Below are 144,179 nucleotides of genomic sequence, written 5' to 3' on the forward strand. Positions count from 1 at the left end.
ACCCAAACTTTTGGTAAAATATAAAAGATGAGGTTGCACTGCGTAAATACATACCTAACATGCCAAACCTTACATTTTTGTGCGCCCGTGAAATGGCGTCAAACTTCAGTACCCTATATTTTCTATAGGCGATGCTTCAAAAGCCCCCCTATAGTTATCAGTTTCGTGTTACGGAGGAGGTTTTGTGTTAGTATTATTTCTCTCCCAATGGCGTGCGTGGCGATATGTAACGTGTATCATCAAAGTTTTCACACATAGGCGCCCCGACGCATGCGTTTAGGTTTGTGTGTGTGTATATATGGGGGTGGAGGTGGGTTATGTGCTTGGGTTTAACTTTATTTTTTTTGCAAAAAAAATTTTTTTTTATACTTAACTTTTTTTTTTCATAAAAAAAGTCTCCTATGTGATGATTTTTAGGTGGCATGTTTCCCATGTGCTCCACTAAATGTTTTGCAATGCAAATCGCATTGCAAAACATTATTTTCCGGCTGAGCTAGCCAGGGACACCAAGAGATTGACCCGGAAGTGACGTCAGAGACGTTGCTTTCCGGGTCACAAGAAGGGGAGGAGAGCAGCCGGCCAATCAGAGCTCCCGGCCAATCAGGAAGCGGGTCGTGAGACCGGTCACCCGATTGGCTGAAAGGAGGAGGAGGGAGGATACGCAGGGGAAGCGTGGAAGCAGCCGGAGAAAACAGCCCAGAGAGAAGCCTGCAAGATGGGGTTAAGTGCGGGGCCCCGGCTACTGACTGACCGACCCGTGACCTCCGTGACCCGGCCACCCGACTTACCATGAGGGGGGGTGGTAGGTGCCATCTGTGACCTGACCGATTGTTTGCCGCCCCCCCCCCCAAAAAAAATCACCAGCTGCTGGTGGTACATGTGCCAAAAATCTCTCGTATTCTTCATATGTCTTGGCTATGGAAAAGAGTGGTAAGACGGAAGCCTTTTCTTACTAAGAAAAACATCCAAGTCTGGATACATTTTCCAAAAACACATCTGAAGTCTCCCATAAGCATGTGGGAAAATGTGTTATGGGCTGATGAAACCAAGGTGAAACTTTTTGGCCAATTCCAAAAGATATGTTTGCCACAAAAACAACATTGCACATCCCCAAAAGAAGACTATACCCACAGAGGAGCATGGTGGTGGCAGCATCATGCTTTGGGGCTGTTTTACTTCAGCTGGAACAGGGGCCTTAGTCAAGGTAGAGGGATGCATGAACAGTTCCAAATACCAGTCAATATTGGCACAAAACCTTCAGGCTTCTGCTAGAAAGTTGAACATGAAGAGGAATTTCATCTTTCAGCATGCCAACGACCCAAAGCATACATCCAAATCAACAAAGGAATGGCTTCACCAGAAGAAGATTAACTTTTGGAATGGCCCAGCCAGAGCCCAGATCTGAATCCGATTGAAAATCTGTGGGGTGATCTGAAGAGGGCTGTGCACAGGAGATGCCCTCACAATCTGACAGATTTGGAGTGTTTTTGTAAAGAAGAATGGGCAAATATTGCCAAGTCAAGATGTGCCATGCTGATAGACTCATACCCAAAAAGACTGAGTGCTGTAATAAAATCAACAGGCGCTTCAACAAAGTATTGGTTTAGGGTGTGCACACTTATGCAACCGTATTATTTTGGTTTGAGCTTTACTTAAAGTAAGTAGACTGGGGCATTTGTATTGTATACAATCTCACAAGACCTCAGGGAAATAGTGCCACACACCTGTGTATTTAGCTGTTGGAATGAAGCACAGCTTTATTAACAATGCTGGTCGGTAGGTAAAATCTCTCAATACTATATGCATAGTTAGCCTCCTGCAGGTCTTTTTTTTTTATTTCTGATGCTAGACATGACATTTAAGGGTTATGCAATTTACTGCCCTTTAGAATTCCAGAGATGTAATTGTAATGATTGTTACACATCCACCTAAAAAATGTTTTCCACCTTACAGTGAGTGTAACTGATGGCAAGCTGTGAAACGCTGTGTGAATAGGGGATCTTATATTTTACTCTGTTTTGCTGTGCTCACCAATAAATTATATTGCAGTGGTTCTATTTTCATAAAGTGCTTATTATTCTTGCTCTCTGGTGACCAAAACTGTTTCCTTCAGAAATTTAATTTCAAGAAGTGGTTATAGAGCAGAAGATGAGACCATTGGAAATGTCTAACTTGAAATATGCCCATAAATTACAGCACAACAAACTTATAAAGAATATAGACCACCATCGCTGTATCAGCACTTTTTCAGCATATGAGTAAAATGAAATATATCTTTAACCTTGTTTCTGATGCAGAGAGTTAAAGTAAAAAGAGAGCTCAAGAGAAATATAGGGTCTCATATATACAGTATCTCACAAAAGTGAGTACACCCCTTACATTTTTGTAAATATTTTATTATATATTTTCATGTGACAACACTGAAGAAATGACACTTTGCTACAATGTAAAGTAGTGAGTGTACAGCTTGTATAACAGTGTAAATTTGCTGTCCCCTCAAAATAACTCAACACACAGCCATTAATGTCTAAACCCCTGACAACAAAAGTGAGTACACCCCTAAGTGAAGATATCCAAATTGGGCCCAATTAGCTATTTCCCCTCCCTGGTATCATGTGACTCGTTAGTGTTACAAGGTCTCAGGTATGTATGGGGAGTAGGTGTGTTAAATTTGGTGCTATCGCCTCACTCTCTCATACTGGTCACTGGAAGTTCAACATGGCACCTCATGGCAAAGAACTCTCTGAGGATCTGAAAAAATTAATTGTTGCTCTACATAAAAATGGCTCAGGCCAAGCATGTCCCCAGACCTAAACCCTATTAAGCATCTGTGAGGCAGCCTCAAACGGAAGGTGGAGGAACACAAGGTCTCTAACATCCACCAGTTCCGTCATGTTGTCATGGAGGAGTGGAAGAGCACTCCAGTGGCAACCTTTGAAGCTCTGGTGAACTCCATGCACTAGAGGGTTAAGGCAATGCTGGAAAATAATGGTGGCCACACAAAATATTGACACTTTGGGCCCAATTTGGACATTTTCACAATGTGTAATTTCTTCAGTGTTGTCACATGAAAAGATATAATAAAATATTTACAAAAATGTAAGGGGTGTACTCACTTTTGTGAGATACCCTGAAATGTTGAGGTAACGTTAGTATGCCTGTACGTGCCATTCTGCTGACGTATATCGGCGTGAGCCAGTCAGCAAGTGGTTAAACAGCAGAATCACATACTGTGCATTGTAGGTCTCAATTTAGGCAGTATTATTTCCTGAACTATGTGACAAGAAAGTATCGGATGTTAAAGTCTGGCAAGTTTTGCTTGTGGGTCATGGGGCTGCGAGGTTGTGGGTTCCCTCTTTTTTTTAATGCTTTTTAGCATTGGGCTAATATTTTAAAAGGAGTGTTCATTCCCTTAAACACTAGGAACCACTATAAAATATAAAATGTAACATGTTATATTAAATGGTTTAAGGAACTAATCCATAACAATCTTGGAACTGCAGTTTTGGTTTCTTCAAAAATCACTTTCTCCTCTTACTATAATGGATCTCTGGGTTTCATCCATTTTGGAATTGGAAGCTCCAAAGTAAAGATGAGGATGAGCTATGCACATCTTTCTTTACCCCAGATTGAGTCTTTTTAGTACTGAGAAAATCTAGCAATTTCCTTTGTAATGAGTGGAGGAGTAAATAGCCAACTGCAGTCCCTCACTGGACTTTTTGAGACCCCATCTTAAAGCACCATCTAATTTTGAAGTGCATACAGGTAAATATTCACCTATCAGAGGCTCAACACTGTTAAAGATCTAATGCTATGGAAATACCAGCCCATATTTACAATGTACTTTGCTAGTATCTTTTTGGGAATGTTGGGCCCTCTATTTTTCGCAAGTAGAAACAAAGAAAACATGCTTCCCTGTGCCATTCCTGTATGAACACAGAATCAGTACTGGACAACTGAATAAATACAGTTGCTTCATGTTTATTATCATACTCACTCAGAAATGTATCATGAACTAGGATGCAGGTTAACTGTTACTTGAAACTATCAATCAGCATAGCATGCAGAGTGAAGCAGTAATCAGCATGTGATTTATAAGCAATAATTACAAGCAGGAATACAGCTCAATGTTCTGGCATTTCATGTGTTGAGCCCATAAAGGCAAATTATTGGTGATTATTTATCAAACAAAAATATGTGATCAACAGCATTTATCTATGCTAAAGGCAATGTTGAGTATTTGTCTGTGTAAAACAATGTAATGATCCTAAAGTGTATTTCCACTTTTGAAGCCAAATAACACCTTGCTTATATTTGTGTGGGCTAAACTAAAAACAAGCACCACCACCGCTCCAATGCTTCAGAAGGAACGTTCTGTGGCTGGTGACACTGTATGCTGGTGTAAGGAAAGTGATGGTTGGCCCTTAGGATGACATCCAAAAAATAGTATTTCTTTATTCAGTATACATGTACAATGCTGTAAAACATCCCACGCGTTTCAGATGTTAGTCCTTAGTCATGCTGTATGCTGGTGCTGGTTGGGATGTAAGTCTCGTCGGCAGGGGCGTAACTAGAAATCACAGGGCCCCATAGCAAAATGTTGTATGGGCCCCCCCCTGCAAACCCACAAAAAAAAGAACTAATGCCATTGAACAACAGATTACCGCACCCATGCACAGTACCCAGGTAACAGCTTATATGAATTTTGAACAACAAAGTATGCAGTATACTGTATGCAGTCCCTGAAGGACACACATTGCTGACCTCCATGCCTTCTAACCAATTTCTGTTATATAAAATTGAATAGTTCAACTCACCACAATGCAGAATCAGTGGGAGCCCTGAGCGTGTCACTTGCCACCGTCGCATGCCACCAGATGCAACTTGTCACGGAATGTCACTTGCCACATCACCCGCCACACGTTGCGTATTGTCCACTTGCCACGTCGCCTGCCACCAGATGCAGATTGTCACTTTGTCACACGTTGCAGAATGTCACCTGCCACGTGTTGCCGATTGTCCACTTGCCACGTCCCGGATTGTCACTTGCCACACATTACGGATTGTCACTTGCCACATCACCTGCCACACATTACGGATTGTCACTTGCCACATCACCTGCCACACATTACGGATTGTCACTTGTCACGTCACCTGCCACACATTACGGATTGTCACTTGCCATGTCGCCTGCCACATGTTACGGATTGTCATTTGCCACATCACCTGCCACACATTGCGGATTGTCACTTGCCACATCAAAGATTGTCACTTGCCACACATTACGGATTCGCCACTTGCCACGTCACCTGCCACACATTACGGATTGTCACTTGCCACGCCCCAGATTGTCAAAGATTGTCACTTGCCACACATTATGGATTGTCACTTGCCACATCACCTGCCACACATTACGGATTGTCCACTTGCCACGTTGCCTGCCACCAGATGCAGATTGTCACTTTGTCACACGTTGCAGAATGTCACCTGCCACGTGTTGCCGATTGTCCACTTGCCACGTCCCGGATTGTCACTTGCCACACATTACGGATTGTCACTTGCCACATCACCTGCCACACATTACGGATTGTCACTTGCCACATCACCTGCCACACATTACGGATTGTCACTTGTCACGTCACCTGCCACACATTACGGATTGTCACTTGCCATGTCGCCTGCCACATGTTACGGATTGTCATTTGCCACGTCACCTGCCACACATTACGGATTGTCACTTGCCACATCAAAGATTGTCACTTGCCACACATTACGGATTCGCCACTTGCCACGTCACCTGCCACACATTACGGATTGTCACTTGCCACGCCCCAGATTGTCAAAGATTGTCACTTGCCACACATTATGGATTGTCACTTGCCACATCACCTGCCACACATTACGGATTGTCACTTGCCACGCCCCAGATTGTCACTTGCCACGTCACCTGCCACACATTACGGATTGTCACTTGCCACGTCCCGGATTGTCACTTGCCACACATTACGGATTGTCACTTGCCATGTCCCGGATTGTCACTTGCCACTTCACCTGTCACACATGACAGATTGTCAGCAGATTATCAGTCAGGCAGCAGAGAGATAATGTCATCTCTCTGCTTCCCGAGGCTGCCTGCACAGTGAGGGGGAACTGCACTGCAGGGATGCAGGGAGGGCGCCGGGCGGTGAGAGATGATGTCATCTCTATGCACCCCGCCTGCCAGCTCCCTGATTGGCCAGCCCGCTCACACACAAGACGCCCAGCTGTATCACCGCCTGACAGCCCTCGGAGCCGTCCACGCTCTCACCGTGGACCCGTGGAGCTGCCCGCTCTTTCCCGCGGGCCCGCAAAGCCGCCTGCTCTCACCTGCGGAGCCACCTGTCCTCACCGGGCCCCACTCGGCTGCGGGACCCATAGCGCCCGTGTGTGTCGCTATGGGCGGTAGTTCTGCCACTGCTCATCGGGCTTAGCTTAAACTGCAGGAAAATGGTGCCCGGCCGCACACAGGATCAGCAGACTGTAAAATGAATGTAGAGCTTACCTGATGGAGCCACTGATGATACCGGGTCCTCTTTTCTGCCACGACTCTTAAAACTGCTCAGTCTCAACTGTCACACTTGGTTAGAGGTGGAGGACCACTCACACCTGGATAACTTAAAGAGATTGTAAATGATCACCTTGTAAAACAACTCATTCAGTTTGAAATAGCAATAAAAGACAAAACATTTGTGTATAGATATTTAAAAAAAAGAGAACTGACTATGGTGTGTTCTTCTGTTTAGTGTGGTCAGTTTTTAATAGGAAAGCAGAAGGACTGGCAGGAGCACCAGGGATTTCACACAAAGGTTGCAATACAAAGAGAACATGATACTTTCTCATACAAGTACTTGGTACAGCAGGCACATATCAGGAATCTGAAATGTTGGGGTAACAAACGCTTTAAGCATTAGTAAGTCACAAATGTATAATAATGCACGGAAATCAGACCAAAAAACTATGAGATGAAACATTTAGTAAGTGTACTGTGTCAAAGCAGGTGAGCAATGCAAAACGTGGCATCAAGCAATAAATAACTAAAGGTTGCAGAATGAATTAAGCAAATTCTGGCTTATCACAGGAGAAAATAGATAGCTTGCGTCAATAACTCAATAAAGTCCTAACTTTATCTGAGATAACTATTATTACATATCAGACCCAAAATAACTCAATAATAATGTTCCCAAGTGCGCTCTGTAGAAACACCCCTGATGTGGGTATTCGTAAGTAGGGATGGGCAGAATGACCCCCTGTTCGGTTTGCACCAGAACTTTCGAACATCGGGAAAGTTCAGGACCGAATAACAAACCCCATTGAAGTCTATGGGACCCAAACGTGAAAAATCAAAAGTGCCCATTTTGAAGGGTTATATGCAAGTAATTGGGCATACAATGGTTATGGGGGTCCGGGTAATGCCCTGGGGGACATGTATCAATGAAAAAGAAAGTTTGTAAAAAAAATCATTTTTAAATGAGCAGTGCTTAAAGTGAAAGATTAATAATGAAAAATTCCTTTCAATATAGTGCCTGGGGGTTCCCCCTAGTCCACCTGTAAAGTGGCACATTTGTATAAAAACTGCTGCAGCAATAATTGCATTTATAAAGCCCAAAAAATGACATTTTCCCTGCAAGCTTTCTTTATTTTGTAAGCAGCGGCATGGGGAGCCAGTCTGTATGATGAGGCCACAATGTAGTGCACGGGAACAAGATTAGAGATTTTTTGGAATATAAATCTGGTGTCTCTACCACAGACTTTGCATTTCTACTTCTGTAACAGGTGAGGAAAATTTGTTCTTTTTGGTGTCAGTGGTGCATTCACATCGTAACCCTATAGAGGTACTCTTGATGAAAGCAAGAATTGGCCTTGCTGTCAAAAACTGTAATGATATGCACCTGTCAAACAGGTGCGGAAAAATTGGTCTTTGGGTGTTAATTGTGCCCATGAAACCTACACCAAAAACATTCTTTCAGATGGAATCAACACCCACAACACTAGGCAGCCTAGAAGTCCTGCAGAGATTCCACATCCCAAAAATCATGGGATGATCTTGGACGGAGGAATGTGCCTGTCCAGCAGCATGCCAGAGAATCGGCAGTGGAAAATCTGAAGATTGCCGTCCCCAAACCTGAAGTGCTGACAACAGGGCAGAGCTCTGCTAACCTCTGCCCAGCACTGATAGCATCTTCTGGGTTCCACGGATAGGACATGGTGAACCTTTATCCCCAGACACCAGTTGCAGAGACAGGGGATTTGATAGACTTTTCTGCTGAGGAAGAACAACCTGGTGAGCCTCCAGCAGGAGAAAAGCTGTTATTAGGGTCAAACTTTACTGTGCTCTGCCCAGCACTGATAGCATCTTCTGGGTTCCACGGAGAGGAGATGGTGAACCTTTATCCCCAGACACCAGTTGCAGAGACAGGGGATTTGATAGACTTTTCTGTTGAGGAAGAACAACCTGGTGAGCCTCCAGCAGAAGAAAAGCTGTTATTAGGGCCAAACTTCACTGTGCTCTGCCCAGTACCAACAGAAGTATCTCTGAAGTTACAAGGAACTTCCCCAGCTGAAGCGCTGGCAACCGGACAGAGGGTTCAAGATCTCTGCCCTACACCTGCGGCGATTCCGGAGGCTCAGGGTGAGAAGGAGGTGGTCACTTCCCAGCAGCAGATCAGGATACAGGGTAGAAGGGAGAGGAGGTGTTCGTCGTCCCTCCCCAACAGTTCGCCAGGGTGGAAGAAGTGGTCTTTCCTCCCCAGCAAAGATCCGTGCACCTGGGAGACATTACCACAGACATATCGTCCCAACATCCAGATGAGCGGCACAGTGGTGTAGTGGGTAGCACTCTCGCCTAGCAGTAAGAAGGGTCGCTGGTTTGAATCCCAACCACGACACTACCTGCCTGGAGTTTGCATGTTCTCCCTGTGCCTGCGTGGGTTTCCTCTGGGTACTCCGGTTTCCTCCCACACTCCAAAGACATGCTGGTAGGTTAACTGGATCCTGTCCAAATTGTCCCTAGTATGTATGAATGTGAGTTAGGGACCTTAGATTGTAAGCTCCTTGAGGGTAGGGACTGATGTGAATGTACAATGTATATGTAAAGCGCTGCGTAAATTGACGGCACTATATAAGTAACCTGAAATAAATACATAAATGATAAATAAATAGATGAGGGAATGGAAAAGGAAGCAGCCGGCTCACCTCCCCAATGGCAGCTTCACAGTTTGGGAGTGGAGGTTAGCTGGAGCGGAGGATGCGGAGTCCCCAGCAGAAGTGCTGGCAACATGGCAGAGTGCTACCAACCTCTGCCCAGCACCGGCAACAACTACAGAGTTCCAGGGAGGCGGGGCAGTCGGCCTCCCTCCCCAACAGTTAGCCGGAGCAGATGGTGTGGGGTTTCCAGCAGAAGGGCTGGCAACAGGGCCGAGAACTGCTGGACTCTGCCCTCAACTAACAGAGGATGGATTTCCTGTGAAGGTGGATGGGACTTCAGTCTCCACCTGTATACCCCAGGGATGCTGGGCAGTCGGCCCAGATCCCCAACAGCATGGCGGAGTGAGCCCAGACAACCTGTCTTCTCTCCAGTGGCAGAAATGACTCCAGGGAGAAGGGCCAGTCCAGGGCCAGCGGCAGATATGTTCTCTGAGAGAGGCAGAGGTTGGCTGGGTGAGTAATGCTTTGTTTGGAACAATTTGTTTGGGGTACAGGCATTAGAGGACTGGAACTACTGACTAACTTCGTCAACCCGTCTGGGGTCTCCTCCTGTGTTAGTCTCCTGCCGAAAGGGGAGAAATGTGACAGACCTAGCCGGGAGAGAGACTTTTGGAGGGGACTGAATGCTAGCCTCTTGCCGATCGATCGTGGGCCCCGGCATTTGGGGGAAAGGTGCTCTTTGTGAGCTGTATGCCTGGGGACCCTTGAGGTGGTATTACTGTGGATTCGGGTCCTGGTCCCCCAGGACACACAGACTCTGGAGACCCTGGATTTGCCATATTAGAAATACTGGCTGATTCATAATGCTGGGACAAATGCTGTTAGGAGATGCTGATGTCAATTCCAGCCACCTGTCTGTCTGTTGCCTGCTAGAATGTGTATTGTAAATAAGTCTAGTATGGGATCTAAGAGTCATTAGATCCCCATTGTTGTTTGTGTTAATTAACTCTGCTATTGTGTGAACAAGAGTTCGGTGTTGATTTGTGATAATGTTGATTGGGTTTTCTGAGCTACAAGACGGCCAGTCTGGCCTAAAGGTCATGTCTGAGTCATCTAGGCTGTCTAAAGGGATTAGTTAATTAGCCCATGTTAATTAGGTTTCTGGTCACAGGTGTATGTTCAGAGTAATATGAGCAGGAGGTATACACATCCTCTTTTACTGTATAAAAGAGCCTGTATTCCTTTCAATAAAAGAGATTCCTGGTTGAACTTACATACAGCCTGCCTGGTGTTTGTTCTGAGCTACACAACTGGATTAGAACGGCACATAGCTGTAGTTCCAATCCCAAAGCATTGGATGACTGAACCATCAGACGTGCGATCTGCAATCTGATTCTATAGCAGCAGAGGAGTGTCGGGAGAGTGGAACCGAGCGAGCAGGGGCTCGTTACAAAATGCCTTTGCAAAATCCAGATACACCACGTCTACGGGCCTTCCTTTATCTAGATGGCAGCTCACCTCCTCATTGAAGGTTAATAGAATGGTTTGTCAAGAAAGATTCTTCATGAATCCATGCTGATTACTGCTAATGATACCGTTCTCATTACTAAAATATTCTATATAGTCCCTTCTAAGAGCTTGCATACTATTGATGTTAGGCTAACCGATCTGTAATTCCCAGGGATGTATTTTGGCCCTTTTTTAAATATTGATGTTACATTGGCTTTTCTCCAATCAGCTGGTACCATTCCAGTCAGTAGACTGTCAGTGAAAATTAGGAATAATGGTCTGGCAATTACTTGATTGAGTTCCCTAAGTACCCTCGGGTGCAAGCCATCTGGTCCGGGTGATTTATTAATGTTAAGTTTCCCAAGTCTATTTCTTATTCTGTTAGCCATGAGGGTGCTTACTGTGATGTGTCATGAGGAAAAACACTGCAGTTTTGGTACTGAAGCCCCTGATTCCCTCGTGAACACTCAGGAGAAGAATAATATTCATAACCTTCGCCATCCCACCATCCTTTGTAACCAGATGTCCTTCCTCCTTCTTTATGGGGCCAATATGGTCTGGGATTTTTTTTTCTCTCCTCCGCTATGTGTCCTTCGTGTTCTTTCGTGTTCTATCTTAGCTGCCCTAATTGCACCCTTACATATCTTGTTGCATTCTTTGTAAAGTCTGAATGCTGATGATGATCCCTCAGCCTTGTAATTTTTGAAGGCCTTTAGTAGATCTTCCAACCCTGGGTACCTATTTAGGAAGCGCTGCATCACCAAATTTAGGACATGTGCCAGGCAAGCACATGTGTCAACTTTACCTGTCTAAGGGCGGACAGGAGGTTTGTGCCATTATCACACACCACCATTCCTGGCTCCAGCTGGCGTGAGGTGAACCACCTCTGGGCCTGTCCCTGCAGAGCTGCAAGAATCTCTGCTCCAGTGTGGTTCATGTCCCCTAGACACACCAGCTGAAGCACTGCATGGCACCTTTTAGCCTGACTCATTGAATAGCCCTTTGAACGCTTAGGGGGTACTTGAGGTTCATAGGACAATTCAGCAGAGGAGTGCATGAAGGAGGAGGATGAGGAGGAGGGGGTAGAGATGACGAATATGGCATCATCACCAGCTGTATGGAGACATGGAGCACAACAAGCTGCAGCACTGAGCCCTGTCCTTCATCCTTACGAGTTGCAAGCAGAGTTACCCAGTGTGCTGTGAACAAAATATATCGTCCCTGCCCATGCTTGCTGGACCACGTGTCAGCAGTAACGTAAACTTTGTGGCTGACTGCCTTGCCCAACAATGCCACAACATTGCCTTCCACGTGATGGTAGAGTGATGGTAGAGTGATGGAATGGCCTTAGTTGAAAAGAAATATCGACTGGGAACATGCCATTGCGGCAGAAGTTGTAGAGCCAGCAGCTTTGATAAGCTTGCATTTAGATACTGGGCATGTGGGTGGCAGGGACTGTATTTTTTTTTCTGCTGAAGCAGATGGGGCAGAGAAATTTGCTGGCTATAGTCTACACCTTGCGCTATACCATCAGCCCTGTCAGTGGAGCCTGCTGAGAGGTCATGAGGTATAGCAGGAACAGACTGAGGTGAGTGAAGAGGGACAGATTTGTGCCCCTTTTGTGTGCCTTTTAGGCGCTCTTGCCAATGGGCTAAGTGGTAGGAGGTTAAATGCCTTGTCAAGCATGTGGTACCCAAATGGTTGGTGTTTTTCCCACGCTTGATGCGCTTGAGACAAAGTTTGCAAATAGTAACAGTGCAATCGGCTGCACATGTACTAAAAAAGGCCCAGACAGCTAAGCTGTGGGAAGTAGGCCGGGAAATAACAGCTCCACAATGTGATGGAATAGGGTGGCTGCTCTCTACTCTTCCACGATGGCTGCCTCATTGGGGTTGTGCCTCACCCTCACATTCCTCCTCTGCTCTATCCGGCACCCAAGTCGAGTCAGTGACCTCATCACCATCATCTCCTCCATCCTCATTACCACTAGAGACAACTTGGCAATAAGTTGCGGCTGAGGGAACATGACTGCCAATTTGTGTACCAGTGTTCTCCCCTCTCTGTAGGCTCATGTTCTTGACTTCCTCAACCTTTGAGTCAGAACCAACATCTGAATCGAGTAATGGCTGTGCATCCTCAAGGAGCAAGTGGCTGACGCTGTATTGAAATAACTGACTCCTCCATGCCTGATGCTGGGGCTATGGCAGAAATAGCTTTGGACAAGAAGGAAGGTTTTGCCACTCTGGCAGCTGCAGGGGACTGCGCACTAGTCTCTGCTTGGGTGACGGAGGATGAAGAGGATGAAGATGGTTTAGTAAGCCAGTCCACCACCTCCTCTGCATGCTGTGGCTTGATAGCACAGGCAACATCACTAAACAGAGGAAATGATGCCCTGCCTGAGGACTGACCATGTCCACCTTTGCCTGTGGACACATACGCTGCTGTCCCCCTTACAGTGCTATGGGAACGTCTGCCTCTCCTTACTGTCCTCCCAGACATGGTGGGGGGTGCTTATTAACAAAATGTAACAAAGATGCGTAAATGTGTACATGGATCAGTGTTGCCAACACCCGAAATGAAATTTACTGGGAGAATGCCAAAATTTACAAACAGCACCAACTGACGAAAAATCGTGAAATTTACTGACAGATCCACATTCTTTACTGACACTGCAAAGCAAAAGTACCTAAAATGACTGTTTTTAGTGCTAAACAGTGCAAATCAATATTTGAACTATAAAAACATAGCTAGCGTGCTGCCCTGACCTGTGGAGAGGTGACAGGGGCACAGGAGGAGGAAAAAGCACACTGATGATGTGGAGAAGTAATATGATGGTGGACAGAGCACATCAGTCTCTGTCCCCTGCATGCCACGGCATCACTCTCCCAGCTCCCAGTAATGTCCTCCTTTCACTCTGTCCCCTTTTTGCTATATCCCCCCACAGTTTTTTAATGGCAGTGATGCCCGTAACTGACTTTAACGGGCAGCCCAAAAAAGGGGTTAAATTTATGGGCTTCCCATAAATCAACGGGTGGTTGGCAACACTGATGAGGATGCACTTTAATCAATGGAAAGTGGTGTTTGGTGCACTTTAATTTGAGTATTCATGACACAGACACACTCCAGGGATACACTATAATATTGCAGTAACGCACAGAACTATACGGTGTTAAACCTGCAGTAACGCACAGAACTATATGGCAGTAAACTTGCAGTAACGCAATGAAATATATGCCGTTAAACTTGCAGTAATGCACAGAACTATATGGCTTAAACTAGCAGTAAACGCAATGAAATATATGGCGTTAAACTTGCAGTAATGTAATAAAATATATGGTGTTAAACTTGCAGTAACGCAATGAAATATACAGCCTTAAACTTGCAGTAATGCACAGAACTATATTGCATTAAACTTGCAGTAATGCACAGAGCTATATGGCATTAAACTTGCAGTAACGCACAGAACTATATGGCATTATTTTTTTTTTTTTCTTCTTTCTTCTTTTCCTTTTAATGGATATGAAGAATTACTTTTTAATTATCAGGAATATGCATAGTCCTAGACTGTGCATCATTTTTTTTAATACTATTATTATCAGCATTTCAAAAAAAAAAATACAAACATTATCTTGAAACATATACAATGCAAAAAAAAAAAAAGGAAAAAGAAAAAAGGAGGAAGAAGAGAAAGGAAAAAAAAAAAAAAAAACGAAGGTGGAGATTGGGGGGCCTACGACCAATGTAAATATAGAACTGTCGGGAAGGTACAGAAACTATAAGGTTAATCAATATTAATCAATAAGTTATACTCTGATTTACCTTTAGGGTTTAATATCATTTCATAATATAATTTAGTTTCCTTAAATTCAAACCATTTTGCTCATGTCTTAATATATTTCCTGATCAGCCCTTTATTTCTACCGGTTATTTCTTCTATTAGATGGAGCTTGTCAACCCTTCGTAGCCACTTTGAGATAGTAGGTATTAAACTTTTTCCCCAGTATAGTGGAATCAAAGATTTGCCTTTTCGCAAACTCAAAACGTGCCATTTTGTTTTTTGCTGAAAGTAATGGCTTTCTTCTGGCCACTCCGCCATAAAGCCCAACTCTATGGAACGTATGGCTTATTGTCATCCTATGTACAGATACTCCAGTCTCTGCTGTGGAACTCTGCAGCTCCTCCAGGGTTACCATAGGTCTCTGTGCTGCCTCTCTGATTAATGCCCTCCTTGCCCGGTCCGTGAGTTGTGGTGTGCGGCCGTCTATTGGCAGGTTTGCTGTTGTGCCATGTTCTTTCCATTTGGTTATGATAGATCTGATGGTGCTCCAAGGGATCATCAAAGATTTGGATATTTTTATGGCAGTGTTTGGTTAGTGGTGTCTACTGCTTAGTTGTTACAGCCTCTGGGGTCTTTCAAAAAGACGTGTATATGTAATGACAGATCATGTGACACTTAGATTGCACACAAGTGGACATCATTTCACTAATTATGTGACTTCTGAAGGTAATTGGTTGCACCAGAGCTTTTTATGGGCTTTATAACAAAGGGGGTGAATACATGCCAATTATCAGTTTTTTATTTCTGAAAATAGTTTTATGTATATATTTTTTAAATTTTATTTCACCAAGTTAGACTATTGTGTTCTGATCCATCACATATAATTCAGATTAAAAAAAAATGAACTAAAGGATGTAACAAAATAGGTAAAAAGCCAAGGGGGGTGAATACTTTTGCAAGGCACTGTATATTTTGAAATTCTCGCATTAACACAATAAATTTGGCAATGTAATCTTTGGTTGCTGAACATAAAATAAAGCATCATCTGCATTCGCAGATAACTTATGTTCCTTTCCCTTCACTTTTACGCCGTGTGTATTAGGATTCATTCTCACAAATGATAGAAAGGGTTCTAAATAAATGGATAATAGAATGGGCGATAAGGGACAACCCTGACGTGTACCATTTTTACGAGTAAATGCATCACTTAGTATGCCATTAACCCTTATTCGTGCAGTTGGTTGTACATATAAAGATTAAATCCAATTAAACATTCTTGGGCCTATTCCCAAAGATTTCAATATCAGCATCAAAAATTCCCAGTCCACCCTGTCAAACGCCTATTTGGCATCAGTTGAAAGTAACAGGGTGGGCTGGGAACTAATCCCGACATAGGAAATTGTAGATAAAGATCATAAGGAATTGTCCCTGGCTTCACAACCTGGGACAAAACCTGTATGGTCTAACCCTATCCACTGCAGGATCAGAGGTAGCAATCTAGTGGCCAACACCATCGCTTATAATTTTGTGTCTACATTAAGTAATGATATTGGACAATAGTTTACACAACTCAATGAATCTTTACCCGGTTTGGGGATTACAGTTATTACAGTTATATGCCGAAAGTGACTCCGGTCGAAAGCCCTCAGATCCCGCTATGGAATTAGCATAAGTCAAATGTGGAACAGGAATCTCCTTAAATTTCTTATAATAAGAAATTGTGTACCCATCTGGGCCTAGTGCTTTACCTGTCGGTGTTGACTTTAAAGCTGCATAGAATTCCTCAACCTTTAATTCAGATTCTAACTTTTGAAGGCGTTCTTTAGAGAGTTTAGTTAACTTTGCTTGAAGTAGTTTAAAATTTTTCTATGTCTTTCCTCTGTTAATTCTTGACCTAATTTACCTCTCACATTGTACAAGTCTACGTAAAAATCACGAAAAAAGTCTGTGCAATATCAGTAGCAGTGTGAGCAATTTTCCCGCAGTGAGATTTAATTTTAGAAATAAAAATAGCTGTCTTTCTTCCTGCAGTGATCGTACCAGCATTTTACTTGGTTTGTCTCCCCATTCGTACCATCTCTGTGAAACTAACTGGGAATGCTTTTTAAAATCCGTTTCAAGTAGTAATTTTAACTCTTCACGTTTCCGTGTTTCCTCTCTAAATCAGCATCCTGTCATAAACGTTCTGTCATATTTTTTGTTGTTTTTTTCTTTCTTGCACCTAATTCTATCAACTTCCCCCTCATATATGCCTTATGAACCTTCCACAAGGAAGACACAGGCATTTCTGGTGACTTGTTTTCTGCAAAATAGCAGGTCAAAGCGTTTGAGAGGTCCATATAATCCGTAGTTTCAGAGAAAAGAAAATCATTCAATTTTCAGCTAGATTTTTGTTTGGGCTGACCAGGAAATTTAAAATTAATTGACACAGGAGTGTGATCCGAAATAGTACTAGTCCCAATATTAGCTGTTTTTACCCAAGAGAGATGATAATGATCTATAAAAATATCTATTCTAGAATAAGAATTATGAGTTTTAGAGTAATAGGAATAGTCACGTTTCATGGGATTTAAAATTCTCCAAACATCAACTAATTGGCATTTATTTAAATTTTTCTTCGCCTGAGAGAGACATTTACGTGAAATATTGGAACCACTTCTAGATGTATCCATTTAAGGATCTAAGGGCATATTAACATCGTCTCCTAATATAATTGCTCCCTTGGCAAAGTCTTTCAATCTAGACAATATACGGATGAAAAATGTTGATTGTTTAATATTCGGGCAGTATATATTAGCTAAAGTCAATTGTACACAACCCATCGTGCCCCTAAGAAATTAAAATCTACCATGGTCATCTATCATCGTTTGTTCCACAAAAAAAAGGTATTCATATGAAACCCAATGGCCCCTCCTTTCGCCTTGTTGGTGTCTGATAAACTATAGTACCAAATAGGGTACTGTAAAGATTTTATACGAACAGATGTACAATGCGTTAAATGAGTTTCTTGCAGGAATATAATTGAACTGGAAATGCGCTGTATTTCTCTCAGAATCTGTTGTCTTTTAATGGCAGTATTCAGACCTCTTACATTATAAGAGGTCAGAGTTAAAGTAGTCATTGTATGACAAAAATACATCCTTTCATTAATAATCTAAGTCATAGTAAGAAAGGAGTGAGGAAATGGTTACATAGGAAAAGGAAAAGAAAAAAGAGGAAAAAAAAATAAGCGAAAAAAGGGAGAAAAAAGAAGAAAAACGCTAAAAAACAAAAAAGACAAAAATCACATTGTAGCCTTGCTACTCCATGCTAAAAATTGCAGTAGACCCTATAAGAGATGGGGAATCAGATCACCCGTTCACACCTGGGCCATTTATCCCTGATGTACGGCATGACACGAAGTCCCCAAATGCCTATTAGGGGTAGAGGGTGGTCACCAAAAACAAAAAGAGATGCCCAAGGTGCACATAAAGAGGGGGCTCTGGTTCCCCATCCAAGGACTGGTCCCTGAAGTAAGCAAACAAAAAGGAAGTTCCTTCTATCTGCTTCAAATCCTGTTCTTCTTTATCTCAATTTCTTTTCCGTGAAGAAAATTGTTTCCGCCATGGTGGATCAGTAAAGCCAGGGCCAATAGCTATATCCTCATGCCAATTCGGAAACTCTGGAGATTCAATATTAAGATCCAAACAAAAACGTTGTAAGTCCTCTTTAAACCTAAGTGTTGCCGAGTGCCCATCTTTAGTTGCCACTAAGCAGGCTGGAAAGCCCCAATGGTATGTAATGTCTGCGGAGCGCAGCTTTTCCAAGAGTGGTCTCATTGCCCATCAGTGATCCAATGTTTCTTTTGATGAATCTGAAAAAATAAGTATTGGGGGAGCTTTCAAAATTCGCATTAGTTGTTTGGCGCAGTTTAGCCATAATTATATTTTTCAAAGTAATGTAATCTACAGATTACATCACGTGGTAGCTCCATGGCAACATTCCTTGGTCAGTATATATTATGCGTTCCATCAAAGCGGATAATATTGGTCTCAGGCTGACCCAGTATAGGGTTTAATATTTTCTAAACTGCGTTCAGTCCTCATCTTTAACCCTCTTGGGTGTTCCCCAAAGACGGAGGATATTCCTCCTATTTCTGTATTCCAAATCTTACATCATATATGTTGCTGCTCTTTGGGCAATAGTTAACTTTGTAACCTTTTCTTGAAGGTCTTTAATCACTTTGTCCTGTTCATCCTGCCGCTGTGCATTATCTTCCACACGTGAGAGTAGATGATTGAGGTCAGTACGCACTGCAGTCATCTCTTTCGTAATAGATTTTTCCAAATTTTTAAACATCCCTGCCAGCTCTTGTTTTAGACTCCGCATAGCTAATAATATTTAAGGGTTCTGGTCTTCAGGGCCATCTGAACCCGAAAGAGATGCAATCGAGCTATGCTAAGGGGAAGCAGCATGTGTGGGTGGTGATCTACTAATCCCTTGCAATGAATAGGCCCCTTGGGAGCCCGATCTGCTCCTTCTTTCTGACCTGTCTGTAATTTTATCAGGTGCTCTATCTCCTGAGTGCTCTGCTGGTTTTTGTTGTTTCTGTTTTGAGGATAGCCGGCCTTTGGAGTGTCCCTTTAAGTGTTTACTTAGAACTGATGCCTGTGCGTTGAACCGTGAAGTTGCTGAGCGAGTTGCCATCTTTCCCATCGTAGTAACCCTAGTAGTAACAATCAATAGCGAGGTGTGCAATATGAAGGGTTACTCTAAATGCAACACATAGGTTGTCGCCAAGTATAACCCTTAAAGTGGCACTGTTCTGTATCGCTTTTGTTGTCACTCAAAATAGGACCCAATACAGCACAAATAACACCTCTTAAACACCTCTAAAAAGGAAGAAATAAGATTTAGCACAGAGTTCAGCACTGGGTGCAACACGGCACAGAATTTGACACAGGATCCAGCGCTGAATGTAGCACTGGGTGTATCACAAGGCAAAGTCCAGCACAGGGTTTAACCCTGGCTATAACACAGCACTGAGTTTTAATACTGGGTATAGCACAGGATAAAATTCAAAAACATATAGTTCAAAGCGTAATGTAGCTTGAGTGTAGCTTTGAAGTAAGCCGATACTGCACAGTTGTTGAATATATCGCACAGTTGTTGAATATATTGTTTAAATATATTGCCACTGGCTATAAAAAAAAGAAAAGAAAAGAAAAAAAAGGGGGGTAGAAAAACAGCGGCCAAAAAAAAAGGGAAAAAGAGGGTCACAGTCTAAATGAATTTGTAAGGCTGTTGTATAGTAGTATTATTTTACAACATATCACCACAGTTATAGTTCGTGCTGTCACTCCCCCAGCGTCGCCGAGTTTTCCACAGTCAGTTCAACCTGTTCCATACAGTGTATACCAGGTCTCTAACTGGATCCAGCAGGTGCTTGCTTTGTAGAGCTCTATATGGCGTTAAACTTGCAGTAACGCAAAGAAATATACAACATTAAACTTGCATGAACACACAGAACTATATGGTGTTAAATTTGCAGTAATGCACAGAACTATATGGCGTTAAACTTGCAGTAACGCAATGAAATATATGGCATTAAATTTGCAGAACCACAATGAAATATACGGCGTTAAATTTGCAGTAATGCAAAGAACTTTCCTGGACCTCCCTATGTCAGTCTACTATGGGTCAGGTCCACCCTCTCTGACCCCTCCAGGACCACCTCTTTTTTAGCCCATAAAGGGCGGCTGTCTGCCCACACCAGTGTTCTTTTTCCATCCTTGCTCCGGACGCCTTTTATTTATTTATGACTCTCTGACCCCTCCAGGACTGTGTATTACTGGCAAAGGTCACTGGCAGTATAAATGACTGTATATACTGTACCTTCGTTAGGCAGGTGCCGGCACTCTCTCCTTCCGTGTTTTTGTTGTTCAGACAGTGGTTTGGCTCGCTGGGACTGGTAGTTCACCACCCCCACGTGGATGTCTTTCAGGAAACTCAGAGTTGAGCAGGTGAGGTCAGAGGCAGCTTCCTCTTTAGTTTGCCTAGCAAACACCAGAATGCTCATTGCTGATTTGCCCCAGCTTCTTTGGATAGGTCTTCATCGCCAGCCCAGACATAAGAAAGATCCTGTTGGGCCTACTCAGCTGAGGTCCTCAGAGGAAAGCGGGTATGTGCATCTTGCTTCAAGGGGAGGCTCGGGATAATGCTGCGAAAGCACGCCAGGTTAAATCCTACATTAAGCACACAGTCAAGGAAGGGTTAAAGAGTGTTTCTAGGAATCCTGCTCCTTCTGCTGTATCTTCAGCATCTACAGATTCGGATCGTGTGTTTTCAGTGCATTTTAACTCCGAAGTCAATAGCATTTCGGATCCATCTGAGGCAGAATAGGTTTCGGAATCGCATACGTTTGGTCTTAGCTCTGGTTCCCCCCTTGGTGGAGACTGTTTAGGATGTGATGGAGTGGCAGGAAGAATCGTCGCCTCCAAAGAAACAGCAGAGATACTATCCGTATTTAAGGAAATCATTACCTTCCTTCCCATTCATTTCTGAAACTAGTAAGGTTGAAGGAGGTTGAAGTTAATGACTTGGAAGTGAGAGGAGCCTTAACTGGCTTGGACCTCTTGGGTCGTGTAGTGGAGACATTATTACAGGCTTGTAAGAGGTCAACGAGTGTAACCTATCACCAGATCTGGAATACTACAGAAAGGGGTTGGGTCCATGGATCTTCAGTATCAAACATTTTGGAGCTTCTGCAGAGTGGTCTCGAAAAGGGGTTAGCTTATAATTCCCTGAAGGGTCAAATTCCCGCCTTGTCGGCTATGTCATGTACAAGATGTGCTCTACATCCATTGGTGATCTGATTTTTAGGGGCAGCCATAGAAATTAGACCTCCATGGAAATTGTTTTTTTTTCCAAAATGGGACTTAACGCTAGTCTTGAGAACCTTGCTGGTTCCTCCATTTGATCAAGCTTTCTCTTGTTCATTGTTTCTTTGAACAGTTTTTTGTTTTTTGCTAGCCATTGCCTCGGCCAGAAGAGTCTGCGAATTGTGCACCTTCTCATCTAAAGAACCAAATTGTTTGGTGCTCCCAGACAAGATAGTCCTTAGGCTGGTACCGAGCGTTCTACCTAAGGTGGTCACATAATTTCGTATGAACTGGGAAATCTTTCTCCTAGCCTTTCCGGCGGATACAGCTGATGATGAGTGGAGTAGGCTAGACCTGGTCTCTGTGGTATCAATGGACTTAAAGCTTTTGAAAACAAGATCAGCTGTAGGTTTTCCCAATGGGGCCTATAAAGGGTATGCCAGCAACATCTACAGTTGTCTTCCTGGATTGTCAAAACCAGGCATATTTGCATACAGAACGCTGGGCCTTCCTCCTCCTTCAGAGACCAAAGCACATTCGATGAGGGGCATGGCAGCATCCTGGGCAGCATACGCGAAGGTCGCCCCTGAGGTAGTTTGCAGAGCTGTTGCCCAATAAAAAATTTGAGTAGCATTGCATTGAGGGTTTGGCTTATTTTTTTGTTTTGTCTTCCCTCCCTTCTTAATATTGCTTGGTACATCCCATAGTAGGCTGACATGGGGAGGTCCAGGAATAAGGAAAATTGTTATCCATACTTACCGTAATTTTCCTTTCCTGGATCCTCCCCATATCAGCCGCAGGATTCCCACCCAGTTTATCCGTCGCGAGGTGGGTATTTTTTGAACACTGGTGTGGGCAGACAGCCGCCCTTTATGGGCTAAGAAAGAGGTTGTCCTGGAGGGGTCAGAGAGGGCGGAGATGGCGTTAAACTTGCAGTAGCACAATGAAATATATGGCGTTAAACTTGCAGTAATGCAATGAAATATACAGAGTTAAACTTGCAGTAATGCACAGAACTATATTGCGTTAAACTTGCAGTAATGCACATAACTATATGGTGTTAAACTTGCAGTAACGCAATGAAATATATGGCATTAAACTTTCAGTAACGCAATGAAATATATGGCGTTAAACTTGCAGTAATGCAATAAAGTATACAGCTTTAAACTTGCAGTAACACACAGAACTATATGGCGTTAAACTTGCAGTAACACAATTAAATATATGGCGTTAAACTTGCAGTAACGCACAGAACTATATGACATTAAACTTGCAGTAACACACAGAACTATATGGCGTAAACTTGCAGTAACGCACAGAAAAAAAACTGTGTTAAACGGTCACTACACTCACACTCACTGAGCTATCCCTACATTGACACTAATGTAAAGATGAATGGTGGTCGCACTACACTCACAATGGCTAAACTATCCCTACATTGACACTAATGTAAAGATGAATGGTCACACTACACTCACTGAACTATCCCTACATTGACACTAATGTAGAGATGAATGGTGGTCGCACTACACTCACAGTGAACTATCCCTAGATGCACACTAAACTGATATTCTACTGACAGTAGAATCAGAATAGCACACTATAGCACACTAACTGTCTAATAGCACTGAACAGAGCCCTGTTCTATCTCTTTCCACACCGCCATCACACTACACATGGCTGGTATCGAAAGAATACTTTTATAGAGTTTGGGTCGGGATTAGGAGCAATGAGCCATGATTGGATACAGTCATCATGACAGCATCCAATCATGGCTCTGACAGTGCTCTGTGCCCCGATTGAGCGAAGCTTTCATTGCTTCAGCCAATCAGGGCTTTCAATGCACTGAGCGGCGGCGCAGGGCATTGTGGTCGTTCAGTGGGCAAACTGTCGAACGACCTTTTAATTCGGTTGTTCGGAGAACTTCCGAACAGCCAATGTTTGGCCCGAACTCATGCTCGGTCCGAACCGTTCACCCATCCTTATTCGTAAGCGTTCCTAAGTGGAGTACCCCTTAATGGTGGTGGCAATGTACCTGGCTGTCACAATTTAGCCTACAGTTTTTCTGCCTGTGTAATTCTTTCCTCCTTGCTGCAGTGCTTCTCCTAGTCCTCTGATTCCTTTCACATGTGTTTGGCTTCTGCACTTTCCTATGGGCATTACCTGCTATTCTGTGGGTTTTAATTTCCTTTCCCTTTCATCACTTCCTGGCCCACCTCCTAGTTTGCTTCATATTGCCTGAGCAACTTCACAGTTCTCTGAGCTCCTATTCCCTCACTATTACATGTATTCTCTGTCTGACTTTCTGTGTACTCACCCCAGCTTCATCTACTGTCTGTGCTTGCCTGTCACCCGCCCTGACATCAGCTTGCAGTCTAAGCAGGCTGGGGCTTAGACTCTGTACCATGGGGAACCCCGAATAGCGATCTACAAGGGTTCACAATCACAGACACCTGACACTGGCGTTGTAATGCTAGCATTGGCTGGCTTGCAATAGGGACCTTCTTTAAGCGGTGCATTGTCCCTTTAAGTGTGTCACTAAATAACCGAGACTAAGCGGCAAGTAGGAGCAGTCTCTGTTTGGGCTAACAGTGTGCGGCAGACGTGAAGGATATGTAGTTTAGCTCACCACTTTCTGGCAGGCAATTAGATCCCAATGACTTAGTGATTGCCAGCTCCCAGTAATCAGGTCCTGGATTGTCACACAGGCTGCAGTCTCTCTGCTGGTACCCTGAAGCTGCAGCGATTTTCTCTCAAAAGTCAGTTTCTGAAGGCAGCTTCAGCAGGCAGTTTACACAGATCCACAGTACACAGACCCTAGGAGGGGCATGAGCAGGGAAATAGTCTGCACACAGAGAGCTGCAGAGTCTCCTCACTCAAACACAGCAATCTACGTTACACAGTTTGCAGCAGCGGGGCAGAAGCTCACAGATTGCCAGCTGCACCTTTCATTCTGACAGCACCCTGGCAGTTGAGGGGTGGTGATCATCAGCACGGTTACACTAAGAAAATAAATGGCCTTTATGATTAAGCCCCACATGGGTGAAATGCATTAAGGGGGCTCTTCTATGGGTGGAGAACCTAGCTGAAGACAATTCTCATCATCTTTTATTATCTTAGCTTTACAGTCTGCTGATTCTGTGTGCAGCCGGGTGCCATTCCTGTAACCTAAGTTATTGTCACGATTAGGGGTCAGGCTCGAAGACCAGTTGCTATAGTGATTGCCTACCACCGAACAGCAGGATAAATGTAATGAGGGAGGGTGAAGATGTGGGGGTAGTTGCCAAAGCTAACCCACACACGTAGACACCCACGGGGAATTTAATGGACTTTCTCGGTACTGATATAACCACAAAATTTGATTAAAAAATACAAAAGTTCATTCTGTAACAATGTACAAACAGTGTCTTAAAAACACAAAGGACAACAAAAAAAAAGAGGTTATACAAAAAACAAATGATAAAATATATAACATAATATACACCACACAGAACTAACTCATAGCAGGTTTCCCCGGTACAGTTTCTGTTAGAGTGGGCTATAAGTATTCCTCTACCGGTTTCGCGGTATGACCGCTTCTTCAGGAGGATGAGGGGTCTATAGGAAAACAATATATTAAAATATATACAAAAAAAACAAATAATTGCGAAGCATGGGCAAAATAACAAAAGCACGGAAAAATCTGCTCACCCAAATGGACCAGGCACGGTTAACAGCAGAATCCCACAAATCCCCCCCCCCCCCGGCGGACAAGGGGGAGTGCAAAAAACCATCTCTAGTTTAAAATAAATCAAATATGAGGTATGAATTGTAAATATTATTAGTTATCAGAAAAAATAATAGAGGTGCTAATGGGTGAAAAATTATAGTGATGAGAAACCGATATAGGGTGCATGTGTGGTTTGATTAAGGAAAGGTTAGGCAAGAAGAGAGGTAAGGAGGGAAGAAGGAATGGAGGGAGAGAGAGAGGCGAAAAGGGGAAAAGGGGGGGAGGAGGGGGGGGAGAAAAAGAGGAGGGGAAAAGGGGGGGGGAGGGAGGAAAAAAGGGGGGGGGGGATTGGGAAAGAAAGAGGAACAGAAGAGAGAAACCATCCCAGAAAATTGGAAAGCCACTGGGTACTGTAGGTCTAGATAGCTGGTGAGTCTGACAAGTCTCTGGGTGGGAGCACTGGCTGCAGGAAAAAGCACATAAGGGGGACTCTGTAAACAAACAGTCACAGAGTATGAGGAAGAAACAAAAAGGAGCGGGTGGCATAGGTAATAGGAGGTCCGGATCAAACTGGAGAAGGATGCCTGAATGATGACTTACCATATCTGTGCTTCTGCCCGTGCATCCACCCAGCATGGAGAGGTATTGCTACTCGTCTAGCAGTCCATGAGGACTGCTATAAGAGCTCCCCATCCCGCGAGCGTCAACGTATGCCGCCAAAGGCGGCGTCTGACATCACGGGGTCAGTTTACCCACACTGCGCAGGTGCACGGTTCTGTGCTACTGTGCGTGTGCGCCCCGATGAAGCCCATGGGCCAAAGGGTCCAGGCCAATCAAGAGCCGCCCCTGGCCAGGGTAAACACAAGTCCGCTGGGGAGAACAACAAGGTGGAGAGTCATGCCGCCAAACCACCACAAGGGGGAGCAGACCAACCCTGCCGATAATAACACAGAAATACAAGGTCTGATGTTTACAATTGGATATACATCAAAATGAACAAGATTACAAAGCCTATATTAAATAAGATTAACATGCTGGAATAATTAAACCAGAATATCACCAAAAATATTTCAAAATCAAGGGGTAAGGATCATCCACGTGAATCTGAGCAATGAACGTTTTGAAAGGGAGGCCAATGGTTAGTCATAACATTATGACCAAATAAGATCTGTTTCCATTCAGGGGGACAAATAGACAATAGGGTAGGGCAAGCAGAAGAGGGAGGAGGAAAAAAAAGGGGGGGGGATTGGGGAAGAGGGGAAAGGAATAATGGAAAGGAGGAAGGGGAGAGACAAAGATACAAAGGAGCGCGTAAGATGCACAAATGGTGCAATAGGCGCGTCAAGATACACAGGGGAAATGCCAAAGAGAGGAGGAAGGAGAGGAAGGGACCACACAAGGACTCACAACAATTTATAGAAAGGGTTTATAAGAGATCATCTGATTCAGGCCTGGGGGATAGGTGGCATTGAGCAGTTCGATCCATAGTGTCTCCCTCTGTAGGATCGTTCGGTCCCAATCGCCACCTCTAGGGCTTGGTTGCACCATTTCAAGAACCAGAAATTGAACCATAGCGGTGATACAGACCTATGTGTCTTCCTATGGTGGTAAGTTTGCCATTATCAGAGTAATAAAGATGATCTCCTATCCTTTGTCTAAGTTGTCAGATAGTTTTGCCGACATAGAATGCTTTGCACCTGCATACCATCAGGTAAATAACTCCCCTCGTTCCACAATCCGCAAAGACACGTGGAGATAGAACTTCACCATTAGGTCTAAAACCCATGGGCGTCGGGGACAATTGCCACATCTATAGGTACCAGGGGGTCCCAGTCTAGGGTTTTTTTTTCCCCTTTAGTGGCTGGAAGTCAAACAGTCGTGTAAAGAACAGGCCTTACGGAATACAAGTTCTGGGGCAGGTCGTACATGCCTATGCAGGATGGAATGTTCAGAGTAAATGCCAGTGATTGGATAGAATAGTTCTCAATGTTTTATGATGAGCTGAATATGTGGTAATAAATTTGACAGATTCATTAGTAGGGGGGTGGATTGGGATGTTTGTATACTAAGGAATTTCTCGGACGCAAAAGGGCTTTATTAAAGGCCCTTCTAAGGTTAGCACGAGAATACCCTCTTAGTAGTAATCTTTCACACAGGATGTTGGCTTGAATCCTGAAGTCACTCTCAAGCGTACAATTCCTTCTAAGGCGCAAATATTGCGCAAAGGGTATGCTGCGTACCAATGGTTTAGGGTGGGCACTGGTTGCGTATAGTAGTGTATTCCCGGCGGTGGGTTTCCGGAATAAATCAGTGCCTAGTGTGCCATCAGGTTGTTTGATAATGGACAGATCCAAAAATTGGATCTGGTCATTATCACAGTGAAAGGTAAATTTGAGATTGAAGTCATTGTCATTGATATTCTGAATAAATTCCAAAAGTCTCTCCCTGGTTCCACTCCATACCAGGAACAGGTCATCTATGAACCTGTACCATAGGAGTGTATTATCCAAAAAATCTGAGAATTTATTATTGGAATAAATGTATCTCTCCCATCCACCTAAATAAAGGTTAGCATAGGACGGAGCGCATGACGTCCCCATGGCAACTCCTTGGGTCTGCAAAAACAGTTGGTCGTTAAAAGTAAAATAGTTTTTAGTCAGAATGAAGTGCAGCAGTTTAAGAATGAAGTCATTGAGCGGCCAGGTGGTGTATCTTGTTCTCCAAGAAAGGATCCAGCCATCTGTATGCCCTGCTCGTGGGGGATGCTCGAGTACAACGCCTCGACATCAACAGCCACGAGCAGGGCGTCCGGAGGTATCTGGATCCCCTCCAGGTGTTGTAGGAGATCCGTGGTATCTCTGATGTATGACGGAAGACGTCACACATGGGGCATCAGGAAGGCATCAACAAACTTGCTTGCATTATCCGTTAAGGAGCCAATCCCGGAAACGATGGGTCTCCCAGGAGGGGTATTTATATTCTTGTGAGTCTTAGGAAGGGCATAAAAGGTGGGGATCCGAGGAAACTTGGGAACAAGGAACTCCAATGTGTCCTTGTCAATGAGGCCTAGCCTGAAGGCCTCACTGCAAAGGACTTGGAGTTCCAGGGAAAAGGTTGACACCAAGGGTGGGGAAATGGATTGATACCAGTGGTGGTTGTTAAAAATGGTCAGGCACATACGTTGGTATTGATTATGCGTCATCGGAACGATGTTGCCACCTTTATCTGATTGTTTCATGATGATATCAGGGCGTTTTTGGAGAGATTTGAGTGCTTTTATTTGGCTCTTGGTAAGGTTGGAGGGGACAACATGCCACTGTTGCTGCTTAGGATCCCTGATGGTAGCCTGCAGAAATGCCCAAATGGTCGGGCATGTCGTTAAATCTGGGAATCTGCGTGAGCGCAGTTTACAAGGATTAGGTAAAGGTCCATGAGTGGAGGTAATAGCCCTCTGAGTAACCGCAGGGGAAGAAGTAAAGGGCTGGGAAGATCCCGGATCTTCTATGGCACCCTCATCGTAAAGGAGCATGAGGTCACGGAGCGCCCGAAACATCTCCATAGTGAAGTGTCGGGTACTCTCCGTGAGCTCATACTCCAGATTCAGTTTATTACGATCTTTATCAAAAATGAATTTATAAGTGAGGTTACGTGCGAATAAATATAGATCCTTGATAGTCTCGGTTACCTTCAAGGCCTCTAGAAGGCAAAAACCTAACCCCAGTTGAAGAACAGAGGATTCGTCCTCCGTCAGTTAGTAAGTAGTAAGGTTGATGATATTCAAATTGGAGTTGTGCTGGCGGTGTTGGGTGGGGGTTGTGTGGGTTTTAGCATGTATGAGTCTAGGTTCCCTTGTGGTCTCTTGAGGTCTAAAAAAATCAGATCCTGATTGACGTTGGTGTATTTATTGGCTATCAGTGCAGAGTTGAGAACTTTGGGCATAGTGCCGTGTAGAGTGGATTGACCAGACGGTCCTTCCATCGGATTAGTAGTGTAACGTGATCTTTTTCGTGAAGACTGTGTTGCAGGTGTGGTAATGGAACGCAGACTGCTCTGTTGGGAATAAACTGATGATAAAGATGAGTCAGATTCTACTGCAGTAGTGGGGTCTCTCGTGTTAGAGACACAAGGGGGGCCCTCCTACCCAACTTTCTTCCTGACCAACAGTATGCATATCCCTCCACAAATGCAGACCTATCCTTGCTTAATTTATTTTGCTTTTTAAGAATAATATCCTTATTGAGTGATTCCAATCACTCCTTGAGTTCTTTCCACTTGGCGACCAAAGTAGGGTTGTCTGCCAGGTGGGAGTACTCGGAGTTTAAATGTTCGATCTCTTGATCGAGGATGGTCATATCTTGGGTGTATTGAGTAATAAGTATGTAACGAGCCCCTGCTCGCTCGGTTCCACTCTCCCGACACTCCTCTGCAGCTATAGAATCAGATTGCAGATCGCAACATCTGATGGTTCGGTCATCCGATGCTCCGGGACTAGAACTACAGCTATGTGCTGTTCTAATCCAGTTGTGTAGCTCAGAACAAACACCAGGCAGGCTGTATGTAAGTTCAACCAGGAATCTCTTTTATTGAAAAATACAGGCTCTTTTATACACTAAAAGTGGAGGTGCATACCTCCGGCTCATATTACTCTGAACATACACCTGTGACCAGAAACCTAATTAACATGGGCTAATTAACTAATCCCTTTAGACAGCCTAGATAACTCAGACATGACCTTTAGGCCAGACTGGCCGTCTTGTAGCTCAGAAAACCCAATCAACATTATCACAATAGCAGAGTTAATTAACACAAACAACAATGGGGATCTAATGACTCTTAGATCCCATACTAGAGACTTATTTACAATACACATTCTAGCAGGCAACAGACAGACAGGTGGCTGGAATTGACACCAGCACCTCCCAACAGTATTTGTCCCAGCATTATGAATCAGCCACTATTTCTAAAATGGCAAATCCAGGGTCCCCAGAGTCTGTGTGTCCTGGGGGACCAGGACCCGAATCCACAGTAATACCACCTCAAGGGTCCCCAGGCACACAGCTCACAAAGAGCACCGTTCCCCCAAATGCCAGGGCCCACGATCGATCGGCAAGAGGCTAGCATTCAGTCCCCTCCAAAAGTCTCTCTCCCGGCTAGGTCTGTCACAACGTAATTTCATCAGGTCAAGGCTAGAATTGGTCAAAATATTTTCCCACGATTTTTTAAAATCAGTTGTTGGGTCTTTGATGGTGGGGAAAATATGGCCTCTCAAGCCGATTGGGCAGAGCTTCTCTGTGACATACATTTTAAAGTACGTAGTGTGCCAATCTAGATGTGATTTACGTTTAAGCAAGCTAAACATCTTTGCAAAAAACGTCTTAATATCATCTTCAATTTTATGGTCATTTAAACAAGCAGTCTGTAAAGTTGCCATAAAACCCGCCCAAACGGTACCAAGAACGTCCATTGTTCAGAAACGTTAACAGAGGGCTTAGCCCTGACTGTGATATGGTGATCAAAAAAAGAGGCAGGATTTAAATCTAGGGAATAATAATAGAAAGTTAAAAGTTAAAGGCACTTGAAAGGTGCAGGGATCAATGAAAATCAATGATGGCTGAACAGAGTGAGGGGTGTGTTATCCACCCTATGAATATATTCAGATGTTGAGTATAGCCTCACATAATATTCAGATAGCAGCAGTAAAGGAGTACCATCATCCAGGTTGACATATGTAATGAGGGAGGGTGAAGATGTGGGGGTAGTTGCCAAAGTTAACCCACACACATAGACACCAACGGGGAATTTAATGGACTTTCTCGGTACTGATATAACCACAAAATTTGATTAAAAAATAGAAAATTTTATTCTGTAACAATGTACAAACAGTGTCTTAAAAACACAAAGGACAACAAAAAAAAGAGGTTATACATTTCTGACAAAAAAAAAAAAGAGGTTATACAAAAAACAAATTATAAAATATACACCACACAGAACTAACTAATAGCAGGTTTCCCCGGTACAGTTTCTGTTAGGGTGGGGTATAAGTATTCCTCTACCAGTTTCGCGGTATAACCGCTTCTTCAGGAGGATGAGGGGTCTATAGGAAAACAATATATTAAAAGATATACAAAAAAACAAATAATTGCGAAGCATGGCCAAAGTAACAAAAGCACGGAAAAATCTGCTCACCCAAATGGACCAGGCACGGCTAACAGCAGAATCCCAGCCGGGTTCCATTTTCCTGTAACCTAAGTTATTGTCACGATCAGGGGTCAGGCTCGAAGACCAGTTGCTATAGTGATTGCTTAACACCGAACAGCAGGATAGATACACAGGCAGTCACCCTGGTGGTAATAAATTTGACAGGTTCATTAGTAGGGGGGTGGATTGGGATGTTTGTATACTAAGGAATTTCTCGGACGCAAAAGGGCTTTATTAAAGGCCCTTCTAAGGTTAGCACGAGAATACCCTCTTAGTAGTAATCTTTCACGCAGGATGTTGGCTTGAATCCTGAAGTCACTCTCAAGCGTACAATTCCTTCTAAGGCGCAAATATTGCGCAAAGGGTATGCTGCGTACCAATGGTTTAGGGTGGGCACTGGTTGCGTATAGTAGTGTATTCCCGGCGGTAGGTTTCCGGAATAAATCGGTGCCTAGTGTGCCATCAGGTTGTTTGATAATAGACAGATCCAAAAATTGGATCTGGTCATTATCACAGTGAAAGGTAAATTTGAGATTGAAGTCATTGTCATTGATATTCTGAATAAATTCCAAAAGTCTCTCCCTGGTCCCACTCCACACCAGGAACAGGTCATCTATGAACCTGTACCATAGGAGTGTATTATCCAAAAAATCCGAGAATTTATCATTGGAATAAATGTATCTCTCCCATCCACCTAAATAAAGGTTAGAATAGGACGGAGCGCATGATGTCCCCATGGCAACTCCTTGGGTCTGCAAAAACAGTTGGTCGTTAAAAGTAAAATAGTTTTTAGTCAGAATGAAGTGCAGCAGTTTAAGAATGAAGTCATTGAGCGGCCAGGTGGTGGTCTTTGCAAAAAACGTCTTAATATCATCTTCAATTTTATGGTCGTTTAAACAAGCAGTCTGTAAAGTTGCCATAAAACCCACCCAATCGGTACCAAGAACGTCCATTGTTCAGAAACGTTAACAGAGGGCTTAGCCCTGACTGTGATATGGTGATCAAAAAAAGAGGCAGGATTGAAATCTAGGGAATAATAATAGAAAGTTAAAAGTTAGAGGCACTCGAAAGGTGCAGCGATCAATGAAAATCAATGATGGCTGAACAGAGTGAGGGGTGTGTTATCCACCCTATGAATATATTCAGATGTTGAGTATAGCCTCACATAATATTCAGATAGCAGCAGTAAAGGAGTACCATCATCCAGGTTGACATATGTAATGAGGGAGGATGAAGATGTGGGGGTAGTTGCCAAAGCTAACCCACACACATAGACACCCACGGGGAATTTAATGGACTTTCTCGGTACTGATATAACCACAAAATTTGATTAAAAAATAGAAAATTTTATTCTGTAACAATGTACAAACAGTGTCTTAAAAACACAAAGGACAACAAAAAAAAGAGGTTATACAAAAACAAATTATAAAATATATAACATAATATACACCACACAGAACTAACTAATAGCAGGTTTCCCGGGTACAATTTCTGTTAGGGTGGGGTATAAGTATTCCTCTACCAGTTTCGCTGTATAACCGCTTCTTCAGGTGGATGAGGGGTCTATAGGAAAACAATATATTAAAAGATATACAAAAACACAAATAATTGCAAAGCATGGCCAAAATAACAAAAGCACAGAAAAATCTGCTCACCCAAATGGACCAGGCACGGCTAACATCAGAATCCCCGCCGGGTGCCATTTTTCTGTAACCTAAGTTATTGTCGCGATCAGGGCTCAGGCTCGAAGACCAGATGCTATAGTGATTGCTTAACACCGAACAGCAGGATAGATACACAGGCAGTCACCCTGGTGGATGACGCAGGCTCACCTGAGATGCGGAGTCTAAGTAAGTACTAACTGGTGTTCACCAGAGCTCCTGACGGTGGAGATGGATTTTGCTGCGTGTTAGTACCAGGTTGCGGTCTTCAAGATCGCCCCACCAGGAGATGAGCAAGCCGGGGTCCAGAAGTGGATAAGCAGGTAGGAATCAAACACAAGAATAGTCAGTAAAACAAGCAAAAGGTCAGTAACGAGTAGTTGCAGGTTGGGATCAGGCAGAAGCATAATCGAGGAACAAGCTAAGGGTCGATAACGAGTGGTAGCACAATATGGACGGCAGCAGGGAAGACGCATTTCAGATAGCTTGGAGAGAAGAGCCATCGTCAGCAGAGGTCACAGGTTCAAGAGTAGGCCCTGACAGTTATATTTATTACATGTTCCCATTCACATAGCATCATTTTAACTTGTTTTAAAATTCTACCTATCTCACTCCTTCTATGTAATATTAAGAAGGAGGCTGTGGATTTATGTTTATCATAATTAACCCTGTTTGTACTGTGCTGACAGATCTCATTATCAGTAATAGACTTCATGTGCACACTGTCTGTTCTACCAGTCTATCTCTTAATTGCACATTAGAAGGTGGGCGTCATCTGACGTACTCGGATTGAAGTAGTGATATGGGCGTTCTTCTCCCCCCTCCCAGCCCGCAGTCTTCTGGGGCACATCACAAGTTCTAGAATGCTGCAGGACCATTCACAAAGCGCAGTGTGGCTCGCGCATGTGCAGTGGGCAGCCGGCTGTGATGCCCACTGCTGGTAGCCCATAGTTAACATGTTGGCGTCAGGACCTGAAGACCGGTGAAGAAACCGGTTCTAGTGAGGTCATCCCTGGACAGATGAATGTCTGTTTATTAAAAGTGTATGTTTATTACAGTTTTTATAGAAAGCTACAGTTTTTAAAGAAATAAATGAAGCTCATCTTGAAGAATGGTCTGGAGACACCCTGCTATTCTACCTGCCTCCTGCTGGAGTCTAATCAGAATGTATGAGAAATCTGCCATGCTGAGTTAAAGTACTGCTCCCCACAATGCTGAACAAAGCCTGTCTTTGTCTTAGAGATTGCAGAAGGAGACATTAAAAATATAGCAAGAACATCCTTCACTGCTCATCCAAAACAAGGTAATATGTCAGAAGAACTTAGTATGGTGTCTTATCTATTCATTCTCACCAAATAACAATAGAATATTGGTCAAACTTCGCCATCTTGTTCAACAGAAGTTGAAGCACTTCATCTGTCACATTTGTTTATATGTGCTGTCAGATTTTTGAACAATTATGAATATATGTTTCACATGAAAAGACAAGTGCCCTCTGTTTGTGGGAACTTTAAGAGCTTCATTTGTGTTCAGAATTTAAGAACAATTCTACGAAACAAGTGAAATCAGTTGCCTACTAATGACAGCTAGCAAATACTGCAGCTATTGTAAAATTAGAAAATACACTAAATTTAACTTAATTTAAAGGGGCTGTAAACCCTGGTGTTTTTTCACCTCAATGCATCCTATGCATTAAGGTGAAAAACCTTTTGGCAGTCACCGCCCCCCCCCCCCCCCCGTTTTACTTACATGTGCCCCATATTCCCTCGGTGGAGACACGCTGTCCCTCTCTGCACAGGTTCCAGCTCTTGATTGGATAGATTAATAGAAGCACAGCCATTGTCTCCCGTTGCTGTCAATCAAATTCAATGACGCGGGTGCCAAGGGGCGGGGCCAATTCCGACATTTGTGTCTATGGATGCCGAATGCTGGACTCGGGTCGCAAGGTAACCCCCCCAGGAGATCGCTTCTCCTAGGGGGTTATCTGATGTGAGGAGGAGCCGTGAGAGCCGTCGAGGGACCACAGAAGTCAAGGATCAGGGCCACTCTGTGCAAAACGAGCTGCACAGTGGAGGTAAGTATGACATGTTTGTTATTTTAAATAAAATAAAAAATGAGCCTTTACAATCACTTTAACTTAAAGTGTCTGTAAACCCTAACAATAGACTCCTCTTATTTGCTACCGTGTGTTCTGTTAAGTATACTTGTAGTGCTTCCCCATGAAGGTGCTGCTGAATTGTTTGGGTCCCTCTGCCATGTGCCAGTGATCTTAACGATAAAAGTTATGAAAAGGAAGTGTGGGTTAGGAAGTTTTGAGATAACAATGAAAATACAGTTTACCATGTGACAGATTATCACGATTCGCTCCCCCTGGTCGCCTGTAAAATAAACTAAACAGAAACTCACTAGGCTGGCATGAGGAAACGATTCTGACTCCTATGTAAATAATTCATAGATAAAGTCAGTTATGGCAATGCAAATAACTGTACCATCAGCAGTATCACATCAGTACGACTTACCTACTACCTCAATACCTCCGTTGGGGGGTGTTGTGGCCCTAACTCTCAATGTAGTGTTTTTTTCTCAAACATGATATTTGTACATTGTACCGCATAAGAAAAACACAGTCCCCTCTTGGCAAGAATGTCTTGCAGATGATGATAATGACAACAGTAGCCAAATGAATACTTCTTGACGGCCAGCAGGCCCTTCACCAGGCCCGGACTGGCCATAGGGCACACCGGGCAAATGCCTGATGGGTCGGCGCCACCGGGCTGCATGTCCATGTAGGGCCCAAAGCAGCTGTGGTAGCTGAGTTGCTCCTTGAGCCCGTGCCACTCAACCAGCCTCTCTTCGGCCGGCCGCCTATTCGGTTCAGCAGTCAGGGCCGGGGGGCAGAAACTTCCCAGCTGCCCCATGACTGCGAAGGGGAAGGAGCTGTAAAAGACCCCATCGCCTGATACCACCTGCTGCCGGCTGGACCGGAGAGAAAGTGAGTGCCTGTGCAGCCCCCTGTGCACCTGGATAGGAGGAGTAGTGGGGCAGCAACATATAGAGGAATTTGATCTGTCCATATTCCTCCTGCAGCCTCTGAATGCCTGCTTCTCCTCCTCTGGAAAGATCAATTCCTCTATATGAAGCTGCCCGTCACTTCTCCTATCAAACTTCTTTTGCTGCCCCCCGTGCTCTCAAGCCCCCTCCCAGTGCTCTCCAGTCCCCCTTGTGTTCTCCAGCCCCACCCCCCAGTTCTCTCTGGCTTCCCCAGTTCTCTCCACCCCTGCCAGTGCTCTCCACCACCCCCGGTGCTCTCCAGCCCCACCAGTGCTCTCTGCCCCCCTCCAAATTCTCTGCACCCCCCAGTACTCTCCAGCTCCCCCCCAGTGCTCTCCAACTTCCCAGTGCTCTCTGGCTCCCCCAGTACTCTCTACCTCCATCTGTGCTCTCCACCACCCCCCCGTGCTCTCAGCCCCCCCATTCTCTACCTCCCCAGTGCTCTCGGTGACCCCTGTGCTCCTTCTGGCCCCCCTCACTCCCGGCAGCTCTGCTAGGTCCCCCCCTATCTCCCGCTGGCTGCTGCAGGGGATCTGTCAGGATGGAGAGTGGGGAAAGGACCGGTATCATGGGTTGCTCAGTCTAAAATGCCTGGGCCTATTTTTTGTCCCAGTCTGGGCTTGCCTGGCTTTCACCAATCCTGCCCCATGGAACAGTGGTGTCCTCTGACTAATTCCATCATGGAATCAAGTTTCCTTGTAGCCCTTGTCAGGGGCAGGTCCAGTCCCTTGACTGCTCTGGCAGCCAGTCAGGTCTTCTTACCTCCCCTTCCTCCCGTTAGCATCCATCATTTCTAGGGAAGGAAGTGTAGCACCCTGGTGTTTAGGCAGGGTTGCTCCTAAATGTACCTGCCAGGTGTAGTTACCTTGGTCTATTGTTAGGGATCAATTGATTTCACGCTAAGTCTGTACTTGCTGCACTTTCCTCTTCTGCCGCTAGGTGGCTGGGTACTTGGTGGCATTAGATATGAGAAGGGCATTGCAAGGTCATATTATGGGTATATGAGGTATCTCAGCCAATGGGCAGGGGTTTTCTTAATTCAATCTTATTTTATTGAGAAAGAAAAAGTGTACAGTATACAGTAATGTAATACAAAAACACATAAAAGTAGAAATAGATATCATTGCGATATTGGTAACATATCATCTTATGTCTTAAGCAATTTGTGAGCTTTTATTGATTTGGTGTGATATTTAGCCTGCGTAGCTATACCGTCTAAACTGAGTAGAGTGCAGGTGAGCACCACTATCCACTCACTGAGTGGCGTCCACCTATTGCAAACAAGCTAGGGCTATTGTTGCTGTGCTAAATGTTTTTTCTCTGATGGGGAAGCTCAGTGTGTGTCACATTACTTGTCTGATGAGATTAGAGAGAATGATTTAGGTAATCGTATAGCGTTGTAACATATAAGGGGAGAAAGAGAGAAAGAGGGGTGGGAATAGAGGGGACAAGGGAGAAAGGGAATACAGATATTAAGAGAAAGACATTCCACCCTGGTCACACAGTTGCATTGGTGGAGTCCTCTGTAGCCCATGGAATAAATTCAGCGGAATAGCGGAAGATAGACCACGAGGTCCAGGTCTTGGAAAATTGTTCCTCCTTACCCGTTTCCTGCGACAACATCCGTTCCAGACTATTAATTTGGTCCACTTCAATTGCCCAATCTCCCAGGGAAGGCATGCTCGTCGACTTCCAATGTCTGGGCAGTACCGTTCTAGCTGCCGCTAAAAAGTGACGCAGAACGTCTTTTTTGACCGATTTAAGCGGGCCAGGGAGCATAGATAGCAGGGCCACCTCAGGAGAGGATGCAACCGAGGTCGCCATGAGTCTGCAGTACAGATCGAGGATCTTTTGCCAGAACCTCCGCACAGGGGGGCACTCCCACCAAATGTGGAGTAGGGTTCCCTTTGATGACAAACAACGCCAGCAGGTATCCGGGAGTGTCGGGTTTATCCATCGTAATGTTGAGGGGCATCTATACCAACGGGTCAGTAATTTGAATCCCTTTTCTTGCGATTTGGAGGCTAAGGATATTTTGTGAGTCAAAATGAAGCATTTTTGCCAATCTACAGGTGAGATGGGGTGACCCAATTCTTCCCTCCAGGCCTGTGTGTATGGGGGGAGGTCAGGATTATAGACTATATGTATGAGAGAGTATAGTTGAGAGACCACATGCGTAGGAGGGTCAATCTGGAGCAGCATGTTCTCCAAGTCTGTTGTATCAGTAAGTACATCAGGTAAGGATGGGAAGGTTCGAATAAAAGATAGCACCTGTTGCCTCTGCAGCCAGTGCGTCGAAGCATGGGAAGGTGGGCCGGTGGGAACGTCTTGAGTCAGAGAAGGATCTGAACGCAGAACTTGGGCAAGTCGTCTGTGGTCCTTCTTGCACCAAGGGCCAAAACTCTCTACTTGTAGGGCTGGTGGAAAAGCCGGAGTTCCAAACAGTGGAGTCATGGGTCCTTTCAGAGGAGATAGGGTCTTGGAGGAATTCATTCGGGTCCAAATTTGTATAGTTTGTCGGGTGAGGTCGCTCAGGGGTAATCCCCCTTTTAGGAATTCAGTAGGCGTCCACGGTAGTGCGCGGAGATCTATTGAATTGAGATGGCTCTCTATTTGTACCCATAATTTGGTGGAGGAATGATGGAACCAGTTAACTATACGTGTTAGTACTGCTGCTCTATAATATATAGAGGCATCCGGAGCTCCAGCTCCACCACGAATCTTGGGAAGCGACAGCGTCTCATAGCGTATCCGAGGACGAGCCCCCGCCCAGATAAAGGAGGAGAACAGTTGGCGGAGTTTCTTAAAGAACCAGGAGGGTATTGAAATGGGAATTGTCTGGAACAAGTAAAGAAACCGAGGGAGGACGTCCATTTTTAGAGCATTCACTCTACCTAGCCACGATAGGCGTTTTTTCGTGTAGTTTGATAGAACGGTCTTGGTTCTAAGCAGAAGGGTAGCATAGTTCAGAGAGAACAATTGGGACCTTTCTGTGGGTATTTGGATTCCGAGGTAACGGATGGAAGTGGAGCCTGTTTTAAAGGGAAACTTGATGGAGACTTGGCGGAGGGCCTCCTGTGATAAAGAAATGTTCAGTATTTCTGACTTAGTATGATTCACTTTGAAATTGCTCATCTTCCCAAACCTCGTGAATTCCTGCATAATATGTGTTAAAGATAGGTGGGGTTGGGTTACAAACATTAGTAGGTCATCCGCAAAGAGAGCCAGTTTGGAATGAATAGGGCCTATCGATACACCAGAGATGTTAGGGTTATTGCGCAAGGCAATTGCCAGGTGTTCCATAACAAGGACATATAGCAGGGGAGATAAAGGACAGCCTTGTCGTGTCCCGTTATGGATGGGAAATGAGGGTGATAATGAGCCGTTCACCCGTATTCTAGCAGAAGGAGAGGAGTAAAGGGACATAATTCGGGATAGCATTTTGGGGCCTAGACCTATCTGTTTCAAAGACATCTGGAGGAATTGCCAGTCCACCCGGTCAAATGCCTTTTCCGCATCGACCGTCAAAAGACATAGAGGGACATCATGGGTGCGTGCATAGTCGGTAAGAAGCAGAGTTTTCAGGGTGTTATCTTTTGCCTCACGACCACTTACAAAGCCCACCTGGTCCAGGTGTATGAGGCGGGGGAGAAGCGGCTTCAACCTAGTGGCTAAAATTTTGGCGTATATTTTCAAGTCCACTCCAATTAACGATATGGGCCTATAATTAGCGCACACAGTAGGGTCCTTATCTGGTTTTGGGATAATAGTAATGTGGGCTTCAAGCGTTTGTGGAGGAAACGCCAAGCCTTCTGATATAGAGTTGAATACTCTAGCCAAGAAGGGGGTCAATAGGGGAGCAAATGTCTTGTAAAATTTAGGGGTGAAGCCGTCTGGCCCCGGGCTTTTACCGGACGGGGTGGCCGCTATCGCCCCCAAGACCTCATCTGTTGTAATTACCTGTTCTAGCTCTTCTACAGTATCGCCGTCCAATGTAGGGAGCTCCGTCTCCTCAACATAAGACTGTCTATCGGTGTCAGGTGTAAGGGTAGGGCTAGAAGAGATGCCGGGCGAAAGATTGTATAGTGTGTGGTAGAAATCTCGGAATGTTTGTGATATCTTGGAGGGCTCACTGAGCATTTGTCCAGAGGGGGCCCGAATCTGAGGTATAAATGTGGAAGACGTGTTTGGGTGAAGGGTGCGAGCTAACGGTCTACCGCATTTATCTTGGAATCGGTATTGATGTAATGCAAGTCTGTCCGCATAGGTGCGAGCCGAAGCCTCATATAAGTCCTTGAGTTGGGATCGAGCGTTGAGACCTCTGTAAGAGTCCCCACCGTTGGAGCTCGTTTATGTTGGGTCTCAAGGTCTCGAAGCTTTTGCATTGCTGAGGTTATTGCGGCTGAGCGAACCTTTTTCAAGCGGGTCCCCATCTGAATAAAGGTTCCTCGCAGGACAGCTTTAAGTGCCTCCCATTGTATGGGTAGCGAGGTAGTGTCTGATGCATGATCTTTTAAAAAATTAGAAATGGTTTCTGAGACCTTTTGGGAGCAGTCAGAGTTTGTGAGGATGGAGTCATTCAGTCTCCACGTCCACTCCCTCACCGGTGTGGAGGGAATCATTAGTGTCAGATATATAGGCGAGTGGTCGGACCAGACCATTGAGTCTATCTCACATTCAGGTGACCAATCTAAACAGCTGTGGTCAAGAAGAAAATAGTCTATACGACTATAAGAGTGATGGACCTGTGAGAAGTGGGTATAGTTGCGGTTTTTGGGGAACAGAACCCGCCATATGTCAATTAGACGTAAATCATATATAGCGCGTTTAAATGCCCTTAATTTAGTAAAGGAGATGGATGAGCGAGATGTTGATGAGTCTAAGAGTGGATCCAGGGAGGCGTTAAAATCTCCGCCTATGATTATTTTACCCTCTGCAAATTCCGACAAGATCCTCATGTACCGCAGAGCAGACGATATTTGATTAGTATTTGGTAGGTAGAGATTGGCAATAGTGAATTTCGTGCCCCATAAGGAGAACTTTACGAACACATACCTTCCCTGGGGGTCCGAGACCTGGTCTATCAGGTCAATCGGAAGCGTTTTGTGGAAGGCAACAGAAACGCCTTTGGTTTTCTGAGATGGGTTTGTACTGTGAAACCATCTGTTAAAGTACCTGTTGGAGCAGGAAGGGGTGGAGTTTGTGTGGAAATGAGTTTCCTGTAACAGTAACACATTGACCTGTTGTTTATGCATTTGGTAGAGGATTTGTCCTCTCTTGGATGCTATATTGAGGCCATTTACATTATAGGAGCCAAATTTCAGGCGAGGATGGGATAGTACTGTGTGGGCCATAGTGGAATGAGAAGAAGAGAGTCAGCTTAGAGACAGCAGAGGGAGGAGGAGGGATGGGGGGGGATTATACGGTGGCAAAAATATACCAGGACAGAACTAGGTAGGGGGGACACCTAAATAAGGAGCCTAACAAGTCTAAGGGGTCCACGAAAACGGGACACCACGTGAAAAATCACGTATAAAGGCACTATCCGTGCCCGGCCTATTGAGGGTGGGAGGTCGAAGTGGAGAGTCTGAGCCGTGAGCCCAGTAGCATGACAGGCATATGCAGCTTACTTGAGGCACATCAGTGTAACAAACATTTAAACAGCAGAACACACATCAGATCGTCTGTGAAGGAGGGTGGCGGTCCGCGCGGGCAAATGACTCCGCACAAGCCCACCCTCCCTCCTTCACAGAGGAGACATCAATCCGCAAAATAACCTCCTGGGAAGGGGGAGGTAAACATTTTCAACATATGCTATCCATAGACCCCAACAGGGGTCCCGGAAACAATTCTGTGTAATAATACTGAAATCAGTAACAATGTGTAATAACATTTTAAGGTGAGAGTAAGCAGTGTATGAGAAACCGTATACGGAGAGCTAGAGGTGTCCATGTGGATAATGGCAAGAGACCGTGGACCCATCCAGTCCATCCATCGGCCCCTCTCCCTGTATCCAGGTGGAACATTTCCCCTAGGTACCTAAATATAAGGCCATTGTGGTAAAATATGTTAGAAACTCAATAATAGCCTAACTAAATCAAACATCAGAAATTTGCAGTCCTTTAGCCTCTCCCGAACCCCAGCCAGGTACAATACACTAGCGAAGGGCAGGGAGAAGGCCTGCCTATGTATTGCTCCCTCTATCCTGAGACATTGGGTTACGGAGCAGGTCATCTTGTCTCTTAGTGTAACATAGCTTGCTGAAATCCGGTGGAACAAAGGAGGAAAAATGTAAAAATGTAAAAAGGGAAAAACAAAAAACAAACAACAACAAAAACTCCAAAAATTCTGTAGAGAGGTGGTGGGGATTCCAAACCTTGACCTGATCAAGAGACAAGAGAGGAGCAGCGCACTTAGAGGGTGCTAGTCATGTGGGGAACGTTGAAATGGCTTCAAGTAACGTCTTAAAGGTACCTTAAGCTTCTGGGGAGGTAGGCCGACGTATTCTGGGGCCTATAGAATGTGATCTGGACCTCGGCTGCCTGCGTCGTTGTGGGAGAGGGTCCCGTATTTGCACCCTAATGCGGTCATCCGGCGGGTCCAGCCAGTTCGGTACCTCAATTGGGTCTTGTTCCAGAAAGCTGAAAAAGGCTGGGAGTTGATCCGGGTCGGAGAGGATAAATTTGTGCTCAGCTCTGGTCACCTTAATACTGAAGGGGTGTCCCCACGTATAAGTTGCTCCGGTTTGGCGTATCAGATCTAGTAGTGGGCGGACCATTCGGCGCATGTGGAGAGTGTTGCGAGAGAGGTCTGGATATAAGTTGATAGTAGAACCATCGAAGTCCACGGGACCCAAACGCCATGCCTTGCGCATAAGTTCTTCTTTAAGGGTGTAATAATGAACCCTGCAGAGGACATCGCGTGGGCGGTCACTTTGTTCTCTCCTCGGCCCCCCCACTCTGTGCACCCGGTCTAATTCAATGGGAGATGAAACCTCTCTGCCCAGGACTATGTTGAGGATGGCAATGACGGAAGGTTTTAAGTCTGTACCCGCTGTGGCCTCCGGTATGCCCTGTAACCGTATATTATTCCTGCGGCTCCTATTTTCTCCGTCTTCTATGCGTAATTGATGTTGTCTTATACGGTGCAAGTGCTCCCTGGAGGCCTGTTCAAGGGATGTGATGCGAGCTGCATGATCAGATTGAATGTCAGTTAAGGCAGACACCGCGGTCTTATTAGTCGAGACCTGCTGTTGGAGGGCCTGGAGGTCTTTGTGGAGTGAAGTCTCCATTTTGATCGCCCAGGACTCAAACTCCGCTCTGAAGGCTGCCAGAAGGGTCGAGGTCTCGGATCTATTCGCTCCTCCTGAAGCTTGAGGGGCCACATCTCTAGGACCCGTGTCCGAAAGAGGGGCAGCAGGGGTCTCAGACCTGGATGCCACAGCTGATAGGTCCGATTGCAGGACGGAAGAACCATCCGAATCCTCGCTGCTGTCTGTCGCCGGCTGAGTGGGAGGAGGAGGCTTGCTTTTCCCCGGGTTTCGAGCGGACGTCATCTTATCTTTGGGAGTGCGGGAATCAGACTGGGATGTGCGGAGCAGGTATCGTTGGATTGTGCCCTGTTGTAGGTCCGTGGACTCAGTAGATCGAGCACTGTGTGTGGACATGCTTTTCAAAGATGTGCGACGACTGAAAAATAGCCTGTCAGCTCCGGGCAGTTACGGAGCTCAGCAGCTCATTGCTTAGCCATACATGGTCTGTCCTGCTTCTTTGCAAAGTTGTATGGATGGGGACCACTGGTGGGCGCCGATCCCGCTGGGCCTCTCTTGTGGCTGTGTAGAGAGCGATCCAGGCTCAGAGGGGTAAGAATACCAGGAGCCTATGTAGATACAGCAGCTTGGGTGGAGCAAGATGGCCGCCACTTGTGTTCAGGGCCGTGGTGACATTTCATGTACTTATGGGGGTATATGCTTGCTAGTACCCCTTCTACGGCCACAGTCTGTCAGATCAGGGTGTCCCCAGGTGGTGGGTGAGGCTAAGATTAGGCCCAAAGGAGACAGGGGGCTGCCAGGGTGTAGCAAGATGGCCGCCACAATCAGTCTCTGGAGCCAGGGCAGCACCACAAGTACATGCTGGGGTGATTGTTCACTAAATACCCTGTCGGGGGTCTCAATTAGCCAGGCCAAGGTATTTCTGTGGTTGGCGGGGGCTCAGATTGGGCCTAGGTGTAGTAAAATGGCCGCCGGCACTTACCAGGTCCCTCTGGCAGGCCTCCTAGAGCGATATGGAGGGGATCACAGGCCCCCAGTAGCAGGCTGGATGTTCCCAATGTTTGTGGAGGAGGTAGGGCATGTGTAGCGGCCGGGGACAGGGCTGGCACGGTCTCTGGGTGCAGCAAGATGGCCGCCGTTCCCCGTGAGTAGGCCGGAACCGCGGCCTTTCCTAACAGTCGGCCCGGAGCTCCGCGATCGCCGCGGACGCCGCGATCTCGGCGTCAAACAGCTCTCTCCTTGTCTGCACCGCTGTCTGAGGCACAAGCAGGGTCGGTGCTGGTCTGTGGGTGGGTATATCTCCAGGTGTGCTCTATGCCTGGAGGAGCTCACCCCAGGCACGTCTGCTCAGATCTCCGTTCGGCCACGCCCCCCGGCAGGGGTTTTCTTAAATCCCTTGGCCTACTGGGAGAGCTGATATATTTGGGTGGAGTCAGGTGATCTGTGTTCTGTGCCACCTGGATGGCTGTCTGGGTGGATGTGTGTCGTATTGCCTGGGCTACTAGGCTGGAGATTGGGCCTATCCCGGCACATCTGGCTGCTAGGCTGTCTGAGGGCCTATCCAGAAGCAAAAGAGCAGTGCAGGTTTGGGACTGCGGCTTGCAGTCCAACCAGAAGTGACAGTTCTGCCGGCCGGAGAACCTGTCGTGGCCAGAGGTAGAGGGGAAACTGTCGCCAGCAAGGGACTATCCGCCTTACTACCAGGGACCACAGTGAGTAACTGAAGCAAGTACCGGAGCAGCATTCTCACCAACCGGGGATGGCGAAGAATCGGGAAACTTCAGTGGGTATCAAGCCAGGGACCCAGCCGGCAGAGGTGATGCTTGCAGAGCAGCCTTGTGTATCAAGCCAGGGACCGAGCAGGCCAGCGCGGGTGAAGCTTGAGAGGTATCTTGAGTGCCAAGCTAGGGACCCAGCAGAGAAGCAGGGGTGACGGTTGAGAAAGATACTACCGTGAAGATTGGAGGAGCTCAAGGGATTCAGTGGCAGTGAATCAGTGGGTCTAGTGAAAGACCAGGAGCTCAGTGGGCTGAAGAACTACAAGGAGTGATTGTAGTGAAAGAGAAAGGAACTGTTACATTTGTGTTAGGAATTGTTAAAGACTGTTGCCATAGGAGAAAGCATTCCTGCACATGCAGATGTGGCGTCTTGCTGGATGCTTTTCCCTGCATGGCTGTCCTCCTATTGAAGTCTCGGAGTCTGCCAATTAACATTGCAACTACCTAAGGGTGTCCTGGCCCTAACCCTCTCTCCTCCAAAAAAGATTGTTAAGAGAAATAAACTTTCTTTTGCATTCAAGAAGTGTCTGGCGCCCAATAACTTCAACTACTCTGCACCCACTATGCGTCACAACCCACTACATACAGAAGGATGTCAGCTATTGGAAGTCCTCATTAGATCAAAGGAGGCCTGGGACCTTGCTACAGAAGCAAAGAGCTGGGGGCGAAGGAGAAACACCCTGCTGGAAGCAGGGTCGGACTGGGAATAAAAACCAGCCCTGTAAAAAACCTCACACCAGCCCCATAGCATTATTATACCAGCCCAACAGCAAACATCATTATTTTCTTGTTCATAAAAGGAAAAAAACATACATTTTAAAGCACAGAGACCACCTTCCGCAGAAAGAATACACTACGGTAAGGGGGGGTGGGGTTACTGATATAAGTGGGAAACCTTTATATCAGTACCCCCTTACATTATTGTATTCACTCCCCCCTTACATCAGTGACCCCCTCTCAGACTGGCCTGGCGGCGCTGTCACTGACCTCCTCTCAGGTGCACTGTGCAGGGATCAGTCAGTTGGCTCCAGCTTGGTGGCTCTGGTTTTATCCTATAGTCTCCTCTCCACAATCCACACATGTCTGACTTCTTTCATGACCCCTATCCCGGCGGCACTCCCACTCTTGTCTCCTCTCCAGACTCCCTCAGAGACTGCGGACATGATACAGGAGATGGTCAGAGACTGCGTACATGATACAAGAGATCAATGCAGCCTCACCATCAAATTCAGCCTCACTGTGCCCATCAATGCGGCCTCACTGTGCCCATCAATACAGCCTCACTGTGCCCATCAATGCAGCCTCACTGTGCCCAGCTGCAGCCTCGTCAGTGCCCATCAATGCAGCCTCACTGTGCCCATCTAAGCAGCATCACTGTGCCCATTTCCAGCCTCACTGTGCCCATCTAAGCAGCATCACTGTGCCCATTTGCAGCCTCACTGTGCCCATCTGCAGCCTCATCTGTGCTCATCTGCAGCCTCACCAGTGCCTTGATTGCATACAGCGGGTATCTCCCACTGTCATGGAGCTGGGGTCTGAACTCTAAACTCTTCGGTGGCTGTCCACTCACTGTAAAAAAGCCCCGCCTCCTAGATCGAGATCGATGGAACACTGATTGAATTGAATCAGTGTTCCGTCGATCACGATCTAGGAGGCGGGGTGTTCCATCTATCACGATCTAGGAGGCGGGGCTTTGTTACAGTGAGTGGACGGCCGCTGAACAGTTCAGACCCCAGCTCCATGACAGTGGGAGATTGCTGTTTGTGATTACAAATGCGGAGGGAGATTTCCCAGTATCCAGGTAGGCCAGTCCGGCCCTGGCTGGGAGGCTTAAAGGGGCTGATGCCCTGTGGGCACCACATAGCATTGAAAACTTATGTCTGTGCGATAAGTGCATAAAAATACCTGTTGATCTTTTCAGGAAATCAGAGCTGTACAGTGTCTTGTGCAGGCTTCCTATGTTATCTTAAAAAGTTTAATTAGCCTTTCCAGTTCTTATCTTGGGACTACAGAACTATTAGCTTTTGTGTTCTTGAGAATGGGATAGGGGAACAACTTAAGTGCTGTAGAGTGTAGACAACTGAGCAGCAAAAGACAGCTAAGCAGGGCAAGACTGGGCACAGCACAAAAATGCTGTGTTTTGTCAAGCCACAACAGAAAAGAGTGCATTTTTTGGCACAACAGAAAGAGTTTTTTCTGGGCTTCTGGGGTCTTTAAAAAGATAAAACATGAAGAAATGTGCATGTATTGCCGGGATGTATTGCATACTTTTTATTTGTTTTAATTTATTTTCCTTTACAATACACATAGAGTTTCCTGTGATCTCCTACAGCTAGAATCCAACGAGCACCTCCCAAAATACCTGAAAGTGTACATCTTGATGCTAGTGGTGGGTAACTTCCTCACTATCGGACTTTTTTGTATCAACAAACACATTTGAACTTCCAAGGCAGTTTCGAATCTGTTGGGTAATTTTTTTTTTTACCTGTTAGACTGCTTTCTGTTGAACAGAATTCGATCAGCATATGCAGCCAATAGCTGCAGCATTTATCTGTGTATTTTGACAGGGGGGGGGGAGTTCTGTCAAAGCCTGTAGAAATCAATTACAGGCCGACACTGTAGCTGTTTGCATGTAATTACTCAAGGAGCAATTACATACAGCTAGGGACAGATGAGTGGCTCTGTATGCAGGTTGTTTGAGCCCAGGGCTGCTCGTCTGTCTCTAATAAAATGTGATCACTCCTTGTGCAGTTAGATTCAGACAGCCATTGAACCTCTCAGCCTGTCATTGTTTTGCACAGGTTGAGTGGTCACAGCTCTTCGGTAACACCTGGCCGTACCCAGCTCAGAAATACACTGATCTGGGTTTTGTGCCACCAGCAATACCGTATAATTAAGCCCTAACAATGACTGGTTAACTGATCACTAACTGAAAAAATAACATTGCAAATTATGCAGAGCTAGAAAGAATAACATGCTGCCCTCTGCTGCTAACATCTCAGTGCTATGTATAATTATGTACTAGCACTTCTTGTCTCTTTGGTAGGGTTAAAAAACCCCAGAAGGAGGAAATGAAGTGAAGAGAGTCACATGTAGCCACCCAGTCCTAAACAGGGACTACTGGTCAAATTTTGTTCTGCTGGCTCGTAGACAACCTACCAGATTTTATAGTCTACTTACTCATTTGGGTTTCCCCCCAAATTCAGTGAAGCTGTGGTTTCTCTCTTCTGCTAGTAGGTGTCTCTGGAACCACTGGTATTAGTATGAAAAACTGTACTAGTATGAGATGAAGTACCAGAGGTCACTCAGCCACATGAGGTCCTGGGTGAGGAACTTGTAGAGAATCGGTGGGGCCAGTTTGTTGGATTTTTTTTCCCCTGGGTGTGTGATATACTGCTGAGCTACTGAACTTCTGGACTTTGACCTTTGCCTGTTTCCTGGATTTCCCTCTTTGCCTTACGATTCTACATTACTGTGCCAGTCTTTGCATGACCCTGCCTGTCTCCAACCACGCTTCTGGATTCTAATTTTGTACCTTGCTGTCAAAGTTTGATGCTGACTCGGCCTTCCTGACTACATTAAATGCCTCAACCCCCAGCCAAAGCTCCACTCTGGACTTAACCTTTTACAGCTGTGACGGATCTTCCCTTCCCCTCTATTTGAAGTTGTGGATACCTGATGATCCATCTTGCCAGCCCTGGCGGCTAAATAAGCTTTCTGAGACTTGTAAGACGTATGTCTTTTCAAGTCCCCTGCTTCCGATAAGCCTCCTCAGATGCTCTGGTGATGGTCCTGTCATATACTTAGACGTCTCATTTCATTTGGTGTTCTATTTTGTCACCTACCAGAAGTTTTTTATTACTGTTTTCACCAGTTAACCCTCAGAGACTTTTTCGGTGGTGGTTTTTGATTTTTATCAGGAACACAAATTTTTTACATTTATGGACTTTTTCGGTTGATTTTTTATTTATTTATGATTTTGACCTTGTTTTTTCACTCTGCACTGGTGTATTGTAATCATTATATTTTACATGTCATTTTGTAACATATCGTGCACTTTTGATTGTATTGAGTCACTTTTATTTAATTTTGAAGTATTCCTTGTTTATTTGCTGGCCATTGAGAGATGGCTCGAGCCTAACTCACTATTTTTATACCTTTTTTATACACATAGAGCTACACTACATATTTTCTAGGAACTTGTAGAGAGCCTGGGAAAGCATCAAGCTGGAATCATCAAGACTTCTGCTGATGCAACTGGGAAAGATTTGCAAATGGAGACAGCTGCTATTAAGAAGGTACAGATTGCTGGAATCAGCTTAAAGGCTCTTTTCTGTACTGGTGTTTCTTCTTTTTGTACTAATGAGTCTGCAGGCCAGTAACAGGTGTTCTGAACTCCCTACCCCTCTCTCCTAGGAGTTTTGAGTGAGAGTCAATAAACTCAATTTTATTTGTACCCTAAAGTGACTGGTTCACATCCAACTAGTTCTTGGATGAACGGTGACCAATTCAATCTAATGACGAACACCAAGGTGAATCAAACGATATATCAAACGTGCCACCACCTTAAGGAAAACCTGCTTACCAGCTGGCAGGTAAGTCGGCAGTTGGCTTATACCCAGCCAGGGCCTTTACTCATAAGGGAGATCCGCTGATGGACTGGAGGTTGGATTATTGGATGATTAGATTGAATACCCAGACCACTCCTGACACTCCTGACTTGGATGCAACCTGGGAACATCCAAGTCGTGTGGTGTCAGGAGTGGTCTGGGTATTCAATCTAATCATCCAATCATCCAACCTCCAGTCCATCAGCGGATCTGCCTTATGAGTAAAGGCCCTGGCTGGGTATAAGCCAACTGCCTGACTTACCTGCCAGCTGGTAAGCAGGATTTCCTTAAGGTGGTGGCACGTTTGATATATCGTTTGATTCACCTTGGTGTTCGTCATTAGATTGAATTGGTCACCGTTCATCCAAGAACACTTGTATGGAGTTTCCATTTAATAGCGCAGCTTCTTCCCTCTATATAGTTTATTTGTGTTAACACATATCGAGCTGCTGCTTTTTGGACTACATTTTTGGTTTACAATTATTGTGAATTTTTAATTTATTTTCACATATGTTTCAATGTATATATTTTTGACCTAGCGCGGTTTTCTTCCTGTTAATCCACATCCAACTAGTCCTTAAATAATCTATACCCTAAGATGAAATATCAGTCCACCCTGTCTCTGGGGGTACCACCATATTCCTGGAGGTCAGAGGTCCTGTCCATGATGCTTTTATGCAGGTGTTCTTATCTTCCATAAATGTAACTGCAGCCGCCCCCCTATCCATGCATCTGGGCTCCTAATCTACATGCGGGGCTCAGGATGCATGTACTCCAATGGGTTTTTTTCTTTTAAGCACGTGATTATAGCCAGGGTCTCTAATAGGCTTCAAAAGTGGGTGGGCTCGGGGCACAGAGCACTGCGCCCTGAGCCCACCCAGTTGTGTGACAATAGCGAAAGAACATTCACTATTGTCACACTGATTCCCCTCCGGCCAATCAGGAAGCGAGTCCTGACACCCGTTTCCCGATTGACCGAAAGGAGAAGCGATCCTATTGGCCTAGGAGAAGGAGGGAAGAGACGCATGGCCACCGTGATGCCGTGGAGGAGATGCACGGGAAGCCTGACCGACTCACCAGCCACCACTGCTGGGGTTGCTGTGTTCGGGGATTGACTCATCCGGAGGACGTGGATGGTGTGCATCTGCATGTGAGTAGACTGTCATTGCTGATGAGCGGGGTCACTGCACCTGAGTCCTGGAGGAGAGGAGTGATAGAGAGCTCCTCTGATCCCCCATCTCTAAACATCTCCCTTCGGGGGGAAGTGGTGCCGTCCCTCTCCCGTGGGGGGGGGTGTTAGTTTGCCACCCCCCAAAATATTGAGCACCAGCCGCCACTGCCATAGCTACTGTGCCACTGTATGTATGTAGTGATCACTTTCCAATATATTGGTAGGTGAACCTGTTTATTGCAATAGAGTTTATATACAGTTCCTGTTTTTTGGCTAACCCTTCTGGTGTGTCATTCTATAGCTAGTTTTAGCTTAGGGCTTGATAACCAGCATAGGCTAAAGCCAGATTAGGCATCTGATGGCCATTTCTGTTAGAGGTGAAGTTGAATGTTGAATAAGAAACTACTAGGGAAGGACTAAAGGGCAGAGTAGATAGGCTGACCGTAAGTTCCAGTGTCACTCAGTTTCTCAGTGCGAGAAGCTGCATTCCAGGCTGGTTGGGCAACAGAGGATCTTCCCATCACTGCTGATCTTGTCTTCAGGTCTCCAGCACAAAGTTGGATGTCGCATTGTGCAACTTCCATTTGGAGGTATTTTTATTAATAACTATATATATCCCAGTATATGTGCACAATTCCACCAGGACTCCCATCAGGCTTTGTGCTGATAATACAGGTTTGTACATTGATGTATGTACTGTATCTTTTCTTACATAAAGCTTGCATTATTTCCATACTGGTGTGCATCTATATGCTTATGGTTAAAGAGATTGCAAACCTCCATTTTCAAGTTGTACCTATAGGTAAGCATATAATGAGACTATCTATAGGTGCAACGTTTAGGAGATATTTACTTTGTACCGCACTGATGATGTCATCGGCGCATGAGCTGTGAAGAAACGGCCCTCCGTGCTGTTTCTTGACTAGCGAGTGCCTTGTCTTTGGCGTCTCACGCGACTCCAGCCAGTCACAGAGCAGGAGTCCGTGGGCCCGGAAGGAAGAGGAGTAAACATGGATTCGGCCTGTAGTGGGGACAGTGCGGGCTTTGTTTGCAGGTAAGTGTCACATAGTGTGCTAGTATGCGATGAATACTAGCACATTATGCTTTTACTTTGCAGGGAACAAAAAAGAAGTAAAACCCATCAGGGTTTACTTCTTGTTTAATGTTTTATGCTGGCTGCAGTAGTTCCTCTGCTCCCAATTGCTTTGATTAGATTACTGGTAATTTCCCAGGAGTGGAATCCCCTCTGCCCACAAAATCCCTGTCCTAGGTGGAGACACTGACGATTTTATCAAACCCACTCTTTCACTTAGAAAAGTTTTTGGTTCCCTTATTTACCTACAGGTTTAGCACAATATCCTCCTCGGGGATGGTAATTTCTTATAAATCCCCCCCCCCGCCCCCCTAGAAAGAAGAGCTACACAGTTTTAGATTTTTTTCATTTAATCTTCACTGACCTCACTTGTGTGTAGGTGGGGTGCAGCGTTGGTGGCAGAAGTTCTGTCCCCAACAGACCTGGTACCTGTCTCTACTCTACCAACTTGCAAAATGCATACCAAACCTGGTAGTGGTAGCCAGGGCCTTAAAGTGATTGTAAAGGTTTTTTTTTTTTTAAATAGCAAACATGTCATACTTACCTGCTCTGTGCAAGGATTTTGCACAGAGTGGCCCCTACCCTCCTTTTCTGGGGTCCCCCAGCGGCGCTCCTGGCTCCTCCTCTTTGGCGAGTGCCCCCACGGAGAGCCGATTTCCATGGAGGCATTCGTGCGGGCGTGCTCCCGAATCCCGCTGCTGGGTCCAATGACACAGACAGCAGGCCCCCAGTTTCCGCGTCACTGGATTTGATTGAGCCAATGGCTCCTGCTGCTATCAATCTATCCAATGAGGACCCATTGAGGACCCAATGAAGACCCAAGTTCAGGTAAGAAAAAGGGGGGCTCTGGGGGCAGCTGCAGCACAGAAGAATGCATATAATGCATTAAGGTGAAAAACTCTGAGACTTTACAAATCCTTTAAACAGGACCTGCCTGACCCAAGATGGCTGCCAGAGTCACATTGGGTGACAGCATCCAATTGGATGCTTTCCCAGTGACCCAGGAAACCATAGATCAGTGGTTCTCAACTCCTGTCCTCAGGATCCACTAACAGGCCAGGTTTGGAAGATAACTGAAATACATCACAGGTGATATCATTTGCTGCTCAGTGATGGCAGAATTCTAGTCTGCATCTCCCCAAGGTAATAATTAAAATCTGGCCTGTTGGTGGGTCCTGAGTACTGGAGTTGAGAACCACTGCCATAGAGGAACTGTACATAAAACACTAGCTACAGCATTAAAAAAACAACAAAAAATACATTTACATCTATTGAAAAGGCAACACTACAAATGTTAGTTTAATTTTATATAGCCAGCAGATGGAGCTCCATGCTCTTTGTGGCCCCTCTGGGCCTGTGCTTGTAAATAACATAGTCAGCCACTAGAATGAGCACTCGGTTCTATTATTTGTGAATGAGATTATTGCAGAGCCTGGTTATATGGATGAAAAGAAAGCTAATTAGAAAGCTATATACAGTGCAAGTGAACTGCCCCCAAAATAGATTTTACTATTCCCACCATTACCATTCACTCATAATATTATCTAAAATTTCGTGACCCCCAAATAAATAACAGCGATCCTACTGTGCCCCAGAATATAGTTTTTGAAATGTTAGTCAGACTACTTTCATACCTCCCAACCATCTGTGATTCACCAGGACTGTCCCAGGATTTGATGCATGTCCCGGAGTCCCGGCGAACTAGGGCTAAGTCCCGGAATGCCCTTGGCTTGTGCGGGGTGTCTGGGGTCCCGCACACCGCAAACAAAACTTTGTATGCCAGCCAGCATCTCTCCCCCCTGGCTGCCTCTGACACACACACACACAAACAGAATGCAGAGCGGAATGCACTGAACCTGCCCCCTCCTCCTCCTGCAATGTTTTCCTGTATACAGAGGTGGGAAGGAGGCACACCACTCTGCCTGCAGCGCTGGTCTGAGGTCTGTAATGAATTATGCATACATGAGACTTGCAGAGGAGGGGGAATGTGGAAAGAGGGTGAGGGGGGCAAGTCTACAAAGTTCACTTTGAGGGATTTGGGGCGGTGGAGAATATGTGCTAAGGGGGTACTTTAGGATTGGAGAGAACGTGTGCTAGAAGGGGTTAAGATAAGAAATCCATCCCCCTTCACCCCCCATCACAAGTCTTCTCCCCTTCCAAAGGGCCCCCTAGCACATATGTTCTCCTCCCCCCAAATCAAATAGATACTGGCGGCCACAGAGGGGAGGGCCCCAGGCACCCCTCAAGAGATGCGGTGCAATTTCCCCTAGGCAAGTTAGGGGAGCCAAGTGTGGGATCCAGGACACAGGGCTGGCTCACACCATGAATCGCACAGGAAGCGCATCTGAATGGCCTGAAAACACACCAGACCATGCCAAAAATACTGCATGCACTACTTTAAACAACGCACAGCAACCGGATCACATGTTATTACACATCCATTAAGCAACTCCCACTGCTAATTGCTTGGCCATGCCCACATTTTGCCAGGGTGCGCCACACACACCGCAGGTCGTGTCCTTCCTTCAGTGTCCCTCATGCTGAAGTTCAAAAGTTGGGAGGTATGCTACTTTAGGCTTTTCTGGTTTCATTGGCCAGTTATTCAGATTAGTTTTGGCTTTTCTGGTTCACTTGTTAAATAAGATGTTTGTTTACATGCCCAGATCCCAGCAAACAGCATTAACAGTCCAGTCATGAAGTAAGGTACAGACTAACATAATAAAACATGGTTCTTACTGTATTCCAGTATATAATGTTTTCATTTCTAGTTAATCAATGATTCAGATTTGTTTTCTTGTGCACTTTCTAAGCAAGATGGCTGTCCGGCGCCTCCCTAGACCCAGAAAACCAAACAGCAGACCCTGAAAAATAATAGCACTCTCACTATGTCCCATTATCAGGTTATCATTTTAAAATTTTGGTTAGTCATTTATGCAGCTTAGTCCCTAGAACTAAGAAACTAACTTTTCTTTGGTCACTTACTAAAGAAGATGACCATCCGTTGCAACATGTCTCTTTCTTCCTGGACACCTGGTCCACACACAACCAACCAGTTTAGAAGTGTGGTCTCCTTCAGCTCCCAGGGCAGGCTTTTGCAAGCTGCATTTATTAGGGCTACACAGGGTGCTGATGGGAGGAGGAGTCCATGTGGTCTGATGCCTGTCCAAACTTCTGACATCACCAGCGTTGCTACCTAGCAAAGCAGGATGAGGATGCAGGTGCAGTAGAACACAGAGGGTTCATAGTAGGTCATAGTAAGTCATAGTAGGATGGCAGTCACCAACCAAGTTTGTTACTTTCTGAAGGCCAGTGCATGAGAATTAGTGGGAATGATGTGGCTGGGGGACCCTGGGGGTGGAATGATTGGGACAGAGAGGCAGGCATGACATAGACAGGAAATGACAGGTACAATTCCAGTTACAAATGACAGACCCCCATGTTGGAAAGAACAAAAGCATGGTTGCTAAAAAACTGACAATGCTGTATGCATTATACATTTCTATGCAGCAGGTGGTGCTGTAGTATTATAGTGTTATAGCATATATTCTATAATATGACAGGATGTTCTGTCTATGTTCAGTGTGTACTTGTTTGTTATTCCTGCTTCCTGCTCCATGAAAAGACATGTTCTGATATTTCTCCATGAAAGTAAAGCCGTTTGCTGTATCTAAGAAGCTTCCAGCATATTATTTCAATACTCTGCAGAACAGGTTATGGGTCCAGGCATTGGAGAGGATACTACAAGCCCAGAGCACCCAGCAGGCACCCAGTCACCCAGGCTCTGGAGAGGATACTGAACTCAGTGAGTCCTGTATACAAGCTACTGAAAGATGGCAAGTGGTTCAGATGTGAAGTTTGCAATTGCAAAGCTGAACAATGCCAATTACCAGCTGTGGAAGTTCAAGCTAAAAATGCTTTTGAACAAGTATGACTTATGGCAAGTGCTAAATACAGACAGACCCACAAATGGAAAGACAGGGGACTGGGACAGGAAGGATAGACAGGCAAAAGCGACTCTAAGCTTACCAGTGGAAGATGACCAGCTTATCCACATAAGAACAGAAAAAAATGCCAAAGATATGTGGACTCCATTACAGAAACTGTATGGGCATTCAAGTCTAAACAGCAAGCCATTTCTGCTAAGAAAGTTATATAAGATGAGACTAGAAGAAGGCCAGCAAATGTGAAATGAAATCATAGAGCAGCTACGCACCATCGGAGAGGACACCAAAGATTACCATATTGTTGCCCTGCTCCTCTTCAGCCTTCCAGAGACATATACTGCTCTTATTATCGCTTTAGAAACCAGACCTGAGCAGGAACTAATGCTGGAATATGTCAAAGGCATATTAATTGATGAAAATTACAGAAGCAAAGAAAATACGCACTGTGATGACAAAGCTCTTAAGATGTACAAAGGCACAAAGCACAACAAAGAAAGCAGAGCCTGTTTTCGCTGTAAAAGGACTGGTCACTTAAAAAAGACTGTTCTATCTGGAAAGCCGAGCAGCGAAATCTAAAGTTATTCACAAAAGAAAGGGTCAAAGCAGCCACAAAGGAAACTGCAGACACATCATGAAGTGGCACCTTTAAAGTGAGACAGAGCGGGAAAGTCACGCGGCTGGTGCATAGACTCAGAAGCGACAAGCCACATGACTAGCAATGAGACCTTCTTCACAAACATTGATTACAGTGCAAAAGACAAAGTTTTCCTAGCAAACGGGAATAGCATCACCTCAGAAGGTAAAGGCCAGGGCTTCCTGAACTGCATTACACCATAAGGAGACAAGCAGAGTATCCTTGTAAAGAAAGTGCTGTATGTTCTAAAACTAGAAGGCAGCCTCCTATCAGTAAAAAGTTATGCGAACAATGGTCTCACAGTTAAGTTCCAGAGTGATGAATGCACAATTCACAATAATAAGCGAATCCTCGCAAAAGGAAAACTGGATGATCACCTATACAGGCTCATCGCCACAGACCAGCAAGCCAATATACCGTAGTTTCCAGTGGCCTACACAGCAAATGTATTCACAAGTGGCTGGGGCTCAGAAATCCAGAAGCTATACAGGATATTATAAAGAGAGGATTATCAGAAGATTTGTCAATAGCGCCTTGCAAAGTGCTCATGAAATGCAAGTGCTGTATTGAAGCAAAAGCCACACGTGCCACACTACCCAACCCCTGCAGCTCATACACAGTGACATATGTAGTCCATTGAAACTCCTATGTCAGGCGGGAACAGATATCTACTGATTTTCATTGGTGATTATTCCAGGTACACAACTACTTATCTGATAAAACACAAGAATGAAACATCAGAGAAACTTCATGAGTTTGTTGCCATGTCTAGCAACAAATTCCAGGGCAAACCAGGAATAATACGCACCAACAATGGGGGAGAATACATAAGCAAAGACGTGGCCTCATATCTGAAGAGACAAGGAATAGTACACTAGACAACCACACCATACACTCCTTAACAAAATTGGTGTAACAGAAAGGAAAGTCACACTCTTATAGAAATGGTCAGGTGCATGTTGCCGGATGCCACAAGTACTGGGGACAAGCAGTTATGACTGCAACCTACCTACAGAACAGACTACCCTCAAGAGCTGTTAAAAGTACTCCATTCGAAATGTGGCATGGATCAAGACCTAGCATAGGGCACATCACAGTGTTTGGATGTAAAGCATATGCCTATATTCCAAGAGAAAGCGATCCAAGCTGGAGAACAGAGCCATAGAGGGCATTCTAGTAGGCTACAGCAAGCATAATAAAGGGTTACAGAATCCTACACCCAAAGACTGACAAAGTGACAATAAGCCATGGGGTTTATTCTGATGAGAGCCCATCATCAGAAACACTGATCCCTGAAAGCTGTGACGTGAATATCTCCAGCAAACCAGAAGGAAAGGTCGATCAAAGTGAACCTGTGCAGGAGTCATACAAAAATTGTTTGCCAACAGAATGGATAGAACTGATTCAAGTCCACATCCCTAATACGTAGTGTGCAAAACAAGTTCCTCAAAAGTGGGACTTTAATGGACCATGAACAGTAGAAAATGTGGTAAAATTACAAATTTATTATAGAAAAAATGTTGATATACACAATACAAAAGATGCTGAGATAAAAACAACAGACACATGCTACAATATACATTAAAAAACAAACAGCTGGAAAAACCCAAATTCACTGTCATGGAGACAGGGGAATCAAACGCATTTCAACTAATGAAGTAGAAGTCTTCTTCAGGGATAATGGGCTGAAGTTATCCAGAAGTGTACAATAGATCTACAATATCAATATGCACATCATTACATATATAGTCAAAAATACAATAAAGTTCATATACTGATCATACCCAAAAGCCTTTATGAGCATAAACAAAAAACATATAACATATAAGGATATAGCCAATGATACTGACCACATGTGTTGTAGGCATCCGCCAGAGGAGATCATAGCTGAAAGAGTGAGATGGAGCTGAAGCGCCAAAACAGCACCGTGAGGCCAGGACAGAAAAGAGATAGAGCGTGTACAAAGGTACCCCTGTGTCAATATATGCCCTCCCAAAAGGGGATCAGAGAGGTGTTGGGGGACCAGCTACATACAATCTAAATGGAAAAAAGTATATTGAGTCAATAGATGTATTGCAGTACACAGAGCGTAAGCTGTTGGACAGCAGTAAATGCTCTGTGAGAGTACTACAGTAGGCAGTGTTAAACATACCTATATCTCAAAGGTTTGGGATTAATCACCAAGTCCAGAGATTGATTTTACAAAGGGTATTTGTTCAAAAGCACTGATCCAAATATAGATTGGCAAAGAGTTGATCCGTGGCCACACCACTGAAATGGCCATACGGTGATACAATGAAAAAGTGCTAATGAGCAAATCTGTAAAAGATTGGCTAAGCATATACAGCAGGGCCTGAAAACAGAAGTAAATACTTGTATTACATGGGGGAACATAATCCATCAGTGTAACGGACATTAGGTGCAAAAAGGCACCAAATATCAGTGTATTATAGTATACCTTCACTGTCTAGTTTACACCGCGAGTCCCTATGTCTCCCAGGTGAAGTGAGGGGCTATGGCTGGCAATGGCGTTTTTATAATGTGGCCATAATCAGTGGGATGTGGTTAGTGGTGTCATGTGGGAGTTCTCCAATCATACCTCTCATTGGCCCCTCTGAGCCGACGGCGCACCAGGCCGCGTCGCCAACCCAGGTGTCAATTATCACAAACCGGCCCCGGCATGCCCGTGAGTGATGTCACCACGGGTGGCAGCGGACCCGCTCACATGACAGCATGGAGTGCTGTGTCATCCGCCCAGTGACGCATGTGAGGTCCGGAGGCACACAGGGAAATCCCATAGCTCCAGAACCTGGAGAGGCCGCCGTCACTGATGGGAGCAGTTCACATGGCCGGGGTGCGCCAGATGGGAGAAAACAGATGGACCACAGGGGACATGGACACAACAGTCACTGTGAAGGAAACACAAAAGGCGCTGAGGCTGCAGATCAGCCAACAGGAAATCAGAGCGACAAGCTCCCCAGAGTATGCATCAAATGATATAAAATAACAAAAATCCCAAAAAGAAAGGGGGGGGAGAAGCAAGGGATGGATGAAAATAGGTCCAAGAAATCGCATATCTTCATACATGGAGCCAGTACATTAGTCATACAGACACATTTTTACAATCAAGGCATAAAAAGCAAAATGATTATACACCTAGACAGTAAAACTGCATTCCTATATGGAGACATTAAGGAAGATCTCTACATGGAGCAACCACCAGGGTTTGCGCAAGGAGATAACCAAGTGTGTAAAACTCAGAAGAGCATCTTAACCAATCTGCAAGAATGTGGAATGAGAAAGTCATGACATTATAACCTGTTTTGAACAAGAAGAGGATTACAATCGGATAGTTCTCAATTTTGACAATTTTGAAATCAAAGAGCTAGAGAACATTAGCTACTATCTGGGAATCCAAATAGAGAGAGGAGAAGAAGAAGGAAGTTATCTTCTCAACCAATCTCAGAAAATCTCTGATATCTTGGAACAATTCCATATTCAAGATGCAAAGAAGAAGCTGAATATAATTGTACAAAGCACATGCTGTTGAGAAGGGTTGTTGGAAAGAACAACAGCATGCTTGCTAATAAACTGACAATACTGTATGCATTATACCTTTCTATGCAGCAGGTGGTGCTGTAGTATTATAGTGTTTTAGCATGTATTCTATGATATAACAGGATGTTCTGTCTTTGTTCAATGTGTATTTGTTTGTTATTCCTGATTCCTGTTCCATGAAAAGACATGTTGTGATATTTCTTCATGAAAGTAAAGCAGTTTGCTGTATCCAAGAAGCTTTCAGCGCATTATTTAATTACTCTGCACAACACCCCACCGAGTAATTCTTCTTCCACATACTCTGGGTCTACAGGGGCTTTGCCTTGTTTCCCTGTGGGCTAGTCCACTCCTGGTACACCTATGTACATGTACACCTCAGCATTTAATTTTCAGTTTGACTAAACAGTATCTTTAATGTAACCGAATAGTTTAAAGCCTAACTCTACCTTTTGCACCATGTCACCTGTGTTTAGGGTGTAACATGATGCAAATGGAACAACCCCCCACTCCCACGAAAGCATGCGGGAATTTATCTCCACTGATTCCGGTTGCAATGCATTGCAACCTGATTTGCAAAAAAGCAATGAATGCAATTTTTTTCCAGCAAATATATGTGCATTTATTATTATTATTACTTTGTAAATGGGGAAGTTAGCCTTTAATTCTATGAAAATGTGGTCAGTTGTAAAATATACAGTACTATCCCAGACTTTCATAACATACAGCTTGAAAGATGTTATCTGAGTTCATTGATGTACATATAATATTCGAAAATGATAGCATAGCACATAAATAAACCTAGGGTGTTCAAAGCCCTCAAGTGTTCATATTCTGGATGAAAATTCAGATAGAGCTAATTTTTTGCATTGCTAGTAAAATAATGGTATAAAAGTACCCAGCAGCAGTCAAAGCTGTTATTTTGCTAGTGATGCTTTTTTCCAGCTTGGCACAATAAAATGTGCTCTCATTCTGGACTGGGTATTTGTAACTAATGGCTAATGTAATGCATTTTGCCAACATACTTGTTTTGTAGTGCTGCCTGATTTATCCTTTCTAACTTGCATAAGCATATAACCCATGGCCTGAAGTTATTTATCATTGCCTTTATGAAAAAATTGACAATGTGTATTAAGTTATTGAGTTAGATAGCATCAATACAATAATGTTAAACATTATGATAGAGTGAACAATAGATTTGTAAAAGAACATAGGGTCCAGTCTAGAGCAACAGAAATGAGTGAAATCACAGCACATTCAATTCCTACATTACATAAGCATGCAACACAAACAAGGATAACTAGAAAAAAACTGAACTGAAAAGGCAGACATAAAAGACACAAATTAATGCAGTTGTTCAATTAATAACTTGTTATTCATTTAAAGAGGTGTTCCGACCCCAACAAAAAATTAAAAGTCAGCAACTACAAATACTGTAGCTGCTGACTTTTAATATTAGGACACTTACCTGTCCAGGGTTTCCGTGATGTCGGCACCCCAGCAGATTTTTATGGATTGGCTGTTGGAAACAGTGGAGTGGAGCCTTTCGGTTTCACAGCTGGTTCCCTACTGCGCATACGAAAGAGAAGAGGGGCCGAAACTACTGAGGGATGGCACCATGGCGCCATCTTCAGAAGTGGACCTGTCAAAAACAGGTACCCTTTCCCCCCCCTCCTCTGAAAGTTGCCAAATGTGGCACCGGAGGGGGGGACGACAGATAAGCGGAAGTTCCACTTTTGAGTACCTGAACCTGACTTGATATCAGCCTCTTGCAATGCCCTACTGTTTCTTGGACTGAGAGAGGAAGGGCTAGGACTTGGAGCCAGTGAGGTGTGCTGCAAACAAATGTATTGATAAGGAACACGTTGATAGGAGGGCAGAGCAGAGGGATGATCCCATCAGTCTTCTACTGCTGAATTCCTGCCCCAACAACAACCCAAGTATACAGGGCCAGGTCAGGACTTGGATGATTGGATCAAGAGTTTGTGGAGCCTTATCTAATCATATGGAACCCCACCCATAATACCCCTAACAATATTATTAACAGTTTAGAAGCAGCGTACAGCCAAGGAGTAGCGTTAGGAAACCTTATGGCTTACTGTTGTCCTGCAAGGTCAGAAAAGTCTTTCAATAGAAAGGAACAACCCCAAACATTGTTAGAATCAACCATAGCATGTCAGGAGCAGAGAGGTACATGCCCCAAAGCAATCCATGGCCATCATAGGTGGGAAACTGATAGGCCCACCTGCATGGGGGGTAGCCATGCAGAAATAGACAGAGGGGATGGCTCAGCTCCAAAGAGTTATCCAACATAAAGTGCGGACAGGAAAACTACTCTGAGGAGTAAGGGATGGCTGCTCCCTCATGGGGGAGGCAAAAATTACCTCAGAGGCAGACAAGTAGGGCAAAGTCACCATGGGACTGCTGAGTTGGGCCATCATTAGCGTTACTGTTCCAATCATACACAGAGGAAGCCACTTAACAATAAAACACATGCCCACCAGGAGTCAAGCAGTGGGGTGACAAGAACCAAAGATGCGGCGGTCGTCTCTCCTGTTGTGCATGGATCCTTCCACCAGAAGGGCATAGTGATCACATGTGCTTCTAGGAGGGGGTGACTGCAGATGATATTAGACATAATATTATATGGGGACTGAGGGTAGAGATGCTGAAGGGGTTGCCTGTACACTTGGGCCCACCTAAGTTAAACAGGCAACTGCTTTATGCTCTCCAAGCACTGTAAGAGTAAAAATGGGCAGAGACACAAAAAGAGGATCCGATGGTTGCCACCTAATAGAAAAGCTGCAGGAGCATTGCAAAGGCCAAAAGACATACCCAAGGACTTGAAAGGCCCATATCTGGTTCCAAAGACAGTGTCCCTGCAGTAGATGTTGAGTGTCTGATAAAGACCTCTAAATTCTCATCAAGCCATTCTCTGAGCACCTTTAACCACTTGCTTACTGGGCACTTAAACCCCCCCCCCTATCCAGACCAATTTTGAGCTTTCAGCGCTGACGCACTTTGAATGACAATTGCGCGGTCATACAACACTGTACCCAAATGAAATTTTTATCATTTTTTCACCACAAATAGAGCTTTCTTTTGGTGGTATTTGATCACCTCGCAGTTTTTACTTTTTGTTAAAAAAAAAAGTAAAAAACTGAATTAAAAAAAAAAAAAATTATTTTTTTATATTTTCTTATAAAAAATTTCAAACAGGTAATTTTTCTCCTTCATTGATGTACGCTGATGAGGTGGCAGTGATGGACACTGATAGGCGGCAGTGATGGGCAGCACTGCTAGGTGGCACTGGAACAATAATCTGGCAAACAGCAAGTGCAAAGGCATGGCTAAAATAAGTTTGTGGCAGAAACAAAGGGTTCAAGAAAATGTCCAGGGCTGCTGTCCAGCATCCCAAGTGGCTCACTGGCAGACACAGCAGGGGTTGCAGCTTCAGACTTAGGTTCTGACACCAACTTCCTGGATTCAGGAATATAAATGATTCTTGTCTAAAGACCAAAAATGTGTTAAAAATTGGACATTGGTGGAGCAAGGGGAGTAAGACCTTCCACTTGGTGATGGAATGCTAGTCTGACACAACGGTGCACATCAACAAGGAAAAGTGCAAACAACATAGGAAGAAGTCTGTGGAGTTGTCCTACAACATATCTGATATATGTATTGTTTGCATACAGCTTACTAAATTCTGGCAACACTCCTCCTGAAGAAGCTGTGGTCGGCGAAACATGTAGAGAAAACAACAGTGTATCCTGTATGAAAGGGATAATTAACACCAAAAGTTTTGCTGTATGTGGAAGATGAAATTGTAGATTTATTGAAAAGTATTTTTAATGTAATTTTAATATGTGTGAAATAAAACTATTTACTTTTAAGAAAAATTGTTTGCTGTAGCACCGTGAAAGTTCCATAATATTGTGGTTGAAGAAAAGGTATATTTAAAGGGATGTGGGTGCAAAAAAAGATAGACTCTAGTAGTCATCCCAAGATTCAGCAATATAAAATTAATTCCATTGTCCTACAACAGCCTATCACAGGGTGTGTCAGTCTATGATATCTAGAGGAAAGGTACTTTTGGAAAAAGTGAGATGCCTACACTATGAGCTCCCCAAGCCCATTGAGAACCACAGAGGGTCTCATGTTTTTTTCCCAAGAACCTGTTCATGTTCATGAGCCACAAGCATCTTGGCTACAAAATGTTAAATAGTGGCTGCCTCCTTTTTGTTCCATCATTAAATCCAAGATTAGCAGGGGTAGAAATGGATCCTGAAAATGTTTCACACCTATCACATACCTGATAGGAGACTGATATGATGAGATTGACAGCAGGTGTTGATAGGAGAACTTGCAGCTGGAGTAGGAGATCCTGCGAAGCAGGTGGACCATCAGGACAGGAACAGTAGCTGTGCTCAGGTAGCCAGCTGGGATTAAAGGGGCACTCCACTTGTGCTGCAGGTTCAGGACACATGGCTTGTCGGAAGGCTGACACGTGGCTTGTCACCCTGGGCTCAAGTATCAAGAGTCAACAGTTACAGAGCAGTCTTTAAAAAAAAAATGTTTGGGGGACTGGAACTCCGCTTTAATAACATGTGGTGATAATGAACATATACACAAATGAAACATCCAGTGAGCCACCCTGGGCTCAAGTATCAAAAAATGTGTAAAGCAGTCCAAAAAACACTGTGACAGTCAAACAATGTTGAATGAGTGGTATATCCCTTCACCGTAAAAACGTGAAAAAACAGATGGCCGATGCCAGGCCAATCAACTGCAGTGACACCTGGATGTGTACAAGCCCCTCAGGGGATAAAGTCACGTGATACCACTCATTCAACATTGTTTGACTGTCAGTGTTTTTTGGACTTCACTGTGCCCTATAGAAGCTGTGCTGTACTGCCACCTAGTGTCTTTATTGCGTCACAGAGGCATTGCTCTTGGGAGCTTCTGTTTGAATAGCTTCATAATTGGTTTAAAGCGGGGGTCCACCTATCTATCGTTTTTTTTTTTTTTAGTTCATTCACAAACTTTTCTTCTCAGCATTACATACTCACATATTGTGTGTAATATGTCCGCCTGTGTCAGATTTCGTCGGAAAGAATAACTTATATTATTCACTGCAGGCAGTTTCCATCTTCATTGTGGGCATTTGAAGCCCACAAGCATTTATTTCCTGGATGTGGTGAATGCTGTCCTCCCAGCATTCACCGCTCGTTCCCGCACATGCTCAGTGGCATCCTGGGAAGCGTGAGATTAGCTCCCAGGAGTCTGGGAGAGGCTAGAAACACGCCTACTCCTACGGGAGGAGAACCAGGAAGTGCAAAGAAGAATAGAAAAATAAAAGGTAATTACGGCGATTTAAATTTTTTTAAACGGCATGTCAGCATCTAGGCAAGGAAGAGAATACATACAGATATTGTTCAAAATTTGGGTGGAACCCCGCTTTAAGCTTAATCTGTACTGTATGCATATTCTTTTCCTCGTATCTGTTGTAAAATTTGAGGCACCTCCAGCACTGTTCTTAGATTTGTTGCTCTGAGCTTTCTTTTTTTAGTTACAACGTAAATATGGGACAATGTTATGCTAATATACTATTTTTTTTTTCTTTTTAAAACTGTGTAAGCAGATCCTATCAGATAGCACTCTGTCAAAGACAGATTTTGCCATGGCATCTCCCAAACTGAATAAAGTTTGAATTTGCAGTGAAATTTGTTAAAATAATTGCAATGAATATATCTGGCCTGGACAAAATATGCTAACAAGTGGAGTTTAATTTTAAGCGGAAACCTACTGTGATCTGGGTCCAGCTATTTATCCGTGAACTACCAGCCCAGACTACCAGTTGAGAACTATCATAATAAAAAATGTGACATGACAACAAGGTGTAGGAAAATGGTACTTAAAGATAAAATGGCTATCTGCATGACAAGTTCTTACACTGCTCAGTCTATCTGTAGCAATACAAGGCCTCTTTATGTAATTAGAACAAGAACGTTAAAACACCCATTTTATGTTCGACATATTGTGTAATATGTTTCAGCATAGGAGTCATCTTCAGATAAGAACCTTAGCAAAATGGGATATATGGTCTAACAAAAATTCCTGAAAATAATTATTACTCTAATCTCATTAGACATTTATTCTACTATAGTCAGGTGATGTAAAGTTGTATTAGCAAATGGGAAGTTAAGCTGCCCATACATGGATCGTTATTCGGCCAGTTCAGCAGTGACCGTATGAATTTTGATCCATGTATGGGCAGGCTGGTTGCACAGAATTTGATCTACCGATCAACTTCTGTAAACCAGCCTGTTAAAAAATGTCTGCACAATCAGTGGCACCGCATAAAGCCGGCAACACTCACCAGTGTGTTCTGATGGCGGGGGAACTCTACCCACTGTCAGAATACAAGAGCTCAGCAGGAGTGAACTGGTTGAAAGAAAAAAAAAATTACTAATGTATGGGCTGCCTTAATCTAGAATGTTAGTGCCCTAGTTGGCTATAGTGGGAGAGTTTTTGTATGTAGATTATTCATTCATTCATTGAAATCTGAGCAGGAATGCCCTGAGCAGGACTTGCTGTATAACACATCATACTGAAAGTGTCTCCAGTTGTACAGTACCATAGTATACACATTTCTTCCTACATAGACTGACTGTTAGGTGTATTCTACAACACAGGCTTATGTGTAAGATGATATTAATTTTTAATATCTACTGCAGAATTTTCATTATTACGTTATGGTAAACAAATGGCAATGCAAGTATGTGATAATGACACATCTTTTGCCTCTAGGTTGTAAAATAGTGATTTTTTTATGTATTGAGACTGGTCACCTTTGCAGTCTTGAGCAGGAGTTTCCCATGTATCCATAGAACTATTGTACAATAAGAAGTGTATCTAACCTTAATTAGGCTCTGCACACAGCCCCTTTGAACACAATATATATATACATATACTCAGACGACTAATCAGTAAACCTGAAGAAGGGGCGTGTCCCCGAAACATGTAGTGTCTCCAGTCAGTGATGTGTGACTCTCTTTGCTCCCTTGGCATCGGCAGGGCTAATTGGCCCCAGCAGCAGGGTTTGCCCATACTCTTTGGATTCCCTTGGCTGACTTCCGCCAGGCTGTGACATCACTTCCAGGCTTCGTACACAGTGCGAGTGGCCGCTGTATACAGCCCCAACAGTTCCTGTGCCTGCAGTTTGGTTCCCCCTTCATCGGACCTCTGGCCTTATGGTCCTGGACGGGCCCCCCACCAGCGGGGCTCCTGTGTTCTTTGTCCAACGGCTTTGTGCTGGGTTTCCCATAGCCCCTGTGTCATCCATGCGGCTCCAGCCTCCAGGTACTGTCAGTTTTTTAATCCAAGTCTCTGCATGACCATCAATTGACTGCTGTATGCCTAGGTGAACATTTTATTATTTTTTTTTAACAACAAAAAAAAATGTTTACTTTGCCTCTGAGGGTCCTATTTATGTCTTCTGATCAGTGCTGTTCACCCCTTTGATTCTATAAAAAAGAAAAACAGGCAAACAGCTTATCTCCAGCATGGGAAAACAAACAAAATAGTCCATAAACTTCTGGTATGCCAAAAATAAATTATGGCTCACTGCCAGTAGAACGTATCCCTTATTAGGGTTTTTAGGGTCCCCACCTGTCCCAGGGGGTCCAGAAAGGCAAGAGCCTATCAGGGTTCCAGCCTATCAACAGCCTGCAGTCCTCTCACAAATATTGGTTTTCCACATCCCACCACATAGACAACTGCTGATGGTTTCCTGATCCCTTTCAGGCTTCTCCTGCATGTGGATTTACCCTTTAAGACCAAAGTCCCTGTAGTCAGAGATGGAGGCTCTTTTCCACCCAAAGACTCTCCGATCCTCCACTTTCCAGGTCCCAAATGAGGACTTACCAACCCTGAGAGAACTGTAAATCAATGTTCTCTTCTGTGACCAGTTTACCCTGGAACCCCTCATCCAGATGGATGAGAACCCTTGAGTACTCCAAAAAAATGTTATCATCCCCATTAAAAGGACCACAGCCAAATGTACACACATTATTATTATTATTATTATTATTCAGGATTTATATAGCGCCAACAGTTTACGCAGCGCTTTACAATATAAAAGGGAGACAATACAGTTATAATACAATACAATAGGATTAAGAGGGCCCTGCTCAGAAGAGCTTACAATCTAATAGGGTGGGGCAGGTGGTACAAAAGGTTGTAACTGTGGGGAATGAGCTGGTGGAAGTGGTAGGAGATTAGTTGGAGACGTGATAGGCTTTCCTGAAGAGATGAGTTTTCAGGGATTGCCTGAAGGTAGCAAGAGTAGGGGATAGCCGGATAGATGGAGGTAGCGAGTTCCAGAGGATGGGAGAGGCTCTGGAGAAATCCTGGAGACGAGCATGGGAGGAGGAGATGAGAGAGCTTGAAAGCAGGAGGTCTTGAGAAGAGCAGAGAGGTCGATTTGGGTGATATTTGGAGACAAGATTAGTGATGTAGCTTGGGGCAGAGTTGTGAATGGCTTTGTAGGTTGTGGTTAGAATTTTGAATTTAATTCGCTGGGTGATTGGGAGCCAGTGTAGGGATTGAAGTAGAGGGTTGGCAGACACTGAGCGGTTGGTAAGGTGGATAAGTCTGGCAGCAGCATTCAGGATAGACTGAAGAGGGGATAGCCTATGGAGCGGTAGGCCAATGAGAAGGGAGTTGCAATAGTCAAGGCGAGAGATAACAAGGGAGTGAATGAGGAGCTTGGTGGTTTCATTTGTTAAAAAAGGGCGAATTTTAGAGATGTTACGGAGGTGAATTCTACAAACTTTTGACAGCGATTGGATTTGAGGCTGAAATGACAAGTCAGAATCTAGGATTACACCTAGTACCCTGGCGTGAGGGGAGGGACTGATGGTTGCATTGTGGATTTTGATGAAAAAGTCATGAAGGGGGGCACGGGCGGGGGGGAATATTAATAGCTCAGTTTTAGAGAGATTTAGTTTAAGGAAGTGGTGCGACATCCATGCTGATATGTCAGTTAGTAAGTTAGTAATGCGAGAGGAGACTGAAGGAGTGAGGTGAGGAGTAGACAGATAGATTTGGGTGTCATCAGCGTATAAGTGGTATTGGAAGCCATGGGCAGTTATTAGGTGACCAAGGGAGGAGGTGTAGATAGAGAAGAGAAGGGGTCCAAGAACCGAGCCTTGGGGGACCCCCACAGAAAGGGGCAATGGAGAGGAGGAGACAGAGTTGTAGGTGACACTGAAGGAGCGCTGTGATAAATAGCCAGAGAACCAGGATAGAGCAGAATCTCGGAGGCCAAGGGAATGTAGTTTATTGAGAAGGAGCGGGTGGTCAACAGTATCAAAGGCCGCAGAGAGGTCAAGTAGTAGGAGTATGGAGTACTGGCTGTTGGTTTTAGCAGTTAGTAAATCGTTAGTGAGTTTTAGTAAGGTAGTTTCCGTGGAGTGCTGCGAGCGAAAGCCAGACTGTAAGGGGTCAAGAAGGTTATTTTCATTGAGGTAGGAGCTAAGACGGTTGTAGACTAAGCGTTCTAGAAGTTTAGAGGTGAATGGGAGTAGTGAGATGGGTCTTAAGTTGTTCAGGTCAGTAGGGTCCAGTGAGGGCTTTTTAAGAATGGGAGTGATCTGTGCATGTTTTAGAGGAGAGGGGAAAATGCCACTAGAAAGGGAGAGATTGAAGATGTGGGTGAGGGAGCATAGGATAGAAGAAGAGGGTGACCGTAGTAGTTGTGAGGGAACAGGATCCAAGGGACAATTGGTTAGGTGGGCATCCGAGAAAATTTTTGTAACCTCTTCCGTAGTAGCCAATTCAAAAGAGGAGAGGGTTGAATGTGCTGCTGGGCAAGGTATGATGGGTGGGGAAGACATACGCACAGTGGAGATGTCCTCACAAATTGCATCGATCTTGTCTTTGAAGTGATTGGCAATCTCTTGGGCAGTGAGTGAGTTAGTGGGTAGAGGGGGTGGTGGACGAAGCAGAGAGTTAAAGGTTGAGAAGAGCCGACAGGGACTGGATGACAAGGAATTAATAAGAGAGACAAAGTAGGCTTGTTTGGCAGCATGGAGGCATGAATTGTATTTTAGAAGGGCAGATTTATATAGGGTGAAGTCTTGCAGGCATTTGGTTTTACGCCACAGTCGTTCAAGAGCACGGCAATGTCTCTTGAGATTTCTAATGTTGTCAGTTTGCCAGGGTTGTAACGGTCGGGGCCTAATTCTGCGTGTGGTTAGAGGAGCAAGTGCATCTAGTGATGATGAGAGTGAACTGTTGTAGACAGAAGTGGCCAGGTCAGGACAGGACAGGGGAGAGATTATGTCATATAGGTTGTCAGTAGCAGAATAGGGAAGAGAAGGGTTAAAGTGGCGAAGGTTTCTACAAGTAATTGTTTGCTGCTTGGAGGGATGGGTGGTTGGAGGCAAGGATACAGTGAAAGTAATGAGGTTGTGATCAGATAGAGGAAAGGGGGTGTTGGTGAGGTTGCCAGGGTTGCAGAGATGGGAGAATACAAGGTCAAGGGTATTACCATTGGAGTGAGTGGAAGTATGTGTCCATTGGGTTAGGTCAAAAGATGAGGTTAAGTTGAGAAGTTTAGCTGTAGTTGGGCTGTTGACATTGACAGGAATGTTAAAGTCACCAAGAATAATGGTGGGTATTTCAGAGGAGAGAAAGTAGGGTAGCCAGGCAGCAAAGTCATCAATGAAGCGCGATACCGGTCCTGGAGGCCTATAAATTGCTGCAATCCTCAGAGAAATGGGAGAAAACAGACGAATACAGTGCATCTCGAAAGAAGAGAGGGATAGAGAGGGAGGGACAGTAAGGACTTGGAAGGTGCTTTGTGGGGACAGAAGGAAGCCAACTCCACCTCCTTTCTGTCTGTTGGGTCTGGAGGAGTGAGTCCAATGGAGACCACCATGGGAGAGGGCAGCAGGAGAAGCTGAGTCAAAATTTTGCAGCCAGGTTTCTGTTATGGCGAGTATGTTCAAGCCATGAGAGATGAAGAGGTCATGTACAGATATTAGCTTGTTACAGATGGAGCGGGCGTTCCAAAGGGCACATGAGATTGGTGGGGTGCTTTGAGGAAGCAGGGGGATAGAAATTAAACTGAGTGGATTGCGGTGGTTGCCAGAGGGGGAGGGGTATTGGATATGTGGCTTGCATTTGGAAAATGGCGGACCAGGATTAGGAGAAATATCACCTGAGACTAGGAGAAGGAGGAGGGTGAGGAAGGCAAGGTGGGAGTGGGATGTGCATGAGCGCACGTGTCTAGTGGCCCTGGTGTTTATGTCAGCATGTGGGTGCAGCAACTGCAGGAGATGTATACTGTATATACTTTTTATATACAATGTATTGTGGCAAATGAGCATTTACTACATGACAATAGATTTTCAAAACAGTACGGGTTAGCAAACACAAAAGATTTTATAATATTGTGTTATTGCATATTACTAATTTACCATCTTTTTTTGTAAAATGTATTTTTTCTAAAGATTATAGCAATGTACAGAACTGTTACATACCTATTTTATTACCCCTCCATCCATGAAGTATTGTATTCTAGATTAGATAGACTACCTTGGTTGGTATTATTACTGTGTTTATTACTGCAGAAACAGTATTACCTAGCCACAATGTGGCTAACAAGAAAGGATGCAGCAAATGCAAAATATAACAAAAAGAGCACTTTGAGTTAGAAATCCTGCAATGATTGAATACACATCTAATAAAAACAATTTATTTCAATCTTTGATAGTTGCCTCTGCTTGAATATGGCTTACAAAAAAAATCTCCACCCCTACTGCTTGATACAATACATCTACTTTACTGTAAAAATATTTTTTTTATTACATTTTATTAGTTCTATTACATTTTGTTTCACAATACAGCAATAAGAACAGAAACAAAACTAAGGTTTTTAGGGAAATGCTTGAAATTGATTAGCATTAAATGACATTCAGCTTATTTCTTTGCCACTGGCTCGCCAGCTATAATTTTCTTCAGTTGGCAGTGGAGGTTATGACACTCTAAATTCTTAGTCATGCCTTCTTGCTGGGCATGGAAAGATTATTACAATATCTTCTTTAGGACTGTTTTAGGTATGTCATTGACAAGGTCATGCAACTGCTATAAATGCTCTCAGTAAGCTATTTAGCACTTAACCTGAGAGGAAACTCCTGCAATGCTGGAGGAATAAACTTCTATCTCAAGAAACATTAAGATAAGGAAGCAAGAAAAATAACTAAAAATGAAATTACTTAATACTTTTTTTTTTAAATCCTTTATTTTTTTTAATGAAAAATTCCATACATTATTCACATCAATCATTCATATTATTTAATGATACAAAAACATATAAAATATGTAGTTTATACAAGCCCATTCTTTTATTCCTACCCTCTTTCATTACAGAGTTATATTTCTACTACTGATTCATATCTCCCTTTTTTCATTTCTTTCCTCCCTTCCTCCCCTCCCCCCCCCCCCCCTATACCTTCACCCCCCTCCCCCCCTCCACCACAACAAACTTTTCCTATAACCTATAGTATTTTATTCACCACACTCTCATTTGCTACTAACTTCCTCCATATCCAATGTTCTTGATTATCTAATTATATTATCATTACTTCTGCAGGCCATCCTTTTGTCCCTTTCTCTCTTCTCCCCTTCCCTGCTCACTCCTTTCTCTTCTTCCTTTCCCTCGGCTGTTTCTATCTACCCTTTCCTCTCTAATCTTCCCCCCCTGTCTCTACATCTCAAGCCTCTCCACTATCAATTGGTGTGGGGCCAAGTCCGCATCCCCCAGCCATGATTGCCATATCTTATCAAATTTACCCCTGTCACTTCTGCGACTATAAGCCAATCGTTCTCTAGGAAGCAGCGAATTGACATAAGCAATCCATTGCTTCACTGTAGGCACCGTTGGGGCCATCCAGTGCCTTGCAATGAGTTTTCTGGCCAGGTACATCAGTCTAGTTAACATAAAATACTTTCCTCCCGGGAACATTTTTGCATTTATGGCTCCAAGTAAGTATACAGTCGGGTTTAGGGGGATGGGGACCTGCGCTAACCTCGAGATGCACTGGGAGACCTCGTCCCAGTACCTATGCAGCTTTGGACACCGCCAAATTAGGTGGATGAAGTCCCCCCTGTGCACTCTACACTTAGGGCACAACGGAGAGTCTACTCCTCCCCATTTATAAAGCTGTACTGATGTTCTATAGGCCCTGTGCAAAATAAATAATTGTGACAGCCTTTGGGTTGCGGATAGCGACACCACTGGAATAGCCTCAAGCGCCATTTCCCACTGTTTTTCTTCTATCTCTCCTATATCTTCTACCCATTTATTTCGGCACTTTAACAAAGTATGATCCTGAACAGACCTCAGCAACTCCCTATATATTTTTGATATTAACCCTTTCCTCGTATCTGCTATTAAAACCTCACTCAGGAGTGATACTGTTGGTACTGTCAGAGAATGTGTTATTTGTTGTGCCTGTAACGCATGGCAAAGTTGGAGATATTGATAAAAACCCCTTGGGTTCAGGTGAAATTCCCTGCATAGTTGTTCATATGTCTTTAGCACCTCCCCCTCATATAATAGTGAGAAGAAACAAATCCCCTTTTCTTTCCAGTGTGTAAACCCTTGTAATTCCTGGATCTCAGGGTATCTTCTATTATGCCATATCGGTGTAAATGGGAGCACGCCCGTTATTTTTAGCGCTTTCCGAATCTCTCCCCATACCCTTTTAGAGAGAGTACTTATGGGTTCTAGGCCCTTCATACTTGGTAAATCCATTTCCAAATGTGAGGCCGCTTCTAACGTGGGTTCCGATATGGTCACCAATTTACATGTAGGGTCCTCATTTCCCTTCTGACCCCACCCTGCCATTTGTTGTAGCTGTGATGCCAAAAAATACAGTTTAGAATGAGGTATTGCCAGCCCTCCTCTATCCTTTTCATATTGCAATGTTTCCAAACTAATCCTGGGTGCCTTTTTTTTCCATATCAGTTCCCTCATTAGTGTATCGACTCGCTTGAACCACTTTTTTGATATCCATATCGGTGAATTATGAAAAACGTACAGTTGCTGTGGTGCCCACACCATTTTTATTAAGTTTGCTCTTCCTATAACTGATAGGGGAAGCCTACACCAGCTATTGCATTTTTCTTTCTGTCTAGAGAGCAATGGCTCCAAGTTCAACTGAAGATACTAAATTACTTAATACTTTAATACAAAACAATATATTGCTTATATACTGTAAATGTGTTACATGTATGTAAAAGTTCCTTCATTGTTGGGTCGTGGGTATTCTGTCACAAATCTTCTGGAGATCATGGCGCAGTATGCCTAACCACTTGCCGACCAGCCGCCGCAGTTTTACTGCGACAGAATGGCACGGCTGAGCGAAACACCGTTATGTTACATCGCTTCACCCTGTGGCCACTAGGGGCTCGTGCCCGCTGCTCTCCCCCGGAGCATATGCGAGTGCCCGGTGGTCACCATCACCGCCGGGCTCCCGTGATCGCTGCTGACACACCGAGAACCAGGATCTGTGTGTGTAAAGGGGAGAAGAGACAGATCGTCTGTCCATACAGAGTATGAACAGCGATCTGTCATCTCCTATACAGAGTCTCCTCCTCCCTTCAGTTAGAACACACACTAGGGAACATAATTAACCCCTTGATTGCCCCCTAGTGTTAACCCCTTCCCTGGCAGCGACATTTTTACAGTAATCAGTGCATTTTTATAGCACTGATCGCTGTATAAATGCCAATGGTGCCAAAAATGTGTCAAAAGTGTCCGATGTGTCTGCCATAATGTCGCAGTCCCGATAAAAATCACAGATCGCCGCCATTACTAGTAAAAAAATACTAATAATAAAAATGCCATAAAACTATCCCCTATTTTGTAGACGCTATACCTTTTGTGCAAACCAATCAATATATGCTTATTGCGATTTTTTTACCAAAAATATGTAGAAGAATACATATCGGCCTAAACTGAGGAAAAAAATTGTTTTTTTATATATATTTTTGGGGGATATTTATTAACCAGTTGACGACCGCCTCACGCAGATATACGTCTGCAGAATGGCACGGGCAGGCAAAATCACGTACCTGGTACGTGATTGCCTTCCCGCGGGCGGGGGGTCGATCGGACCCCCCCCGGTGCCAGAAGCGGTCGCCATTCGTTCCCGGGCGATGAGAGATGAGGGGGAGGCCATACATTCGTGGCCACCCCCTCCCGATCGCTCCCGGCGAATGAAAATGCTTCCTCTCCTTCTGTAATGTAAACAGAGGGAGAGGAAGTGATGTCATCCCTCCTTGAGCCAGTCTTTTTCGTTCCGGCGTCGAGGAGAAAAGACATCAAGTAAGTGCACAACACGTTCAGTAGAACACACCAGGCACACTTGTCACCCCCCTTCACCCCCCGATCACCCCCCGATCACCCCCCTGTACCCCCTGTCACACTGACACCAATAGCAGTTTTATTTTTTTTTTTCATTGGTGTCAGTTTGTGACAGTTATAAGTGTTAGGGCAGTTAGGTTAGCCCCCTTTAGGTCTGGGGTACCCCCCTTTAGGTCCAGGGTACCCCCCTAACCCCCCCCTAATAAAGGTTAACCCCTTGATCACCCCCGTCACCAGTGTCGCTAAGCGATCGTTTTTCTGATCGCTGTATTAGTGACACAGGTGACGCTAGTTATGGAGGTAAGTATATAGGTTCGCTGTCAGTGTTTTATAGTGACAGGGATACCCATATACTACCTACTAAAGGTTTTAACCCCCTGATTGCCCCCTAGTTAACCCTTTCACCAGCGATCACCGTATAAGTGTTACGGGTGACGCTGGTTAGTTAGTTTGTTTTTTGTAGTTTATTATAGTTTTAGGGCACCCGCCGTTTATTACCTTATAAAGGTTTAACCCCCTAATTGCCCGGCGGTGATATAAGTTACGTTTTTAGGATCAGATAAGGTCTGCGTCACCCCAGGCAGCGTCAGATTAGCGGCAGTACCGCTAACACCCACGCACGCAGCATACACCACCCTTAGTGGTATAGTACCTGAACGGATCGATATCTGATCCGATCAGATCTATACTAGCGCCCCCAGCAGTTTAGGGTTCCCAAAAACGCAGTGTTAGCGAGATCAGCCCAGATACCTGCTAGCACCTGCGTTTTGCCTCTCGGCCCAGCCCAGCCCAGCCCACCCAAGTGCAGTATCGATCGATCACTGACACTTACAAAACACTAAGCACACAACTGCAGCTTTCGCAGAGTCAGGCCTGATCCCTGCGATCGCTAACAGTTTTTTGGTAGCGTTTTGATACAGTCGCTAACAGTCAGGAGCTTTTTTGCCTGTGAGTCTCACTAGTGTACCCCTAAATTTAGAGCCCAAAATGGCAAATCGAAGGTACACTAGTGAAGAGGCCTACACGTTTCTGAGCATGACAGATAGTGAAGAGGAAGTCACTCATCTGTCAGATTCAGTCTTAGAATACGATCCTGTAGAGGACAGCGGCTCCATGACAGATAGCTCTGATGACGGAGTTGTGGTCCCTGCTAAGGTCAGGCGTACCAGACCCCAAACTTCTTCTTCTGTCCTTGAAGTGCAAGAACCGCAGGTCCCTCGTATGGAGCAGAGAAGTACTAGTGCCGCTATTCCTTCTGGTGAACTGGCAAGCACCAGCGGCCTAGTACACCCTGGTCGTATATCCAGCACTGCAGTATCACGTGGTGACGTGGCGAGTCCCATAAGTGCAGTTCAAGCTGGTGAGGTGGCAAGCACTAGTAGTGTCCCGCTGCCACCAAGAAGACAAAGACAGGCCCGTCGTGCCCATAGTGCCCTTCCTGCTGCATTCGCCAATCCGAATTGGGAACCCACCACTTCTGCAGCACCTGTACTTCCCCCATTCACTGGCCAACCCGGAATTCAGGTGGAAACAGTTGATTTTATGCCACTGGATTTTTATTCGCTGTTTTTCACCGAAGATCTCTATAGATCTATTGTGGACCAAAGCAATTTATACGCTGGTCAACACATCGCCGCTAATCCCCAGTCCTCCCTTGCCAGAGATTGGAGACCAATTACGGTCTCCGAATTTAAGCTCTTTCTGGGCCTTTCCCTAAACATGGGCTTGAATAAAAAGAGTAAGTTGCGGTCATATTGGTCCACTGACCCAATTTACCATGCGCCTGTGTTCTCTGCCTCCATGGCCAGGGCACGATACGAGCAGATTTTGCGGTTCATGCACTTCAACGACAATGAACTCTGTCGTCCTCGTGGAGACCCTGAATACGATCGGCTCTACAAAATTCGGCCCCTCGTAAACCACTTCAACCAACGTTTTGCAGACTTGTTTACTCCCCATCAAGTTGTCTGCGTTGATGAGTCCCTGATTAAATTTTCTGGCCGCTTGTCATTCAAACAGTACCTTCCCAGCAAGCGTGCCAGATACGGGGTCAAGATGTATAAGCTCTGTGACAGGACCACAGGCTATACATGTAGTTTTATGGTTTACGAGGGCAAAGATAGTCACGTAGAGCCGACAAACTGCCCTGACTACATAGGAAGCGCTGGCAAGATAGTGTGGGACTTGGTGTCACCCTTATTCGGAAAGGGGTACCACTTGTACGTGAACAATTATTACACAAGCGTGCCACTTTTTAGCCACCTTTTTGATCATCAGATTGGAGCATGTGGCACCGTGCGACCTAATCACCGGGGCTTTCCCCAGCGGCTTGTAGATTCCCGTCTTAGGCTGGGAGAGAGAGCCTGCTTGAAGTGTAATAACTTGCTCGCTATGAAGTGGAGGGACAATAAGAATGTTTTCGTTCTTACCTCCCTTCATGCAGACACGACGGTCCAAATTCCTACGGCGACTGGTGTTGTGGAGAAACCCCTCTGTGTCCACGAATATAACCAAAATATGGGAGGGGTGGACCTCAACGACCAGTTGTTGGCGCCGTACCTAGTTGCCCGTAAGGCCAGACGCTGGTACAAAAAAGTGTCTGTTTATTTATTTCAATTGGCTTTGCTGAATGCTTATGTGCTATACAGAGCTTCAGGATGGACTGGATACTTCCTTACATTCCAGGAAGAGATCGTCAGAGCCCTTCTGTTTCCAGACGGTGCTCCACCTCACCTTCCCCAACCAAAAGCAGTAAGCCGGCTGCATGAGAGGCATTTTCAATATGTCCTCCCGAGTACCCCTACCCAACGAGCCCCCCAAAAAAGATGTCGTGTCTGCAGCAAGTGTGGATTTAGGCGTGACACCCAGTATTATTGTCCCTCCTGTCCTGACAAACCTGGTCTTTGCATGGGTGAATGTTTTGAATGCTACCATACACTAGTGGAGTATTAGCGTAGGGTACAGCACTGCACAGACTAGGACACACTTTCACAGGGTCTCCCAAGATGCCATCGCATTTTGAGAGACCCAAACCTGGTACCAGTTAAAAAAGTTAAAGTTACAAAAAAAAGTGTAAAAAAAAAAAAAAAAAGTAAAAAAAAAAAAAAACACAAAAAAAAATATAAAATAAAAAAAAAAAAAATAATTGTTGTTTTATTGTTCTCTCTCTATTCTCTCTCTATTGTTCTGCTCTTTTTTATTGTATTCTATACTGCAATGTTTTGTTGTTATGTTTTTATCATGTTTGCATTATAGGTATGCAATTTTTTTATACTTTGTTTTTTTATTGTTAACCACTTTTTTGTTTTCAGGTACGCCATTCTGCTGCAGAGCGGATTTATTTATCTTGACAGCAACAGCGTTTGCTCCCACGATACATAAAGCCGTGACTCCAGCGCTGTCTGAGGTGATTTCACCACCACAGTTACATACTTCAGCATATATGCCGAAGCGTAGGGGCAGCAGTGGGTGGAGGAGCGATTTGCTCCTGCCTTTTGCGGGAGGATGCCCCCATGCTTCGGCATATATATATTTTAGGTAGGCACAGGTTGCGTTAAATGTTTTATTTTTTACTATGTTTTTTTTGTATTTGCTTTGCAGGTATGGTAAGTATTACTGTTATACTGTAATGTTACTTTGTTTTTTGTTAACCATCATTTGCTTAGCAGGTACGCCATTCAGTTGCAGCGCGGATTTATTTATCTTGACAGCAACAGTGTTTGCTCCCACGATACATAAAGCCGTGACTCCAGCGCTGTCGGAGGTGATTTCACCACCACAGTTACATACTTCAGCATATATGCTGAAGCGTGGGGGCAGCAGTGGGTGGAGGAGCGATTTGCTCCTGCCTTTTGCGGGAGGATGCCCCCATGCTTCGGCATATATAAACGGTGCATGTATGCCCATCATTAGAAGTGGGTGGATGAAGGGAGGTATTCTAATGGTGGGCATACCCACCGATCAATATCTTTTTTTCGTTCAGCCCACAGGCTGCATGAAAAAAAAGTTTACAATATATGCCCAACAAGGACCAGCAACATACTGGTATGTTGCTGGACTTTGAGTGGTTATACCAGAATGATGCCTGCAGGTTTAGGTATCATCTTGGTATCATTCTTTTCAGCCAGCGGTCGGCTTTCATGTAAAAGCAATCCTAGCGGCTAATTAGCCTCTAGACTGCTTTTACAAGCAGTGGGAGGGAATGCCCCCCCTCCCCACCGTCTTCCATGTTTTTCTCTGTCTCTCCTGTCCCAACAGGGAACCTGAAAATGCAGCCGGTGATTCAGCCAGCTGACCATAGAGCTGATCAGAGACCAGAATGGCTCCAAACATGTCTATGGCCTAAGAAACCAGAAGCTACGAGCATTTCATGACTTAGATTTCGCCGGATGTAAACAGCGCGCATTTTATCACACCGACCTTGGTGTGGTCAGATGCTTTGAGGGCAGAGGAGAGATCTAGGGTCTAATAGACCCCAATTTTTTAAAAAAAGAGTACCTGTCACTACCTATTGCTATCATAGGGGATATTTACATTCCCTGAGATAACAATAAAAATGATTAAAAAACATAAAAACGAAAGGAACAGTTTAAAAATAAGATAAAAAAAATAAAAAAAATAATAAAGAAAAAAAAAAAAAAGCACCCCTGTCCCCCCCTGCTCTCGCACAAAGGCGAACGCAAGCGTCGGTCTGGCGTCAAATGTAAACAGCAATTGCACCATGCATGTGAGGTATCACCGCGAAGGTCAGATCGAGGGCAGTAATTTTGCGGTTAAAAATGCGGTTGAAAAATCTCTGCGCAATTACTGTGTGAAAAAAAAAAATGAAACACCCACCATTTTAATCTGTAGGGCATTTGCTTTAAAAAAATATATAATGTTTGGGGGTTCAAAGTAATTTTCTTGCAAAAAAAAATAATTTTTTCATGTAAACAAAAAGTGTCAGAAAGGGCTTTGTCTTCAAGTGGTTAGAAGAGTGGGTGATGTGTGACATAAGCTTCTAAATGTTGTGCATAAAATGCCAGGACAGTTCAAAACCCCCCCAAATGACCCCATTTTGGAAAGTAGACACCCCAAGCTATTTGCTGAGAGGCATGTCGAGTCCATGGAATATTTTATATTGTGACACAAGTTGCGGGAAAAAGACAATTTTTTGCTCAAACATGCCATGGGAATATGTGAAATTACACCCCAAAATAAATTCTGTTGCTTCTCCTGAGTACGGGGATACCACATGTGTGAGACTTTTTGGGAGCCTAGCCGCGTACGGGACCCCGAAAACCAAGCACCGCCTTCAGGCTTTCTAAGGGCGTAAATTTTTTATTTCACTCTTCACTGCCTATCACAGTTTCGGAGGCCATGGAATGCCCAGATGGCACAACCCCCCCCTAAATGACCCCATTTTGGAAAATAGACACCCCAAGCTATTTGCTGAGAGGTATAGTGAGTATTTTGCAGACCTCACTTTTTGTCACAAACTTTTGAAAATTGAAAAAAGAAAAAAAAATACATTTTTCTTGTCTTTCTTCATTTTCAAAAACAAATGAGAGCTGCAAAATACTCACCATGCCTCTCAGCAAATAGTTTGGGGTGTCTACTTTCCAAAATGGGGTCATTTTGGGGGGTTTTGTGCTATCTTGGCATTTTATGGCCTTCAAAACTGTGATAGGTAGTGAGGAGTGAAATGAAAAATTTACGCCCTTAGAAATCCTGAAGGCGGTGATTGGATTTCGGGGCCCCGTATGAAGCTAGGCTCCCAAAAAGTCCCACACATATGGTATCCCCATACTCAGGAGAAGCAGTAGAATATATTTTGGGGTGTAATTCCACATATGCCCATGGCATGTTTGAGCAATATATCATTTAATGACAACTTTGTGCAAAAAAAAAAAAAAAATGTCACTTTCCCGCAACTTGTGTCAAAATATAAAATATTCCATGGACTCAACATGCCTCTCAGCAAATAGCTTGGGGTGTCTACTTTCCAAAATGGGGTCATTTGGGGGAGTTTTGTGCCATCTGGGCATTTTATGGCCTTCAAAACTGTGATAGGTAGTGAGGAGTGAAATCACAACTTTACGCCCTTAGAAATCCTGAAGGTGGTGCTTGGTTTTCGGGGCCCCGTATGCGGCTAGGCTCCCAAAAAGTCCCACACATGTGGTATCCTCATACTCAGGAGAAGCAGCTAAATGTATTTTGGGGTGCAATTCCACATATGCCCATGGCCTGTGTGAGAAATATATCATTTAGTGACAACTTTGTGCAAAAAAAAAAAAAAATTGTCACTTTCCCGCAACTTGTGTCAAAAAATAAAATATTCCATGGACTCAACATGCCTCTCTGCAAATAGCTTGGGGTGTCTACTTTCCAAAATGGGGTCATTTGGGGGGGGGGTTGTGCCATCTTGGCATTTTATGGCCTTCAAAACTGTGATAGGTAGTGAGGAGTGAAATCAAAATTTTATGCCCTTAGAAATCCTGAAGGCGGTGCTTGGATTTTGGGGCCCTGTACGCGGCTAGGCTCCCAAAAAGTCCCACACATGTGGTATCCCCGTACTCAGGAGAAGCAGCAGAATGTATTTTGGGGTGTACTTCCACATATGCCCTTGGCATGTTTGAGCAATATATCATTTAGTGACAACTTTGTGCAAAAAAAAAAAAAAAAATGTGTTACTTTCCCGCAACTTGTGTCAAAATATAAAATATTCCATGGACTCAACATGCCTCTCAGCAAATAGCTTGGGGTGTCTACTTTCCAAAATGGGGTCATTTGTGGGGTTTTGTGCCATCTTGGTATTTTATGGCCTTCAAAACTGTGATAGGTAGTGAGGAGTGAAATCAAAAATTTATGCCCATAGAAATCCTGAAGGCAGTGATTGGTTTTCGGGGCCCCGTACGCGGCTAGGCTCCCAAAAAGTCCCACACATGTGGTATCCCCGTACTCAGGAGAAGCAGCAGAATGTATTTTGGGGTGTAATTCCACATATGCCCATGGCATGTTTGAGCAATAAATCATTTAGTGACAACTTTGTGCAAAGAAAAAAAAAAATGTGTTACTTTCCCGCAACTTGTGTCAAAATATAAAATATTCCATGGACTCAACATGCCTCTCAGCAAATAGCTTGGGGTGTCTACTTTCCAAAATGGGGTCATTTGTGGGGTTTTGTGCCATCTTGGTATTTTATGGCCTTCAAAACTGTGATAGGTAGTGAGGAGTGAAATCAAAAATTTATGCCCATAGAAATCCTGAAGGCAGTGATTGGTTTTCGGGGCCCCGTACGCGGCTAGGCTCCCAAAAAGTCCCACACATGTGGTATCCCCGTACTCAGGAGAAGCGGCTGAATGTATTTTGGGGTGCAATTCCACATAGGCCCATGGCCTGTGTGAGCAATATATCATTTAGTGACAACTTTTTGTAAATATTTTTTTTTTTTTTGTCATTATTCAATCATTTGGGACCAAAAAAATAAATATTCAATGGGTTCAACATGCCTCTCAGCAATTTCCTTGGGGTGTCTACTTTCCAAAATGGGGTCATTTGGGGGGAGGTTTGTACTGCCCTGCCATTTTAGCACCTCAAGAAATGACATAGGCAGTCACAAACTAAAAGCTGTGTAAATTCCAGAAAATGTACCCTAGTTTGTAGACGCTATAACTTTTGCGCAAACCAATAAATATACGCTTATTGACATTTTTTTTACCAAAGACATGTGGCCGAATACATTTTGGCCTAAATGTATGACTAAAATTGAGTTTATTGGATTTTTTTTAATAACAAACAGTAGAAAATATGATTTTTTTTTCAAAATTTTCGGTCTTTTTCCATTTATAGCGCAAAGGTGATCAAATACCATCAAAAGAAAGCTCTATTTGTGGGACGCAAATTTCGTTTGGGTACAGCATTGCATGACCGCGCAGTTAGCAGTTAAAGCAACGCAGTGCCAAATTGGAAAAAGTCCTCTGGTCCTTAGGCAGCATAATGGTGTGGTCCTTAAGTGGTTAAAGCAAAAAGTAAAAAATATTGAGTTTTTTTCAAAATTGACGCTCTTTTTTTGTTTATAACACAAAAAATAAAAACTGCAGAGGTGATCAAAAACCACCAAAAGAAAGCTCTATTTGTGGGAAAAAAAAGGACATAAATTTTGTTTGGGTGCAACATCGCACAACCGCGCAATTGTCAGTTAAAGCGACTCAGTGCCGAATTGCAAAAAGTGCTCTGGTCAGGAAGGGGATAAATTCTTCCGAGACTGAAGCGCATAAGTCACGTTTGAGTCCTTCCACCATACCCATTAGGAAAATATGATTGAACCTAATGGTGCACAGTACTGCTTTATCCCCACCCAGATCCCCTGGCAGGAGGGCATCAGGAAGATGGGCTGTGGACAGTGTATGTCTCCTTCTTGGTTTTTGAGTGAGTGGTGGGGTGTTATCCTGCATCTCTTTAAAGATATCATGAGTGGATGGTGGTGAGGCATGCAGGCCTGGCAAGTGGGCGCCATCTTAAAGTGATCTTGTGACCTTGGCTATACTCTCCACACTGGATTCCTGCACATATTACAGACTGTCATACTCTGCAATCCCCCCAAAATCTGTTGCCACTCTGCATAGTAACCAATCAGCTTCCAGGTTTTATTGTCAAAGCTTAATTGAACAAATTGAAGTTAGAAGCTGATTGGCTACCATGCACAGCTGCACCAGATTTTGCACTCACCCAAAACACACCAGTTTTAGTAAATCAACCCCATCACCTACTGTCAGACCTTCTGCATTCCTTTACTGCACATACAGTCCATTGTCGTACGCTTTGCACTGCTTTCCTGCACACATAGAGGGTTATTTACTAAAGGCAAATCCACTACAAGTGCAAAGTGCACTTGAAATTCCAGCATTTTAGCTTGCACTTGATTGAATGATAAAATCAACAGAGCTTCCCCTCATTTCAGATCTACCCCTCAGATTTACAGCAACTGCACTTCCAAGTGCACTTTCAGTGGAATTTCAAGTGCACTTTGCACTTGTAGTTTGCACTTGTAGTGCAAAGTGGATTTGCCTTTCGTAAATAACCCCCATTGTCTGTTATCATACCCTCTGCATGCCTCTCCTGCACATACTGCTCACTGTCATCCTCTCCACACTCCCCTCCTTCACATAGTGCCCACTGTTATGCCCTCTGCATGCCTCTCCTGCATAAAGTACCCCCTTTCATATCATCTGCACTTCTGTCCTGCACATACTGCCCACTGTCATACCCTTCTTACTTCTCTTCTGCACATTTTACTTACTGTCGTATAGGGTTGAGCTCCTGGTTCGGTTCAAACTCATGCTTGGACCAAATTTTGGTTGGTTCAGGGAATGGCCAAACTAAATTTGTGTTTGGATGAGCCGAACCTCCGACTGCAGTGGGAAGTGAAACATTTAGTATTGGTAATAATACACCCTGCTGTCACATTTACAAGGGGAATGGATCTGATGGGGAACTAAAGGGGAACCAATGTCCTGAATCCCCACCAGGCTCCACTGACCCAGCTTCAAAAATCCTCAAGTGCTGAACTGTCTGTGTGCCACATGTTGCAGCAGTGGGCATTTAGTGCAGCCGCACAGAGGGCAGAGGGGTTGATTTACTAAAGGCAAGTAGACTGTGCAATTTACAAGTGCACTTATACTCATTTTCCCCAGAGCTTAGCGAATATGTTGAAGCGTCACTTCGTAAAGAATACTCAATCAGGTGCAAGGAAAATTAAAAAAAAAACTTTTTTGCTTGCACATGCTTGAATGATGGGAATCAGCAGAACTTCACCACATTCACTAAGCTCTGGGGAAAATGAGTGCAACTGCAAAGTGCACAGTCTCTTTACCTTTAGTAAATGTCCATATGGATGCTCTATTCTAGGAGCACACCTGCAGGCGGTGCTTGTCCTAAATTCATGTACCTGATTCTAGTAGGGGTTCCACTTTATTTAAACCAATATTGACTGCATATAAACGTATTAATAAAGCATGACGTGCCAAGAATATGCCTACTAGAGTGAAACATACTTGTAGTGGCGGAGCAATAAACACATTTCTCAGATTCCCTTGTTACCAGCTGTCCTACAAAATCCTGAGCTCCAGGCAGCTGGAAGAAATTATTTGAAATACAACACAATATCCTGAAAGGTAAAAAAAAGATGTTTCAGCTGTAGAGTCCAGCATAAAGAAGTCTTATTCCGCTTTAATTCCACAACCTCACAACATCCATCAGAAAAGACAAATTGTGAAAGCTGGGAGAAACACAGCATAAATTAAGCATAAATTCAGGTGACTACAAGCCTAAGGTCTGACAGATGAAGAGGATGAAGACCTAAAATAACTTGACTGTTCAGAAATACTGAGCTACATTCTTTCCCAGCAAACTGAAGATGCCCTTGAATGTAACCAAATGTAAGATTTAAGGAAAAGTGATGCCATCTGTTAACAATGCCTGATATTAAAGAGACAATCATTATACTGAGTCAATTTGACTTTTCTTATTCTTTTGTGAATGCAGGAAGAGGGAACATTAGTTCACACTCCGTTAAATAAGTATTCCAAATTGTGAGCCATCAGACCTTATTTATAAAAATTGGAGAAAAAGAAAATGTCTTGTAGCCAGTGTTTTCCAAAGTGTGGCACACTGGTCAAGTTTTAAAAAAAGGACTCTTATGCCTTACATTTGAACTGCATGCACTCTCTGACCAATAGGGTGAATAAAAGTTAACTGCCATTAAATACGTATGATGATTTTAAACCACAGACAGTGTCCAAAGAGTTGAGACTCCATTCTTAATTGCAATCAAGCAAAAATGTGCCTGTAAGGATAGTTCTGTTGCAAATGTCACTTTATGCATTGACATACCTCCTTAGACCCAGTTTGCCCAGACAGTATGGACACCTGCTGACTTGGCAGCATTCACAGGGAGCTTAAAGTATAACTAAAGGCAAAACTTTTTTTTTAGTTTTGGATGGAGTGGAGACTTTCAGTTTTTTATTGCTGTCTGTGCCCCTGTCAAGGAGATTCACCTGCCTCTTTTTGTCCTATTTACCATCATCATTGAAAGTGATAGTAAAAAAACCCTACATTTTGGGTTGTCCCCAGAGAAAATTGAGTACTGTCCATGATACCTTTTTTTATTTGCACTAACAATTTTTCAGGACAAGCTTTCGGGATATGTCCCCTTCTTCAAGGTCCAAGCAGTACTGATTCACAATTTTTTTAGCAGAATGTTAAAAAAAACAAAAAAAAAACAAAAACATCTCTGAGGGAAAGGAGAGAGAGAGAAAAAAAAGAGAATAACAAACACATACAAATCAATGGTAATAAAGATAGCAGCAGAGTTAGTGAGATAAGACAGAAGGAGAGCTATAGACTGGAGGGGGGGATGCTAGTCACAGAGGGGGTCGTAAAACTTTAGTATAATGGGTAAGAAAACCAATATCTAAATTCAGGCCATTATTTTTTGTGTCTAATACGGCTACAAGCACATCAAGTATGGGTTGTCCCCAGAAAAGTAAAGGAGGGGAAATCTTCCAATAGTTCTGTTGGCCTGGGGGTCCCCAATGGATTCCCTTAATTTTCAGGGATTTCCACCCACTTCCTGTTTTGGCCAAACTCTGAATCTCTGAAATAGGAGTGGGACACAGATGGTGAAAAAAAAATCTGCAATTTTACTTTAGCTAATTGTAGTACATGGGATTTTTTTTGAAGTTTAAGAAGACAGTACATTTCCTGAACCGCGTCTTTACCTCACTAACTGAGGTAAAATGGAAGAAGTGGCGAGTGACTAGCTAGGCAAGCAACTAACACTAAACAGTAGGGGAGGACAAAGCAAAATACCAAAATCACATTAGTAAACAAGTTGCAATGGCCTAAAGCCAACAATAGATGTTAGCATACTGGCAACAATAATAATCTAATGCAGTTCAATACAAGACTTAAGAAATACATCAAAGTGGGGCAGAACAGACATTATGGTTGCCAGTAATCAGTGCTTGCTTAGCAATGTCACAGAACTGTGAAATGCCCTTGGAATTTCCTTATCTAGTGCATAATATTGGCTGCCAGCACTAAAATTGTTAAAACTGACTTCCTGGCAAACAACTGAATAAACTTGAAATATATACCACCTAAGGCAGGTTTTTCTTTACCTACTAATTTCTGATTTGCCCCTTGTACCACCACTTCCTTCGCTAGAGCGCTGTTGTACTGGGGATTAAAAGAGGATAATACCAAGTCAGATTCAGGTATTTACTCCAACTGGATAAAGAAAATATATATAGTTATAGCTTAATGAATACAAGGCTGGCCATACATAATACTATTTTCTTGTACAATTTTCCTTTAGATTTACCAAAACCATATGAGATCAAATCTAAACACTTTCAATTTGTTTGCAATCAGGTAGGCCCTTGCACTACATAGTTGAAGGTAAATCTAAAGGAAATTGAATTAAAAAATTGAATAATGTATGGCCAGCTTTACTGCATTAATTGGTGTATTTTTATATCAAACTGGAGTTTAGCTTGGAGGTCATATTTTCTGAGTGAACACTCACAAAAAGATGCAATGATTCAAAATATTGCCCTGTCACATGAGTATAATGTTTTTTTAAAGGGGATCTCCTGCCATTCTTTTACTGTATTTGCACAGTGAGATTAAAATCACCTTATTCCCATTTTCACAGGAATGTTGAGTTTTGTAGCTGATAGGGCTTTTCTTCAACCTACTCAACACAGGTATCCACTGACTATTAGGCCCATCTCTGTAAGGCCCCTTTCACACGGCAAGCCCACTTGGATCTGCCTGTCTGTTTTTTAGGCGGATCTGAGCGGGCCATCCATTGACTCCTATGGGGGGACGGATGTTGGCGAAGATGTGTCCACTGACACCCGTCTGCCATCCGATCCGCTAAAATCAGACATATGGCTATATATTCGCCATCCGTATTGGTGGATCGGATTGGCTGAGATCTGATGAAAACGAACATGCTGTCCATTTTCGTCCGATCTCTCCATAGGAATCAGCAGCGCTCTGACAGGCCCCTCCCCGCTCAGTGAGCAGAGACAGACCTGTCATCCGCCGGCTTAGCGGAGATCAACGGAGAGATCTCCTGCTAAGCTGGCGGACACTGCTGAGTGGATCCACCTCGTGTGAATGAGGCCTAAATTAGCAATTCTCAACCAGAGTTCCATAGAACCCTATTGTTCCTTTAGAGCAAGGATATTGAATTAATATTCACGGAGGTTCGACCACTAAAATTTTCTTGCAGCAGAGGTCCGAACCTTTATTTAGCCCTCTCCTCCTACATCACAATCCCTTACATCAGTGTTCTCAGCCCCCCCACACATCACAGCTCCCCACTTCACATCAGTTTCCCCTTCACAGTAGTGTTCTCAGGCCCCCTACATATCACTCCCTCCTTCACAATAGTGTACTGAACCTCTTTCACATCACACACCCCCTTTATTCACAGCAGTCCTCAGATCCCTTCAAATCATCACACCCACCCCACAGTACTGTCCTCTGCCCCTTCACATTACCCCCAGCAGAACTGTGCCCCCTTCACATCCCTCACAACACTGCCTCCCTTCACCTCTCCCCCCACAGAATTGTCCCCCTTTACATCACCCCCCACAGCACTTCCCCCTCCCTTTACATCACCCCGCCCCCCCACAGCACTGCCCCTCTTCACATTTTATCCCCCCACAGCACTGCCCCCCCTTACATATCCCCCCACAGCATTGTCTCCCCTTTACATCACGCCCCCTCACAGCATTGCCCCTTTTCACATCTTACCCCCTGTTTACATCACACAAAGAGTTGTTTGCTCTGTCCTCTTGACATCCACCCCCCCACACAGCACTTCCCCTCTTCACACCATTCCCCACCCCCCACACACACACACACACATCCAGAGTAGTGTCCTCTGCCCCCCTTCACTATCCTAGATAGAGCGGAGAGTCGGAGGCACAATATTTCTGGATCAAGTGTGGGAGGAACAGCACAGCACTGAACGAAGTGCAGGAGCGGAAGCTGCAAGGTTAACTTTTTGAATTAACCAGCAGGTGATTGGCTGCTAGGACCATCCTGCATCCAATCACCTGCTGGGTAACTTTAAAAGTTAACTCCAGCAGCTCCAGCTCCCACACTCCAATGCTGTGCCTCCCGTATTGGATCCAGAAATGCTCTATATCCCGCACACCATTGAGGCTGGGGGGAAAGAAGTGTCTCCTAAATGGCATGACTGCAGATCTGGACAGAACAGTGGCTTGGTCCAGATCCGAACTGCGGTCCGCCATTTAGAGATACCTGCTTTAGAGGTTATTAGGGATTTTTTGAGCTCTGGCTAATTGACCTCCATCTGACGGTGCTTGCATAATTCTGGAAATAATGACACTTGAAACACTAATGTGGATGAAGTCAAATACACTCTTATAGGCACTATTCCTCTAAAAGGTACATGTAATTGGGATATTTCTCTCCAGACTTTAAAACCACAGACATAAAGTCAAATATATGCATTGCTGGACAAATTGGAAATATAGTACAGTATGTGGTATATAATCATCTTCTGTCCACAAAAGATGAGCGTGCAGGATCAATGCGTTTTGCTAATAATGCTTTGTCAGAATCTGTGCCAGCAACAGGGAACAAAGAAGCAACCAGCAACCAAACAAAGTGGAGTGGAAACAAGGGAGCAGCTCTTGCTGCTGTGGCTTGGTGAAGTTTGTATGGAAACTATGTTGTTTAAAGTTGCTGTCTTTTGAATTGACTCTGCAGTAACAAAACTGCATTACCAAAACCAACTTACCTGGCCAATATATTCTTCAACTTGGGGCCATGTGCACTAGCAATCCATTGCCTGAAAATGGCTCCCCTTGTATGCTTTTTTAGAGCTAATCCCTTGTTTCCACTCTACTCTGGTTGCTGGTTGCAGTAAGTGTTCTAGCTTATTTGTTTCCTGTTCCTGGCATGGATTCTGATGAAGCATTAATAGCGAAACGTGTTGAGCCTGCATGCTCATCTTTTGTGGACAGAAGCTGATTATCTACCACATACTGTAATATCTTTCCAATTTGTCCAGCAATGCATATATAATACTTTATGTCTGTTCTTTTTTTTAAAGATGCTGTTTGTTTGTTTTTTATGTCCTAAAATAAAGATGTATATTTTTTAACCATTGTTGATTTTTGGATTACGGCACATTTAAAGTCCCTTGTCTCACTCTCCACTCCTTTGTGGTGTGGTCAGGAGAGAAATATCCCATTTTCAAATAATGCTACTTGGTAGAGCCAGTACGTGATGCCAATGATCCTTTTAATTATCTGTAAGGTGGGATTTTATTCCACTAACCCTTGTAAGGGACACTCTTCCCACTGGCCACCATTGTAAGAGAAATTCTTTCCATTGGCCACCATTGTTTCAAAGAAGAGATGCATTAGTTTCACTGGCCACCATTGTAAGGGGCCCATTTCCTCTTACTGAACATAGATGTAAGGAAATATCTTCCTCACTGACCATTATCTACCTGGTATCTCTTCCATTTGCCACCGGTGTAAGCATATACCTCTCCCACTGACTCACACTGTAAGAGAACCCTTTAATGAATACCAATGCAAGGAACATTACTCCACTGGCCGCCTACTGTATATGAGGTAGTCTATCTGCATTTCTTTTCTGGCCATTTTTAACCTTTTTTTAACTTTAATTTGTGATTATCACTGCTAGTTATTTTGTTATAACAAGGGGGTGTTAAAAATAATTTATATATTGTTAAAATTACAGCTTACTGATCTTGCCAATGCACTATGAGCTGGATACATAATCACTTTATATATAAATAATATTTAGCAGTGGTTCCCTGAGACCTGAAAATTATTTTAAAGGTTCCTCTGGGATAAAAAGTTTGAGAAAGGCTAATAATAGTTCTAATATTACAGAGGTTGGTCCTCGGTTAAGCTATTTTCTTTATATATTTTTTGCTTAACGATGCAATTCTAAATAATAAGCCATCTTAGGCCAGCTTTTAAAAAATCTTGTTCAAATCTTTTTATCAAATGTTATACATTTTGCATGTAATAATGTTAGCATTAATCTTTGAGTCTGTTTTGTGGCCAAAACATCAGTTTTAGATTTGCTTGATTTTGTGGCCAAACAGCGTCTGAGCTATATTCTGAGTTATGTTGCAGCTGAAAGCGCTGGATTTGTGAGGTGATTCAAACTCAGAGCTAACATAGAAGTACTAGGGAATACTTTTTAGATAGGCACAGATATGTTAATTTTATTAGTGGCTAATCAAGTACACAATTTCTGTGCGGATAATAAATCTGTCCCTAACTTGTGTTACAAAATATGGAAAGTGACTGCTTAGCAACTGCAAACAGTAAGAAAAAGGTAATTAATGTATCTCAATTTGTTTCTTCTTTAGATGTCAATATACTGTAGCTTGGGCTTTATTTTTTTTTTAAAGAATCTAGGAGTTCAACATATTAAACAATAGAGGCTGCCATTGTTGGCAAACTTATAAAAATCTTAATGGCATTCAGGGACAGAAGTGTCCACAACCGGGGTAGAATGGCAAATTTGTAAGGTAGCTATGTGGTCATCTAATACATTTACTTTAAATCATTATGATATAACAACATTTTTAAATTTCAGAATTGGAGCCCACATACACTACCCCTGGAAATTCTTTTCCTTTGGTGAATACTTGTATGTTGCCAGTTTGTTCCTTGGGCCCCTATACCACATCTCCCAGGACAGACTTCTTGAGTGGCCTTCCTGTTGCAGATTCACTCACTTCACATTCAGCTCAAATGTGAGTATTTTCAAGGAAGGCTTATTCTCCTCCTCTCAGTTACAATCTTCTCCTACTGTCTGGTATATAACACAACACGAGACCATATTGGTACTTATGTCTCTTTAGGGATATTTAATGCATCTGCCCCTGAGGAAGTGGAGTGATTCTGCGAAACACGTAGGACTCGTGTGATGCACTATGTTTTTTTAATAGACCGTTCATTATGACATTTCCATTCAGATTTTACTACTACATCCTGTTGTTGAAGTGGTTTATGTCATCGGGGATAGCTGTTCCACACCTATCATGCTATGTACCATTATGTGATCGCTAGTTCCTATGTATATTGATTTGCAACATGCTATGAATATGGATATAAACTTATGTATGTACATTGCAACATGATACTGTATGTATTCATCATCTAAGAGAATAAACATTTTTTAACATTGACTATCTTTTCTATGCCGCACATGCCTCACTCAAAAACCCCCTTTTTTTGCTATAGACTTAGGGATGGAGATGTATGTATGTATTTACATGCGCCTCTTACCACTTAAGGACCGAGCCTCTTTCTGAGATTTGGTGTTTACAAGTTAAAAACAATTTTTTTTTTGCTAAAAAATTACATAGAACCACCAAATATTATATATATATTTTTTCTAACACCCTAGAGAATAAAATGGCAATCATTGCAATACTTTTTTGGAAAAAAATCACATTTTTAATTAAAAAATAAGACAACAGTAAAGTTAGCCAAATTTTTTTTTTAGATTGTGAAAGATGATGTTAGCCCGAGTAGTTTTGATATCCAACATGTCACGCTTCAAAGTTGCGCCCGTTCGTGGAATGGCGACAAACTTTTACCCTTAAAAATCTAAATAGGCGACATTTAAAAAATTCTACAGGTTGCATGTTTTGAGTTAAAGAGGAAGTCCAGGGCTAGAATTATTGCTCTCGCTCTAACGATTGCAGCGATACCTCACAAGTGTGGTTTGAACACCATTTTTATATGCGCGCGAGCTTGGTGGGTCGGGACACGTTTTTATTTTTTTCTTATTTATTTTACCTTTTATTTTTAATTTTTACACTGTTCTTTTAAAATAAAAAATGGTGTCACTTTTATTGCCATTACACGCAATGTAAACCTCATTTGTAATAAAAAAAAGCATGACAGGACCCCTTAAATATGAGATCTGGGGCCAAAAAAGCCTCAGATCTCATATTTACACTAAAATGCAATAAAAATAAATTAATTAATTAAATGTCATTTGAAAAAAATAAAAATAAAATATCCCTTTAAAAGCTATGGGCGGAAGTGACGTTTTGATGTCGCTTCCGGTCTGCAATGATATGGAGATGGGTGGGGGCCATCTTCCCCTCACTCGTCTCCATGCCAAGCTAGGGAGCAGACATGATCGCTTCCGTCGCTGCCGGCAGCTCCCTCTCCCACCGCTGATAAAAGTGATTTTGCGGGAAATCCGCCACAGAGACCACTTTTATCTTGAAGCTGACCACCTGCTGAAGAAGAGGATACTGGAGTTATGGCAGCTAGCTGCTGCCATAACAAAGATATTCCTCTTCAAAGTAGCGATGTAAAACGACGGCGGGCGGTCCGGAAGTGGTTAAAAACCCAAAAGCCCCCTCTTTTTTTTACATTATGATATAATGATAAATTCATGTGCTGCTAGGTAACTATAACAAATGTGCTAGATGTGTCTTTGGAACTGCCACAACCACCCCCTAAAGTGTACTCAATCACTTTATAAAAACAAAAGACCACAAAAAACCACAGTGTAGATAGAATTAAAAACGTAAACGTGCGTAAATAAATCAACCTTTATATATCATATAACAATATAGGGTATTGATAAATAAATAAACATTAAACCTTTAAAAAAGAAAAGTTCATCCGATGAGTACTATGCTCTCAAACATAATAAGTGTCCATCCAGTGATATAACACAGTCCACATTTCAGATATAAAGCAATAAAGTGAATGTCCAAATCGTGCTTCCAAACACCAATCTCCTCCAGGTGCAATGCTCGCTCACCTTAAACTTTGAAGATAAAGGTCAAAATATGCTGTTAAAAGGACTGGATTTATTCATCCACCACACGGTTCATAATGTCAGCTTCATAGCGTGTCTGTCTCCTCAAGGTCACAAGCATGACTCAAACATATAAAGAGACCTGTTCATAGCAAAATATGTTTAATTAAAACAACTTTATTAAAACGCTATATAGTTGCACTGACATGTGATAAATCTTGGATAGAGCATATAACAATCAGAGAGTCCGCAGCGATCCTAAGCAACTTCCATGTTTTTTGAGACACCTGGAAGTGACGTCACTGGCTAAGCCTGACGCATTGTGTCACTGGTCACATAACTTCCTCAGGGTCATTTAATATTTATTTATCAATATCCTATATTTTTATATGATATATGAAAGTTGATTTATCTAAGCACGTTTACGTTTTTAATTCTATCGACACTGTGGTTATTTAAAGGAACAGCGCATAATTTTTAGTTTTTTCATTTACTTTAACTGTTTGCCGACCAGCGCACAACGATGTACGTCAGCACAATGGCACGGCTGCGCAAATTGGCGTACCTGTACGTCCCCTTTAAGATTCGGCATTGTTGGGCACGCGTGCGCCTGCCGCGTGCTCCGTTGTGACACAGATCTGCAGAACGGGGAGATGCCTATGTAAACAAGGCATTTCCCTGTTCTGCCTAGCAACATGACAGGGATCTACTGCTCCCTGTCATCGGGAAGCAGTGATCTCTGTCATGTTGTAGTGAGCTCATCCCCCTTGATCGCCCCCTAGTGTTTAACCCCTTCCCTGCCAGTGTCATTTACACAGTAATCAGTGAATTTTTATAGCATTGATCGCTGTATAAATGACAATGGTCCCAAAATAGTGTCAAAAGTGTCCGATGTGTCCGCCATAATGTCACAGTCATGATAAAAATCGCAGATCGCTGCCATTACTAATAAAAAAATAATAATAATAAAAATGCCATAAATCTATCCTCTATTTTGTAGACGCTGATAGGGAAAATGGAATAGCTATTTATTTATCAAACATTTAGTTCTGATTATCAAAACATGTATTCTGATTAAGCAGAGGTACTTTTTACAAATGTTTAGTTATATAATATAACAGCTGTTTTTGATTGTGGTCAAATGCCATTCACACCTTCAGCTGTGAAAAGGTTTATCTCTGGCTTTCCCACAGAACCTTTTGTTCATGATTCTGCATATTACAAATATTTGTATATAGGCACTAATATGCCTGTTTCATTACTACTCCCCTTGTATTGTATGCTAATACACTGCTGAACATTCGATCATGTTTGTCCTCCTATATATAAAAAACACTTAGATCTTCAAGTATGACCCAGTTGCCTCTTATTTCTAAAGAAACCACTCCGATCTGGCATGGGTGAGTGTTGATCCTATATCCCATTTTTTCTGTTTAATACTCTTTATGCCCTTTTTCAACCCCCTCTTTTACTCCCCCATGCTTGGAGGAGTATAGAAAATAATTTCGATCGGGCTAAGTTTACCCCATCCCTTTGGTATACACATTTTTTTCATACGCTTCCCTTTTTTTGTGACGAATCCCCCCCCCTCGCCACCCCCCCGAGGCGCGGGTGGCCAGAGCGGTTGCCCGGTACGGAAAGCCGCCCCAGGGATTCCTTTCCCTGGGGCGGTGCTTAGGGAGGTACCTGGGCGGTTTTCCATCTCACGCCCACTGCCTCCATGTTGCCACTCCGGCGGGCATGCTCAGTTCGCCGGAGTGGCACTTCCATGCCGGTGGGGCGGGTGTGCGTGACATTGCTCCAAACGTCATCGCGCTCGCGCGGGCGCTGTTGGGGCGGCGCCGCGCATCCTCGCTTCGGGGGGTCTGTATAGGACGTCTCAGCTGACGGTCTCCATAACACAGCTGTGCCTCGTTCCGACGCCAGCTGATTGGAACCCGTACATCACTTAAACCAGCCTCACTCACTCCCTGCTAAGGCGCTACACATGCCGGACGCTGGGTTTTGAGGCTGACTACATGAACATTTGTTCTTCCTAAGGTATGTTATTCCATTTATTTTTCCTTACTTTTCTTTTACCTTAGCATCATTGTCTTAAGCGCAGTATTATCTCTCCCCTCAGATCTACAGTTGTATTTTCACTACTCCCTAGCCTGCTTTGGTCTTAGTCCCTGCAGGCTACTGGAAGCACACTCATATGGGTATTGTAGCAACATAAATGTTTCTCACACACTTCCCATATACCATTGTGTTACACTCAACTACATTACCCTAGCTGCTCGGATGTACAACTGTGGAACCCCTTAATACCTATGCATACCATATACTTACTCGTAGGTATGCATTTTGTATTTATTATTACTCTTTACTATTAACAACTGCATATTAATACTCATATATGTATATATATTTTTTCTACTCTAATGCATTTTAAGCCAGACCCTTCTCATTAACCATTATTCAGTGTACTTCTCGGTTGCACCGAGTCATTAAGTTTTTTGCCCTTATATATAGCATTTTGAATACGCTCCTCATTACTATCATTGTTTACACCAGTTTATTTATTTATTCATTTTTTGTCTCGAACTACCTACACTGGATCTTTTCTAAGGTTCCGCAAAAATTTTTTTCATTTCTTAGAGAGGCCTTCCTGTGACCTCAGCATACCGTTCTGGCTTGCGCACGCCCAGGTCGGGTGGGACGGGAGCACTGTCACACTCCTCTATGGAGATTGCAGCCTACCAACCTGCAGCCCTCACCACCTAAGAATAAGCATTTATACTTGCTATATCATTACTGCTTACTCCCATATCCTGCCCTTTCTCTGTGGTTTTCTTTGTTTTTAACAATAATCTCCTTTCTACAAGCAAACAATTAAATCCCTTCAGGTAGGTGATCAATTGATCATTTCAACCTCTCACTGGATATCTACTGATAGTCCTACCAACATTTGACCCCCCTTTTTTTCATTTTTCTCAATTAGTTCAGATGAACCCCTCTCTCTCAACTATACCCTGAAGAAGGACCTTACAAATAAAAAATATCCCGAAACGCGTCGGACTTGAGAAGAGTCTTCCATCATTACTCATAATTTGATGTTCATCATGGTTACTATGTAGTTCTACTATGTTACTCTAGATATCCATTGCTTGTTTTTAACATTTGTATTTTTCAACACGAATAAAATCATATGTTTTTTACTATGTACAACGTTTTCTACCTCTATAATTTTCCTTTATCTATGCAAGTGCCGGGAAAGTCCACTTAGGGGAACCCATTGTCTTGTGTTTATGCATTATTGGACGTGGCACGGCTTTCCTCCTAAACAAGTTGGTCACCCTTTCTCTGTCTAATGTTTCTCTGGTAGCAAATACCACTCCCCGCTTGACCAACGAACTTTAGGTCATTGTATAAACTACGGTATATACTAATCATAAATACCCCCTCCGGGGATCGTATCTCTTCCCCCTCCCTGGAAAGAATTTTTTACCCTGTCCCCAACTTTCCCTACACCCCTTAAATAAACCTTACCCTTCTAATATATCTTTATAAAATGGCTTCTGAAACGGAGACCTCATACTTTGAAAATATATTTTTGGGTCAAGACTGGGAAACCCTAATGCAACAATAGTTAGATAAATTCGGCGACAGTGATCAAACCGAAGCAGAGATTTCCTCCTTGTTCTTTAAACTTGCCAAGAACTTAGAGAAAAAGTCCTCATTCTTTTGGCATATCAGGTCATTTCAAGACTACCTGAAGAGCAACATGAACCCGTTGGGTCTCCGCGTCCAGATCTTCCCAACTCTGGAGGATCTGGACGCGGCCTTTAAGTCCACATGGGAGAATGCTCTACAGACATGCTCACGTAATCTTATGCAGATACTAATAGATGAATATACGAAAAGATCTTCAGCATTGGACATTGAAATCACTAAGATTTGTGAACAACTAAAAAAATTTAAGGCACATCAATTAGTCTCCATCAAAGAGAAAAAACTCAAAACCCACCTTGAATCCTTTAATAAAAATATTCTTATTAAGAAAAACTTCAAATTCCACAGGGATAAAAACGCATTTGAGGCCGGCAAGGCCTACAAATGGAACCAAAACAACAAGACAACTAGGAATCCGAATACACCCCAGAATCCCCCTTCCAATAAACCTCCGTCACACATTCCCCCGCTTATTACTTCTAAAGCAAAACCCTCCTCTGGTACCAAACGCCAACTCTCTGGCGATCCCACTCAAGACCAGAAATCCAAAAAATCAATTTCAGAAAAGAAATCCAATCCCCCTACTCCCGCACACCCTGACAACATCACTAAGGGATCTTCGTCCAATCACTCAACACAGGCATACCCACCCCTTCCCTCTCAGAACACTACTACCGTACACGAGCCCAGTCGTAATGACTCGTCTTTTTTAGACCTGGTACTGGCCGGTCTCAAACCACCTCCACCAAATCTGAACACTTACACACAAATGACACTATGAATTTCTTCCCCACCACACTTATTCACTCGGACAATGACCTGAGCGTCATCAACTTATCCTCTTATCCCCTCACAGAAAATGAAATCTCCATCCTGAAAAAAGGATTGAATTTCTGTCCTGATCACAGGTTAGACAAATTCGAACTTTATAAAGATCTCCAACTTTTTATTCGGAAAATAATCCTTAGAACACTCTACCAGAAACAGGATACCAAAACTAATTTTACCCCCCAGGAAAATCGAGCTCTGGACCAGCTTGTTGCGCTATTGGAGGAGAGTGATACAACCGATCTGATCGATCAAATAGACCTCCCTCGTATCCTTCAACAAATAGACGACTCGGATGTTCATTCACATTCGGGCGCCTCCAAATTAAAGAAAAAATCGGACCTTTGCCCACCTCCTAGCACATGTCCGAATGCAGCAGTTTTTCTTAAACTTGTTAATAATGACCTGGATAAACTCAAAATTAAAAAGCAAGGACCCTCTAATCTTAGCCCAAAAGAACTACAGGCACTAGACTCCCTGAAGGCGAACGATACAATCACCATAAAACCTTCTGACAAGGGAGGAAATGTTGTGGTTTTGGACAACAACCACTATATCAAGATTTGTAAAAAAATTCTCAACAATGCGGACTGGTACCGTTGCATGCCAGCCTCCATTGTTGAGAAGTACAATAAAGAATTTTACGCACTGGTCGACTCCGCTTTCCTCAACAACACCATCAGCAAGTCTACTTGGACTTTTGTGAGAAACAACTTCCCCAAGACCCCCACATTCTACGCACTCCCCAAAGTGCACAAGAACCTGATAGACCCACCGGGTAGGCCTATAATCTCAGGTGTGGGTTCAATAAGCGACAATGCTAGCAAACTTATTGACGAATATCTTAGGCCCCTCGTGGTGTCTTTAACATCTTATGTAAAGGACACTAGCCATTTTTTACAAATCTTGGACCACTTACTTGTCTCTGATCGAGCCCTCCTAGTCACTATTGACGTGGAGACGCTCTACAGCTCCATTCCACATGAACTTGGTTTGGCAGCAATCAGACACATACTCCAACAAAAATTGGATTCCGATCCCATTTACAATGAATTCATCATCGAACTGCTCGAGTACATCCTCACCCACAATGTCTTCACCTTTCTTGGCTCCCACTACCTCCAGGTGCAGGGGGTAGCTATGGGGACATGTTGTGCCCCGTCGTATGCCAACCTGTACCTGGGGGAGTGGGAGAAAGCCCTCCTTTCAGATGGGAATCTTACTCAATATACAAACCACATTCAAGGGTGGTATCGATACATAGACAACATTTTTGTCGTTTGGGAGGGTCCCTTGGATGTACTCGAGCAGTTCATACTCAGGATGAACAAAAATGATTTAACTTGACATTCACTATGTCCTTTAACAATACCCATGCAACTTTTTTAGATATTGAAATCTTCAAGGATGGACAGGGCAAACTTTCCACCAAGCTATTTAGAAAAAGCACTGCCGGCAATACCATATTGCACGCTGCTAGCTTCCACCCTAAACCTTTAATCGACTCCATACCTTACTCCCAATACATTAGGATCAAGCGCAACTGTACAGACAATAAAACCTTTCTCACAGAAGCTGCTGCCCTCCGAGATAGACTGTTACTACGCGGCTACTCCCACAAATCTCTCAAAAGGGCCTTCCAAAAAGCTACTAACAAACCTAGACAAATGCTCCTTCACTCCACCAAACAACAAAGAGACACACACCAACTCAGTATCATCACAACATACAACCAGCAACATCGTCAAACTAAAAGGATAATTGAAAAATACTGGCATTTACTGGCCCTTGACCCCAGCCTGGGCCACTTGGTTCCAGAAAAACCTCACTTCACCTTTAGAAGAGCCACTTCCATTGGTGACCAGATTACCAAAAGTGAGTTCAGACTATCGACAACCCATTGCAAATACAGGGGTACTTTTGCCTGCGGCTCGTGCCACTACTGTGGTTACATGTTTACTCAAAGAAATCCCACTCTCCCCAACGGGAAAACTTTTTTTCCAAAACATTTTGCAAACTGCAGAACCACTGGAGTGGTTTATCTACTCCAGTGCAACTGCGGTTGCTTCTATATAGGAAAGACCAAGCTTGAGTTTTGGCGAAGAGCATACAGGCATATTTTATCCATGAAAACAGCTGACCCTGACCTTCCTCTGGGTCGACATGTAACACTGGTACATGGAGGCAAGTTCCCCTCTATCAAATTCTTAATCTTGGATCGCATACACCCTAGCCCCAGAGGGGGCGACTGGAATAAAATCTTACTCCAGAGAGAACTTAAATGGATCCATTTACTCAAGGCCACTACACCCCCAGGCCTCAACGAGGCGGTCTGTTTTAAACCCTTCTTACAAGGCTTTAATTCTGGAGGAATGGAAAAATAAGGTCATGGTCACCTCTAGGTATATCCCCTCCATCCTTTCTCCCCCCCCTTCCCCTCCCTCCTCTTCCCCCCTCCCCCTCCCCCTCTTTTTCTTCCTACTCCTCCACTTCCAATACCCACACGAGTATTTGCCATTCCATCCTTTTCCTCCTTCTCTCTACAATGTGTCCATAACTCCAGTTCTCGTTTCTCTAACTGTCTATTATAGCTGGTTGTTCCTCTCTTGTCATTACATTTTGTACACCAAGCTGTACGTCTGCCACATACATGCTCCCCGCTCCCCCCCTTCCCCCCCCTTCCCCTCCCCCCCCACCTCCTCTTAATTGATTACAAAAATCACCCACTTATTATTTCCATTCAAATTACTCATCATCTTATTGATTTTTTCAGTTGGTACCACAGGGGACCATGTATTGGACACACAATCAGCTTGGTTGGTTCCTCAACGGAACCCTTTTTTTGTTTATATATTATTTGTTGTTGTTTGCTACATATCCTGTGTTAGCATTTGTATATCCTTCATTTTTGTTAGGTCTCTTGTTGCCCATTGCTGCTCTTTTCTCCATTGTCCCCCTTTTGTTCATGATTCTGCATATTACAAATATTTGTATATAGGCACTAATATGCCTGTTTCATTACTACTCCCCTTGTATTGTATGCTAATACACTGCTGAACATTCGATCATGTTTGTCCTCCTATATATAAAAAACACTTAGATCTTCAAGTATGACCCAGTTGCCTCTTATTTCTAAAGAAACCACTCCGATCTGGCATGGGTGAGTGTTGATCCTATATCCCATTTTTTCTGTTTAATACTCTTTATGCCCTTTTTCAACCCCCTCTTTTACTCCCCCATGCTTGGAGGAGTATAGAAAATAATTTCGATCGGGCTAAGTTTACCCCATCCCTTTGGTATACACATTTTTTTCATACGCTTCCCTTTTTTTGTGACGAATCCCCCCCCTCTCCCCGCCTCCCCGAGGCGCGGGTGGCCAGAGCGGTTGCCCGGCACGGAAAGCCGCCCCAGGGATTCCTTTCCCTGGGGCGGCGCTTAGGGAGGTACCTGGGCGGTTTTCCATCTCACGCCCACTGCCTCCATGTTGCCACTCCGGCGGGCATGCTCAGTTCCCCGGAGTGGCACTTCCGTGCCGGTGGGGCGGGTGTGCGCGACGTTGCTCCAAACGTCATCGCGCTCGCGTGGGCGCTGTTGGGGCGGCGCCGCGCATCCTCGCTTCGGGGGGTCTGTATAGGACGTCTCAGCTGACGGTCTCCATAACACAGCTGTGCCTCGTTCCGACGCCAGCTGATTGGAACCCGTACATCACTTAAACCAGCCTCACTCACTCCCTGCTAAGGCGCTACACATGCCGGACGCTGGGTTTTGAGGCTGACTACATGAACATTTGTTCTTCCTAAGGTATGTTATTCCATTTATTTTTCCTTACTTTTCTTTTACCTTAGCATCATTGTCTTAAGCGCAGTATTATCTCTCCCCTCAGATCTACAGTTGTATTTTCACTACTCCCTAGCCTGCTTTGGTCTTAGTCCCTGCAGGCTACTGGAAGCACACTCATATGGGTATTGTAGCAACATAATTGTTTCTCACACACTTCCCATATACCATTGTGTTACACTCAACTACATTACCCTAGCTGCTCGGATGTACAACTGTGGAACCCCTTAATACCTATGCATACCATATACTTACTCGTAGGTATGCATTTTGTATTTATTATTACTCTTTACTATTAACAACTGCATATTAATACTCATATATGTATATATATTTTTTCTACCCTAATGCATTTTAAGCCAGACCCTTCTCATTAACCATTATTCAGTGTACTTCTCGGTTGCACCGAGTCATTAAGTTTTTTGCCCTTATATATAGCATTTTGAATACGCTCCTCATTACTATCATTGTTTACACCAGTTTATTTATTCATTTTTTGTCTCGAACTACCTACACTGGATCTTTTCTAAGGTTCCTCAAAAATTTTTTTCATTTCTTAGAGAGGCCTTCCTGTGACCTCAGCATACCGCTCTGGCTTGCGCACGCCCGGGTCGGGTGGGACGGGAGCACTGTCACACTCCTCTATGGAGATTGCAGCCTACCAACCTGCAGCCCTCACCACCTAAGAATAAGCATTTATACTTGCTATATCATTACTGCTTACTCCCATATCCTGCCCTTTCTCTGTGGTTTTCTTTGTTTTTAACAATAATCTCCTTTCTACAAGCAAACAATTAAATCCCTTCAGGTAGGTGATCAATTGATCATTTCAACCTCTCACTGGATATCTACTGATAGTCCTACCAACATTTGACCCCCCTTTTTTTCATTTTTCTCTATTAGTTCAGATGAACCCCTCTCTCTCAACTATGCCCCTGAAGAAGGACCTTACAAATAAAAAATATCCCGAAACGCGTCGGGCTTGAGAAGAGTCTTCCATCATTACTCATTATTTGATGTTCATCATGGTTACTATGTAGTTCTACTATGTTACTCTAGATATCCATTGCTTGTTTTTAACATTTGTATTTTTCAACACGAATAAAATCATATGTTTTTTACTATGTACAACGTTTTCTACCTCTATAATTTTCCTTTATCTATGCAAGTGCCGGGAAAGTCCACTTAGGGGAACCCATTGTCTTGTGTTTATGCATTATTGGACGTGGCACGGCTTTCCTCCTAAACAAGTTGGTCACCCTTTCTCTGCCCAGAACTTGGGAAGTGACATGTATATGTTAATTGACCAACAAGTTAATCAGGACTTCAAAGAGACTTACAAGGTAGCCCCCACCTTTGTATAGGGTATAAAAGCTAGTTAGGCCCCAGCTTCAGTCAGAACAATCATATTAAATGTCACCATGTACTTACTGTATTGTTCTCCCTGCCTATAGCTAAAACTATGGGCTTGAATATTAAATACTTTTTGAATGTGGTTCAGCAGTCAAAATGTTATTGGAAACCCCTAAGTTCTGGGATTTCCATATCAATTGGTCCTTCAAAGCCGGAAATCGATACTTTGCAGACGCCGCTGAGACACGGAACAGGACAACACAAGCTGGAAACAGGCTAAGATAAGCTAACTTTCTGCTTACTGTGATTTCCCCTTGTGCTGTACTGATTTGCGTAAGTTGGTGTCATGTAGAAGTACTTTTTCCAAGAACCTTGACTGTTGAATTTTGTTTTTTTTTTTTTACGTTTCTTTTTTACTTTCCATACTATCTGTACTTATTACTGTCCTTGCAAGTGTGTGTTCTGTGAGAATGGCTTGCCCTTTTTCAGGCGCAATGTGTGCGTAGTTAGGATTTTTGCAGTTCCTGAAGTCTGGGGTGACCGGCCAGGTCAAAAATCGGGTCTTCGGACTCAAGGGATCATTCATAGGCTGTGGCTAATAAGGTACTATATGTGGTGAGGCCCTGGTTTATTGCCGAGGGTGACGGCCTGCTTAAAAACAGCGCCGCTTGAATCCTTAGTACCAGTTTTGAATGAAATTCTGATTTCCTTTTCTCGTCTGCATAGTTCTCCATAAAACTACACCATGAGCAGAAGTACTATCTCTCCTATTCTGCACAGTGTCTATACACTGATGTGGAAGACTTTAGGGAAGCAGAACTGTCAGATTCTATACTCTCGAATTTTCTCCTATTGAGATTTTTTTGTTAATGTACTGCACAATTTGTTGGAATATGTGATGCTGTGTATGTCATGCATGAGTGGCTTGTCTAAGGGAGTGCTTTGTACATTCGTGAACTGTTTTAATCTGTCTGTGTGACCCATTCAGTTTGTGTAACTGAACCCCTATTCAGTTGTGTGCCTGTCATATGTGCTGCCATGTATCTTGCATATAAGTGGACTGTTGTTGGAGTGTGTTTTTACATCTTAAATCCAGAGTTTCCTTTTTTTTTAGCAGCTTCTGTGACTAAACCCGTTCAGTTGTGTGCCTGTCAGTCTGTGTGGCTGATTTGTGACAGTTCCTGCTATTACCTAGATTCACTGTGTCTGTGTGATGTGGGGACCTAGGAATAGATGAATCCTTGAGGAAGTCTCACCACCGTGTGAGATGGGGAATTGTACCACCGAGTACACCCCAGATTGGGATCTGTGTGATCCCACCAGGAGCTCCTTTGGGCTGTCTGTGTGACCCCATTCAGTTTGTGTAACTGAACCCTTATTAACAGGAGTGGCTGAGTCCCTCAAGGAATTGAACCAAAGCACACAGGGGTTTTGTACCACAAGAATGCTAAAACAAATGACAAAAAATATTGAAAAAAGGAAATGAAAGAAACTTATTGTCCTGTATATGAATTTGAACCTAATAATAACATTGCTAAAATAACTGCAAGCACATTATACCCTCCCACCCAGGGCACTTATAATGACCTAAGTAGACATATGGATTAGAGCCCATTATAGATGAGTGAACTTATAAAAAAAAAAGTGCAGTTTTATTAGATAAATATTTTTGTCTACAGGGTGTAGTAGGCTAAGTGTGAGAGTTATGTTTGTTATATATATGGGTGTGAGATCCATGGATTGTTATGTCATGTTAGTTGTAATAATACGCCCAAAGTGCTGTATCAGCAAAACAGTTGATCCAAACCATGACTTTACCTACATGGAGTTTGCGTGTTCTCCCTTTGCCTGCATTGGTTTCCTCCGGGTACTCCTACACTCTGGAGAAATGCTGGTAAGTTAATTGGATCCTGTCTAAATTGTCCCAAGTGTATGTATGAATGTGAGTTAGGGACCTTAGGATTGTAAGCTCCTTGGGGGTAGGGATTGATGAATGTGAAATAATAGTTACACAGTATGAATATGGGTGGCATGATGATTTGTTTTGTGTTTGTTATGTATGTTAAGTGATGATGGGACATTGCCACATTACAGGTAACAAGTCAGTGGAATGTTGGTCATTGCAACCTTTAGAAGCAAGAAAAATATGTTGTCTGTAAAGTGTTACCTTAAAAAGACTAAAAATTGTATTTCTGAGTTAAAAGAATAATTTGACCTATACAATTTGCATATAAAAAAAAAAAAAAAAATTTTTTTTTTTACTTAAAATCGTGTGCAATGTGTAGTCATGTTGCACTATGGTCAATTTAATATGAAAAAGAAAACATAAAATATTATATTTGCTTATTCTAAAAGAAAGGTTAATCTAAAAACTGAAAATCGTTAATCTAAATACTTGCTGGGGTGGCTAATCATGTGGTCATTGGAGCCACACCCAATACATTTAATAAAATTGATAAAAATAATTAAAGTGAAATGTTAAAAGATTAGTGACATAGAAAAAAAAAACCTTTCACTGATGATTAAAGTTTAAAAATAAGGTATGGTGTTTTATAGTTTAAAGGAGCAACGAGCCCCCCCCCCCTTTTCTTTGACACGGGTTAAATTGCATGGCTTGTGTGTGAACAGCTGTATTGTCATGCAAATTGAGTGAGCTGAGTGAACTGTAAACGAAAAAAAATAAAGTAAAATACCTCCTAATAATGTATATTTATATGTGTGTGTGTATTAACGGTAATCTTTGTTTCCATAGAAGAAACAGTTTTTGAAGTTTTCCAATGTGCTCAGTATGGTGAAGTATAACTGTCTTGCAAGACAAAGGGGAACTTATAAAAAAAATTTGTTTTTTTGAGCTGCTCATTTTTAACCATGGTGAATAATAGTTTTTTTATAGTAATGGTATACCATATATAAAATCCACATGGTAACATTTAGTTTGACGTCAAACAATTTTTGGTATTAGAAAAAGTGCACTGGTAAAACATCTAAGAAAGAAAATGTTCAAAATGCTTAATGTATGCTAAATATCTCTAACCTTTGGTTTATTTTTAGGAGGAAAATATAATTTGTTGTTACTAAAATTTTGATGCTTATTCCTCAGATTAGTTCTATGCCCTGATTTGATTGATTTAAGGTCTTTAGAACAGAAGGAGACCACAGCCTTCAAAGACAATTCACCAATGGAAGTATTGTTCTAAAGTGTTTCTATTTTCATGTGTCAACATTTATGGGTTTCACTCCCCCCACTAGCTAAATATTGATGCGGTTATCTGCGTCTGTACTGCCCAGTTTCTTGTTCCTATTTACAATATAAGGTGCTAAATTTTATGTGGTGTTATGATCTGACATGTATGAGCTTTGAAATTTAACGAGTTTCAATGCCCTAGATCACAGGTGTCAAACACAAGGCCTGTTGCCGAATCCAGCCCTCCAGGCCATCTCATGTGGCCCTCGCACCTCTCCTGCAGCTGCAGGAGAGCTCCAGCCCTCCTCTGGTCCTCCTCCAGACCCTTACTTTCTGCTTTCAAGCAATGCATCCAGCTTCTTCCTAGCAGCAGCATAAGGAAAGGGGGTGCACTGTGATGTAAGGGAGAGTAGGGGACTCAACTTCTGATGGTGGGGTGGCTCTTGACATCTAATGTAAGGGGAGGGGATGTGCTGGACATCTAATCTTACAGATACAACCAGCCCTTTTGAGGACAATCATAATGCTGATGTGGCCCACGATGAAGTTGAGTTTGACACCCCTGCCCTAGATAATTAAGTGTTTCTTGTCTTAGACTACGTTTCCACTATAATGACTACCAAAGTCATGTGATTCAGAAACTCTGGAGTGTGACTTTGATCTAACTTCACAGTCACTAGTTCAGAGTTCCATTGAATGTCTCATCAAGGTAGTGCAAGAACCTTTTCAAAGTCGCTGCAACTTTAAGTCGCAATAGTGGGAACTGAGCCTTATATAGTTTTTGTGTATTATTTTAAGATAAAAAAAAAAAAGTAATGAATGTATTACTGCATGTATGTCAGTGTTACTACATGGAATGTTAAGAATTACTTGGGTATTATTGACATTTTAAATTAGACCTGTCACAGATCGTCAGCTTTTTCACAGATCTGTCTCCTCTATTCCCAAAGTTCAGCAGGTATGCGATTATTGTATTGGTATTGCCATTTAGTTCCAATGCTTTAACATATAAGGTCTGCGGTTGTATCTTATCCCACAAAATTTGTTTTTAAGACTAGATTAAACCTTCTGTTGTTAATTGAAATAGCTACGTGCCCAGCCAGTACTGCCTTTTCAAGCTGAAGCAGATTAATAACAATAATAATGTCCCAAGCAAGTCTGCCTTTGTGTCTCCAAGTGTATTTTGTAAACTAGTTTCCTGTTCTGTGACACCATGCAACTTCACTACTTCACTACTTATAGATTCCTGTGTGACTGTTTGCATGGCTACTCATTTCTAGCTGTTTATGTGTCTGTGTATCTGTCCCCAATGTCTGTGTGTGTCCAGGCACACACCTGTTAGCTTGACTACTGTTTAGTGATCCCAGCACCTCAGCGCTGCAAGGGATTCTCATTTGTCCATTGGCCCTTAGTTCTAGGTATCTGCCTGCTTGGGTGAGTAAGAGGGCCGGGGATCTGTCTGCAGCACAAAAACATCTCTACCATCAAGAGCTCTGGAGAAGACAAGGCAGTTCCTTAGACTCTGCGCCTCGGCCCTTTCAAGGGCCCTCACCATTGTTGCATGTGCGGACATGCTGCGTTCTCCCCAGATAGTACCATTAGGTATCCTTCCTGCCTTAGAATCCTTGTACACATCAACTGTATCTCCTGTGAACCCTGAACTCCAGTACTGCACTATACTCCTGTCATTTTTATAAATCCTTGTCTATGTTCCGGTAGGATCAATGATCCAGGCCATACGTGATAGCCCCCCCCCTTCTGAGAAGCCTATTGTTCATGATAAATGTTTATGGTCTAGACAGTTTAGTTTAAATGACAGTTGAATAACATTTTATACTAAATGAGAATGGTTTCTCCTTGTATTAAGACATTTTTCTTTTCTTCTAGGTCTTACCGCTAGAACATAGATTTACTTCAGCAGTAAAAAACTCAACGGCTTTATGGGCATTTTTCTTAATGATCAAATTTTGGACTAACAATCTGAGTGACGCCATCCTCAAAAATATCCTCCCTCATTCCTTGGCTTTATGACATCAGCCACAAACAGCATTGATGGAAAAGCGTGCTTTCAAAAGCTTTTTAGATGTCTGAAGAACTTTGATACTTATCATGTCAGCTGTCTAAAAAAATCACAGCTCAGTTTGCTATAATTGCAAAAAGATCTGCACACCTACTGGAAGTTTCTTGTCATGTGGACTGCGATAGTCCTGAAGAAAAGAAGATTATGTATGAAAACTGTATGCCTTCTTAAGGTGTTGCAATGGAGTCTTATGGAGGACAAGCTGTCAAAGTTACAGCGGAGGAACTAAAGACTTGGTGTTCATACATTGAAATGCCCCGTACACACGGTCGGACTTTGTTCGGACATTCCGACAACAAAATCCTAGGATTTTTTCCGACGGATGTTGGCTCAAACTTGTCTTGCATACACACGGTCACACAAAGTTGTCGGAAAATCCGATCGTTCTGAACGCAGTGACGTAAAACAGGTACGTCGGGACTATAAACGGGGCAGTGGCCAATAGCTTTCATCTCTTTATTTATTCTGAGCATGCCTGGCACTTTGTCCGTCGGATTTGTGTACACACGATCGGAATTTCCGACAACGGATTTTGTTGTCGGAAAATTTTATCTCCTGCTCTCCAACTTTGTGTGTCGGAAAATCCGATGGAAAATGTCCGATGGAGCCCACACACGGTCGGAATTTCCGACAACACGCTCCGATCGGACATTTTCCATCGGAAAATCCGACCGTGTGTACGGAGCATTAGACCAACGTGTAATTTTTGTTTTTTTAGACATTTTTTGTATTTTTATTTTTGTTTAGCCTTGACAAAAGCAAAATGAGATTTTTCTGCAGAAGTAAATTGGGTACATAAATTAGGAGGAATATGAACTAGAAAAATAAATATTTAAATTAAGATTAGGCAGTTGGAGGGAGATGTTGGAATTTAGAAGCGATTTATAGGAATTGTAATTTTATCTGTCTTTCTTTTGCAGTCTAAGTTAGGTTGTGCATGTGTTATGAGACGTAGTTTGTTCCACTTTCCCAATATCATTGCCTATAATATTCACATCTGGTTCGGCCCCACACAGCTTTAACTGTCACCAAAAGAATCTCGACACTGAATAGTCAAGAACCCAACTGTTCACAACCAGTGTATGAATTGTTTTGTTATAGTGCTGTTATGTTATGTTTTGTTAGTTATGTGGTCAATTTTTAATTTGACCAAGAGATGGGATTGAAAGGGTAAATGGAATAGCTATTTATTTATCAAACATTTAGTTATGATTATCAAAACATGTATTCTGATTAAGCAGAGGTACTTTTTACAAATGTTTAGTTATATAATATAACAGCTGTTTTTGATTGTGGTCAAATGCCATTCACACCTTCAGCTGTGAAAAGGTTTATCTCTGGCTTTCCCACAAAACTTGGGAAGTGACATGTATATGTTAATTGATCAACAAGTTAATCAGGACTTCAAAGAGACTTACAAGGTAGCCCCCACCTTTGTATAGGGTATAAAAGCTAGTTAGGTCCCAGCTTCAGTCAGAACAATCATATTGAATGTCACCATGTACTTACTGTATTGTTCTCCCTGCCTATAGCTAAAACTATGGGCTTGAATATTATATACATCTTTTTGAATGTGGTTCAGCAGTCAAAATGTTATTGGAAACCCCTAAGTTCTGGGATTTCTATATCAACGCTATAACTTTTGCGCAAACCAATCAATATACACTTATTGTGATTTTTTTACCAAAAATATTTAGAAGAATACATATCGGCCTAAATGGAGAAAGAAATTTGTTTTTTTATATATTTTTGGGGATATTTATTATAGCAAAATGTAAAAAATATTGCTTTTTTTTCAAAATTGTCACTGTTTTTTATTTATAGCGCAAAAAATAAAAACCGCAGAGGTGATCAAATGCCACCTAAAGAAAGCTCTATTTGTGGGAAAAAAAGGACGTCAACTTTGTTTGAGTGCAACGTCACTTGACCGCGCAATTGTCAGTTAAAACGACGCAGTGCTGTATCACAAAAAGTGCTCTGGTCAGGAAGGCGGTAAATTCTTCCGGGGCTGAAGTGGTTAAATCATTGCCTACCACAGTTGTGGTAAACTTTCCTAACACATGGGACCTCAAGTATGGCTTCTGATATCACCCAAGGGATGCAAAAATAATTAGGACCTTTAATACTACAGAAAATTGTTAGAGATTGCAGAAAATAGTCAATCACTATGGCCATGCCGTTGAAGATAGTATGAGACTGTGAACCTGCTATATGAACAGTTTATGACTGGGGACAAGCTGAAGACACATTACATGAGACTGCTAAAGATCACTGCCATTAACAGCCCTTATACAAACGGATGCTTTTACATTTATGCTTCCAATACTCCACCTAAAAATTACTTCAGCAAGGTCCATAAAAAAATGCAGAGGAAAAAACATAAAAAGAGTGTAGCACTCACCCCAGGAGGGGCCAGGAGGGGCCACTGAGAATATGACAGGGTCTCTCTTGCTAGTACAGAGGTGACCTGCCACAGACATAAATCCATGCAAACTGATAATACAGGTTCTATATAGGGGATGTCTTTTTAGAATTTATTGCTGAACATCTTGCAACAGGGGAGGAGTTAATGGGGTTCACGATTCTCCAAAACGATCAATAGGAGGACAAATGTCTAGCCCAAACCCTTATAGCTGCAGACACATAAGAAGTCCCACAGTAGGTCTTACTCACAATGTTCTAGAAGCTGACTGCCAACCAGTATCCACAGGTAGTTCTTTAGTGAGGAAGACAAAAAATCCTTCTCCAAACTAGGACTTCAGGACAGTGCCCTCCAGCAAAAAGTAATTTAACCATCCTCTCCAGGCCCTCAGCCCAGCACCTGTTGAGGCCCAAACTGCAATTCTTCAGTACACTCTAACAGCCCTAGGAAAACTGGGACCTTCCTAGCAGAGGAAGAACATTCTGGCAAGGCCTCCAAAATAATTTTCACCTCCCCATTGTCCCCCCCCTCCCAGGGACTGGCTGAGGAATGATAAAAATTCATAACTGAATATTTGATCCTCCCTGTCCTATATTCTGGAAGCTTACCCCAAAAGCAGGTAGGAGAAATCAAACACTCAGCTTAGACAGCCCGGACCAGACAAAAACAATAGATCACAGCTCCGCTGACTACAGCAAGGCCAAAAAAAATTGTTTAGCCTAACAACCTGGTGGGCAACTACATGGCAAATGAGGTTTAATGTGGAAAAATTAAAAATAATGCATTTGGGTGGCAAATATATGAATGCAATCTACTCATGGGGGGGGGGGGGATTAACTTAAAAGATAAAGTGATAATTCTCCAGCTCTCCAAGACTCTGGTCCGACCTCACCTGGAGTATGCTGTCAAGTTCTGGGCACCAGTCCTTAGGAAGGATGTACTGGAAATGGAACGAGTACAAAGAAGGGCAACTAAGCTAATAAAGGGTCTGGAGAATATTATTTATTAAGAAAGGTTGTGAGCACTGAACTTATTCTCTCTGGAGAAGAGACGCTTGAGAGGGGATATGATTTCAATTTACAAATACCATACTGGTGACCCCACCAAGGGCTGCGCTTGGCCCCCGAATGCCAGTTTGAGCATTAGGGGCGTAGCTGTATATAATGCCGAACCTGATATTTTTGACAAGAAGGTTTTTCAGGCAGAGGTTGTCCCCCAGGTTATTTTCTTTATAGTCTAAAATAGGCTGCTGAATAGACATAGGAAGCTGGCAATTCCCTTTTCTTTATGTTCACTGAACACTGCCATTTGTGGCATGTCTTTTATTTGTTTATGGATCTCCATTTTTTCTGTATAACTCAGGTGTGTTGCATTCAGTATATGAATGAAAGGGAACTTCTAGATAGGAATATATTAATAATGCTTCTTAGCTTATAAAGTGAACTTTATTTGGGAAACTTAAATGCATAGTTGACCTTTACCAAAAACTGCTTATGCAATTAACAGCATCTGTAGATAAGAACAAACTATGCAGCTTTGAACAAAGTTGAATAAAGACCTTACTATAGGCACACAGAAATTTACATACCTCATGAATCCTGACTGAAAAACTCCCAGAGATTGCATCTCCCCGTCCTGCCTTGTTGCTAGGACGTTGCTATGACATGCCCACTGTACTGATCACTTCCACCATCACCCCTAACATATGCTTTCTCTTCCCTGATGCAGTACCTCTGAGCTCAGCGTCTGAGAGCGTATCCTGCTCTATTTTGAAATGTAACTGTTAGTGGCAGAAATGTTACATTAATGAGTATAAGCTTTTGATTATCTCAGCAGGTATTTGATTTTTCTAAAGATTTGCATTATCCTGTCAGGTTTATCTAATTATGATATCTTCAAAAATAGTTCATGGATTATTGCATCACATGTGAAAATAATCACTTTTTATACAAAAAGAAAAAAAACATATCTGCAAAGAATCTGTAAAAGTACTAGTGCGGTAGTTTTCAAAGGTAAAAAAAATCCTTCTCATCCAACCCAACCCCAACAAGACAATGTAAATAAGGACAGCAATAATTATCCATCATAATAATCTTCAGGTTAATTGATGTATTGGAAACTAATGTATTTAGCTTTTTATATGAGCATATGGGCCATAAGATTGCTACCTTCATACGTCTTAACAGGTTTTATATTTCTGCCTGACAAGTGCTAATCATGAATCATTGCTAGTGTGAAGCTACTGCAAAGAAATTATCATAGTTCCAGCAGCTCAATCTATGCACATAAGTAATGCACATAAATGGTGTTTAGTTGTCATATCGCATTTTGATTAATATGTACTGCTCATTGTGTACCGAAATAACATATACATAGTGGCATGGTTTTTCTTTAACTTGGTTCTTCTGGAACATTGGTAGTGTTTTTAGTTATGTGTGCTACACCATACACATAAATGCATTGCTCTGGAGTTTTAATAGAACCTGTATAGTGTGTTCTCATATCCCATAGCAGTTTACAGTGCCCCAAGCAGGCACCTGTAGATGTCTACTCACATCCTAAGATCATCTTTTTTTTCAATGAAATCCCCAAAACCTGGGAAGCCAAGAGCTACCAACCACAACCTCCTGGTTGGGCTTCTGGCCCTTCTTTTTTCTGTGGTTTCCCTGGTCAATAGAAGGGTAAAGAAGGTGGAAGGAGAAGAGCCAGAACCTCAACCATAGAGCTATTATACTTATTTCAGCCTAAAGTTGTAATCTTCTGGCGCAGAGAAGATAACCTAAAGATGTGAGTAATTAATTCCAAAGGCCATGACCGGGGTCACCAAGATCCAAGGCAAAAATGGGACAACAAATTCCTGGTAGAGCACATTTCCGTGAAGCTACTCACAACAAGAGGAGGTTGAATCTTTACACGTTGCCCCCTCTTTTTCATATTGATCCCACCCTTGGGCATTAAAATATTGGGGGGGGCAAGCAGATGTTTCCTACTACATGCATGCTACAGGGATGGGAATTAACAGGTCCCACCGGGGCTGTCTTCATGCATGGCCACATTAATCTTGCATTACATTATACTTGCCAACTGTCCCGTATTTGGCGGGACAGTCACTCTTTTTACTAAGCTGTCCCAGGATGGCCGTGTCCTGGGCAGCATCCCAGAACCTATAATGTGCACTCCTGATCCCCTCCCTGTACTGTGCCCTTTGTGTTGATTAGCTTTGATTTATGCCATGTTGTCTTATTGTTTAAAATTGATTTTATTGAAAGAACTAATAATTATGTGTTTAATTCTATTGACTATCTGTACTTTAATTATTGAGAATAGATGCATAAGTTTAGGCAGGCTGGTTCAAACCCCAATTACTTTGCCCAGGGGCCCTGATGCTATTAGATGACCCTGGGTCCCACGGCTTGCTTTATTATATTATACAGTGGAATAGCGGAGCCTCCGTGCTTCCCCAATGCACCAACAATGGGGCTCAGCCTAAGGCCAGATCCTCACACTGGCACATGGCAGGTGAACCTGCTATATAAACTGTACATATGTATATATGTATGAGGTGGGATCTACTTAGGGCCAAAACCACCTTACCAATCTCTCTGTGTCTGCTACTCCCCTCTGTCAATCCCTCCACTGGCTTCCACTCACCCAACTAATTAAATTCAAAATACTAACAACTACTTACAAAGCCATCCACAACTCTGCCCCCAACTACATCACTGATCTAGTCTCAAAATACCAACCTAATCGTTCTCTTCATTCTTCTCAAGACCTCCTGCTCTCTAACTCCCTCATCACCTCCTCCCATGCACACCTCCAGGACTTTTCCAGAGCCTCTCCAATCCTATGGAACTCCTTACCCCAATCTGTCCGATTATCTCCTACTCTATTAGCTTTTAGACGAACCCTGAAAAACCTCCTCTACAGAGAAGCCTATCCTACCCACACCTTACAACTGTATTTTCATTTTCTCCATCTGATCATCCCCCACAGCTATTACATTTTTGTTCCACTTGACCCTCCCCTCTAGATTGTAAGTTCTAACGAGCAGGGCCCTTTGATCCCTCCTGTATTGAATTGTATTGTAACTGTACTGTCTGCCCTCATGAGGTAAAGTGCTGCACAAACTGTTGGCGCTATATAAATCCTGTATAATAATAATAATAATGAGGTTTATAATTCTTCTATATTATTTGTATCCAGCAAATGGGCACCTTTTTCTTACCTTAGTATTTTCAGAATTTTATAGTGGTGAATGGTTCTTTTAAATCTATGAATCTATGCCTGTTATTCAGTGGTACAGAGTTTATTTTAATACATAGTTCACCTAAAAGGCTGCAATTGTATTTAGAGGAGGCTTGCAATAGCTATAAATTGATTTCCAGACTCTTTGTTCATGTTCTTGTTACTCAGCAGTAAAGTGTAGTATTATCCAAAATGACTGGGGAAAACAGTGAACTGTGTGATAAACATCAATATCAAAATATACTGAATACTTGGACCAAAGCGTAGCTTGTCAGGTTTCATCAAGCCGTGAAGAATGACACAAAGATTTACCTCTGATTTTCTGAACAATGATACACCTCAGTAAATCCAGATAACAAGAACCTGTCTAGTAAAGGGTTCTCATGGGAACAACGTGATGATAAGGCTCAATCCCTTTCTCCGAGCAGATTTTAGTGCTCCTAATACATATCTTTTCATAAATCCAAAAGCTATGGCAAATACACATTTGCTTATAAATTTGATTCAAAATAAAAATTATTGAAATATAAATGACATATATTATGTCTGTCATTAGCGTTACCACAGCTATTTTTGTTTTTCTGAGAACCCTGCAACCAATTTTTATTATATGTTGACCCTGCCCATAGATCCTTTAATTTTTTAAACCTTCTGTAACAGGGTGACAACACCATTTGTTCTGCAGTCAAATAGAAGTGGTGTCACTTTAACCACTTGCTGACCGGCTCACGCCGATATATGTCGGCAAAGTGGCACGGGTGCACATAACAACGTACCCGTACGTCGCTGCGTCATCCGCGGCTAGCGGGCGAATGCACGCCTGCCGCACACCACGGGAGCATGCCTGCGAGTCCCACGGACTCGATGTCTGCTGGTGGCCCGCGATCATGGCACGGAGAGGCAGAACAGGGAGATGCCTATGTAAACAAGGCATTTCCCTGTTCTGCCTAGCAACATGACAGGGAATTACTGCTCCCAGTAATCAGTGATTTTTTAGTTAACCCATCCCCCTACACTTAGAACACACTAAGGGAACACAGTTAACCCCTTGATCGTCCCCTAGTGTTTAACCCCTTCCCTGCCAGTGATATTTACACTGTAATCAGTGCATTTTTATAGCACTTATCGCTGTATAAATGCCAATGGTCCCAAAATAGTGTCAAAAGTATCCGATCTGTCCACCGCAGTCACGATAAAAATTGCAGATCGCCGCCATTAATAATAATTATTGATGCCATAAATCTATCCCCTATTTTGTAGACGTGATACATTTTGTGCAAACCAATCACATACGCTTATTGTGATTTTTTTATCAAAAATATGTAGAAGAGTACATAATGGCCTAAACTGTGGAAGAAATTAATTTCTTCATTTCATTTTAATATATTTTTTGGTGATATTTATTATAGCAAAAAGTAAAAAATATTGTTTTTTTTCAAAATTGTCGCTTATTTTTTTGTTTATAGCGCAAAAAATAAAAACCTCAGAGGTGATCAAATACCACCAAAAGAAAGCTCTATTTGTGGGAAAAAAAGGACGTCAATTTTGTTTGGCTACAACGTCGCACGACCGCGCAATTGTCAGTTAAAGTGACGCAGTGCCGTATCGCAAAAAAGGGCTTGGTCAGGAAGGGGGTAAATCCTTCCGGAGCTGAAGTGGTTAAAGACAGGGTAGTCTTAGAAGCCCAAATGGAAGCTCTCTGTGGAGGAGAGAGGAGGACACAGAATGTGAGACGCATCCTGGCAGGGGCATACCAAGGGGGAGCAGGGGGAGCGGTCTCCCCCGGTTGCCAAAACATGGGGGGTGTCAATGGCGTCTCTATGGGGGTTCGCTCTGCACCCAGGTCGGGTGACACCCACCAAAGGTGACACCATCTCAAGAGCAGCAAGAGCCCTGGCTGCTCCCGTTGGTAGTTTTTCTTTCAGCCTGAATACCCCCGGCGCTGTGGCCTGGTCCAGTCTGTTACTTCCTGCTCCTCCCACCGGCAGCTGCTGCTGCAAACTGTGTCCCCAGTCCTCTGGACCTTCCTAGCTGCCACCCGCCCGGGTGTATCTGAGGCTGAGAGCCAACCAGCCGCCTGCTGGGTGAGGGGGTTGTGGATTGCAGTGGCCTCCGCTGCCTGAGGTGAGCTGGGGATAAAGGGGTGAGAGGTGTGGGCTGGCATGGTATCCACCGCCCAGTAACCTGAGCTGGTGTGAGAAGAGGCTGCCATCCTGAGCTGATCTGGGAAGGGGGGGATGTTGCTGTGTCTACCGCCACCACCCAGGTATAGTGTAGCTGGGCTGATTTGATGGGGGGGATATTGCTGTGTGTCCACCACCCACCTACAGTAGTATTATTAATAGTATAATGTGAAATATTTTAGTGCACCATTTGGTTCAGAATATTTTTTTTCTTGTTTTCCGCCTCTAAAACCTAGGTGCGTCTTATGGTCAGGTGCATCTTATGGAGCGAAAAATACGGTAAATGTATTTTATTAAGATTTTATGTGATAGACCAACACAAAGTGGCACATAATTGTGAAGTGGAAGGAAAATAATAAATGGTTTTCACATTTTTTTTACAAATAAATATCTGAAAAGTGTGGCGTGCATTCGTATTCAGCCCCCTTTACTCGGATACCCCTAACTATAATCTAAAGGAACCAACTGCCTTCAGAAGTCACCTAATTAGTAAAGAGTCCACCTGTGTGTAATTTAATCTCAGTATAAATACAGATGTTCCGCGAAGCCCTCAGAGGTTTGTTAGAGAACCTTAGTGAACAAACAGCATCATGAAGGCCAAGGAACACACCAGACAGTTCAAAGATAAAGTTGTGGAGAAGTTTAAGGTTAGGTTTAAAAAAATATCCCAAGCCTTTATCTGTTGAACAACTCACGGAGCACTGTTCAATCCATCATGCAAAAACGGAAAGAGTGTGGCACAACTGCAAACTGCAAACCTACCAAGACATGGCCGTCCACCTAAATTGACAGGCCGGACAAGGAGAACATTATTTAGAGAAGCAGCCAATAGGCCCATGATAACTCTGGAGGAGCTATAGAGATCCACAGCTCAGGTGGGAGAATCTGTCCGCAGGACAAATATTAGTCATGCACTCCACAAATCTGGCCTTCATGGAAGAGTGGCAAGAAGAAAGCCATTGTTGAAAGAAAGACATAAGAACTCCTGTTTGCAGTTTGCGAGAAGCCATGTGGGGGACATAGCAAACATGTTGAAGAATGTGCTCTGGTCAGATAGGACCAAAATTGAACTTTTTGGCCTAAAAGCAAAACCTTATGTCTGGCAGAAAACTAACACTGCACATCACCCCGAACACACCATCCCCATCGGGAAACATGGTGGTGGCAGCATCATGTTGTGGAGATGCTTTTCTTCAGGAGGGACAGGGAAGCCGGTCAGCGTTGATGGGAAGATGGATGGAGCCAAAAGAGAGACTGCAAAAGACTTGAGATTGGGGCGGTGGCTCACCTTCCAGCAGGACATCGATCCTAAACATACAGCCAGAGCTACAATGGAATGGGTTAGATAAAAGCATATTCATGTGTTAGAATGACTCAGTCAAAGTCCAGAACAAAATCCAATTGAGAATCTGTGGCAAGACTTGAAAAATGCTGTTCACAGACGCTCTCCATTCAATCTGACAGAGCTTGAGCTATTTTGCAAAGAAGAATGGGCAAATAAGTTACTCTCTAGATGTGCAAAGCTGGTAGAGACATACCCAAAAAGACTTGCAGCTGTAATTGCAGCAAGAGTTGGTTCTACAAAGTATTGACTCCTATGCACGCCACATTTTTCAGATATTTATTTGTAAAAAATTTTGAAAACCAATTTGTCCTGATACCCCCCATCCCCTGCACAGCCTTTCGCTGGGAAGTTTAGTGTGCTGCTGTTTCTCCTCCCCCCAGCTCTTACGTAGCTGAGAACAGAGAATATATGATCACATAAAAAAGGGAAAAAAGTGTTTATAATGTTTTTTGTTTTATATCTATACACAAATGTTTTGCCTTTCATTTCTATTTTAAACTGAATAGGTTGTTTTACAAGGTGAGGGTTTACATGCACTTTAAATCAATGGATATAGTTCTGCTTTAAGCATATATATCTTTATTTATTTTTTCATTGTTATTTAAAAAAAAAACAATGAAAGAAACCATCTGAATAAAAAAAAAAACATTAACCATCACTTCTAACATCAAGGGCCATCTAACCATCTAAAGGGTTAACCATAAGAGACAGCCCTGCAAAATTTCTTGTTATAGCATTAATAAAACTAGACAAACATCTTTAACAAATCAACAAAATAAAAAAAACAAAAACAAAAAAATGACACAACACTGCTATATTTCTATTTTCACATCTTCTATCATGAGCCAATAAATATAATAAGCTTATAAAAACTAAGCTAAAAATCACAATCATCTTAATGCATATGGTACATAGGTTCATAATAATGAAGAACTCACCAAGCTAAGTTGAAGACAATGCAAACTGTAAAATATAGATACTACACTATATTTCCAACCATCCCAAAGTACCCTTTTACTTTTTCCTATTTTTTCACAATTCTGGTCTGCAAGCATCTCCTTAACCATACAGCAAGACCAGGTAATGAAAAATGTCTTTATGCATGTACCCTTATTTCTCTGGGTATTCAATGTATCCATAATAAATATATTCACTTTAAAATCCTCTCAAATAGGAGTATTATGCCCCGTACACACGAGTGGATTTTCCCTCGGAAAAAACTTGGATGGTTTTTCTGACGGAATTCCGCTCAAGCTTGCCTTGCATACACACGGTCACACAAAAGTTCTCTGAACTTTCGACCATCAAGAACGCGGTGATGTACAACACTACAACGAGCCAAGAAAATCAAGTTCAATGCTTCCGAGCATGAGTCGAATTGTTTCCGAGCATGCATAGGAATTTTGCGCGTCGGAAATTTGTACAGACGATCGCATTTTCGTATGGGAACTTTTCCCGACCGGAAAATAGAGAACATGCTCTCAATCTTTTGCTGGCTGGAATTCCGCCAGCAAAAGACTGATGGAGCCTACACACGGTCGCATTTTCCGACAAAAAGCTCTCATCTGAGTTTTTCTGGTGGAATTTCCAATCGTGTGTACGCGGCATTAGGCTGGATCCATTGAATTAATGTGGTCTTTTTTGCATCCAGCAGACAAATAATTTTTCCCATCGAATGACCGCTACCTGTGACCTCTCGTTCACTTTCAAAGATTAATGTAATAGGCACATTATAGATGCAAATAAATATCTATTAGACCCCAATAATATATTCATAAATCGTATACCTTCTTGCCAAAACTTCTACAGTGTATTAGAGGGTATTGCCACCATAAATGAATCAAATAAGGTTTATCAGATAGACATTTTGGACAGGCAGATAACCATACTAAATGTAACTTGGCCTGTAGCTGATAATTATTGTGGAACTTCTTCCATTAATGTTGCTGTATTATCCTTCTACAGTATGGACAGGGTTAAGATTAATATTCATTAATGCAGACGTGCAGCAGCCATCTTTAACCGCTTCAATACAGGCATTTTCACCCCCTTCCTTCCCAGACCAATTTTTAGTTTTCAGCGCTGTCGCACTTTAAACGACAATTGCGCAGTCGTGCAATGTTGTACCCAAACAAAATTGACGTCCTTTTTGAGCCACAAATAGAGCTTTCTTTTGGTGGTATTTGATCACCTCTGCGGTTTTTATTTTTTGCGCTATAAACAAAAGAAGAGAGACAATTTTGAAAAAAACACAATATTTTTTACTTTTTGCTATAAAAAATATACCAATTTAAAAAAAAAAAAAATTTTTCCTCAGTTTAGACCGATACGTATTCTTCTACATATTTTTGGTTAAAAAAAATCGCAATAAGCGTATATTGATTGGTTTGCGCAAAAGTTATAGCGTCTACAAAATACGGTATAGATTTATGGCATTTACAAATTTTTTTTATTTTTTTTATTTTTTTACTAGTAATAGCGGCTATCTGCGTTTTTTTTCGTGACTGCGACATTATGGCGGACACATCGGACACTTTTGACACATTTTTGGGACCATTCACATTTACACAGCGATCAATGCTATAAAATTGCATTGATTACTGTATAAATGTGACGGGCAGGGAAGGGGTTAACCACTAGGGGGACACGAGGGGTTAAATGTGTTTCCAAGGGAGTGATTCTAACTGTAGGGGGTGAGGACTCACAAGGGGAGGAGACCGATCAGTGTTCCTCTGTACTGGGAACACAGATCGGTCTCCTCTCACCTGACAGGATGTGGATCTGTGTGTTTACGGCAATTGCGGCCGCCGGGGACACGCACCGGGTCCCGAGCAATGCCGCGGGCATGTGCGCGCGCGCCCCCTAGACGGCCGGGAAGCCCAGGATGTCATATGACGGCCATCCAGGTTGGGAGATCCCATCTCAGGCCGTCATTTGACTATGGGTGGGTAGTGAAGTGGTTAAGGAGACCATTTTGCAATGCTCATCTATGGAATGTCTCTAGTGCAGGGGGCAGCCATTCTGGTTGGGTCTGGAGGACAGTGATTGGCTGATGCAACAAAGCAAGGAGAAGTGTGGTGTGGAGACTGCAGGGAAGATAGGGGAGGGAGCTCCACAAGGTTACAGTAATGGGGGGAACAGTGGTCTCTGTGAGCGGTCCTTGCAGGGTCCGCTGCAGCAGCCGCTGACTTTTTTCTGAGTCTGCTGCTCTCTGACTCACTGAGACTGTCCCACCCCCAATGCAATGGCTCAGGCCTCGGCTCAGCCGCTCGGCTCCAGTCCCTACTGTGTACTGTGCAGAGAGAGATGTAGATCCACCTGGCATGGCACCAGCGCCTGATGCAAAATGTAAACAAAAAAGATTGACTCCTGCGCTCGTAGGGGCGTTGTTGGTATGGATACGTAGTGCTGTTATGATGGCCAAACTGGAGAAAGTGATCATGTATGTCCCGCTGCCTGGACTGACCCGGGGTGGTCTGAAGAAAACAGTGTGGAAGGAATGGATGGAAGGCGCGTGATCAGACACTGGCATCAAATCATACAGTTTATTCATAAGCAATAAAATAAATACATGTAAGGAGTATAAACATACTACATTTTGTGAAGGGGGAGTTACAAAACATACATTCGTAGTGTTACAAGTTGGACATGCCCAGACAGGGGCAAGTGCTAAAGGAATGGCTGATGCGTTTCAAGGATAACTTCTTCATCAGAGCTTTAAAAGGTGAAACAGTCTGTACAAACACATATATACATGGAAAGTGGTGGCTAGTGGAGAGACATATCATGTGGAGGATAGTTAGTTCTCCTTAGCTCCATGTAGGTCCACATCAGAGCGCTATAGCGGCTGAAATAAAAAGGTGATCCTTCTTGTGGGGGTGGTACTGACAGGTGAACATGTTTCAGGAGCTTGTAGAAAAACTGCAGCCTGCGTGTGTCCTTGGGGGGCCAAGAGTTCGGTGCAGTGGGAGATGGGTAAAGTCTCAAAAATTGCCCAATGCTGTGTTTGTGAGGCGCTGTGTCCATACAAGACATGGATATTGTCTTAAGCGCCACCCACTCAAGTGGAGTGGTGGAGTGGTGGTGAAGTCCTGCCTGCATGCGGAGTGATCAGTGGGACTGTCTGGGGGAGGGACTGTGCTGTGCAGTGGCCACCCAGCGCGGGAGAGAGAACCGAAAGAACAGGCAGGCAGAGTCGAGGAGGAGGAGGAAGCAAGGAGGACTCATGGAGTGGAATAATATATATATATATATATATATATATATATATATATATATATATATATATATATATATATATTTTTATATATATATATATATATATATATATATATATATATATATATATATATATATATATATAGAATATTCTTTGCAGGAGGGAGGCCGGGGGGATTCTATTCTATATACAGGTGAAAAAAAAGGTAAAAGTAAGCAGGCCAAGTAAAGGGGGATCTATTCTATGGGGGACCTGCACTGGCATGCTCTAAAGGGGGATCTATGTGGTAAATGATAATGATTAAGCCCCTCCCCTTCATGGCATTGTCAAAAAGGAGCAGAGCATGGGTGACCTTAATATGATGCCCCCCCTGAAAAAAGTTCTGCGGACACCCATGCTTGGCCACTGACTTTTCTTGTTCCCTGAAAATTGTTCTGCCCCAGTGGAGTTGCCTTAACTCTCCTTTATTTGGTCCAGTGCCCCTTTGAATTACAAGACTGTACTAGAGAGCACTCCCACCACTTGTGAGAAAGGAAAAGAGGGACTGTCTCAGTGGGATTGAAAGAGAAAAAATTCATCTAACTTGAACTTGGCTTTTATTAGATCAGAGCCGGAAAAGGGTGCCCTGTGTCTGGTAAAAGACTAACCTCAAGCAAGTTAATTTGTTGTCTGTTTGGAGCTGTTGTGCTTTCTTCAAGGGCCCCAACTTTTTCAGCCAACATTTTTTTCCCTTCATCGTTCACAGGCCAGTGTGACAAAATGAGGACTGCTATTGCAAGTTAGAACTGTCTTTATATACTGTTGCTACGTAACTGCAGTTCAGTTCTGTTAATTGCTGTTATTTACAGGTATTGGACCATAATCTTCCCTCAAAAATGATAAAGCCAGAATAAGCCATGCTTTTCAGATGGCTTATCAAATAGGCCAGTGTTTCTCAACTCCAGTCCTCAAGGCGCCCCAACAGGTCATGTTTTCAGGCTAACCATTATTTTGAAAATAAAATAAAAGAAGACTGTGCTAAAAAAATACCATATACATTGACAGCACATATAAATGTGTAAATATTAAAAGAATTCAATCTATCAGGTGATCAGAAATATTCTAATGAAAATGAATTCTCAATATAATAATATATGAAACAAGTATAACATGAAATTATAATGATGAAAACAAGTGTTATAATATCAAATAACAAAAAATATCCAAAAATAAAGTGGAAATATTCAAAAGAAAACAGTCCTTGAAGCCAAGGCAGGTTGAATAGGTGATCATAAAGGTTAAACACCCAGCACTCAGTGACAAATCCTCCACCTTAATAGATGTATGCTTACCAGAGGTAAGCTAGAAAACAGCTTATTTATGGACATCCACACAGGGGACACAACTCCTTGGATCTCCTCACAAAGAAGGGGCAAACAGGATCACTCCTTTCGGCGGACCTCAAGCAGCATACCGAGGGGACCCAGAAGAATAAAAAATTTCCTCCATAGTGTGAATCCGTAAACCAATTTATTGAAATAAGGAGTATGTACACTTACATTAAAAATCGTGGTAAAAATTCATAAGAGAACAGCCGGCCGGCTTGCATACACCCGTTCAACGAGATAGAATGGAAACGATGACGTCAGCGCGTCGGCCTTCCGACGTACGTTTCGTCCTATTGGACGTCGTCATGGGAACCATTATTTTGCACAGGTGAGTTAATCAGTATTTAATCAGTATGACTGCCTTAGTAATTACCACAGCCGTTTCATCTGAGGGAAATCCTGAAAACAAGACCTGTTGGTGCGCCTTGAGGACTGGAGTTGAGAAACACTGAAATAGGCCTTATGAATTTCAGGTGGAGCGCTAATCAAAAAGAAGTACTCTGAACAGTTCTGCTTTAAAGAGAGTGAAAAATAGCAGATCTACTGTCAGGATTAACTTGTAATAAAACTATGTTCCACAGGGGAAAAAAACTGCTGTGGAAAGTGTAACTAAAGACAAAACAATTTATTTTAAAGATGTGGATAGAGTGGTAAGAGCATAGAAGGATTGTCAGGTTTTTATTGCTGTCTGTGTCTCAATTGGGGGGATTCACTCTTGCTAATCATCCTGATCACCAAGAAAAGAAAAGGAAGAGAAAGCTCCCTAAAAAGACACAACTGCTAAAAAACTTGCAGTTTTAAAGTGATTCTGAAGCCTCAACATTTTTTTACCTTATGTGTAAGGGTAAAAAAACCTTCTGTGCTGCAGGAGAGCCCCCCACTTATTCTTACCTGAGCCCGATCTGATCCAGCGACGTACACGGAAGCAGCAGCGCTCCCTGCTGTCTCCCTCCTCCTTAGGTAGACTGATAGCAGCGGCAGCCATTCACGCCCGCAGCTGTCAAATCAAATGTTGTGACGAGGGAGCGGCGGAAGGGGCAGAGTTGCCCTGTCTGTGTCAATAGATGCAGACTGGGCAGCCCGGAAGCGAGCACACACGGGTTCCCCCAGGGACAGTGACTTTTCGCTGGGGGGCACTTGTCGAAGAGGAGGGGCCTGAAACAGCATCATGGGGGGGGCCTCAGAAAAGGAAGATCAGGGCTGCTCTGTGCAAAACTATTGCACAGAGCAGGTAAGCATGACATGTTTGTTATTTTGGTTTTTAACCACTTCAATACAGAGCACTTACACACCCTTCCTGCCCAGACCAATTTTCAGTTTTCAGCGCTCTCGCACTTTGAATGCCAATTACTCACTCATGCAACACTGTACCCAAACAACATTTTTATCATTTTTTACACACAAATAGAGCTTTCTTTTGGTGGTATTTAATCACTTTTCATTTTTTGCGACATAAGTGAAAAAACTGCGAAAATTTTGAAAAAAAGACACTTTTTTTAGTTTATATAATAACATTTTGCAAAAAAGTAATTTTTGTTCATAAATTTGGGTCAAAATTTATACTGCTACATATCTTTGGTAAAAATAACCCAGATAAGTGTATATTATTTTGTCTGTGTGAAATCTATAGAGTCTACAAGCTATGGTGCAAATTATTGAAAATTGATCACACCTGATGTACTGCCGGCCTATCTCAACTCTTGAGGCCCTGAAAGTACAGGAAAGTACAAATACCCCCCCCCAAATTACCCCTTTTTGGAAAGTAGACAGTCCAAGGTATTTAGGCATAGTGAGTTTTTTGAAGTTGTAATTTTTTCCCACAATTCTTGGGAAAATGAAGAAATTATTATTATTTTTTTTTTTTTTTACACAACATTTTTAAAATAACAAGTTATTTCTCATACACAGCATTTGCATACTTTCAATTACCCTCCAAAATACATTCAGCTACTCCTCCCGAGTATGATGATACCACATGTGTGGGACTTTTTCACAGCCTGGCCACACAGAGAGGTCCAACGTGCAGGGAGCAGCGTCAGGCATTATAGGAGCATAAATTACACATAAAATTTCCTGACAACCTATTATAGTTTTGAAGGCCCCTGAGCATCAGGTCAATTGAATTACCCTCAAAATGACCCCATTTTGGAAAGCAAACACCCCAAGGTATATATTATGAGGCATAATGAGTCTTTTGAACGGTTCATTTTTTTCCACAAGTCTTCGGAAAACGTGGAAAGAAAATGAAAACCTATTTTTTATTTTTTTTTACATAAATTTGTCCATTTACAAGATATTTCTAGCAAACAGCATGTACATAGCAAAAATTACACTCCAAAATACATTCTGCTACTCCTCCTGAGTATGGCAATACCACATGTGTGAGACTTTTACACAGCCTGGGCACAGAGAGGTCCTAATGGGCTTGTGACAGGTACTCGGGTACTCTGATGGGCTGCTGACAGGTACTTGGGTACTCTGATGGGCTGGTGACAGGTACTCGGGTACACTGATGGGCTGGTGACAGGTACTCAGATGGACTGGTGACAGGTACTCGGGTACTCAGATGGGCTGGTGACAGGTACTTGGGTACTCTGATGGGCTGGTGACAGGTACTCGGGTACACTGATGAGCTGGTGATAGGTACTCAGATGGGCTGTTGACAGGTACTCGGGTTCTCTGATGGGCTGGTGACAGGTGCTTTGATGGGTGGTGACAGGTCAGTTTGTGAGGAGGAGAGCCCGGTAACAGCTCGTTACCATGGTTTGTTGACATCCTGTGACCGGCTGTGATTGGACACGGCCGGTGTCCACTCTAATTCATCCCAAAAGTGCTCTATCGGGTTGAGGTCAGGGCACTGTGAAGGCCAGTCAAGTTCTTCCACCCCAAACTCGCTTATCCATGTCTTTATGGACCTTGCTTTGTGCACTGGTCCAATTAATTTGGTGGAGGAGGAACTACGGTGTGGGATTGTTTTTAAGGGGTTGAGCTTGGCCCCTTAGTTCCAGTGAAGATAACACTTAAGGCATTAGCATACCAAGACATTTTGGACAATTTCATGCTCCCAACTTTGTGGAAACAGTTTGGGGATGGCCTCTTTATGTTCCAACATGACTGCGCACCAGTGCACAAAGCAAGGTCCATAAAGACATGGATGAGCAAATTTGGGGTGGAGGAACTTGACTGGCCTGCACAGAGTCCTGACCTCAATACTGTGAGCCAGGCCTTCTCATTCAACATCAATGCCTGACCTCATAAATGTGCTTCTGGAAAAATGATCAAACATTCCCATAGACACAGTCCTAAACCTTGTGGACAGCCTTCCCAGAAGAGTTGAAGCTGTTATAGCTGCAAAGGGTGAGCCAACTCAATATTGAACCCTACAGATAAGACTGGGATGTCATTAAAGTTCATGTGTGTGTAAAGGTGTCCCAATACTTTTGACAATATAGTGTATATAACACTGAAAGCAACGCATTATATTAATATACTTTTAGCTTTATAAATTCAGTCCTTGGGGGTCTATCTAACAATGTTTTCATCCAAGATTCACTCAATTTTCACCCAGGTTTCACACATATTTCACATAATATTTAATTAGAAGAATGTTTGAATCTTGGGTGCAAGTTCTGTAAAACCTTGGATTGCAATATAGATAAATAGACCCCCTTGGTTTTTTCCATCTGCTTCATTCCACTCCTGGCCTTCCTGAAGGTGGCCATCTTGGTATTGAAGAGGACTTTGCTTTCTTATATCAAAGCTGCCCCCTAATAACTGGTGTGGAAACACTGAAGAAGCAGCAGGAGGAGTGCAAGAAGCGCACATACACAGATTCAATGAAGCAGAAGCAGGGAGATAAATTACTAGCTTTTCACTTGCTTTAGGCAAAAGTGATTTCAATGTCTAAATTTAGTTTTTCACCTAAAAGAAAGCTTTGTGATTCAGGTGTTAATATGACAAAGACCTCTTCTAGGTGTTAATGACACCTAAATGTTTTCCTTGTCGATGAATCACTTATGAATATAAAGCTAGAAAGATCATTGTTTCCATGTGGTATGCAACACTGTGGCATCAGTGATATATAACATATATTTTACAAATGTTTAAATGATTTACTTTGGATCTTACCAGGAAGCATGTATTAAAGTGTTTGTTATTCCAACATTTCATATTCCTGATATGTGCCTGCTGTACTTGTACTTGATGAACTTGTAGGAAGGGCTGGTGCAAGGATTTTTGATACCCTAGGCTAAACCTCATTTTGCCGTCCCCCCCCCCCCTGGCTCCACCCCTGACTCCACCCCCTTTACCTTGCCCATGTATACCCCACTTTTTTAATGAATTGCCCATCAAATGCAGCCCACCAGCGCCCATCAAATGCAGCCTCACCAGCGCCCATCAAATGCAGCCTCACCAGCGCTCATCAAATGCAGCCTACCAGCACCCATCAATGCAGCCCACCAGTGCCCATCAATGAATGTTTGCTTGCTTCCATTCATTCGGGAGTCAGGACACAGACACAGCCACTGTGCCTCTTACACTATGTGTGAACGGAGCGGCGGATGCCTGCTGATGCTGAGACTTAGTTGCTTGCTGCAGAGAGAAGAGAGTAGGAACATCAGTGGCCGGGCGCCCTAGGCAGCAGTGCACCCCAGGCGGCTGCCTAGTTTGTCTAGTGGTAGCACCGGCCCTGCTTGTAGGAAAAAGTATCCTGTTCTCTTTGTATTGCTTCCTTTGTGTGGAATCCCTGGTGTTCATGCCAGTCCCTCTGCTTTACTATTAAAAACTGACCACACTAAGCAGGAGAATATGCCATGGTCAGTTCTCTAGCTGTGCTGGGAACTCAGCCTACTCTCCACCAATATGGGCGGCATGGTGGTGTAGTGGGTAGCACTCTCGCCTAGCAGGAGAAAGGGGTTGCTGGTTCAAATCCCAACCACCACACTACTTGCCTGGAGTTTGCATGTTCTCGCTGTGCCTACGTGGGTCTCCTCCAGGTACTCCAGTTTCCTCTCACACTCCAAAGACATGCTGGTAGGTTATTTGGCTTCTGTCTAAATTGGCCCTAGTATATAAATGTGAGTTAGGAGCCTTAGAATGTAAACTCCTTAAAGGGTAGGGACCAATGTCAATATACAGTGGGGACGGAAAGTATTCAGACCTCCTTAAATTTTTCACTCTTTGTTATATTGCAGCCATTTGCTAAAATCATTTAAGTTCATTTTTTTCCTCATTAATGTACACACAGCACCCCATATTGATAGAAAAACACAGAATTGTTGACATTTTTGCAGATTTATTAAAAAAGAAAAACTGAAATATCACATGGTCCTAAGTATTCAGACCCTTTGCTCAGTTTTTAGTAGAAGCACCATTTTGATCTAATACAGCCATGAGTCTTTTTGGGAAAGATGCAACAAGTTTTTCACACCTGGATTTGGGGATCCTCTGCCATTCCTCCTTGCAGATCCTCTCCAGTTCTGTCAGGTTGGATGGTAAACGTTGGTGGACAGCCATTTTTAGGTCTCTCCAGACATGCTCAATTGGGTTTAAGTCAGGGCTCTGGCTGGGCCATTCAAGAACAGTCACTGAGTTGTTGTGAAGCCAATCCTTCGTTATTTTAGCTGTGTGCTTAGGGTCATTGTCTTGTTGGAAGGTAAACCTTCGGCCCAGTCTGAGGTCCTGAGCACTCTGGAGAAGGTTTTCGTCCAGGATATCCCTGTACTTGGCCACATTCATCTTTCCCTCGATTGCAACCAGTCATCCTGTCCCTGCAGCTGAAAAACACCCCCACAGCATGATGCTGCCACCACCATGCTTCACTGTTGGGACTGTATTGGACAGGTGATGAGCAGTGCCTGGTTTTCTCCACACATACCACTTACAATTAAGGCCAAAAGGTTCTATCTTGGTCTCAGACTAGAGAATCTTATTTCTCACCATCTTGGAGTCCTTCAGGTGTTTTTTTTAGCAAACTCCATGCGGGCTTTCATGTGTCTTGCACTGAGGAGAGGCTTCCGTCAGGCCACTCTGCCATAAAGCCCCAACTGGTGGAGGGCTGCAGTGATGGTTGACTTTCTACAACTTTCTCCCATCTCCTGACTGCATCTCTGGAGCTCAGCCACAGTGATCTTTGGGTTCTTCTTTACCTCTCTCACCAAGGCTCTTCTCCCCCGATCGCTCAGTTTGGCCAGACGGCCAGCTCTAGGAAGGGTTCTGGTCGTCCCAAACGTCTTCCATTTAAGGATTATGGAGGCCACTGTGCTCTTAGGAACCTTAAGTGCAGCATAAATTTTTTTGTAACCTTGGCCAGATCTGTGACTTGCCACAATTCTGTCCATGAGCTCTTCAGGCAGTTCCTTTGACCTTAGGATTCTCATTTGCTCTGACATGCACTGTGAGCTGTAAGGTCTTATATAGACAGGTGTGTGGCTTTCCTAATCAAGTCCAATCAGTATAATTAAACACAGCTGGACTCAAATGAAGGTGTAGAACCATCTCAAGGATGATCAGAAGAAATGGACAGCACCTGAGTTAAATATATGAGTGTCACAGCAAAGGGTCTGAATACTTAGGACCATGTGATATTTCAGTTTTTATTTTTTAATAAATCTGCAAAAATGTCAACAATTCTGTGTTTTTCTGTCAATATGGGGTGCTGTGTGTACATTAATGAGGAAAAAAAAAAAGAACTTAAATGATTTTAGCAAATGGCTGCAATATAACAAAGAGTGAAAAATTTAAGGGGGTCTGAATTTTTTCCGTCCCCACTGTTTATGTAAAAGCGCTGCATAAATTGACGGCTCTATATAAGTACCTTAATTAATAATAATAATGATCAGACTTGTCCTGACATGCCTCCCCTGCACAACCATTCACTGTGAAGCTCAGTGTACTCTTGCTCCCCCCCCAGCTCTGATTCAGCTGAGAACAGAGGGAATGTGCTCACTTATAAAAAAGAGAAAAAAAGGTCCCAACCCTCAAGGAGCTTACAATCTAAGGTCCCTAACTCACATTCATATACTAGGGCCAATTTAGACAGAAGCCAATTAACCTACCAGCATGTCTTTGGAGTGTGTATTTATAATGTTTTTTTTTATATCCATATGAAAACGTTTTGCTTTTCATTTCTATTTTAAACTGAATGGATTGTTTTACAAGGTGATTGTTTACAATCACTTTAATGAGGTTAGATGGCCTTTGACAGCTTGGCCAGCCCTTCTCCTTCCTTTATTCTTAATGTGCTCAGCTATTCGGACCCCAAACTATTGATGACCTCATATAATAAGCTTTTTAATTATGTGACACTCACACATTATTCCTTAAAACCCCATTTACATCTTTCAGATTTTTCAGTTATAACATGTGCACAATGATGAACAATACATGCATTGCCTTAAGGCAGCTCATTCATTTGAATAGGCTTCCTAATGCACCAAAATGCACCAAAGAAGTGCCAGAAATATGAACCAAGGCCACTGAAGTGTGCGGGTTCTTTATGTACGTACTCACACTACTGCAGCAAACTTAACAGAAGAAACAACTACACCCACTGCACTTGTAGGGATGAGCCGAATACCCCCCCGGTTCGGTTCGCACCAGAACATGCGAACAGGCATAAAATTTGTTCGAACACGCGAACACCGTTAAAGTCTATGGGGCATGAACATGAATAATCAAAAGTGCTAATTTTAAAGGCTTATATGCAAGTTATTGTCAAAAAAGGGTTTTGGGACCTGGGTCCTGCCCCAGGGGACATGGATCAATGCAAAAAAAAGTTTTAAAAACTGAGGTTTTTTCGGGAGCAGTGATTTTAATAATGCTTAAAGTCAAACAATAAAAGTGTAATATTCCTTTGAATTTTGTACCTGTGGGGTGTCTATAGTATGCCTGTAAAGGGGCGCATGTTTCCCGTGTTTAGAACAGTCTGACAGCAAAATGATATTTCAAATGAAAAAAAGTCATTTAAAACTATTTGCGGCTATTAATGAATTGCTGGTCCGACAATACACATAAAAGTTCATTGATATAAACGGCATGGGAATTCCCCACAGGGGAACCCCGAACCAAAATTTAAAAAAAAATGGTGTGGGGGGGTCCCCCTAAATTCCATACCAGGCCCTTCAGGTCTGGTATGGATATTAAGGGGAACCCTGGCCAAATTTTTTCTTAAAAATGGCGTGGGGTCCCCCTCAGAATCTATACCAGACCCTTCAGGTCTGGTATGGATTTTAAGGGGAACCCCGCACCAAAATTAAAAAAAAAAATGGCGTGGGGTCCCCGTTTATTAAAAACAGTAAAAGATTCACTGTGAAGTTCATGCACATTTATAATGTGTCACAGTGTAAGAAAATAACATACTGTGGTTTATCCTTTAGAAAAAAATACATTAAAGCACTATTAAACCCAAGTGCAACCATTTATAATATAGCAGCTTAGGCTTTATTTCTTCCATTTCCATCTGGTGATCCAGCCAGCAAGTCTGTTAATTTTCAAAAGAACAGGAATGTATCATTTACAGGAATGAGACACATCATTTAACACTGATAGGGATGCTTACAATGATCAGTATTTAGTTATTCATTTATTTTTGTAAAACCTTTATCCCAAAAAAAAAAAAAAACAGCCTGCTGTAACTGCTTAAAAAGTGTTAGCTGGAGTTTGGCTTATGTTTGTTAGTGTATCTAAATCTGCTAGTGCACCAAACATTTTTCTTTTCTCAGACTGACATTGCTGCTGTCCAAAGGTGCCCCTGTATGCCCTTATCCAGAACACTGGCACTCTAACACAGGAGTTGTGTTTCTGGCCAGATCACCAGGTGAAAACATAGAGGAAAAAAGAAAACAAATGCAGCTTCCACATCTAAAAATTGATAAGCTGCAAATATACAGCATTACATTTTTGGTTTAAAACCAGTAATGGAATGTAGTAGTCTGAAAAACGTATTTATGTCTTCATTTTGTATCTTGCTTTCAAATAAATACTTCCTGTTTACAGGCTTTTAAACTTTCTAAGCATCAGACTATTTATAAAAATATTTGTAGCCATTCATTTCATAGCAAATCTGCACATCCGTTTTTGGTTGAATTGGTCAAATTCTTCTGAAAAAATGTTCTTTTATCATGGGAAGCAGTAATGTACCACTTTATGGCTAACAGATGCAGCTGAGGAGCATAGGAAATATTTATGTCTTTGTAAAAAGAGATACAATGTAGCAATTCTAGAGGGAAGTAGCAAATACATATAACCAATGATTACATTTACTTGCTAAATCCCTCTCACGTTTTTTAGAGCAACACGCAATTAAATCTTTTAGCCTGCGGTCACGCCGGATACGATTTAAAGTAGTGCGATTTAACTACTTGCCGACCTCCTGCTGCAGAACTGCGGCAGGTTGGCACGGCTGCGTGATTCGGAGCCATAGTACGTCGGCCTCTTTAAGAAGCTATAGGGGCGTGCGAGACGCCCACAGCGCAACGCCGAAGCCCACGATGTCCGCCGGCCACCCACAATCACTCCACAGAGAGTCAGAACGGGGATCTGTGTATGTAAACAAACAGATCCTGTTCTGACAGGGGAAGAGAGAGAGATCTGCTGTTACTAGTGATCAGGAACAGCGATCTCTCTCCTCCTCCAGTCAGTACACTCCCCCCACAGTTAGAAACACTTCCCTAGGGAACACTTAACCCCTTGCTCACCACTAGTGTTAACCCCTTCCCTGCCAGTGACATTTGTACAGTAATCAGTGGTTGTTTTTAGCTCTGATCACTGTATAAATGTCACTGGTCCCAGAAAAGTGTCCGATCTGTCCGCCGCAATGTCGCAGTCCCGCTTAAAATCGCAGATCACCGCCATTACTAGTAAAAAAAAAAAATTATAAAAATGCCATATATATATCCCCTATTTTGTAGACGCTATAACTTTTACACAAACCAATCAATATACGCTTATTTATTACCAAGAATATGTAGAAGAATACATATTGGTCTAAACTGATGAAGACATTTTTTTTTAAATTTGGGATATTTATTATAGCAAAAAGTTAAAAATATTGTTTTTTTGTTTTTTTTCTAAATTGTTGGTCTTGTTTGTCTTTTTTTGTTTATAGTGCTAAAAGTAAAAACTGCAGAGGTGATCAAATACCTCCAAAAGAAAGCTCTATTTGTGGGGAAAAAAGGGACATAAATTTTGTTTGTGTACAACGTCGCATGACCACGCAATTGTCAGTTAAAGCGACGCAGTGCCGTATCGCAAAATATGGCCTGGTCAAGAAGTGGGTAATCCTTCCGGGCTGCAAGTGGTTAAAGTCTGACTTCAACCACAATTTAATACTAAAAAACACAAAACACAACAAACCACCTTCCTAGCTCTGAGGAAGGGGGTGCGCCCCCAAAACATGTTAGCTGTACCCCGTGTTCTGTGCATGTCCATGCATTATTTTTATGGCCTTTTGTCAGTTGCATTTTGTGAGTACCCACTTTTATATAAAACATTTTTGTTATTAAATTATCTTTGGTAATGCACTAGGTGTGAGCGCCTTCCATTTCTGTATTTTCTTACAATTTAATACTACTCCAGCACTACTTCATCACTACTTGTGAGATTTGTAATGATTTGATATGACTTCAATACTACTTCAGTGAAAGGGGCTGTCCATGTCACAGGGAGGAACAGTGATGTTATTAACAAAAGTTTAACTAGCAAAGGGTTTATTTTTACCTTTTTTCAGGCTCAAGTAGTGCTCATATAGACACAGGTACGATTTGCAGCACAATTTACATTACAGTCTATGGCAGGAAAATCGTGCTGAAGTCCTGACAAAAGTAATATATGAACTACTTTTCAAATTTCACTTTTTTTTAGACACTGCCGTAGAAACACATTAGATGCTACTTCAGGTACGAATTGTAAATCACATGTCGTACCTGAAGACATACGGGGGCTTACAGAGAGTTTAATCCTTCCCCACTTAATCCTTCCCCACTTAATCCTTCCCCACTTTATCCCCCCAAAAAATGTTTTGCCTAGCGGTACACGAAAACTTACCTCCACAGTTAAACAAATGTGGCAATTTAAAGTACGCTTGCTAGGTAATTTTGATTTCCAAATTAAATCAATTATAGTATATAATTATAGGAAAATACAGTAGTTTTCTCAATATAAACAACTAAAATGTACCTTCCATTGCAGAGTATATATGCACATCCTGACTTCTCAGGAAACAAGTCTTTGACATGCTTGACTTGATATCAGCTGGCAGGGGTCCTTGGAAGCAGTGGGAAGAAGCCAATAAATAAAATTACCTGCACAGGTGGAAAAAAGAAATGTCACTGAAATAGATTAGTGTTATGTCAGGTGTCAATTGGTTGTTCACTCACCTATAGATGTAAAGCTGTAGAGACTTCAAGGATATGTCTGAACCAACAATGGCCTGGACCTTTGTGAAAAATTCAGCAAAAATGTAAGGAGCATGCATAGCACATCTTGGTGTAATTTCGTATTAAGGAAATAAGAGAATAGCAAACACCTTCCACATTAATAATCAGTCTGTTCTCTATAGCTCTCTGGAGAGATGGCAAAGGAAATTTTGTTTTCTGCTACACAAGTTCAGCAAACAAGCATACAGGTGCAGGTCAGACCTAAAAGACTGATAGCAGTGAAATGAGGGACAAAAAGATTTTGGTGCAAAAGAAGGATGTTCTTTCAAAAACAAGCTGCATACTTCTGCTAATTTAAAAACATTAACTTTATTATTATAAAACATTCCAAACCTCCACTTCTATATTAACCTCCCTGGCGGTATGATTATGTCTGATTTTTGAATGTCAAAGCGGTACATTGTTTTGCATGGAAATTTGTTGTTTTATATTGTAGGCCTGTAATTCTTATGCCCTGTACACACGATCGGAATTTTCGCCGGAAAAACCTTGGATGGTTTTTCTGACAGAATTCCACTCAAGCTTGGCTTGCATACACACGGTCACACAAAAGTTCTCTGAATTTTTCGACCATCAAGAACGCGGTGACGTACAACACATATGACGGCACTAGAAAAGGGAAGTTCGGAATCGGAATGGCATACAGACGAACGGAATTTCCGATAGGAACTTTTTCCGACGGAAAAATAGAGAACCTACTCTCAACCTTTTTGCTGGCGGAAATTCCGCCAGCAAAAGTCTGATGGAGCATACACACGGTTGGAATTTCAGACCAAAAGCTCCTATCGGACTTTTGCTGGTGGAATTTGGGAATAACTCACTTAAATCTGTCCAAACAAGAGTCTAGTAGACATCCCAGGTTTGATAAAGTTTGAAACACGAAATCATAAATTATAATATAATAAATAACTATAAATAATTATAAAAAATAATAATATAATAATACATTTTATTCAATAATGTAATCTAATCAAAAACACTGAAATGTGTCCAAACAAGGGTGCAATATTACCAGTCACTGTAATTTTAGACACTGCATATTGGTTTAGTAAACATTCCTGGTATGAAAAATTTTGAAACATGGGACTACACAAAGTCCGACGTCACAATCAGGACAATGGGGAAATTTGTCATCAGACACTGAAAGTGACGACAGTGACAATTCTGCGACTGAGCTCATTGCTGCCTGATCCATATCATAGTCAATAGAGCACCAAGTTCGCACATCACTGAGTCGCAGAATCGTCGATGTCGTCACTTTCAGTGTCTGATGACGAATTTCCCCACGAATCACTATCGCTCAATTCTGCAAGTGATTCTAATTCACTATCGCTGTGTTATAGCTGGTCTGAAATCACTTTTGACGTAGAGGGATGCTTTTTGGATGCCATGGACATTCTCAAGTTTCCAGGTAGAAAGAATGGTAAAAGTGCAGGCAGGGCACTGGACAAAGCACTAGGGACAAAACTGAGGTGAAATGATTTGATACAGTAATGTAATCTACAGATTACAATGTATTGTGTGTGTGTTATGTTTTTTGTACTTTTTTGAATTTGACGCTATGCTCCGCCCCCATACGTTGCAATGCTTGCAGGGAACGGAGCTCGGAACACTGATACATTGGGCGGAGGATCCAGCCGGAGGACACAGTGGGAGAACCTTGAAGGATCCTAGGGACAAGGTAAGTACCTGTACCTAGATACTGCGGTGTATTCATGAGTGTGGCTCGGAGTTACCGCTTTTGGTACTGAAACCGAGCCACACTGGGGATTACCGCTAGGGAGATTAAAGAAACCCTCAGAAATAAATATTATAAGATGCCTGCACTATTTGATCAAGATATACCACTACGGGGTTTGGGGGTTTTAGAATTTCCCATGTGGGGAAGACCAAGGTCTTTGATTTAATCTGTATAATATTTAGCACTTATTGTACACTTATTGTACATGTGATTCAGTAGATTCAATTTCTACAATCTGATGAAAAGCAGTATTACACATAATCAAAAGTTATGACAAATACATAATTCACACTAAAAACATCCAGATCCTAAGCCTTGCTAAAGTGAAACTCCAGGCACAAACACATCCTTATAAATTCTTAGAGCGGTAGTAAACCGCAGTCAAAGAAAAAACAAAATGTCATAATGTGCTAGCATACATTGCATACTAGCACATTATGAGAGGCTTACCTTAAAACAAAGCCCTCCAGCGTCACGCTGTCACCCCTGAGAGGGCTGCAATCTTCACCCAGTCTTCCTTCTGGGTTTGCTACATGAGTGACTGGGGACGCGATGACGTCACTCCCGTTTATGATGCGGGCTCTGAAGGTCTGCTGGACCTTCAGAGCACATGCCCAGTTGTATGTAGTCTGAATATCACCGAAACCGTGCAGGTTTAGGAGATATTAACAGTACCTACAGGTAAGCCTTATTACAAGCTTACCTGTAGGTAAAAGATGGAAAAGTGGGTTTACTACCCCTTTTTTTTTAAATAAGTTACATCTGGGCAGATGTGTTGGACTATAAATAAGATGGTTAGTTCAAATGTGGACTGTTCAGCTATTGCTGTGCTTTTTGAGGTGTATGAGAACTGTGAATTCCACCCAGGAAAGCCACTGTTTTATCTATCCACTTTTCTCCTCCTCTCCAATCAGAAAATGTCTTGTATTCTGTAAACCATTCAATAGTTTGGCAATGTGACCTTTTGTAGAGGTTTGTCTGGAGTTCAGATAAAAGATGAAATGGCAAATACACATAACCTGATAATTAGTAACTAGTATACATGTGATTGTTTAATAAATGGCATTTCTAAACTCTCATGGAATTAATACAAGTGTAAAAAATAAAAAGAGATGTCATGTAGTTTACTGGCAATTTAAAAATGAATAAAAGAAAAATGTGATAATAGACTGTACATATTCCCTAAGTAGAAGCATCACTTTCTAAAACAAAATATATGAGTCAGTTAAAATTTAGCTTAAAAGGGCTTAATTTATTCATGTGATGAAAAACAAGCAGTGAAATGTGAAGACAGAAAAGTCTGAAAAATTAATGCCATCAGCCAAGAAGCGCAGATCATGAGCAATATGCAAACAGCAGATAAATGTAATAGTCTCAGGCTATATGACCTTTTCTTTTCTCTACTCTTGGGTTCCCCTGTGATACAGATGAACATATACTTTACATATTACATAGACAGTTCATTCAATGATCTGCATTTGTGTCTTTAATACTGCTACCGTGAAAGATCAACCAAGGTCAACTAATACAAGCCAGACCCAAAAACTAGAGCCAGTCAATTGTTATTGAATGTTTCCTGAACCAATTCTGTAGTGGACATCTTTTCACACAACAACCTAATTAAATTTCTGTGCACTGTTCAAACACTGTATAGAAACAATTCCATATTATTTGTTATATACTGTAAGAACTTTTTACACTGGGTACAATGCAGAATTTTTCAACACAGCCACTATCCATGGACATGTATTTATAGGAAGCATTCCTACTATTATGCTGCATTGTATTAAGTTGGCTCAAAGTTCTGCATGCAATATTTTTGTTACTAGCCCTATGTCGGTTACAGTCAATGCTTTTTGAAACCTATAGGAGACAGCAGAATGGATGGATGGATTAATTATTGGATGGATATGGAAATAAGGGGAAAGGTAGTGAGTGCTTTTTTGAAAATTCAAGATGACAAAATAACATGGATGGATGTGCCATTCAAACAAACATGTGGCTCAATGACAGCAAAGGTCTCCTGTCTTTTAAACAAATTATCTCATAGAAAATCATTGCGGAGAATCATGATAGCATGGAAAAGAGTTGCATGACAAGCAAAAAAAAATCCATTTTTTTTTTGTTTTGTTTTTTGTCCAAGTTTGAACATAATTAGTTGCTATGATCAATTCCATTGTTTCCTTGTACCTAATATACAAGGTTAATAACAAGTGATGCTGTTTTTATATATATCTGATAAAAAAAAAAACTCATGCCATAAAATCCTGGGTCTAGCATGCTTTTCAGTCTGCTAATAGTGCACAAGTGACAAATTGTGTGATTACACAAAAGTAAACAGAGCAGGGCTATGCATTATTTTATCACAAACATTTTATTATTATTATTATTATTATTATTATTATTATTATACAGTATTTATATAGCGCCAACAGTTTACGTAGCGCTTTACAACTTGAGGGTAGACAGTACAAATACAATACAATTTGATACAGTAGGAATCAGAGGGCCCTGCTCCTTGGAGCTTACAATCTAAGAGGGAAGGTCAAGAGATACAAGAGGTAATAACTGTGGGTGATGTGCTGATTGAGAAGATAAATGTACAGTTGTTAGGTGGGGGCCAGATAGGCTTCTCTGAAGAGATGAGTTTTCAGGGATCGTCTGAAAGTGGATAAAGTAGGAGAAAATCGGACGGATTGGGGTAGAGCATTCCAGAGGATGGGGGAGGCTCTGGAGAAGTCCTGAAGGCGAGCATGGGATGAGGTGACAAGGGAGTTTGAGAGCAGGAGGTCTTGGGAGGAGCGAAGAGAACGATTAGGTTGGTATTTTGTGACTAGGTTAGAGATGTAGCTAGGGGCCAGGTTGTGGATGGCTTTGTAAGTTATAGTTAGTATCTTGAATTTAATTCGGTGACTGAGTGGCAGCCAATGGAGGGATTGGCAGAGGGGTGTAGCAGACGCTGAGCGGTTTGTGTGGTGGATGAGCCTGGCTGCAGCGTTCATGATGGACTGAAGTGGGGATAGCCTATTTAGAGGTAAACCAATGAGGAGGGAGTTGCAGTAGTCAAGGCGGGAGATGACCAGGGAGTGGATTAGAAGCTTTGTGGTGTCATTGGTTAGGAAGGGGCGTATCTTGGAGATGTTGCGAAGACAGAGGCGGCAAGCTTTGGATAGTGATAGAATGTGGGGTCGAAAGGTTAGTTCAGAGTCCAGGATTACACCTAGGACCTTGGCGTGGGGAGATGGGTTGATAGTTGAGCCGTTGATCTTGACAGGGAGATCAGGGGAAGTGGCACCTGAGGGAGGAAATATCATGAGCTCGGTTTTGGATAGGTTGAGTTTGAGAAAGTGATGTGACATCCAGGCTGATATGTCTGCTAGTAAGTTGGTAATGCGTGAGGAGACAGATGGAGAGAGCTGGGGGGTGGAGAGATAGATTTGGGTGTCATCAGCGTAGAGATGATATTTAAAGCCGTGGGAGGCAATCAACTGACCCAAGGAGGTGGTGTAGATTGAGAAAAGGAGAGGTCCGAGAACAGAACCTTGGGGGACCCCAACGGAAAAAAGGAAGAGGAGAGGAGGAAGTAGAGTTGTAAGTGACACTGAAGGAGCGGTGGGATAGGTAGGATGAGAACCAGCGAAGAGTACAGTCACGGAAACCAAAGGAGTGGAGTTTTTTGAGGAGGAGGGGGTGGTCCACTGTGTCAAAGGCAGCAGAGAGATCCAGGAGAAGTAGTACAGAATAGTGTCCATTGGCTTTAGCCATTAGTAGGTCATTTGAGAGTTTAAGGAGAGCAGTTTCCGTGGAGTGTTGAGGGCGAAAACCGGACTGAAGGGGATCAAGAAGTTTATTCATGGTCAGATGGTCGCTTAGTCGGTTGTAGACCAGTCTTTCAAGAAGTTTGGAGGAGAAGGAGAGTAAGGAGATGGGACGTAAGTTGTTGAGGTTGGTGGGATCCAGTGAGGGCTTTTTTAGTATGGGGGTGACTAGCGCATGTTTTAGAGAGTTTTGGAAGATGCCACAAGAGAGGGAGAGGTTGAAAATGTGAGTTAGAGAGCGTAGAATCGAGTCAGAGGGTGAGCGTAGCATTTGCAAGGGAACAGGATCCAGGGGGCAAGTGGTTAGATGAGTGCTAGATAAAAGTTTAGCAACCTCAGTAGTAGTAGCAGGGTTGAATGAGGGAAGTAATGATTGTATCTGTGGACATGGGGTGTTGCATGGGGGAGGTTTTTGCGCATTGGCGATCTCCTCATGAATTGTATCAATCTTAGTTTTGAAGTGATTGGCAATCTCCTGGGCAGTGAGTGAGTTGGTGGGTGGAGGCAGTGGAGGACAGAGTAGAGTGTTGAAGGTAGAGAAGAGTTGACGTGGACTGGATGAGAAGGTGTTGATGAGTGTGATAAAGTAGGTCTGTTTGGCAGTGTGAAGGCAGGAGTAGTATTTTAGAAGGGCAGATTTATATTGTGTGAAGTCTTCCTGGGTCTTAGTCTTATGCCACAGGCGCTCAAGAGCGCGGCTACGTTTTCTGAGACTTCTGGTGTCATCTGTTTGCCAGGGTTGTAGCAGTCGGGGCCTAATTCTGCGTGTAGTGAGGGGGGCCAGCTTGTCTAGGGAGGAAGACAGTGAGCTGTTGTAGATGAAAGTAGCTAGGTTGGGGCAGGACAGGGGGGAGATTTTGTCATAGAGGTGATCAGTAGCAGAGTAGAGAAGAGAAGGGTTGAGGTGGCGAAGGTTTCTGCGTGTAACTGTTAGGCGGTTGGAGGGAGAAGAGGTGGAAGACAAGGAGAGAGCAAAACTAATAAGGTGGTGATCAAAGAGTGGGAGTGGATTGTTGGAAAGGTTGCACGGAGTGCACAGATAGGAGAAGGCAAGGTCAAGGGTGTTGCCATTGGAGTGGGTAGGAGCCTGTATCCATTGCTTCAGGTCAAGCGATGAGGTTAGACTGAGAAGTTTAGAAGTAATAGTAGTGTTAGTGTTGACAGGGATGTTGAAGTCCCCAAGAATAATTGTGGGGATTTCAGAAGAGAGAAAGTAGGGTAGCCAGGCAGAGAAGTCATCAAGAAAGGCTGATACTGGTCCAGGGGGCCGGTAGATGACAGCAATTCTTAGAGAAATGGGAGAGAAAAGACGAATGCAGTGTGCCTCAAAAGAGGAGAGTGTCAGAGAGGGAGGTGGGTGAATTATTGTTAATGTGTCTTCTTAGTTTTACTCCTATCTATAGAAGTTAAGATTTTGTAGGATGGCTTCTAAACTTCCTGATCGTTTAATATAATTTTTGCTTTCTTTCACTCCAGGCCTTTCTTGTAGGTACTGTATTCCTGTGATACTATTGTTCTATTCCCTTCCTGGTCTCCTTCTTTGCTTTGTATCTTTCATTTTAATTTCCCATGGTAAATTTGAAAATCGTTCCTCATTTATGCTGTTTACAAGGCTGTGCCATCTTAATAGTCTGAAGTGGACATATCTTCAGATTTAAACAAACAATTTGGTTCATGATTCTTCCCCAATGGGCTTTCTCTGTTTTTCCAAAACATCTGATTTCTAAACTCTGAACTCTATGTCAATACAGGCACATAAATTGAATTACACCTTATTTCGTTTTGGCTACTCCTATCTTACTCAAGAATCCTATCCTGAGGGATTAATACAATATTTCAGCTCTGCATTTTGTATCTTTTTTCGTTTCCAATAATTTTTTTGGGCAGATTTCAGATGATACATACAAAATAGTTACAAACGATTGAAAACCATTTGAAAGCCAACAGTAACATTCAAAATGGTAAAAGGCTTTTAAATGAACGTTACTTCTACACCCCCGTGATAGTAACATTTCCGCTACTCAACAGATCATTTCTTAAATAGCTAGCCCGGGGGTACAAAACTTCACCTGCATAAAGGATAAGAATTAAAAGA

This window comes from Aquarana catesbeiana, linkage group LG02 (assembly GCF_042186555.1).
Source record: "Aquarana catesbeiana isolate 2022-GZ linkage group LG02, ASM4218655v1, whole genome shotgun sequence".
Taxonomy (NCBI): Eukaryota; Metazoa; Chordata; class Amphibia; order Anura; family Ranidae; genus Aquarana; species Aquarana catesbeiana.